The 107,929-nt window shown below is 39.6% G+C and overlaps 1 protein-coding gene and 1 pseudogene across 1 annotated transcript; both read left to right on the top strand.

The window, feature by feature from the left end:
- Window positions 1–11,273: 11,273 nt before the first annotated feature.
- RBL1 (RB transcriptional corepressor like 1) lies at window positions 11,274–84,318 on the top strand. Its single transcript, XM_065892082.1, has 22 exons — window positions 11,274–11,429; window positions 14,475–14,608; window positions 23,412–23,612; window positions 23,860–23,924; window positions 24,024–24,152; window positions 24,264–24,424; window positions 28,889–28,938; window positions 29,560–29,746; window positions 30,577–30,743; window positions 35,675–35,787; window positions 35,978–36,081; window positions 41,009–41,146; window positions 43,195–43,359; window positions 45,976–46,108; window positions 50,102–50,368; window positions 51,918–52,129; window positions 64,751–64,927; window positions 69,348–69,419; window positions 71,268–71,358; window positions 80,156–80,304; window positions 82,496–82,660; window positions 84,148–84,318. The coding sequence occupies exons 1-22, from the start codon at window positions 11,274–11,276 to the stop codon at window positions 84,316–84,318; spliced, it is 3,207 nt and encodes a 1,068-aa protein (XP_065748154.1).
- Window positions 84,319–91,395: 7,077 nt separating this feature from the next.
- On the top strand, window positions 91,396–92,707 carry LOC136135413 (glucosamine-6-phosphate isomerase 1-like; annotated as a pseudogene).
- The last annotated feature ends 15,222 nt before the right edge of the window (window positions 92,708–107,929 follow it).

Below are 107,929 nucleotides of genomic sequence, written 5' to 3'. Positions count from 1 at the left end.
TAGTAATCTAAACTTGGTGCTAAGACAGGTGATACTGAAGACTTGGACAGAGTCTAAGTGCTAGGGGGATTCTGAGAAGGGAAGGGTAGGTGTGGATGGAAGCTGGATGAGACTACAGAATAACTTTCATTTTTTCTACAAACATTTACTGAGAACCAGTTGCTGGGCATACGACAGTGAACAAGACCGACATGGTCTCCGCCCTCATAGAATTTACATTATAGTGCTGAAAAGGACCAAAAAAAATAGACAATAAATAAAGTAATTACAAGTTTACAGTAAATACTATGAAAAAATTGAACAAGGGGTGAGACAAAAAATAAGGGCGATGGGAACCTACTCTAAACCATGGTTGTCAGAGAACACCTGTCTGAGATGGTGCCGTTTAAAGCTAAAGGAGGCCTCAAGGCCATGAAAGACCAACCCAGGTGAGAAGTAGAGGGAAGAGCATTTCAGGTGGGTAGAACAGCATGTACATGAGACAGCAAAGACTACAGTGTGTCTAAGGAACTACATCCATTCACTTGTACATTCATTCAACAAATATTTATTGAAGCCCTACTGTGATCTTAACACTGATCTAGCTGCAGAATAGACACAGTGTACTTACAAACAAATGATTGGAACTCAATATAATGTGCATGATTAAGGGTTGGGGAGGGAGTAGGGAGCAGACAGAGAAAGGCTTATTAGCAGCTAGAAGGATACTTAGCTAATATGGGCAAAGAGGGGATTCAGGAAAGGCATCCTGGAGCTGAGCTCTGATGGATAAGTAGGGGTTAGCTAGGCAAAGAGAGGTAAGGGAAGGTGGGGGACAGGAAGAAGAAACATGCAGGCAGAAGGAAAGCCTGTGCAGAGATCAGAGGTGAACGAGAACATGGCTTCTAGTGGACGAGAGGCATGTGGCAGAGAGTAGGAGGAATTTGCAGAAGAGGCTATTCAGGAAACCAAGAAGAGTACAAAGGTAGAGTGGTAGAAACCCTTAGATGATAGGTGTGTTAGGGAGAAACTAGGAAGACTGTTGGCACAATAGGAATAAGGAATTTGGTATTAGAAAATGGAGGAGGCAAGGATGTAAAGCTACATGAAGAGCCACCATAATCACTGTCACTCAGTGAGCAAAAGAATAATATCTGCCAACACTTCGCTGGAGCCGGCGCTGTATCAGCCAAATGAAGAAAGTTTTGTTATCATCCCCATTTTGGAAATGTAGAAATAGGCCCAGAGAAAGTAAGGTCACACAAGGTCAGAATGCTAGAAAGAGGCAGAACACGGATCCGAGCCGAGGCAGACTCTGGAGCCTGTGCCCAAAGTATATTCCAGGTTGGGAAGGAGGTACCTCAAACACTTACTCTGCAGCCTGCTCCGGTGGGAAGAGATCAGCACCAAGGGCTGCTATAGTTTAAGCTCTAGTCACCACAGGGTCAAAGACTTGAATTTGAAAAATAATATCTACAATTTAAGTGCTTACTATGGACCACAGATTGGGATAAGTCTTTTCCCACTTATCTCACTTAATCCTTCCAATAACCCTGTTTTATTGGTGAGGAATCTAAGGTTTCAAGAGGCAAACTAATTTAATAAATGTCACATAACTAGCAAGTGGTAGAGCCAGGATTCAAACTAGTCTCAAACTGAGAGAAGTTCATGCTCTTAACCAGCCTGCTACTGCTCAGTCTTTTTTTTTTTTTTTTGCGGTATGCAGGCCTCTCACTGTTGTGGCCTCTCCCGTTGCGGGGCACAGTCTCCGGACGCGCAGGCTCAGCAGCCATGGCTCACGGGCCCAGCCGCTCCGCGACATGTGGGATCTTCCCGGACCGGGGCACGAACCCGTGTCCCCTGCATCGGCAGGCGGACTCTCAACCACTGCGCCACCAGGGAAGTCCTACTGCTCAGTCTTAAAGGTTTTTGAAGCTTAGGAGGCCCTCAAAGTACATTGAATTTGTAATTGAGAAAACTGAGACTCAAGAGGGGAAGGGACTTGTCCAAGGTTGCAGAGGAAATAGTAAAGGTGAGAACAGGACCTGTCTATTCTGATGTACAGTGGTTTTCCCCACTAAACCGTACAACTTCATACAGTACAGAGGCGTCATCCAATGTCTTTCTTCCGGTGTTACAGACTCGGATATCCCTGGACTCCCTTGGGAATCCCTCACAGACACCTTCAGACACCTGACCCACCAGGGCCCCCTCGGTGAGGTCATTGTTGAGAGGCTGATTCAATCCATCCTGGAGTTTTTTAATGGTGAACTAAAGGTATGCACAGCAATTCTCTGAGTCATCCAAATTATTCTGCCGTTCCAACACATATTTTAAACATTTATTATATAAATAATTTATAATGTAGAAGTTATTTATAAAAAAATTTGTAAAATTTATTTATATTTATACTGTCAACTGAAAAAGAAATGTACAGCCTACAAGTTAAGAGTTACGTTTTTTCGGAGGCCTTACTGAGGACTAGAGCCTGGGATGACAGTGTCTCTGACAGCTCTGAAGGACTCTTCCAAAGAAGTAAGGGATGAGCCAGGATAAGAAGGAGGTTTTGCTGGAAAAAACAAACAAACATGTAGTGAAACATCAAAAGATGACTGCTAATCTCAAAAACAGACATCTCAAGTTTATGATTTTAGTGCTTTTCTACATAGGGGAAGATGTGGGACAGCTGATGGCTTCAGCATCCTTTGTTTACTGAAATGGCAGGTGACATTCTTTGTCCACAGTACTTTTATATTTATTTTTATATTTATAATAAATATACTTACATATTCTTATAAATTATATTTATGTTTATAAAAATTATAAATTTCCTATAAAAACAAAGAAAATTGTAATAAAAGTTACAGGTTAATCTTCCCTAATCCCCCTCTCCTAAGATAACTCCTGTTAACATTTTGGTATATATATTTTCAGACTTTCTTCTGTGCATACAAATGCATGTCATTATAGAAAAACACACGTCAGAGATGGTGGGAGAAAAAAATTTTTCTAGGTCAGTAACTATAGATCTGTATTATCCTACTTAATACAGTATTCCTTGTTCAGGTAAAACACTCGTTCATTCTATAGGAGCACATAACAGAAGAATTTATCTTGACCTGGGGATAAGGGAATGCATTTCTGAGGAAGTAACCCTTGAGGAGCTCAAATCTAAGGAATGAATAGGAGAAACTAGGGGAAGTTAGAATTGGAGAGAGTGTTCCAGAAATAGGAAATGAAATGTTTAACAATCTTGTGGCAGAAAGGAGCAGAGCATGTCTGATGAGCTCAGAGAAGCCTGGTACATCTTAATCACAGTGTCAACGGTGTCTGTCATTTGTCAACAGATACTTAGGTTGTTTCCATATTTACTGTGAATAATGCTGCAGTGAACATGGGAGTGCAGATACCTCTTTATCCAGATTTCATTTCCCTTGAGTGTATATACACAGATGTTTTTGGTTTGTGAAAATTCAACAAGCTTTACATTCTCTCTATGTGTAATGCCAATAAAATTTTTTTAAAAAGACTTAAAGCCAGAATGTTGGTCTTCATTTTTGACTTGGACTACTCTTTATACTTCATGTCAGCAGGGCTTTATAAAGGATTTCTTTGTAATTAATAAAGGGGATGGATTGCTGCAGTGAATTTAAAAAAAAAGTCCATCCTGTGCCTTGACCTAAATCCACAGCCAGTCAGGGAAATAGATGAATAAGAAGGTAATTTTATCAGAGTATCACAAATACCATGTTAGCAATATGCACATGTGGTTTATGGATACACTTAGAAGGATACCTGACCCAGCTTCAGGAGAAAATGCATGATCCAAGTCTTGAAGCATATATAGATTTCAGTCAGTAAACAAAAAGTGTAGAGAATTCAGAAGGTGAAAAGGCCCAGAAGCAAGAAAGGGCAGCATGAAACTTAACTGGGCTAAAGCTCAGAATGCTACCAGGCAAGGCAAAAGATGAATTTGAAGAGGTTAGCTGCCATCACATTGAGAAGGGCCTTGACCTCCATGAGTGCTGTTGAAAAGAGATTCAGTAGGGAGTAAAATGATCAAATTTTCATTTTATAAAGATGAAACTGGTGATAGCTGGATGAATAGATTGGAAGGGGGCAGAACTAGAGCAGTGTAACCCAATGTTGGCTTGCTATACTAATCCAGGTGAGAGTCAGGCCATTGAAGTCAGCTTCTTGCTATATTTGCTGCTTACTGTCCAGAGAGCTTCTCAGTTTATACCATCTACATGCAGGGGAGAAAAGACTGGAAGAAATTTTCTCAAGATATGTAGAATTATTGGTGTCTTTTATTTTCTTCTTTATACTTTATTTTTTCAAAGTTTCTACAACAGATACTGTGTTTATAATCAGAAAAAGACAATAATACAAAAGATTTTATTGTTCAAATCAGGACTTGCATTTTAATAGGAAACAAAGACTCAAAATAATGATTTTAATGACATCAGGAGAGCTGGAAATAATAGCATCAGAGGTCACCTTTAGGACCTTAATTAGACAGCAGTACACAGGGTGAGTAGGTGGGGAAGCAAAGACTAAAGATGGGGAGCGCCATCATGGAGCGCTTGGTAAAATCTAGCTGAGAGGGAAAATGAGGTCCCACACCCAGGCAGAACCAGTGGACAAGGAATTTTATCCTCTGTAACTTATTCGTTCCTTATAATAAAAAACTAATCTTGGATTGAATGAGATGTCAGTTGTTTAAAACATTCCAAGAAACTTTCCAAAAGCCTTTACAATTATAAAATGAGATTATAATGCATAATTGTGTTTTTATCGTTTTTCTACAGAGTGAACCTGAGAAGCCAACATTCCTAAGATCTTTGTCTTCTCTCAGCCGAACTTTCCCTTATGATGAAACCACAGAGTCATTCATTCTCAGCCACATAGTAGACATTGTGCATATGCTAAATGTAAGTACTGTGACCTTATCACAAATTATCGGGACCATGCAAATTCAGTGACTTGGCTAACAAATTTTAGTGGCTTTACCTATATTATCAATTCTCTCAACCTCTTCTCATATCAGTATCTCTGCATAGAGGAGAAATACTCAGGGTACTCCACAAATATAGTCACCCTTGAAAACCAATTGAAAGAGGAGCAGAAAGGCGGGCAACAGCATTTAAATTTCTCAGTAAGGGGCTTCCCTGGTGGCGCAGTGGTTGAGAGTCCGCCTGCCGATGCAGAGGACGCAGGTTCGTGCCCCGGTCCGGGAAGATCCCACATGCCGCAGAGCGGCTGGGCTGGTGAGCCATGGCCGCTGAGTCTGCAGGTCCAGAGCCTGTACTCCGCAACGGGAGAGGCCACAACAGTGAGAGGTCCGCGTACCGCAAAAAAAAAAAAAAAAAAAAAAAAAAAAAAAGATGGTATGGTACTGGCACAAAAAGAGACATACAGATGAATGGAACAGGGTAGAAAGTCCAGAGATAAACCCATGCACATATGGTCACCTTTGACAAAGGAGGCAAGAATATACAATGGAGAAAAGACAGCCTCTTCAATAAGTGGTGCTGAGAAAACTGGACAGCTACATGTAAACGAATGGTATTAGAACACTTCCTAACACCATACACAAAAATAAACTCAAAATGTATTAAAGACCTAAATGTAAGGCCAGGCACTATAAAACTCTTAGAGGGAAACATAGGCAGAACACTCTATGACATATATCACAGCAAGATCCTTTTTGACCCACCTCCTAGAGAAATAGAAATAAAAACAAAAATAAACAAATGGGACCGAATGAAACTTAAGAGCTTTTGCACAGCAAAGGAAACCATAAACAAGACAAAAAGACAACCCTCAGAATGGGAGAAAATATTTGCAAATGAAGCAACTGACAAAGGATTAATCTCCAAAATATACAAGCAGCTCATGCAGCTCAATATCAAAAAAACAAACAACCCAATCCAAAAATGGGCAGAAGACCTTAACAGACATTTCTCCAAAGAAGTTATACAGATTGCCAACAAACACATGAAAGGATGCTCAACATCACTAATCATTAGAGAAATGCAAATCAAAACCACAATGAGTCAGAATGGCCATCATCCAAAAATCTACAAACAACAAATGCTGGAGAGGGTGTGGAGAAAAGGGAACCCTCTTGCACTGTTGGTGGGAATGTAAATTGATACAGCCACTATGGAGAACAGTATGGAGGCTTCTTAAAAAACTAACAATAGAACTACCGTATGACACAGCAATCCCACTACTGGGCATATACCCTGAGAAAACCATAATTCAAAAAGAGACATGTATCACAATGTTCACTGCAGCACTATTTACAGTAGCCAGGACTTGGAAGCAACCTAAGTGTCCATCGACAGATGAATGCATAAAAAAGATGTGGCACATATATACGATGGAATATTACTCAGCCATAAGAAGAAACGAAATTGCGTTATTTGTAGTGAGGTGGATGGACCTAGAGTCTGTCATACAGAGTGAAGTAAGTCAGAAAGAGAAAAACAAATACCGTATGCTAACACACACACACACACACACACACACACACAGAATCTAAAAAAAGAAAAATGGTTCTGATGAACGTAGGGGCAGCACAGGAATAAAGACGCAGACATAGAGGATGGACTTTAGGACATGGGGAGGTGGAAGGGTAAGCTGGGACGAAGTGAGGGAGTGGCAATGACTTATATATACTACCAAATGTAAAATAGATAGCTAGTGGGAAGCAGCTGCATAGCACAGGGAGATCAGCTCAGTGCTTTGTGTCCACCTAGAGGGGTGGGATAGGGAGGTGGGAGGGAGGCCCCAGAGGGAGGGGATTTGGGGATATATGTATACATATAGCTGATTTATTTTGTTACACAGCAGAAGCTAACAAAACATTGTAAAGCAATTATGCTACAATGAAGATGTAAAAAAACAAAACAAAACAATGATATAGTTTAGCTACAATCCAAAAGAGGAAAAAAAAAAAGAGTACTGCTTAAATTTGCTTTATTTCATAAGGGAAATAAGGGAACTCAAGAGTATTTTCCTTTTATCGTGGCCTCATTTCCAAGGCCTGCACTTCCTAATAATTCAATTCAGGACAGTCTGAGAATTACAACATGGCAAACAGAAAAGTCTTAGACATGAGTGGTTAATTGGATGTAAAGGGTTACAGATCAGATGAATCAAAACATAGGAGGAGAAAATGGAAGGCTTTACATAGATAGGATATGACTTACTGAAAATCCAAAGTTAGAGCCCAGATTCACTCCTGAGGAGAAAACAACAACAGAGAGTGTTTCTCAGTTTTTGTTTGTTTGGTGGATGACCTTTGAGAGGTGTTTCTTTTGTTCTTGGATCATTTTCAAGCCAGCAATGCCCCTCAGTTCAAGTCTGGATGATCTGAAAGTCACAACAAAGGAAGAATCAGTATCTTGCACATGGCAGGCATTCAGTAAACATTTTTGGAATGAAGAAATGAAGGGTTTTCAGGACTTAGTATGCATGAAGTGGGACAAGAATCAGGAGAATCAAATCCAGCTGCAAAGAAGAAATGGGCTATAGTACATATACTGCAACTCACTGAAAGCCCAGCTACTTACTAAAGGGATGAAAAACGGGGCAATGAGTCTCAGGTTCTATTTGATTTATAATTCCTGAGAGCTGTTTCCTTTTATCTTGGTTTCTTTTCAAGGCCAGAATGACCCTCTGAAGTTCAGATCTGGATAAAAAAGAGATTGATTAGTTATGGCAAAGGCAAAAAACTTGAGGGTTCTCAGCTCTTGTGATCTTGTCCAGGACTAGCTACGAAACCCAGGATCTCATGGGGTAGACTTACTTTTACTGCATTTTTCCTCAAAAAATTCCAACCATGATGTCTGCATTTGACAGAGCCAGTGATATTTCTCAAGTTGTTCCAAACCTTTCCCACTCTCAACACCCGACTGTATGTTGCTATTTTGCTCTCACCAGAGCACCTAGCCGTTCTGCTTTATCTAGATGTGAGGTGACCCCCTTCCAGACAAGAGCTGTGAAGAGGAAGGGCAGGCTCTGGATCCCCGGCTTGGCCACTTTCTCCGGAGCCTGACTATATTGACGATCTTTTTTTATTTTCAATCTCTGCCTGCTGCCTGTCTCTGATTACTCGCATGCTTGCGTTTCCCAGTCCTAGAAAATACCCTTCCATTTGGCTCTCCTCCACCAGACTACTTAAAGAGAAGTTTTTACTTCCTACTTCAACTTTCTGACCTTCCTCCCATTAGCCCCTCAATCACAGTAATCTGGCTTCCACTCTCACTGTGCTAAAGGCAGCTGTCTCTAGCAAAGGTCACTGAAAACATATGAAAGATAATACATGAGGTCTTCTTTGAATTCCTCATCCTATCTGAGTTCTCTGTCGTGTTGGTAGTACTCTATGGAGTAATTCTTTCCTGGCCTCTGAAATATTGCTCCTTGTTTTTATACCTCTCTGGACAGTTTTTTTTTTTTTTTTCATTCACTCCTAAAGTTTTGCCCATCCCTGAAATGTTGGTGTTCCTAAAGGTTCTACCCGAGTCTCTTCTCGTGCCAACACATTCGCTGAGTGATATGAACCTGCTCCCTTAGCTTCAGGTACTGCCTGAAAATTCCCAAATCTTCATGTCTAGGCTGTCTCCACTCCTGGAGCTCTCTCTTAAAGAAGCACAGTAGGTTAATTAGAAAACAAATGAGCCAGTACAGGAAGACCTTCATTCATTTCACCTCCACTAATCCTGACATTTCTTTGCTGACAGGAAAGGAAGTTAGGAGGAGGGATGATAAGCCCTGTTATAGAACCCTTGGCACTGGAGATAGACCTCCCCTTAACGGCCCATAACCTCTAAGTAAAATCTCATGGGAGGTGAGTCTCTGTACGGACACTATGTGCCAACATCCCTTTCAGAAAATAATAATGAGATGGCCCTGAACTCAGCTAGAAGAAAGCAGAGTTGGAAGTTTCACATGGGCGGTTCAGTTTGCGTCTGACTTTTTAGGGGGAGTCTGAGTTTTTACTCATTTGAGACCCAGCTTGCCACAGGTTCCCAAGTCCTACCCCTCCCCACATGTGGAGAATGTAGAAGACTGGGAAATTGCCCAGGAGAGAGGGGCTACGTTCCAGGATCCAACAGCCTCCTTTTAAACTGCCTGCAAGCATCCCATACACAACAGTTCCAGAACTGATCTTATCCCTCTGGTTGTACTCCCATTCTAGTTGACAGTATCACCTTTCACCCTCTTGGCCCAGATGGAAACCTGGTATTGGAGACGCCTCCCCTTCAGTAGTGCCCCCTTCAGTTCTAGGACAAAGTTGTCTCTCCAGACTGGCTCCTTTCTACGCTGGACCAACCTCCCACCATCTTCATACCTCTACTCTCTACCCCATGCAATCCACGTGTGACACTGCAGCCAGAGGAACGTGTCCAAAACACATACTGATCGTCCACCTCCTTTCATTAAAATCCCTGATAATGTGCACGTTTTTACCTTTATGAGATCCTTTGCAACCTAACTGGACCTGTCTTCCATTTTCATCTCTGGTGACTCCTTCCCTCATCCAAGCAACAAAGGTTTTCTTTGTAATTTTTCAAACACACCATGCTAAGTACTGAGTGCCAACTACGAGCTGGTCACTCATCTATAAACTTTGGAATATCGTGAACATGAAACGAAGGCCCCTGCTCTCATGCAACTCACATTTTAGTAGGAAGAGCCAGCGAATAAACAAATAGGATAATTTCAGATAGTGATAAGATGCTATGAAGACGATGAAATGGGGTGGATGGGGGGAGATGCGGGTCAGCTATTTTATTTTATTATTTTTTTTTTTTCTTGCGGTACGCGGGCCTCTCACTGCCGCGGCCTCTCCCATTGCGGAGCACAGGCTCCGGACGCGCAGGCTCAGCGGCCATGGCTCACAGGCCCAGCCGCTCCGCGGCATGTGGGATCCTCCCGGACCGGGGCACGAACCCGCGTCCCCTGCATCGGCAGGCGGACTCTCAACCACTGCGCCACCAGGGTCAGCTATTTTAAATACAGTGCTCAGGGGTGGCCTGACAAGATGACTTTTAGCTGAACTTGAAGGATGAGGAGGAGCCAGACAAGCAAAGATCTGGCATAGAGTATGTGGGGCCGTTTGAGCAGCACGGGAAAAAGGCTCTGAGGCAAGAACTAGTTTGGCAGCTTGGCATTTCCAAGGTTCCAAAACAAAGCACTGAGGTTGGATCTTATTATATACCTGAGGAGGGGGACAATGCCCTGGTGAGGCCAGATCACATGGGGCCTTATAGGCCAGGTCAAGAAGTCTGGAAATTATTTTAAGGGCAAAAGGAATCTACTGAAGGGTCTTGTGTGAAGTACTGACGTGCTCTGATTTACCTTTTCAAATGATCACTCTGGCTCTTGGAGAAGGTGTTTTTGGTGAAGCGGAAGGGTAAGCCTCGAGACCAGCTCCACGCCTTCAGGCTTATGCTCAGGCCATTCCTAAGTCTGGAATAACAGTCTTTACTGGGTTCCAGGGTCCCAGTTCCCAGGAAGCTGAGAAAGTGGCTCCTTACTGCATTTCCTTCAGCCCAGGTCAAGCCTCGTTTAGCGATCAATAAGAGATGGACGGGTGTCCCCCAATAAACCTTGCCTCACCAACCCTTCAGTCATTCAAAAGACCACTCACTAGGCGCTGGAGACACTGAGGAGAGGCCGACGAGGCCCTCCCCCAACCTCGCTGTCGAGAGACCACTTTTTTCAGGTCCCTCCTCCATCTTCTAACTCAAGGGGCAATTCTCGATCAGGCTATGGCGTCCCGGGGCAGTGACAAACCCAGGCCCGTGGGTTGGCCGGGCAGAAGAGAAGAGGTTTCCCCCTAAGATGAACGGGGCCGCCTCGCAACCGGCAGCCTAGCGGGGCCCAAACCAAAGAGCCACCAAGAAAGGGAGGCGCAGCCGGCTCCAAGGCAGGATACGGACTACAACTCCCAGCAGATCCTGCGCGCGGACCGCCGATCCCTCCGCTCCAAATTTGCCCTGCCGGCTGTGTCCACCGCTGTCCGCCAAGGGCCAAGTCCAGGTTTTCTAGGCCCCGGAGTCCGTCTTCTTATCACATTTCCGGAGAGGGAGGCTGGGAGCCCTGGAGGAGAAACGGACCTTTTTGAGGAGAAACGCGGATGCAGACCATCGAAGAGACATCGTTCTGCGGCTCCCGATTTTCGCGCGCTTTTGGCGCGGGCGGTTGTGGGTAGCGCGCCCAGGAGGGAGAAAGGAGCTGGGGGGCCTGTGACCGCGCCGCCCGCCGGGCCTGAGGGTATGGACGAGGACGATCCCCACTCTGAGGGGGCGGCGGTGGTCGCCGCGGCCGGGGAGGCGCTGCAGGCCCTGTGCCAGGAGCTGAACCTGGATGAGGGGAGCGCGGCCGAAGCCCTGGACGACTTCACCGCCATCCGGGGCAACTACAGCCTAGAGGTGAGCGGCGGCAGGTGGGGCGGCGAGACCGAGTTCGCCAGGCCCCACCCCCGCCCCGCCCCTACCCCACCCTATGGGGTGGTGGGAGTTTCCCCACCGGGAAGGGTCTCTGCCCAGCCCCGCGCCGAGGAGTGCGAAGCTGGAAGGGCGAGTGTAGATCAATCTCTCCATTTATTTTGAGGCGGGAAACCGAAGTCCGGAAAAGGAGTGGCTTGTCCAAGGTCACATGCCACTCAGGGATCCCCTAGTCTTCAGACCAGTGCCACAAACGTCATGGGACTGCCCTTAAATCTGCTTAAACAGTTACTCTAATGGCAGAAGCTTACGTGAATTGTGTGCCCAGACGACACTGCCCAGCGCTTTAAATATGTCATCTTACTTGGTTCTCGCCGCCACACCTCTTCGAACATGTTGTGATCCCCGTTACACAGATGGGAAAGCTGAGCCCCGAAGAGGTTAAGCGCAAGGTCCCACCGTTAGAGGTGGAGCCGGAGTTAGGAGTCTGAGCCGTAATCTCTCCACCCTTCCGCCTCGAGGTGTGGGTTGCTCTTTCGGCAGTATTGCCACTGTACAGCAGTTTGATCAGAGCCGGCGTGCACACAATGCTTATCTCTCGGCCACAGCTTCCTCCTCTCTCAGATGGGGATCATTAGATTATCCTGATGCTAAGCACCGTGTCTGTCTCTAAACAAAATAAATGTAGGCTATCATTAAATTTTCCCCAACCGTTCTTGCATTAAGTCCTCACAACAGCCCTATGAACATGGCAGGGCAGCAAGTATTAAACCTGCTTTCCAGGCAATATTATCAAGGCCCAGAGGATTGTCTTGCCCAGGGTCGTTCTGCTAATTGTCATAGGAACCCAGACAAGCATAAGCCCAGTACAGAGGTAGAATTGTGATGGAATGTATTTGCAATTACTCTAGTAGCCTTATGGTCAAAGGTTTTCGTGATCCAAGAGGGCTGGACTCACCCAGAGTGCTCTGCTGACTCATCACCTGGTGAAATAATCGGTGGGCTCTAAGGCATAGAGTTGGAAATTTGGAGTTGAATGTGTGTGCGTGTGTGTGAGAGAGAGAAGAAGAGAGACTCCTGTATGTCTCCAGGGTAGGACTGGATAGACTGGATGAAGGACAGTGATGTGCATCTCTGGGTGACACGACTGGAAAGCTGAGGAAAGAATAAGAAGCTAAGGGAGATTATAAATTATGGTCTCTAGATTGGAAACAAACTTTTTAGAAGTCTGAGAAAGCATTTCTGACATCGAGTCCTCATTTGGTCTGTCACTGAAAAGCACTGCTGAGTGCAGACGGAGGTCAAGGTATTAACCTGGGCACATCTTTCAGATTCTTGAATATGCCAAGCTTGTTCCTACTTGTGTGCTTTCTCCATGCCAATCCCTCTGCCTGGAAGCTTTTCCCTCACTCCCGACTGCAGCGAAAGTTGAAGAGCTGAATCTCCAGTTAGGCCGAGTTCATCAGGATATCTTAAATGTTTGACCAAAGTCACAGCTGTGTGAATTAAGATTTTGTGAGTGTTTATTCTATCTAGAGTGTTTTATTTTCCTCTTCTTTTATGCTTTGTTTTTGGTGGAGGGCATTTTCATATATCTGCTGCTTCCTAAGAACCCCTCTGCCCAGCCCCTATCCCCTCTAGTCTACCTGACTAGCTCCTGCTTACCCACCCCACTTCCCCCCCCCCCCCCCCCCCCGCCCCGTACATTCTGGTGATTTTTCACCACTTAGCACTTTTGTTTCCCTCTGTGAACCCTTCCCTGACCTCCAGTCAAAATCAGTAACTACACTATATTCTCCCATAACACTTTCTCTTCAATTCTTTTTAAAACATATATCTCACCAATTATAGATAATAGCATAATATCTGTTCCTCTTAGCTCTACACTTGGAGTACCCTGATGTTAGAAACTGTTTTTGTATTTCTAAGGCCTAGCGTAAAGGAACTAAATTAAATACTATAGGTGCTTTTTTTTTAAGGAAAAAAATCAAAGCAGTAATTTTGGTTCTTAAATTTTCTCTGTCTTAATAGTGTTTTCATCTAGTAGCCTGTATCCAAAAGCTGTAGAGTACTTGGATGCTATACCCAAACAATTCGTTAATCAAGGCTTCTAAAAGTATTCAACCTTAAGCTTACCTGCCTCCTTTAACGCCTTGAGCAAATGAGACTTTTCACTATAGTACTTCAGGGTAGGAACACTAGGTCTTAGCTTTATTAGTGGCTACCCATCTCTACCCACCCCTTTTGGATTATTGCAAGAAATCTTTATCAATCATTTTATTCTTTTAGAGTCTGATCTTAAAGAGGATCTGCACAACAGTATTGTGTTGTGCTATGAGATTTGAGTCTAGTTCTTAATTTTACGTAAAACTCATCAGTGAAGTCATAAAGTGAATCTAGCTTGGATATCTCAAGCCTAAAGCAGAGAATTAAGTGTTGAATTCCCAAATGACACCTTTTTTGTAGCATTGTAAATTGAAGTGTCTGCTAAGATAGAGAGCCATACTTACTATTTTAAAGATTAGGGTAAATAATAACCCAAATTTTTACCTCACAAAACTGACAGTCTCCTTTGTGTTGTGATGGGTATTAATTTTTATATGTGTAATTCTCTTGCCATCTTCTACTCTGTTCTTTCCTTTCTCTGCCAAACTGGTTAAAAAAGAAACCTAAAACTAAAATGGTAGGAACTTCAGCATCATCAAGGCCATGACTGGTGTTATAATATTGAGAAAGCTAATGCTGAGAAATTGAAAACTCTTCAATAATGTTAGATTTGGGGTATAGGTGAGAGATCTATCTTTAGATTAATACGGACTTAGCATGTTACACAGGACTAAGAGTAAGGAGTTTTATACCCATTACTGCAACCAACTAAGTTTTGTGACCTTGGGCAAATATCTTCATTTCTCTGGCCTGTTAATACAGGATGGAAATTAGACCAGGTAATTCTAAGATCTCTTTTGATTCTAGAATTCAAGCGTTTTAACATAGTGTATCCATTTTGCTGTTTTATCTTTTGCCTGCCAGGGAGAAGTTATACACTGGTTGGCATGTTCATTATATGTTGCTTGCCGCAAAAGCATTATTCCCACAGTTGGAAAGGGTATCATGGAAGGAAATTGTGTTTCACTTACCAGAATACTACGTTCAGCTAAATTAAGGTAAAGCACTTTGATTTTTCAAACATTATTTTATAAGTCCTAAATTTAATTTTAGGATTTAATTTCTCTTTATTTTAAATCATTTAGCTTCATCCCATTCGAAGTTTGTTATCCTATAGGTATCTTTTCCCAATTCTCACATTCTTTCTCTGCCTTTCTTCCTTAAATTCTAACTTAAACCAGAGGCCTCTAAATCTTTTTAGATTTAGAGGTTCTAAATCTTTTTTCTCTGTAACAGTTTCATTAATGTTTTAAATTTGAGAATAATTTCAAGCTTTCAGAAAAGTTGCAGAAATAAGAAAACGACAAAGAACATCCATGTACCCTTGACCTAGACTCACCTTTTATTGATATTTTACTCCATTTGCTTTATCATTTGATCTTTTTCTGTTAAATAGTATTTTTTTCCTCAGCTATTTCAATTTAAGTGGTGTCCATTGTAGCCCTTTACCCCTAAATACTTCAGTGTGTATTTCCTTAAATAACTAAAGTACAGTTATCAACTTCAACAAAGTTAACATTGATACAGTAATTTTATATAATCTAGCATCTGTATTCTAGTTTTATTGGTTGATCCAGTAACATTCTTGATAGCATTTTCTTCCTTCAAGATCCAATCTTAAAAAAAAAATAATCCAATCTAGGATCAGGTATTGCATTCACTTGCCATGTCTCTTTAGTCTCCTTTAAACAAGAACATTTCCACAGCCTTTGTCTTTTTTTTTTTTGTGGTATGCGGGCCCCTCACTGTTGTGGCCTCGCCCGTTGCGGAACACAGGCTCCGGACGCGCAGGCCCAACGGCCATGGCTCACGGGCCCAGCCACTCTGAGGCATGTGGGATCTTCCCGGACTGGGGCACGAACCCGTGTCCCCTGCATTGGCAGGCGGACTCTCAGCCACTGCGCCACCAGGGAAGCCCAGCCTTTGTCTTTTATGACATTGACTTTTTTTTTTTTTTGCTGTATGCGGGCCTCTCACTGCTGTGGCCTCTCCCGTTGCGGAGCACAGGCTGTGGACGTGCAGGCTCAGCCGCTCCGCGACATGTGGGATCCTCCTGGACCGGGGCATGAACCCGTGTCCCCTGCATCAGCAGGCAAACTCCCAACCACTGCGCCACCAGGGAAGCCCCGACATTGACATTTTTGAAGAGTATAGTTCACAATCACCCTGCCGCCCTTTTTAATAGATTGTTCCTCGTTTTGTGTTTCCTTATGATTAGGTGCAGGTTTTACATTCCTAGATGGAAAACTACATAAGTGATTTTGTGTCCTCAGTATATCACATCTAGAGGCACATGGTATCCTTCTGCCTCTCATTGGTGATGTTAATTTTGATCATCTGCTAACGATGTTCTCTTGTTTCTCTACTGTATGGTTGATATTTTTTCCCTTGCAAATACTAAGCAATTGATGGGTCTTAGCTATAGCTTTTACTTGCTCTGGTATCAACTGTATGGAACTATTTGCCTGAATACCAAACAACAGAAATGGAGTGATTCAGATTTGGATAGTTGCTAATGTTCGTAATGACTATTTGAGGTCATTGTCTATTTGCTATCCTGGGTTTCCAGGACAGAGGAAAAAGTGTAAAGCCCTATACAGCAAGGGTTAAGTTTCAGTTCATGCTAAATTAAAAAAGAAAAACAATCCTCAGAACAATTTTGGTTCCTATAAATGGAAAAAGAATTAAGTCAAGACAATTTTTAAAACTTTAGTAAATATAATTTTTGTCATTCATGATAAAAACAAAATGAAAATATAACTAAGATAAAAGGAGTTAAGGTAATTTTTTTAAATTGAGCAAAACCTTGTCCATTGTCATATGATCTTTTTCTATTGATGGTTCTCATCACTGACCATATTAAATTTTTAAATCTTTGTAATAATAAGTTGTTGCAGAAACTGAACAGTACAAGCTCATGATAAAAATTTCAAATAATGAAAAGAGTTCTGGAGGTAGATAGTAGTAATGGTTAATGCCACTGACCTGTACACTTAAAAATGGTTAAAATGAAAAAAAAAAAAAAAATGGTTAAAATGGTAAATTTTACATTGTATATACTTTTACCACAATAAAAGAAAAACGGTTTAAAAATTTTCAAATAATACAGAAGGGTTGAAAATAGAAAGATGTCTCTTTCTTTTTCCATCCCCCAGAATTTACCACTATTAGCAATTTACTGTTATTAAATTTTTAAGCAGGAAAAAATCTGTTTTTCAGTTTTTTGCGTTTTATTTTTAAGCATAAATGAAATCATTGCTAAATGTATTTTTCTGTTGCTTTTCTTACTTTATATTCTGGAAATCCTTCTATATAACTATGTATAGCTCTACCTCATTAATTTTTTTTTAGTGACTGTGGGATATTTTAAGTTATAAGGATGTTTTATATACTTAGCCAGCCCCCTTATTGATGAGCATTTAGATTATATCCAGTCCCATGTGATTACAGACAAGTGAACATTATTGTAAGTGTGTATTTCAGATAAATTCCTAAAAGTGTAGTGATGAGTCAAAAGATACTTTTTAAAATGTGGATTGGTTTTAAAAAATTTTTTTAAGTGTCACATTCCTAATTGCTAAAAGAGCTGTTGACCAACATCAATATGTTCATTCAGGCAAATAAAAAAGAATTTCAAGTGATGATTATTATTTACATTGATTTATAATAATTTGGGCTATTTTCAAAATTTCAACTTTAAATATAATTTTAAATGACTATGTAGATCTTTATAGATATGGGAAAATATCCATTAAATATTGTTAATAAATTATACTGCAAAATACTGTTTAAGTATAGATTTATACATAAACATGTAAAACTAGCAAATTTTTATTGAATATTTACCTGTGTGACAGACAATATGTGCTAATAGTTTGCATATCTTTATTAATTTAATCCTCACAGTAATTGTATTAAATAAATCTCATTTTAAAGATGAGGAAACCAAGTCACCAAGAGATTAAATTACTTCCCAGAGGTTATATACCTAAGAAAGTGGCGAGCCTCCCAAGTCATGCTGTATTACATATGTATCTATATACAAATATACATTAGTATGTCTCCTTTTGAACTGTATCTATATTCAGCTTCAGTCTACAAAACAAAAAAATTTAACCAAAGCAACTTCCAACTTAAAAAGAAAGTTTCATGTAAAAATTTGTTCTGCTATTAAGGGTATTAAAAAATTGTATCTATTTTATAATTTGAATTTTTAATTCATTTTAATAAAGCAGTTAGTTGTCTATATCTTATTGTTTTAAGTATTGAGAACTAATTTTTTATAAGTTTTTCAGTAACTTAAATCAAGACAACTTTCATTCATTCATTATTTTCATAGTATAATAGAACCTGAATGAAAAATGATTTTTCATAATTTTAATTGGAACATTGATGATACTAATTTTTACAGAGTAATTTTCTTTTTTATCTTTTGAGTGCCGTTAAAATTAGGTAGTGTGCCACTATTGGAATGTATGTTCCATATTACCATCCCTACTCTATACTTTGCTTTTGGCGGCAGGGTTGGGGGGAATTGTATGTGTATGTGATAAGATATGCATTACATAAAATTTACCATTTTAACCAATTTTAATTGTACAGTTCATTGTCATTAAATACATTAACATTTTTGTTAAACCCTCACCACCATCCATCTCCAGAGCTTTTTCATCTTCCCAAACTTAAACTCCATACCAGTTAAACAATAACTTCCCTCTTCCTCCTCCTAGCACTCGACAACCACCATTCTACTTTCTGTCTCTCCGAATTTGACTGTTCTAGGTACCTCACATAAGTGGAATCGTACAGTATTTGTCTTTTTGTAACTGGCTTATTTCACTTAGCCTAATGTCTTCAAATAACACCATAATATCTCCAAGGAAGGACACAACAAATGAATACTTAGCATAATGTCTTCAAAGAAATGGCTGATTCAGAAGCTGGGGCAGACCTATTTTTCTAACGAACCTGGAACAACTTATGCCAGAAAGTAAGGAAGTGCTCAAAAAATGTTGGGGACATATCCAGGGGGCATAGGAGCTAGTTTGAAAAGGCTCCCATTTGTAATCATACCTGGGATAACTTGAGCATCAGAATGAATAGGGACAGTAATGGATTATAGCTCACTGAATAAAATCTATACTGATGATAAATAGGGGAGAAGGGAAATATCTTCCTTATATTAGAATGCCAACTAAATATTTGCATAATTGTAGAGTATCTCCCTACAAGTCACTTATCAATTACAAAGGGAAAAATAGTAACTTTGAAGTGGAAAACCTGGCAGATACCACCTAAATCAAGTGCAGAGTTATTATCAATGATGGGACAAATGGTTATGACCCACTGAGAAGGATATAACATCACTTATGTAGTACTCTGTCAAAAATACATAGCCTAAATCTAATAATGAGGGAAGCATGTAGGGACATACTACAAAATAACTGACCTATCCTCTTCCAAAATATTGGTGTCACAAGAGACAGTCTAAAGAACTGATGTAGACCAAAGGAAACTAAAAGGAAATAACACATAAATGCAGTTCATGCTACTAGATCACAACCTAGATTGGGAAATTTAAGATTGCTATCAAGAACATTCTTGAGACAATTGGTGAATTATAAATTTGAATATGAACTAATAGTATTTTATCAATATAAAATTTTCTGATTTTGATAATTGCACTTAATCATGTAAGACCTCTTTCTCAGGAAATAGAAACTATATTTTTGAGTAAATACATTTTCTCTTTATGAAAATAGAGTATTTATGAGTAAAGGGGCATGATATCTACACCTTACTCTCAAATGCTTCCGAAAAAAATTATATGTATGTTATATTGGGGTTCACCAGAGGAACAAAACCAATAGAATGTGTTAATATGTGTGTGTGTGTGTGTGTGTGTGTGTATACACACACACACACACACACATATATGGAGAGAGAGAGAGCGAGCGCACATGCAAAATAGCATGTACACACACATGCACAGGCTGGGAAGAGGAGAGGGAGAGGGATTTTAAGGAATTGGCTCACATGGTTGTAGAGACTTGGAGAGTCTAAAATATGGGGTAGCCCAGCAGGCTGGCAACCCAGGAAAGAGTTGCAATTTGAATCCAAAGGCAGTCTGCTGGCAGAATTCCTTCTTACTTGGAAGGAGGTCAGTCTTTTTCTGTTAAGACCTTCAGACTGATTAGATGAGGCCCCCCTACATTATGGAGAGTAATCTGCTTTACTCAGAATCCACCAATCCAAATGTTTATTTCATTCCAAAAAATACCTTAATGGAAACATTGGCATAATGTTTGACTGAATATCTGGGCGCCCATACACACCTCCTTATGCCATACTTAATCTGCAAATAAAAGCCATAACAAGATCATACATTAGCCTAAAATGAGATAAGTATACTTTGTACAACCCAAAATGCCCTAACCCTTTGCCCAAAAGAGGAGGCAAAATACTTGGGTGATGTTTACTCTTCTTGATATCCTATAACTTAAATACTCGGAAGTAAAGTTAACAATACTGTGGTATAAAGTCAGTACGTGCTATGTTATGTAACAAGTGGGTAAGAGAGGAAGGAATACAAAGATTTAATATACACACACAAACATTTGTAGCAAAATAAGAAATACTCATTACAATTAGAGTCCTCGTTTCATAGCTGGTCACGTGGTTGTAGTTGGTATTAATAACCTTCTTCCACTGCCCAGTCCATATTTCCTTTGCCTTCAGCAAGCACCTCAGCTGGTCGTGGTGTTTTTTACCTGGTGAGGTGACCCGAAACCTTCGTTCCTGAAGAGTCTGGGCTATTAGTAGTCCTGCCTGTTGGGTTGTTGTAGTTTTCCATTGACTTTAATCACAGGGCATGGTAATAGTAAGAGCTACCCTAAGGGATTCCTGTATTCTATTCTTCTTTACCTCCATTCTGGAGTAGCAATCCAATTTCTCCTTGGTCATCAGGATCAGTGACTCCAGCCAGCATAGTAACTCCTTTCTTTGCCTGTTGCTTTAGAGGCATGAGGAGCCCAAAGTGATTGGATGGCAATCTTAACTTCTAGTTCAATGGATATTGTTGTATCTCTTGGTGGAAGCATTACTTTCTTTGGAGCTAAGACCTCTAGGCCAACAGAGTATAATGTGACAGAGACAGGAAGCAAAAATTTTGCTGGTGGGTCAGTAGGGGTAATAGTGAGTGGTGCCACTCTCCCCCCACCTCTTGATTCCTGGACCTGTGAATCCTGGCTATGGAAGAAACAACACTATACCGTTTGCTGATTCAGAGCATATACAGCCTCCTAAAGAACCTTGCTCTGCTGCTGGCTGATTGGGCACTCAGCAGTGACTGTAGGCAGATTGGCTTTGGTCCAGATAGGCAGTGGAAATCCATGAGCCCGTATATAACTTTTCTAAAAAATTTTAATCTCATCCAAAAAACATCTTCACAGAAACATCCAGAATAATGTTTGACCAACTATCTGGGCACCGTGGCTCAGTCCAATTGACACCTAAAATTAACCATCACATGTGGATACATATACAGATGATGATTCGACTTAAGATTTGTGACTTGATGGTGTGATACTGTCTCATGATGCTGGGCAGCAGCAGTGAGCCATAGCTCCCAGTCAGCCATGCAGTCAGGATGGTAAACAACCAATACACTTACAACCATTCTGTACCCATACAACCATTCTGTTTTTTACTTTTAATAGAGTATTCATTAAACTACATGAGATAGTCAACATTTTTTTTATCAAATAGGCTTTGTGTTAGATGATTTTACCCAACTGTAGGCTAATGGAAGTGTTCTGAGCATGTTTAAGGTGGGCTAGGCTAAGCTATGATGTTCGGTAGGTTAGGTATATGAAATGCATTTTCAGCTTATAATATTTTCAGCTTACAGTGGGTTTATCGGGATGTAACCCCATGATAAATCAAGGAACACTTGTATACACATATATACACAGAGAGAGAGAGAGATGGATGACAAAGCAAATACACAAAATGTTAATTATCGGTGAATAAAGGAGTTCTTGTATACTATTCTCGCAACTTTTTTGTAAGTTTGATGCTAATTCAAAATAAAAAGATTAAGGGTTAAAAGGGAATGTTTAAATACATTTATGGTACATTCATATAGTGGAATAAAATGCAGCTCTTAAAATTATGGAAGGAGTATTACATGAACTGATATAAAAAGATCTCCAGGGCTTCTCTGGTAGCACAGTGGTTGAGAGTCCGCCTGCCGATGCAGGGGACACGGGTTCATGCCCCGGTCCGGAAAGATCCCACATGCCGCGGAGCGGCTGAGCCCGTGAGCCATGGCCGCTGAGCCTGTGCATCCGGAGCCTGTGCTCCGCAATGGGGGAGGCCACAACAGTGAGAGGCCCGCATACCGCAAAAAAAAAAAAAAAAAAAAGATCTCCAAAATAAGTTACAGGAAAAAAATGAAGTGCAGAATATTGTAGGTAGTATGGTATCGTATGAGTGGGAAAAAAGTTTAAGTAGGTATATGTTTATAAATGCCTTAAAAAGCTCTGCAAGGACAAATAACTAATAACAATGTAATTAGTCACTAAGGCAAAGTTGATTGCTTTAGTGGAAAAAAACTGGGAGGGCGGTGGTAGTGGACATCATATATCCTTTAGTACCTTTTAAATTTTGTAATTATGCATATTACCCATTAAAAAAAGAAAACCAAAAAGGAGAATTCTCACACACAGGGTATCATGATATACATTTTTTTTTTGGCTGTGTTGGGTCTTCATTGCTGTGCGCAGGCTTTCTCTAGTTGCAGCGAGTGTGAGCTACTCTTCGTTGTGGTGCGCGGGCTTCTCATTGCGGTGGCTTCTCTTGATGCTGTGCACGGGCTCTAGGCATGCGGGCTCCACAGCGCAGGCTCAGTAGTTGTGGTGCACAGGCTTAGTTGCTCTGCGGCATGTGCGATCTTCCCGGACCAGGGATCGAACCCGTGTCCACGGAATTGGCAGGCAGATTCTTATCCACTGTGCCACCAGGGAAGCCCTGATAAAGATCTTTTAAAAAAACTCAGATTTTTAGATTTCAATCAGCATGTCTGGAGTTTGAACACCTATGGACAACTAGCTAATGATTTCTTCCACCACCTTTTTTAAGAAAAAAATTACAAGTATCATTCTGTATATAGCGCTAGACACTTAAATGAGCTTTAACACTACAAAATTTCAGTCTAAGACCATACTAACATGAGGACATAAAAAAAATGCACTCATAGTTAAATAAGCCAGAAAGGTAGAGCTATTATCCATTAAGTGATTTTCTGGGTATGTACTACCTTCTTAGTTTATATTTGGAGGTAGAACCACACGTTGGAACACAAACATTTGAATTTTATTCCTGCCCTGTAACAGTCTGGTGCTTTGTGATCAAATTCCAGAATCCAGTATTGGGAGATTCTGTCTTTCCTCAAACTAGTTTTGTGAACTCATCAGTCTGTTGCCTAACATTTACTTTGTAATTTATATGCAGAGTATTGTCTAGGTGCTGCAGGGAATAAAAGTAGTAGATAGGTACTCCCTGCATTGTAGAAGGTATTTTATATATTGACTACTAATTCAAAATCTACATTCCCACAGTGATTCTGGGAACCAAAGTAATTTCATAGCACTTGGAGTGAGATTTTTGTTTTCTCTCTCTCTTTTTTTTTTTTAAATAAAATCAGGCATTTTATAAAGATTTTTAGGCATAAGTAGAGTGTCTTCTTTTCCTTCCATTATATGGACTCATTTTAAAGTTGCTTTTTTTCTGTTTTTTTAGTTTAATACAGTTTTTTAGTAAAATGAAGAAGTGGATGGACATGTCAAACTTGCCACAAGAATTTCGTGAACGTATAGAAAGGCTAGAAAGAAATTTTGAGGTGTCTACTGTAATTTTCAAAAAATTTGAGCCAATTTTTTTAGATATATTTCAAAATCCATATGAAGAGCCACCAAAGTTACCACGAAGCAGGAAGCAGAGGTGAGACACTTAATCCTCATATAATTGACATAAAAATTATGATACAAACTTATTAAGGGAATTTGCATTTTTAAAAGTCTACTTTTTAATTCCATTTAATAAAACATAGTTGTCTGTCCTTTGTGAATGAGATTTTATATGTAATTTGACTTTACTATTTGTTATATTTGCTGTTTCAATTTAAGTGACAAATGTGGAATGATATTTAGTAAGTCAGATAAAAAGTACATTTTTCCCCCCTTTTTAGGAGGATTCCTTGCAGTGTTAAGGAGCTCTTTAATTTCTGTTGGACACTCTTTGTTTATACTAAGGGTAAGGTGACACTTTCAGGTGTTTTACATTTCTACTGTGGGAACTTGGTGCTATTTGACCTGAAAGGTTTCTGGGTTTTATGTCTCTTTTCTTCTAAAGGTAATTTTCGTATGATTGGAGATGATTTAGTAAACTCTTATCATTTACTTCTGTGCTGCTTGGATCTGATTTTTGCCAATGCCATTATGTGCCCAAATAGACGAGACTTGCTAAATCCGTCATTTAAAGGTAAGACCTTATGTATTTTTGAAAACTGATTATCAATTTTTAGAAAAAGAGTTTCAAAAATTGACCATATTCTCTTTTCCCTCCATTGCTCTTTATACCCTGTCAAACTAGGTTTACCGTCTGATTTCCATACTGCTGACTTTAGGGCTTCTGAAGAACCTCCCTGCATCATTCCTGTACTGTGTGAACTACATGACGGACTTCTGGTAGAAGCCAAAGGAATAAAGGAGCACTACTTTAAGCCATATATTTCAAAGCTCTTTGACAGGAAGGTACTATACTTACAATTAAATGACTCAAATTTTGGGGGGTCAGCAGCAGTAGCCTCAAGGGGAAAAGCAATATTTTAAGCAAGTTCTTAACATTATAGGACTCAGGGTCAAGATTCCCAGGTTTGTCTCTGATGTGATGTGGAGTTGTTCTGTGATTTTCTGTGATGTGCAAAACTGAGCTGTTGAAGAATGTGACCATCTGTATGTACTGTCAAGTAAATGCACTGTCAGAGGCAACTATAGGAGGTTCTGATAGAGAATTATAAAGAACAGAACATCAGGGCTTCCCTGGTGGCGCAGTGGTTGAGAGTCCTCCTGCCGATGCCGGGGGCACGGGTTCGTGCCCCTGTCCGGGAAGATCCCACATGCCGCAGAGCGGCTGGGCCTGTGGGCCATGGCCGCTGAGCCTGAGCGTCCGGAGCCTATGCTCCGCAACGGGAGAGGCCACAACAGTGAGAGGCCCTCGTACCACAAAAAAAAAAAAAAAAAAAAAGAACAGAACATCAGAGTAAGCCTGATAAAGAATTATGAAAAGCAGGAGGTCAGAGTAAGTTAGTTTATTGCAACAATTTGAATAACTGGCTGACTGTTTATTAAAAGTAGGATGATGTATCAATATAACAACTGTAGCTTTAACTCAATATGAGTAGAACAGAAAATCCCTTACAGTTGTGGGCTACCTACATGCATTCTGGATTTTTTTCTCAATAATTTACCTCGCTCTTTCTAAAAAGTTGGCTTTTTCCTTTTTTTTTTTTTTTGTGGTACGCGGGCCTCTCATTGATGTGGCCTCTCCTGCTGCGGAGCACAGGCTCCAGACGCGCAGGCTCAGCGGTCATGGCTCACGGGCCCAGGCCCTCCATGGCATGTGGGATCTTCCCGGACCGGGGCACGAACCTGTGTCCCCTGCATCGGCAGGCGGACTCTCAACCACTGCGCCACTAGGGAAGCCCGTCCTCTGCAATTTTTTAGAAGAGTTTGAGAAGGATGGGTGCTAGCTCTTCTCTAAATGTTTGATAGAATTATGATTTTCTTATTTGTTTTGGGTTTGTTTTTGTAGATCCTTTTCTTCTCTTGTGTTTCCCACTTAGAGAAGTTCCTTTAGCATTTGTTGTAGAGCTGGTTTGGTGGTGCTGAATTCTCTTAGCTTTTGCTTGTCTGTAAAGCTTTTGATTTCTCTATCGAATCTGAATGTGATCCTTGCCGGGTAGAGTAATCTTGGTTGTAGGTCCTTCCCTTTCATCACTTTAAGTATGTCATGCCATTCACTTCTGGCTTGTAGAGTTTCTGGTGAGAAATCAGCCGTTAAACTTACGGGAGTTCCCTTGTATGTTATTTGTTGTTTTTCCCTTGCTGCTTTCAATAATTTTTCTTTGTTTTTAATTTTTGCCAATTTGATTCCTATGTGTCTCGGCATGTTTCTCCTTGGGTTTGTCCTGTAAGGCACTCTGCGCTTCCTGGACTTGGGTGGCTATTTCCTTTCCCATGTTAGGGAAGTTTTCGACTATAATCTCTTCAAATATTTTCTCAGGTCCTTTCTCTCTCTCTTCTCCTTCTAGGACCCCTATAATGCGAATGTTGTTGTGTTTAATGTGGTCCCAGAGGTTCTTAGGCTGTCTTCATTTCTTTCCATTCTTTTTTCTTTATTCTGTTCCACAGCAGTGCATTCCACCATTCTGTCTTCCAGCTCACTTATCCATTCTTCTGCCTCAGTTATGCTGCTATTGATTCCTTCTAGTGTATTTTTCACTTCAGTTATTGTATTGTTCATCTCTGTTTGTTTGTTCTTTAATTCTTCTAGATCTTTGTTAAACATTTCTTGCATCTTCTCGATCTTTACCTCCATTCTTTTACCGAGGTCCTGGATCATCTTCACTATCATTATTCTGAATTCTTTTTCTGGAAGGTTGCCTATCTCCACTTCATTTAGTTGTTTTTCTGGGATTTTATCTTGTTCCTTCATCTGGTACATAGCCCTCTGCCTTTTCATCTTGTCTATCTTTCTGTGAATGTGGTTTTTGTTCCACAGGCTGCAGGATGGTAGTTCTTCTTGCTTCTGTTGTCTGCCCTCTGGCTTGTGCAAGTTTCCTGATGGGAGGGACTGGTGGTGGGCAGAGCTCAGTAAAACTTTAATCCGCTTGTCTGCTGATGGGTGGGGCTGGGTTCCCTCCCTGTTGGTTGTTTGGCCTGAGGTGACCCAACACTGGAGACTTCCTGGCCTCTTTGGTGTGGCTAATGGCAGACTCTGGGAGGGCTCATGCCAAGGAGTACTTCCCAGAACTTCTGCCAGTGTCCTTGTCCTCACAGTGAGACACAGCCACCCCCCCCCTCCAGGAGACCCTCTAACACTAGCAGGTAGGTCTGGTTCAGTCTCCTATGGGGTCACTGCTCCTTCCCTCCTGGGTCCCGATGCGCACACTACTTTGTGTGTGCCCTCCAAGAGTGGAGTCTCTGTTTCCCCCAGTCCTGTCAAAGTCCTGCAGTCAAATCCCACTAGCCTTCAAAGTCTTATTCTCTAGGAATTCCTCTTCCCGTTGCTGGACCCCCAGGTTGGGAAGACTGATGTGCTCAAAACCTTCACTCCAGTGGGTGGACTTCTGTGGTATAAGTGTTCTCCAGTTTGTGAGTCACCCACCCAGCAGTTATGGGATTTGATTTTACTGTGATTGCGCCCCTCCTACCATCTCACTGTGGCTTCTCCTTTGTCTTTGCATGTGGGGTATCTTTTTTGGTGAGTTCCAGTGTCTTCCTGTTGATGATTGTTCAGCAGTTAGTTGTGATTCCGCTGCTCTCACAGGAGGGAGTAGGAGCACGTCCTTCTACTCTGCCATCTTGAACCAATCTCCAGCATTGGGTTTCAGTTGCGGCATGAGGGATCCTCCACTGCGGCACGTGGGCTTCTCTCCAGTTGTGGTGCATGGGCTCCAGAGTGCGTGGGCTCTGTAGTTGTGGCCCGTGTGCTCAGTAGTTGTGGCGCACAGGCTTAGTTGCCCCACGGCATGTGGGATCTTAGTTCCCCGACTAGGGATCGAATCCCCTGCATTGGAAGGGGGATTCTTAACCACTGGACTGCCAGGGAAGTCCCTCTTGGACATCATTTTGTATTTAGTCTTATCTTTCAGCAAACAAACAAGTATTTATTTATGTGTATATATACACAGTATATATTTTTGTGTGTATATGTATATCTATGTAAAATATCTCTTTGTAAAGCTTTAATCTCCAGCAAAATAAACTTTTAAAGGAACTCAAGGATTATGTCTATTGTGCAAGGCACTAGTGGCCCCTGGCTATGATGACCATTCATCTTGGTTTGCCTGAATTATCTGGGTTTTGGCTGTTGTCTTGGCATAATTATTATAGTGTCTTCTTTCACTCCAAAAGTATCCTGGTTTGGACAGTGGTTCTCCTGACCATGGACCAGACGCTTTATTTGGCCTGTTTAGGGTGTTTTAATTTTTTATTTCATTTTTCTTTTGTTCAATTTTTAACTTACACATGAAGATCTTTTATATGAAAACTTTTTAAAAATCAGAAGCTATGGCAATACTGGTTTGCAATTTCTACATGGTAACTGTTGTCAAGCTAAATGATGGCCACGTCTTTTGGCCACCTCTTTTAGGATGGGAAGCGTGCTTTCTGCTGTCTTCATTTATGTACGTTGATCCCTGACCCCTGAAATCATTTGAGTTTGCAACCCTTGTTATGTAGTAATCTAAGTATAGTGTGGATACACAGAAAATATTGATAACAGTGTAGTTTTCCTCTGTCACCAGTAACAGTACCTATATTCCTTTCAAGTCTTTTGCTTGCCTGACATATATTATCATTCAGTAACTGTTAGTTTCCATTTTCCATAGACCAATGTTTAAAATTGGACAGCTTTCATGAGAATTACTTGAGGAATTTGTTAAAACTGCTGCCTTGGGCTTCCCTGGTGGCGCAGTGGTTGAGAGTCCGCCTGCCGATGCAGGGGACACGGGTTCGTGCCCCGGTCCGGGAAGATCCCACATGCCGCGGAGCGGCTGGGCCCGTGAGCCATGGACGCTGAGCCTGTGCGTCCGGAGCCTGTGCTCCGCAACGGGAGAGGCCACAACAGTGAGAGGCCCACGAACCGCAAAAACAAAAAACAAACAAACTGCTGCCTTAGTTGAGACCTTGAGGTCTGTCAGTCTGCATTTTTAACAAGTTCCCCTACGTGATTGTTATGTCACTAAAATTTGGAAACCACTGCTATAGACTATGAAGTATTTTCAAAACTTGACTTTAAATGTTTTTTAATATTTTATTTGCATACTAAATAGGATTTACAGGTCTGAAAGAAATATTTAGTAATTCTATTTTGTGTGTGTGTGTGTTATTTATAATAGCTACCGGTGTGAAAATTTAGATAAATGTAGTATTTTTGTGTGTATGTTAATATGCTTACTTACATGAAGTCACAAAGTGGGTTTTTTTCCCCAGATTTTAAAGGGAGAATGCCTTCTGGACCTTTCTAGTTTTACTGATAATAGGTAAGTGTCTAGCACTGATGGTATCTGGCATATCATAAGTTATCAATATGATTTGTTGCAGTTTGTTAAGTGAAATGTTGTATGAAGGTAACTGCTCCAAATTCAAGTTCCTTCTGCTTCCGTGGCATTGAGTGGGTGTTATCACTAAGCCTTGCTGTCTTTAAGTACATTTATTTTAAGATCCCATTTGCTCTTAAAACAGCTGCTCTCCTGAGAAACTCATAAACAGACCCAATGACTTCTGTATTTGAGTTTACATTCTTTGTAAACTAATATTGGCAAATTAATCAAATATTGGCAAGTTCAGAATGTGCTTATATTTCAAGGCCACACACAATTGTTTCCTCAATGATCAGGTCTTAATGAGGTTCAACTAGTTTCCAGATTAAGTGTATATTCTTTTCACTCACCTTTCAAAGTAATTTATTGCCATGTATGTGAATGTGAAGAATGTCTGTGATCGGATAGAAACCTCTGGTATTGTTAGATGGGCAAAGTTAATAAAAACTAGAAAGTCATAAGCTTTTCTAGTCTGTGGAGTCAAAATCTATCTTCAAGTCAAGATAAATCCATTGTGTAACTTAGTTTTGTTCTAGCAGCTTAAAATAATTCTCTTTTCAGCAAAGCAGTGAACAAGGAGTATGAAGAATATGTTTTAACTGTTGGTGACTTTGATGAGAGGATCTTTTTGGGAGCAGATGCAGAAGAGGAAATTGGAACTCCTCGAAAGTTCACTGGTGATGCCCCATTAGGGAAACTGACAGCACAGGCTAATGTGGAGTGTAACCTTCAACAACACTTTGAAAAAGTAATTAACCTAGCCTGGCCTCAGTCTTGAATGATCTTTTTCTCTGTGTGTGTGATTCTACTAACAGCAGAAGCATCTTTCAAGTTAAAGCTTGAGTTTCTTCTACTAACTCATATTTCCCATGAAAGCCTTAAAGGTAGCTTTCAAAACTATGGCATTTAGTATTTTTACCTCATTTCTTGCAATTTTTCATATTTGGATATTTTCCCAGAATGCCTGGGTTCTCAGTAGAGTATGTGTCTTTGGATATGAAGAAGGATTTATGCTTTCCTCCTATTTTTTTTTTGCATCACTTTAGCCACTCTTCTCTTGATTTAAAATTTAGTTTGCTTTCCTACCCATGACGAACTATGTGCTCTTCCCAAACTTCAGCCATATAACTCTGGATTTGATTGTTAATAGCCAAGGCTTAATTCTGTATTTATGTCTTAGGTGGGTTGGAGGATGAGGTCTAATGGAAAATTCACTGGTCCAAGAGATAGAAACCTAAATTTTAGTCCCAGCTCTGCCATTACCTTTGTCAGCTTAAACAAGTTTTATAACTTCTCTGTGCCTATTTCCTCATATGTAAAATGAAAATGTGCCTGTTATATTTCAAATGAATGTTATGAAGATAAAATGAGATTATGGATAGAAAGCACTTTGGGAAAGTGTTATTCAAAGGTAGGATGTTATTAGCATAATATTGCTAAAAATTTGGTGGGTAACCAGAAGAGGGGGAGAAAGTAACCTACTAAACATGAATAGAGAAGATGGCATATGTACTGAATTAAACACATAATGGGGAAGAAGGTAGCTTTTTAATCTCACATAATTTTCTTTTCTGACAGAAAACATCATTTGCACCTTCTACACCACTGACAGGACGACGATATTTAAGAGAAAAAGAAGCAGTCATTACTCCTGTTGCTTCAGCCACCCAAAGTGTGAGCCGGTTACAGAGTATTGTGGCCGGACTGAAAAATGCACCAAGTGAACAACTTATAAACATTTTTGAGTGAGTACAATACTAGTATTTTTCCAAATGTCTCTTTTAAATTAGATTCTGTATTCCATTCTGTTTTCAGTATTTCCGAATTCTGGAGATACTGGATATACATCTGGCAAGTTTTACTGTATCATTTCAATCACAAAGTATGTTGACCTAAAATCAGATAGAAGTACCTATTAAAAATTATATATAAATTTTATTTCGTATTATTATAGACTTTTAAGGTTAAATGCATCTTAAAGGTTATTTAGCTCCAACATTCCATTCTGGTAACACCCCTAATTTATGCATTACTGTTTTTCTTTTTACATTGTTTTTAAATGGGTTCAATATAAATGTCCATCAAATGGGAGACTGGTTACATATTGATGGTACAGCTGTAAAATGGAATTTTATGCAATTGTCTAAGAAAAAGAAGCATATTTCATAGTAAAGATGATAAAGTGAGGCCAGATTAGAGAACCTTATTTCCTAATACCTAGTAACAGAATAGTAAAAATTAGCAGACTGTCTATCAGCAGAAACCAAATGAAGAGAGGGATATGATTTCATGCTATAATTTTCCAAAGTGGTGGTTAGGAAAGGAAATGGTTGCTTCTGGTATGCCTATCCCCAAGAAGCATTACTGGGGGAAAAGGGTGTGTTGATGGGATCTTTTTATTTATTTATTTATTTTACTTATTTATTATTTTTGGCTGCGTTGGATCTTTGTTGCTGCGCGTGGGCTTTCTCTAATTGTGGCAAGCGGGGGCTACTCTTCATTGCGGTGCACGGACTTTTCATTGCGGTGGCTTCTTTTGTTGCAGAGTGTGGGCTCTAGGTGCGCGGGCTTCAGTAGTTGTGGCACGCGGGCTCAGTAGTTGTGATGCACGGGCTTAGTTGCTCCACAGCATGTGGGATCTTCCCGGACCAGGCCTCAAACCCACGTCCCCTGCATTGGCAGGCAGATTCTTAACCACTGCGCCACCAGGGAAGTCCTATTGATAGGATCTTGAAAATACTCATTAATAACCCAGATGTGGAGAGAAACAAATGGCGTGAGTAGGCATATGAGTAAAAAGTAGAAACCTCCCCAAGTGAAAGTCCCTGTATACCACCAAGATAGCAGAAATATGAAAAATTCTCAGGGCCTGCCATTTTCCAAGGTTCCTAGCTTATTTGGGGAGAGATCTTCATAGAACTAGAAGATATCTCTGACCAAGGTATAGTGAACCCTGGAATGGGGACATTTAACTAAATCTCAGAAGAGAAAGCAAAGCCCTGATCCTCTAACAAAAGCTGAACATAGCACATCTGTGCCCTCCCACTAGTCCCCAAACCTCAGTCTATAGAAAAGTGGACAGAAGAAGCCCCAGCCTCAACCACAGCTCAGAAGGTAAGCAGATTGCATGTAAAGTAGGAAGATTCATAAAGATCTACCCTCATAGCATTTGAATAAATAGATCTGAACTGAACTATCCATTTAGCATGAACAAGTTAAAAAGAAATGGCAAAGCATCTTGCAGACATTTTAAAGCACAAGAGAAGGAAGGAAGGAAGAAAACATAGAATGCAAAAGACAAAGAACCTAGAAACAAATAAATGGAAATACATTCCATGTTTATGGATTGGAAGATTTAATATTGTTAAAATGTCCATATTACCCAAAGCAATCTACAGATTCAGTACAGTCCCTATCAAAATCCCAATGGCATTTTTACAGAAATAGAAAAAAAAAAATGTAAAATTCATAAGGAATTTTGAAGGACTTTTTTTGCGGTACACGGGCCTCTCACTGTTGTGGCCTCTCCTGTTGCGGAGCACAGGCTCCAGACACACAGGCTTATCGGCCATGGCTCACAGGCCCAGCCGCTCCGCGGCATGTGGGATTTCCCAGACCGGGGCACGAACCCGTGTTCCCTGCATCGGCAGGTGGACTATCTACCACTGCGCCACCAGGGAAGCCCTTGAAGGACTTTTATTAGCCAAAATAATCTTGAGAAAGAAATAAAAAGCTGGAGGCCTCACATTTCTGATTTCAAAACACATTCCAAAGCTACAGTAAGCAAAATAGTATGGTATTGGCATAAAGACAGACATGTAGACTAGACATGGAATAGACTAGAGTCCCAAAATAAACCTTCACGTGTATCATTAAATGATCTTTGACAAGGGTGCCAAGACTACACTATGGGGAAAGTCAGATTCACTTAGTATCATATCTTCAAGGTTCATCCATGCTGTAGCATATGGCAGGATTTCCTTCTTTTTAAGCCTGAATAATATTCCATTGTATATATATACATACTACACTTCCTTTATCCATTCATTTGTCAGTGGACATAATAGGTTGCTTCCACATCTTGACTGCTGTGAGTAATGCTGCAGTGAACTTGAGTATGCAAATATCTCTTTGAGATATCCACATGCAAAAGAATGAAGATGGACTTTTATCTTACACCATGTACAAAAGTTAACCCAAAATTTGTTAAAAACCTAAACATGAGATCTGAAACTGTACAACTAGAAGAAAACATAGGTGAAAAGCTTTATGACACTGAAATGGGCAGTGATTTCTTGGATGTGACATCAAAAGTATAGGTAACAAAAGCAAAAATAGAAAAATGGGACTATATCCCACTTAAATACTTCTGTACAGCATTGAAAATAATCAGTAGGATGAAAAGGCAACCTACTAGAATTGAAGAAAGTAATTGCAAATCATATATCAGATAAAGGGTTAATAGCCAGAGTATATAAAGAACTCCTACAACTCAAACAAAAAACAAAACAAAAAAACAACAAACACCTGATATGAAAAAGGGGCAAAAGACTTAAATAGACATTTCTCCAAAGAAGACATACAAATAACCAACAAGCATGTGAAAAAATTCTCAACATTACTAATCATCAGGTAAATACAAATTAAAACCACAATGAGATATCACCCGTTAGAATGGCCACTATCAAAAAAACAGAAAATAATAAATGTGTTGGTGAGTATCAGAATTGGCACTCCATTGCTGGGTTTATAAATGGTGTAGCTGATATGGGAAACAGTATGGAGATTTCTCAAAAATAGAATTTTTATGACCTAGCAATCCCACTTCTGGGTATATACCCCAAAGAGTTGAAAACAGGATCTCAAAGAGATAGCTGCACACCCAAGTTTATTGCAGAATTACCCGTAAGAGCCAAGTTATAGAACCAACCTAAATGTCCACTGTTGAATGAATGAATAAAGAAAATGTGGTATGTACAACAGAATATTACTCAGCCTTAAAAAGAAAGAAATCTTGTCATATGCTACAATGTGGATGAATCTTGAAGACATTATACAGAGTGAAATAAGCCAATCACAAAGAGACAAATACTGCATGATTCCACTTATATGAGGTACCTAAAGTAATAAGACTGATAGAAACAGAAAGTAGCATGGTGGTTGCCAGGGGGTGGGGGAGGGGGGAAACAGGGAGTTGTTGTTCGATGGGTATAGAGTTTCATTTATGCAAGATGAGAAAGTTCTAGAGATCACTATACAATAACATGCACATAGCTGACAGTAATGTACACTTAAAAATTAAGGGGGTAAATTTGTTATGTGTTTTTACCACATAATAAAATTTTTAAAAGACAACCTATTTGGAAGAAAATATAACTCAAGAGGCACAGCTTTGCATTAGAAGAACTTGATAAGAACATAAAATGTTTTTGCCATATATGCTACATGGCACATGATGCTGGTCTTTTTGAAGAACCCTGCACTAGTTATTTGGCTTTGGGCAAATCACATTGTTTCTCACAGTCTTGGATTTGTTTGTCATTTCTGAATTAAGACCTGTATTCTGTGTTTTATTGATAGAAAGGTAACAGAGTTAATAATATAAAATAACAGGATTAATTGCTTCTTGCCAAATGTCTTTTTTTTTTTTTTTTAATTTAATTTTTGGCTGCGTTTGGTCTTCATTGCTGCAAGCAGGGGCTACTCTTCGTCATGGTATGCTGGCTTCTCATTGCAGTGGCTTCTCTTGTTGCAGAGTATGGGCTCTAGGCGCGCAGTCTTCAGTAGTTGCAGCACTTGGGCTCAGTAGTTGCGGCATGTGCACCCTAGAGCGCTAGTGCTTCAGTAGTTGCGGTGCGTGGTCTCAGTAGTTGCAGTGCACAGGCTCTAGGGCGCTCGGGCTTCAGTACTTGTGGCTTGCGGGCTCTAGAGCACAGGCTCAGTAGTTGTAGTACACAGGCTTAGTTGCTCTGCAACATGTGGGATCTTCCCAGACCAGGGATCGAACCCGTGTTCCTTGCATTAGCAGGCAGATTTTTAAACACTGTGCCACCAGGGAAGTCCATCTTCCTTTTTAATGCTACATTTTTTTTACTTGTTATTCTTTTGGCTTTGATAAGAACTAAATGCAGTTTATTGTTCCAGCACAATATATACATAAATGCTGCCTATCATTTTCTTAAATCAGATGAAGAAATCTTTCTTAAATCACGTTTATTGAAGTATAATTTATATACAAGAGTCATCCTTTTTACTGTACAGTTGTATGAGATTTGACAAATGTATACAGTTGTATAACCATCACCACCATGATCAAGACATAGAACAGTCCCCCCAAATTTATGCCCCTTTGTAGTCAATCCCTATGCCATTCCCAGCCTCTGGAAACCACTGATACGTTTTCTGTCCTTAGAATTTTGCCTTTTTAGAATTTCATATAAATAGAAGCATAATAGAGAGAACATTGACTCCCCTAATGTTGAAATTCCAAAACAATATGCCAAATGATTGTATTTAAAGGCTGCAGACTGGTTTGAAATATGCTGTGTTTACATATCTAGGTTTACACCTGAGAATAGGACTTTGGTCACTAAAAACTAGACTAATTCTTGAATGAAGAAATGTTGGTACTCTGGAATTTTTTTTCTGTTAATTAGGTTCCTTTTGTATTTTTTAGGTCTTGTATGCGTAATCCTATGGAAAACATTATGAAAACAGTGAAACTAATAGGACAGACTTTCTGCCAACACTATACCCAATCAACAGATGAACAGCCAGGATCTCACATAGGTAAGAAGACAAAACTGAAATTGATAAAGCATTGAAAGTAGATAGATTGTTCCAAGAAAAATAGAAACTCAAGTTTTTTCTTTCCATGCAATTTTTAATATATCTGATTGAAGCTTATATAAGTTTTGTTCTTTAGTTCTTAACAGCTACATTTATTTAGCACGTGTTTTCCCTTTGTTTCCCTCTGTAGATTTTGCTGTAAACAGACTAAAGCTTGCAGAAATTTTGTATTATAAAATATTAGAGACTGTAATGGTTCAGGAGACACGAAGACTTCATGGAATGGACATGTCAGTAAGTAAATTCACTCTCCCAGCGACTGGCGAGGTCTACAGAATGTAAGCCTGGAAGCAATGTGTTGAGAGCCGCTGTAGTTCATTGTGGGGCTCAGCAGTTAATGGCAAACTTACCCATGATGACATCTTAATTGGCCTTAGTTGTCTTTGGCACACCCAGTGCTAGCCACCTCTAGGCAGAAATGTGAAATATGTAAAATTTTTCTTTGATGCACCATCATTATCCTTTCCCTTTGGTCGGTTTTTTGTCCTTCGTTCCTAGCTAGCTAATAATGAAATCCCCCAACTATTAAACCAACTGATAATTAAAATATCTAGCCATACCGCTCAGGGAGTTTTGAGGAATAAAATGTTGATGGCTTTTTTTTTTTTTTTTTTTGCTTCATTTTCTTTGGACATTTGATCAAGTCTGATCACTCTCTCCAATAGCTATGTAAAGGAATTTTTCTAAGAAGTCAAACTTATCATATGATCTTTGTTTCCTCCTCCTCCTCTCTCTTGTCACTCTTGGAGCCTTCTGACCTTCAATTCCAGTAAGAACAAGTTGATGTTTGGAGGTGCTGCTTAACTAGTGTAATAAAATTCCTCTGTGTTTGCACCCTGGAAGTTTTCCTCTATGTTGGTTCCCCATTTTTCCTGGATTCCACGTCTTTCTTTTTCATGATTTACTAATAGTTGATAGAGCATATGCTCCCATAGCTTCTGGAGAAAGAAGTAAATTTTCAACTTTTTATTTTGAAATAATTATAGATTCACAGAAAGTTGCAAAAGTAGTACAGAGGGATCCCATGTATCCATTTGCCCCCAGTAGTTACATTTTACATAGTATATCAAAACCAGGAAATTGACATTAGAACAATGTATGTGTCTTGCTCTTTACCCTTATATCACATGTGTAGATTAGGTAACCACCACCAAAATCAAGATACAGAACTGTTCTTTCGCCACAAAGATCTCCCTCATACTACCCCTTTTTAAGTGACACTCAGTCTCTTTAGCCACTAATTTGTTTTCCATATCTAAACTTTTATAATACACTCTTATGAGGTCTTTTTGTTTATATTTTTTGAGGTTTATTTTATGACCCAGGATGTGGTTTTTCTTGGTAAATGTTCTGCGCGCTTGAAAAGATTGCGTGCTGTTGTTTGGGTGGAGTGTTCTGTAAATGTCAGTTCTATTTTGTTGGTTAATGGTGTTGAATTCTTCTGTATCCTTGCTAATTTTTGGTTTAGTTCTATCAGTTATTGAGAGGAGAGAAAGGTATTGAAGTCTCCAAATAAAATTGTGGATTTGTCTCTTTCTCCTTTCAGTTCTATCAGATTTTTTTTTAATTCATATAGTTTGAAGCTCTGCTGTTTGATGCATAGACATTGAGGATTACTATGTCTTCTTGGTGAATTAATCATTTTATCATGACGGAACATCCCTCTCTGAGTCTGGTAATTTTCTTTGTTCTGAAGCCATCTGGCTGATGTTTATACAGGCATACCTAGTTTTATTGTGCTTCACTTTTTTGTGCTTCACAAATAGTGACTTTTTAATAAATTAAAGGTTTGCAGCAACCCTGCATCAAGTCTATTGGTGCCATATTTCTAACAGCATTTTCTCACTTCATTTCTCTGTGTCACATTTTGCTAATTGTAGCAATACTGCAACCTTTTTCACTACTATTGTATTTGTTATAGTGATCTGTGATTAGTGATCTTTACTATTGCAAAAAGATTATGACCCACTGAAGCCTCAGGTGATGGTCAGCATTTTTTAGTAATAAAGTAATTTTTAATTAAGTTATTTTTTTAGACATAATGCTATTGCACACTTCATAGATTATAATATAGTGTAAGCATAACTTTTACGTGCATTGGGAAACCAAAAAGCTTTGTGTGACTTACTTTATTGCGGTATTTGCTTTATTGTATATTCACTTTATTGCAGTGGTCTGGAACCTGGTGTGCCTGTATATCTTTTTCCATTCTTTTTTTCTAAAACTAATTAATTTATTTATTTTTGGCTGTGTTGGGTCTTAATTTCTGTGCAAGGGCTTTCTCTAGTTGTGGCAAGCGGGGGCCACTCTTCATCGTGGTTCGCGGGCCTCTCACTATCGCGGCTCTCTTGTTGCGGAGCACAGGCTCCGGACGCGCAGGCTCAGTAGTTGTGGCGCACGGGCCTAGTTGCTCCGCGGCATGTGGGATCTTCCCAGACCAGGGCTTGAACCCATGTCCCCTGCATTAGCAGGCAGATTCTCAACCACTGCACCACCAGGGAAGCCCTCTTTTTCCATTCTTTTACTTTCAATCTACCTGTAACATCCTTTGAAATTAGTTTCTTGTAGGCAGCATATAGTTGTCATGTTTTTTGTAATCTACTGTGTCAGCCTTTTTGTTTTAATAGGTAAATTTAATTTACCTATTAAATTTAATTATTGATTTGTTAGGGCATAAGTCTGCCATTTTATATTTTGTTTTCTGTTTTCTTTTTCCTACCTTCCTGTGGGTCAATTTGAACATTTTTAGACTATGTATCTTTGTATAGATTTTTTCTTTACTGGTTGCTGTAGGTATTACATTATACATACATAATTTCACAATCCAGTGGTATAGACATTTTATCAGCTCAAGTAAAGCATGGAAACCTTACCTTGCCTTAAGTGTCTTTTTTAAAACTGCATGAATGTCTTTATTTTATTATATTTTTTTATTTTTTGGCCACACCACGCTACATGTGGGATCTTAGTTCCCTGACCAGGGATCAAACCCACACCTCCTGCATTTGGAAGCGTGGGGTCTTAACCACTGGACCACCAGGGAAGTCCAGAATGTCTTTATTTTAGACTCACACTTGATTAATAGTTGCCTTTGTATAATTTTATGATTTTAAAGGCGTTGCTCCATTATCTTCTAGATTCCAGTATTGCTAGTTAGAAATCCAGTGGCATTCTAATTCTTTGTATTGGTATGTGACCTGTTTTTACTTTCTGGAATCTTAGTTATCATTCTTTTATCACTAATGTTCTGAAATTTATAATAGAGTGCCTTAATCGTGGGTCTTTTCATTCATGTGTTGGGCATTCCTACAGAGTTCCTCTTTTAGTCCAGAAATTTACGTCCTGCAGTTCTGGGTCATTTTATTGCATTATTTCTTAGATAATGTATTGCCCACAATTTTATCTTTCTGGAGCTTTTATGATTCAGATAAAGGACCTTCTGGATTAATCCTCTTATTTTCTATTTCTTTGTCTTTTTGTTCTACTTCTAAGGATATTTACTCAATTTTTCACCATCCAATTCTAAAGAATTTTTTATTTTACCTGTATTTTCATTTCTAAGACTTATTCTTTGAGGTTAATTTAGATTTCTTTGAGGTTTTCTTCTGATGCCTGCATTGTCTCTGTTTCCTCTGAGTTTCTTTTCCATTTGTTTTGATCTTTGTTTTTCAGTTGGAGGCTTTCCTCAAATGATGGATTATTCCTCAAATGTTGGATTACACCTTTGTCTTTCAGTTGGAGGCTTTCCTCAAATGTCTACTTTCTGAATGAGTCACTAAAAATGAGACATTAATAAACCCTGATGTTGACAAAACAGTTTGGCTCAAAGCTCTGTATGCAAGAGTGAGAATAAAAGTCCAGTAGCCTCAAGTGATCATGTAGTATAGGGACCCTCAACTGTTGGTGTCTTTAAGACTTCTCTGGAATATTTCAGTTTCTTTAGAAAAGTATCTGCCTGGCTGTTGGTGTTATAGAGCAGAGCAAGGAAGGGAAACTTGGTCTCACAATTCAGTCTGCAGACTTTCACCTAAAACCACGGTCTCTTCTATACCTGGTGTTCTCAAGCTCTGATTCTCTCTAGCTCAGTTTCTGTAGAGAATAATTCTCTAGATCGAGACCTATCATCTGACTCCTTAAAGTGGATGTTGGGTGGGGACCTGAGGACTTCTGACTACCATAAACTTAAAAATCACCCATCCATGTCAGCCCCTGCCTAACCTGTACTTTTCATTCTGCCTGTGCCTTCAGTTGCTGTGTTTTTCCCAAGTTGAGTGCAGCAGATTCATTTGTTTTAAGTGTCTCTCTTCAGGCCCTTATGTTGATCATCCTACTTTCTGCTGAGTAATTTGTCATCCTTTCATACAGTTTCAGTTTTCACATATGGTTTGCGGTTACAATTAACTCCTTGTTCTATCCAAGATATTTTCTATTGCTTATTCTCTTTGTTGACTTGGAATGGTATTTGAAAGAAGGATGGCAACAAACACCATTTATAGAACTGAAAACTTATGTTAAATTTTAGACTCAGTGGTGAAATAGGACTTTATCTTTTGTTTGTTTGTTTGTTTGTTTCTTGGCCACGCCACATGGCATCGGGAGCTTAGTTCCCTGACCAGGGATCGAATCCATGCCCCCTGCAGTGGAAGCATGGAGTCTTAACCACTGGACTGCCAGGGAAGTCCCAAGACTTTTATCTTAGTAAAATATTTTTCTCTGAACTTTTAAAAATCTTAGCTGTGATACACTACACCTTTGATTTTAGTGTTTTGATTAATAAACACTGCCCTTATGTTGACAAAACAGTTGACATAAAACTGTCATTTAAATAAAGGAGCCCAATTCTTATGCTTTTCTCTTGGCAGGAATATTAATTATTTTATTATTTACTCCAGTTTCAAAGTAGATTGTTGTTTATGCCTCATTTGAATTTAACATCTGTCACTGAGCAAGACTGTATCTCATAAGAAAACTATCAGTTTAAGAACTCAGATTTTTATCTCTGGTAATCTAGTATAATATAATGTACACTTATATAAGTTATGGTTTATAAGTTACGTAAGATATAAGTTATTTTTTCTTGTTTCTATAGTCTTCTTTATATAATGGCAGAGGCTAAAATTGCTGAGAAATTTATTAAACTGTGGTCTTTCTCTTCCCCAAGGTTCTTTTAGAGCAGGATATATTTCATCATTCCTTGATGGCCTGTTGTTTGGAAATTGTGCTCTTTGCCTATAGCTCACCTCGTACTTTTCCCTGGATTATTCAAGTTCTTAATCTGCGACCATTTTATTTTTATAAGGTGAGATGAGAGCAAAGTTCTGTTATGGTGTGCCTCAGGCAAACATTCTGTTTGTCTTAATGCTGAAGAAGTGAGCTGTAGTGATGTCTGGAAAACATTTCCAGAGGTATTGTGAAAGCATTCCTTTTAGGGTGGAATCAAGGACAAAAGGGAGAGGAAGAGAGGGGATCAGTAAATTAAGCCAATCTCATAGCTTCAGTTTTTCCATCACTGACTTGCAAATGTGGCCAGGAACTAAGTCGTTAAGTTTGAATTTCCATATTATGAATGAAAATCATAATCCTGTTAAATAGATGTGTGATGAAGAACAAAAACTCTTTCTCTCAGGAGAAAGAAAAGGTCTAAAATTAATTGTGGTCATGGTCTAGCTACTGAGGCTGTAATAACAGATGGTGCTCCTTCCCCAAATTTGAGCTAATTCACTGTGGATGAATCTTAACTTACTTACCCTTTTTTACCTGCTAGAACCTTTTTCTTACAGAACACAGAGGTCACAGCTGCAGTAACTAATGTTACCTGATGTCTGAATTTAAGACTGATGCTATTATTATACTGGTTGGCATAATTTAGTTAATATTTTGTCATCTGTGTTACTTGCAAATTATTGATTATAGAAAAGTTAGTTTGATGAGTTAAATTTTTATACCTAAAGTTACAGAAATGCAGATCACTGAAAACCCTATTCATTTTAATTGCTGACTGAGTGGAATTTAAATTCTTTTTAGTTTTGTAAGGAAAATTGCTTCTCTATATTTACTTTAATGTTTATGTATGTGTTTAAGATTTTCCATTAGGAAATATATGTAATTTTATCTGAGGAAAAAGTTTAGTTTTTGCCATCACCTAATAACAATTCATTTTTTTTGTAACATCCTTTTTTTTTTTTTTTTTTTTTGCGGTACGCGGGCCTCTCACTGTTGTGGCCTCTCCCGTTGTGGAGCACAGGCTCCAGACGCACAGGCTCAGCGGCCATGGCTCACGAGCCCAGCCGCTCCGCGGCATGTGGGATCCTCCCGGACCGGGGCACGAACCCATGTCCCCTGCATCGGCAGGCAGATTCTCAACCACTGCGCCACCAGGGAAGCCCTGTAACATCCTTTTTTCATTCAAGAAGTTAAATGCTGTTGTTGTTGTTGTTGTTTTTTAATAAATTTATTTATTTATTTGTTTTTGCCTGCGTTGGGTCATGGGCTTTCTCTAGTTGCTGCCAGCAGGGGCTACTCTTTGTTGTGGTGCGCGGGCTTCTCATTGCGGTGGCTTTTCTTGTTGCTGTGCACGGGCTCTAGGCACGCGGGCTTAAGTACTTGTGGCTCGCAGGCTCTAGAGCGCAGGCTCAGTAGTTGTGGCGCACGGGCTTAGTTGCTCCACAGCATGTGGGATCTTCCCGGACCAGGGCTCGAACCTGTGTCCTCTGCATTGGCAGGCGGATTCTCAACCACTGCGCCACCAGGGAAACCCAATGCCATTGTTTTTTAACCACATAAATAATATATACTCCTTGAAGAAAAACAGAAAATACACACAAATGTAGATATTAAAGTCATATATTATAATCCTAATTACAAATAATAATCACTATTAATATTTTTATATATATGCGTACAGACTTTGCTCTAGATATTTACTCTTATTAAAATGGAACTATAGTGTATATAAGCAAAGTTCCTTTTAAATATGTTATTCATTCTTTCTTTTGAGCTGTTGGGAGGAATAGTCTGAGAAGGGGCAGTGAATTCAAACTAGCATTGGACTGGGAACCCAAGACCTGACTTCTACCACTGTTGGGCTGTTGACCATTTTCACCTATCATTGCCTCTGTTTTCCATGTGTAAAATAAAACATGAAGACCAGAAATGTACGTGAAAGTATTTTGAAAATCTTAAAAGCTTCTTTATAAATTAAAAATATATTAATAAGCCATAGAATTATGGTTCAAAGATATTCTTGGTTCTGTGTCATTAATAACAGCAGAGCTAGCCATACATGTCAGTCTAGTCTAGAACTGACTACTTGAGACCACATTACTTTCTCAGTTTTCTCTTCTCCAGGTTATTGAGGTGGTGATCCGCTCAGAGGAAGGACTCTCCAGGGACATGGTGAAACACCTGAACAGCATTGAAGAACAGATTTTGGAGAGTTTAGCATGGAGTCATGATTCTGCGCTGTGGGAGGCTCTCCAGGCTTCTGCAAACAGAGTTCCTACCTGTGAAGAAGTGAGTTAGGGCAAGGCTAATAATCCCATCATTTTATGAAAGCAGCTTTATTGAGACATGATTCCCATACCATACAATTCACCCATAAGTATACAATTCAGTGGTTTTTAGTATATTCATAGGTATGTGCAGTCATCACTGCAGTCACTTTTGGAACACACCACCTCAACAAGAAACTTTACGTATCACTTCCCTAACCTCTATCTTCTTGACCTAGCCCCTAAGCAACCAAGTAGTCTACTTTCCATCTCTGTTGATTTCCCTGTTCTGGACATTTCATGTAAATGGAATCATACAATATGTGGTCCTTTTAAACTGACTTCTTTTTTTTTTTTTTTTTAAACATCTTTATTGGAGTATAATTGCTTTACAATGGTGTGTTAGTTTCTGCTTTAAAACAAAGTGAATCAGCTATACATATATCCCCATATCTCCTCCCTCTTGTGTCTTCCTCCCACCCTCCTTATCCCACCCCTCTAGGTGGTCACAAAGCACTGAGCTGATCTCCCTGTGCTATGCGGCTGCTTCCCACTAGCTATCTGTTTTACATTTGGTAGTGTATATATGTCCATGCCACTTTCTCACTTTGTCCCAGCTTACCCTTCCCCCTCCCCATGTCCTCAAGTCCATTCTCTACATCTGTGTCTTTATTCCTGTCCTGCCCCTAGGTTCTTCAGAACCTTTTTTTTTTAGATTCCATATATATGTGTTAGCATATTGTATTTTGTTTTTCTTTTTCTGACTTAGTTCACTCTGTATGACAGACTCTAGGTCCATCCACATCACTACAAATAACTCAATTTCGTTTCTTTTTATGGCTGAGTATAACTGACTTCTTTTATTAGCATAATGATTTTAGGTTAATCCATGTTGTTGTATGTATCAGCACTTTGTTCCTTTTTACAGCTTACTAATATCCCATTGTATGGATAGACCAGTTTGTTTATTTATAAACTTGTGTTGTTTCCACCTTTTGACTATTATGAATAATGCTGCTATGAACATTCATGAACAAGTTTTTGTGTGGACATATGTTTTCATTTTTCTTTTTCTTTCTTTTTTTTTTTGTGGTACGCGGCCTCTCACTGTTGTGGCCTCTCCCGTTGCGGAGCACAGGCTCCAGACGCCCAGGCTCAGTGGCCATGGCTCACGGGCCTAGCCGCTCCGTGGCATGTGGGATCTTCCCGGACCGGGGCACGAACCAGTGTCCCCTGCATCGGCAGGCGGACTCTCAACCACTGTGCCACCAGGGAAGCCCTTCATTTTTCTTGAGTATATGGCTAGCAGTGGAATTGCTGGGCCATATAGTAACTCTTTTTAAGCTTTTGAGGAACCGTCTGACTGTTTTCCAAAGTGGCTGCGCCATTTAACGTTCCCACCATCAGTGTATAAAGATTCTAATATCTCCACATCCTCTCCAGTGCCTATTATTTGTCTTCTTGATTCTAGCCATCCTAGTAGGCATGAAGTATTATCTCACTGTGGTTTTTTTTTTTTGCATTTCCCTGGTGGCTAATGATGTTCAACATCATTTCATGTGCTTATTGGCCACTTCTTTATCATCTTTGGAGAAATATCTATTCAGATCCTTTGCCCATTTTTTATTTGGGTTGTCTTTTTATTATTGAGTTATAGGGTTCTTTATATATTTTAGATACACTCCTTTATCTGATATATGATTGGTAAAACTTTTCTCCCATTCTGTGGGTTGTCTTTTTACTTTCCTGATGATGACCTTTGAAACACAAAAGTTTTAAATTTTGATGATATCCAGTTTATCTATTCTTCCGTTGCTTGTGCTTTCAGTATCAAATCTAAGAAACCATTAATCCCATCATTTTTAATTTTTTAAATATCCATATAAAGAATTAAACACTTTTAATTAGAAGTATTTACAATAAAAAGATTAAAAGCTTCTACCTAATGCACACAAATTGCACATTTAACAGTTTAGTATCATGAGAAATTGAGTTTTTTCCCTTCACCTCTGTGTTATTCTTTTTTAACTCCTGTCTATACATCCTCCTTTGCTTTTCTGTGTCTCCTTATACTTCATTAATCTTCTTGAGTTTTTCTCTAATCTCAAACAACTGAAAGAACTATTTAGGAAGAACTGAAAAGATGATTTCTTAAAGCCTCTCTTCCATGCTTTGGTCTTTCGCAGCAGACTATGATTAATTGGGCAATCTTCAGTATTCATCAATATTTCCATTATGGAATCCATTGGGAAGTGGAAAAAAAAGCTATGAACTTAAAAGAGAAGGATTTGGGTTGAAGCCCTTGCTCTAATATTTAGTAGTACTGTGTCCTTGGGCAGATTTCACATTTTTGAGCCTCAATTTTCTCATCCATAAGTGAAGAATAGCAGTGTCTACCTCATAGGTCTACTTCTAGTGGTCAGTAAACTTTACTAGATATATTATAAGATTAAGTGGGTTGAACTCTTTACATATCTTTAACAATGTTAACTATTGAGCACTTTATGCAAGTTGGTATATTTTGTGAAGGACAGGGAAATAAAACAGTAAAAAGAAGACTTTCTTTCTCATTTTTTCTGTTATGTTTTGATCAGTGGGTTTATCTGTGTGTAAAGCAGAGGGTTTTTGTTTTCTACAGGTTATATTCCCAAATAATTTTGAAACAGGAAATGGGGGAAATGTACAGGGACATCTTCCCATGATGCCAATGTCTCCTCTAATGCATCCAAGGGTCAAAGAAGTTCGGACTGACAGTGGGAGTCTTCGAAAGGGTAGGTTCAACATTGGTAAAACAATGAAAAAATAACATCTTTTTTTAGAGAAAATTTCAGGTCTTGCCTAACGTATTATTAAGAAATACAATTTTTTAATCAAGATTTGAAAGGGGATTAATGTTTATGCCAATACCCCGTGTGGCTCATTGTATACTTTTTTATATTAAAGTAATAAGATTTCCACTCTGATTTTGAATCTAATCTATTTTTTAAATTGCAGTGTCTATTATTGTGGAAACAGTATTTTGGCTTTTTCATAAATATACACAACTTTTCCTCAATGCTAATGGAAAACTATTTAAGCTAAATACCTACTTTTCCAAATGTGATAAAAGTTATATTCTTTATCTCTAAGTCTTTATAGAAAAATAAACGTTTAAAGCAGAACAAAGAACTCTTTGGGATACTTAAATTCATCTAATAAATTACTTATCTATGCTCTCAAAATAGTTCATTTGAGCCTTACTAATAGGAAGATTTTAGTACATTATTCTTTATTTTCTCTTGTGATGTAGCAAACTGATGTGTGCATCTTCTGGATTATTTAACTCTTGGATTTTTAAAAATCACTTAAAATCTTCTGATGACAATATCCCTGAATAAACCTCAGATGTACAAGTATTCAGGTTATATAGTAAGGTAGCTCAAGACCCACTTTTGGACTATAATTGTGTGTGTCTTGCTTTACATGTAGTATAAGGTCATAAAAATGTGCACACTGTGCATGCAAAACAGTCTTCATTAAGCAAGGGGAATAATTAGGATTGTTTTATGACCTTTAAAAATCTTGTCAAAGCTAAAAACTCTCTTACTGTCAATTATTAATATTTAAACAAATTTAAAAATAGTAAAAATATTTACTTAGTACACTACAATTGGAAACATTGAGAATGAAAGTGTTTTGTTTTTTAAAAAGTCATAAAGAATAGTTTAAATGGTGCTTGCCACTTTCTTCTCATATAACTTACAATACTGAGTGAGCTTCTTTCCTGTGCCTTGGTGAACTGTCGTGTTCCTTTCTAAGTTTGGACCAGCTCTTAACATTTTATCCTTCGTGCTTTCAGTGTTGTGAAATATTTCTGAAAGTTCCTTTAAAGTGAAGTTTTTTGCCATCGTAACTTCCTGTTGGATGTCTTCATCCTATTTATCTTAACAACTTTTCGCATTTATATCAGTAAGTCTCATCTTCACACAGTTCTTCTGGCTGTATATCTAATCTCTTGAATAGCAGCAGTGTCAACATTCCTAGGGTCAGCTATTTCTTCTATAACTTCATTAACAATTTTAATTTCACTTTCAGCATTATCACTTTTCAATTCTTTGTTGAACTTCCACTTTTTTGGGGGGGCCATTCCCTCTTTCATTTGTCTATTTTCATTCGTCTATTTTGTAGAATGCGGGTTTATCACTGGGAAATAAGGAGACAACATAACCATATGCTTTGCTGCCTGCATGAATTGAACCAGCAGATTTGCCCTGAACAATCACCAACAGACTTTGAAAGAAGTAACAGGATTGGTCACTGATCATGATGCACATCTATTTTTCACACAGTGATTTATGTAAATCCTCATGGGAAAAGTTTGTAGTTTATGCAGCTACTCACAGTTAATATACCATGGCAACTGAAATCTGAACCTTTTTGTTAAGGCTGTCGTTAATTTATGCTATGATAACTGAAACTCATGCATACTTTAACTGTACAAAGCATGAACTCTGTGCGTATGCATGTGTGTGTATCTGACTATAATGTGTATGTATATATAATATATATTATATATATAATATATGTTATATGTGTGTGTGTGTGTGTGTGTGTGTGTGTGTGTGTTTGCAGCCTAGCTAGAGATCTCAGAACTAAGATCATGAAGAAATGGTCACTAAAATGTAATTCTGTCCTGGTGGTGGAATTTTGAGTGTTACCTTTTTCATTACAGTTTTTTGGTATTGTTTGAGTTTTTTCTGTGAGCTTTTAAAAATTGAGATATAATTCACATCGCATAAAATTCACCCTTTTAAAATATACAATTCAGTATATTTACAAGACTATACAACTATCACCGTTATCTAATTCCAGAACATTTTTATCACCCCCCCCCAAAAAAAAACCTGTATCCAATAGTAATCACTCTCTATTTCCTCCTCTACCAAGACCCTGGAACTACTAATCTATTCTTTGTCTCTATGGATCTTCCTGTTCTGGACATTTCATATAAATGGAATTATATAATATGTGACCTTTGTGATTGGCTTCTTTTACTTATCATGTTTTCAAGATATGTATGTTGTCGCATGTGTCAACACTTCATTACGCTGAATAATTTTTCATTGTATGGATATACTGTATATTGTTCGTTCATTCGTTTGTTAATGGACATTTGGATTATTTCCACTTGTTGGCTTTTATGAATAACGCTGCTGTGAACATTCAGGTGATATATTATTTTTATGATTAGAAGAAAACGGTATTTTCTTATAGGGGTTCAGGCAAGAGAATCAAATAATGGAAAATCCTTAGAAAACAATAATATTGAGCCTTGACTCTGGGAGAAAAAAGACAATTTATTAACTTATATATGTGTTAAATTTTTATTGTCTACTGCAGCTTTTCCAGTACTGTGCTAGGCAGAGCATCATTTCAAGGGACTTGCAGCTAACTTCATGGCTATAACATGAGTTTTCCCTTGAAATGTCAGCTCTGAACATTCCAAGTCAGATTCAAGGGCTGCATTGGTTTTCTTAGATATAAGGTATCCAGGTAGACTTCTGTTAAGGCGTAATGGGAGCTACAATAGAACTTTCCACTTTTTTACTAAGACTGGAAGTCAGAGCTGCTTTTATAACCTCCAGAATTATGGAGAGATTTTTATTAAACCATGACTATTCCCCACTTACCCCAGTAATACAGAGAGCTGTCAAATTATTGCCAAAGGTAATTTTTATACCTTTTAAACATGTTTTGAAAATAGATGACATGGCTGTCTAATTATCTAGTAATTATAAAAATAATTAGTGAAATGCTTTTACTTTAAAAACATGTTATATACCTGTAAAGAAACAGTGGGTTGAGGGAAGTAGGGGGAAAATGGTGGGAAAAGATGTAGGATTGGCTAGGAGAGGCTTTGCACCTAGTGGAGATGGAAAGGAGAGCAGTTTCTGCAGAAGGATAGCACTGGAAAAGAGGTTTAATCCATACTTTACTTTCTTTTTGATCAACACACTAATGCCTCAGATTAAGGCAAGTTAAGCAGAGTCATAACACTTCTACTCATCTTTATCTTCTAGTGGACTTATAAAAGATGATTCTGCCTCTACTAAATCAGAAAGCCACAGCTACTGCCTTAAACTATTTGAAGTGTGGGCATGTGGTGAAGGCAAAATTGTGAACCAAATCACTGATTTTTCCTTCTAATCAGGAGTTATTTACTAGATAAGATTGGGAGACAGAAGCTAGTTGGACTACTTTTGAAATTTAGCAGTCACCACATTCTACTTCTCACCTTCTACTTTACCCTTAATATTTTGCTTCTTTAATATAGGCAGAGGTTCAAGAAACCAGGAAGGTGAGCTCTCATAATTTTATTTTATTTTATTTTATTTTCCTTTTTTTTTTTTTTTTGCGTTACGTGGGCCTCTCACTGCTGCGGCCTCTCTCGCTGCGGAGCGCAGGCTCCGGACGCACAGGCTCAGCGGCCATGGCTCACGGGCGCAGCCGCTCTGCGGCATGTGGGATCTTCCCGGACCGGGGCACGAACCCACGTCCCCTGCATCGGCAGGCGGACTCCCAACCACTGCGCCACCAGGGAAGCCCCATAATTTTATTTTAAGATTTAATTCATTCTTCTCTCTCCCACTAGACTCGATTATTCCATGAGGACAGAGGCCATGTTATTAGCATAGTAACTCAATCTATTTGTTGAATGAGTGAGTAAACCTGACTTATTATTTTGGAATACATGTCAAACTGTTATAAATTTTTCTCTTTATTAGATACGCAACCATTGTCTCCAATTTCTGTCCATGAACGCTACAGTTCTCCTACCGCTGGGAGTGCTAAGAGAAGACTTTTTGGGGAAGACCCCCCAAAGGAAATGCTTATGGACAGGATCATAACAGAAGGAACAAAATTGAAAATTGCTCCTTCTTCAAGCATTACTGCTGAAAATATATCAATTTCACCTGGGCAAAGTCTTCTAACAATGGCCACAGCCATAGTAACAGGGACAACAGGACATAAAGTTACAATCCCATTGCATGGTAACATTTTGATGCATTTATTTTATATTTTTTCTGAGTTGGGTGAAAATTTAAGAAATGTCTTATTGGACTGATCACATGGTCTTATTATTCCAGTATTTTTTCTTGAACATATATACTTTTTTTTCTCTTTGGCTGCGTTTGGTCTTCGTTGCTGTGCACGGGCTTTCTCTAGTTATGGGGAGCAGGGGCTACTCTTCATTGCAGTGCGCGGGCTTCTCATTGCGGTGGCTTCTCCTGTTGCGGAACACGGGCTCTAGGTGTGCGGGCTTCAGTAGTTGCAGCACACGGGCTTCAGTAGTTGCGGCGCGAGGGCTCAGTAGTTGTGGCTCGAGCGCACATGGGCTTCAGTAGTTGTGGCACATGGGCTTAGTATTTGTGGCTTGTGGGCTCTAGAGTGCAGGCTCAGTAGTTGTGGCGCACAGGCTTAGTTGCTCCATGGCATGTGGGATCTTCCCAGACCGGGGATCGAACCTGTGTCTCCTGCATTGGCAGGCGGATTCTTAACCACTTCGCCACCAGGGAAGTCCCTGAACCCATACTTTTTTTTCTCTAAGAGCAGTTTTAGGTTCATGGCAAAATTGAGCCTTCCTTGTCATCAACATCCTGCACCAGAGAGACACATGTGTTACAATTGATGAACTTTCATGGACACATCATTATCACCCCAAGTCCGTAGTTTGCATTGGGGTTCACTCTTTGGTGTTGTACATTCTATGAATTTTGACAAATGTCTAATGACACATATCTACCGTTATACTGTTATACAGAATAGTTTCACTGCCCTAAAGATCCTTTGTGCTCCACCCTTTTGTTTTGTTTTGACCCTATAGAGGCATTCCTAGTATTATTGCACTTTGCTTTGTTGCACTTTACAGATACTTTTTTTTTTTTACAAATTGAAGGTTTCTGGCAACCCTGTGTTGTCACATGATGATTAGCATTTTTTAGCAACAAAGTATTTTTTGATTGAGTTATGTACATTGTTTTTTAGACATAATGCTATTGCACACTTAATAAACTGCAATATAGCATAAACATAATTTTTATGTGCACTAGGAATCCAAAAAATTCATGTGACTCACTTTATTATGATACTCAATTTATTGTAGTGGTCTGGAACCAAACTCGCAATATGTCTGAGGTATGCCTGCACTGTTTTTTGAGTTTTCACATTTTATAAATTTACAACCCTCTTTGTTACGACTTATTTTATTTTCTTATCTGAGTTTTACAAATAAGTGCATTGAGGAAGAATTTTGTTTATTGATTAAAAACATCTCCTTTAGAGCTCAAAAGCACAATTTTATTGTTTCAGAGCAGAAATAGAAAATAAGAGTATCATAACCTAGAATTACTATTTTTGTGGCTTTCTTCTAACATATTCCTATGCATAAATAGATAGGTAGGTAGGTAGGTAGGTAGGTAGATAGATAGATAGTAAAGGAAGGAAGGGAGGGAGAGAGGGAGGAAGGAAGCAAGGAAGGAAGAATTGACAACTTTTCTGGGACACACTTCTAAAACTAAGAACTCTTGCTTGTACATTCAGGTATTGCAAATGATGCTGGAGAGATCACACTGATACCAATTTCCATGAATACAACTCAGGAGTCCAAAGTCGAGAGTCCTGTATCACTTACGGCTCAGTCATTAATTGGTGCTTCTCCAAAACAGACCCATTTGACTAAAGCACAAGAGGTACATTCAGTTGGAATAAGCAAACCAAAGAGAACTGGGTCCTTAGCACTGTTTTATAGAAAGGTACGTGTTTTTATAGCATCTAAAAAGGTCTCCTTTAATCAATGCAAGAAAGATTGAGTAACAGAGGGCAGCTTTAGCCTTCTTTTTTTGTGTGTGGTAAAATATACATGAAATTTACAATTTTAAGCATTTTAAAGTGTACAGCTAAATGTCATTAGTACATTCCCATTGTTGTGCAGCTTCCACCATCATCCATCTCCAGACTTTTTCATCTTCCTAAACTGAAACTCTGTACCCATTAAATAGTAACTCCTCATTTCTTCCCCCCACCCCCAGCCCCTGGTAGCCATTATTCTACTTTCTGTCTCTATGAATTTGACTACTCTAGGTACCTCATATAAGTGGAATTATATAACGTTTGTCCTTTTTTGACAGGCTTATTTCACTTAGCATAATGTTTTCAAGGTTCTTCCATATTGTAGCATGGTCAGAATTTCCTTCCTTTTTAAAACTAACATTTCATGGTATGTATATACCATATTTTGTTTATCCATTCATCTATAGATGGACATTTGCGTTGTTGCTACCTTTTGGTTATTGTGAGTGAATAGTGTTGCTGTGAACATTAGTGTACAGGTATCCAAGTCTGTTTTCAATTCTATTGGGTACATACAGAAGTGGAATAGTAATTCTAAATTTAATTTTTGAGAAAATGCTATGCAGTTTCCCACAGTGGCTGCACCATTTCTATTCCTGCTAGCAACATACAAGGTTTTCCACAATATTGTGAAATACAAGTGTTTTTCTCTTTCTGACTTACTTCACTCTTTATGACAGTCTCTAGATCCATCCACCTCACTACAAATAACTCAATTTTGTTTCTTTTTATGGCTACGTAACATTCCATTGTGTATATGTGCCACATCTTCTTTATCCGTTCATCTGTCGAAGGACACTTAGGTTGCTTCCATGTCCTGGCTGTTGTAAGTAGAACTGCAATGAACATTGTGGTACATGACTCTTTTTGAATTATGGTTTTCTCAGGGTGTATGTCCAATAGTGGGATCGCTGGGTCATATGGTACTTCTATTTTTACTTTTTTAAGGAACCTCCATACTGTTCTTCATAGTGGTTGTATCAATTTACATTCCCACCAGCAGTGCAAGAGGGTTCCCTTTTCTCCACACCCTCTCCAGCATTTATTGTGTGTAGATTTTTTGATGATGGCCGTTCTGACCGGTGTGAGATGATAACCTCATTGTAGTTTTGATTTGCATGTCTCTAATGATTAGTGATTTTGAGCATCCTTTCATGTGTTTGTTGACAATCTGTATATCTTCTTTGGAGAAATGTCTGTTTAGGTCTTCTGCCCATTTTTGGATTGTTCGGTTTTTTGATATCGAGCTGAATGAGCTGCTTGTATATTTTGGAGATTAATCCTTTGTCAGTTGCTTCATTTGCAAATATTTTCTCCCATTCTGAGGGTTGTCTTTTCATCTTGTTTATGGTTTCCTTTGCTGTGCAAAAGCATTTAAGTTTCATTAGGTCCCATTTGTTTATTTTTGTTTTTATTTCTATTTCTCTATGAGGTGGGTGAAACAGAATTGCTGTGATGTATGTCATGGAGTATTCTGCCTATGTTTTCCTCTAAGAATTTTATTGTGTCTGGCCTTACATTTAGGTCTTTAATCCATTTTGAGTTTAGTTTTGTGTATGGTGTTAAGGACTGTTCTAATTTCATTCTTTTACATGTAGCTGTCCAGTTTTCCCAGCACCACTTACTGAAGAGGCTGTCTTTTCTCCATTGCACGAATACGTGCCTCCTTTATTAAAGATAAGGTGACCATAGGTGCGTGGGTTTATCTCTGGGCTTTCTATCCTGTTCCATTGATCTATACTTCAGTTTTTGTGCCAGTACCATATTGTCTTGATTACTGTAGCTTCATAGTATAGTCCAAAGTCAAGGAGCCTGATTCCTCCAGCTCTGTTTTTCTTTCTCAAGATTGCTTTGGCTATTCGAGGTCTTTTGTGTTTCCATGCAAATTGTGAAATATTTGTTCTAGTTCTGTGAAAAATGCCATTGGTAGTTAGATAGGGATTGCATTGAATCTGTAGACTGCTTTGGGTAGTATAGTCATTTTCACAATGTTCTTCCAGTCCAAGAACATGGTATGTCTCTCCATCTGTTTGTATCCTCTTTGATTTCTTTCATCAGTGTCTTATAGTTTTCTGCATACAGGTCTTTTGTCACCTTAGGTAGGTTTATTCCTAGGTATTTTATTCTTTTTTTTTTTTTTTTTTTGGTATTTTATTCTTTTGTTGCAGTGGTAAATGGGAGTGTTTCCTTAATTTCTCTTTCAGATTTTTCATCATTAGTTTATAGGAATGCAAGAGATTTCTGTGCATTAATTTTATATCCTGCTACTTTACCAAATGCATTGATTAGCTCTAGTAGTTTTTTGGTAGCATCTTTAGGATTCACTATGTATAGTATCATGTCATCTGCGAACAGTGACAGTTTTACTTCTTTTTTTCCAAGTTGGATTCCTTTTATTTCTTTTTCTTCTCTGATTGCTGTGGCTAAAACTTCCAAAACTATGTTGAATAATAGTGGTGAGAGTGGGCAACCTTGTCTTGTTCCCGATCTTAGTGGAAATGGTTTCAGTTTTTCACCATTGAGAACAATGTTGGCTGTGGGTTTGTCATATATGGCTTTATTATGTTGAGTTAAGTTCCCTCTATGCCTACTTTCTGGAGAGTTTTTATCATAAATAGCTGTTGAATTTTGTCAAAAGCTTTTTCTGCATCTATTGAGATGATCATATGGTTTTTATTCTTCAATTTGTTAATATGGTTTATCACATTGATTGATTCTGTATGTTGAAGAATCCTTGCATTCCTGGGATAAACCGCACTTGATCATGGTGTGTGTTCCTTTTAATGTGCTGTTGGATTCTGTTTGCTAGTATTTTGTTGAGGATTTTTGCATCTATGTTCATCAGTGATATTGGCCTGTAGTTTTCTTTTTTTGTGACATCTTTGTCTGGTTTTGGTATCAGGGTGATGGTGGCCTCGTAGAATGAGTCTGGGAGTGTTCCTCCCTCTGCTATATTTTGGAAGAGTTTGAGAAGGATATGTGTTAGCTCTTCTCTAAATGTTTGCTAGAATTCTCCTGTGAGTCCATTTGGTCCTTGGCTTTTGTTTGTTGGAAGATTTTTAATCACAGTTTCAATTTCAGTGCTTGTGATTGGTCTATTCATGTTTTCTTTTTCTTCCTGGTTCAGTCTTGGAAGGTTATACCTTTCTAAGAATTTGTCCATTTCTTCCAGGTTGTCCATTTTTTTGACATATAGTTGATTTTAGTAATCTCTCATGATCCTTTGTATTTCTGCAGTGTCAGTTACTATTTCTCCTTTTTCATTTCTAATTCTATTGATGTGAGTCTTCTCCCTTTTTTTCCTGATGAGTCTGGCTAGTGGTTTATCATTTTTGTTTTTCTTCTCAAAGAACCATCTTTTAGTTTTAATGATCTTAGCTATTTTTCCTTCATTTCTTTTTCATTATTTCTGATCTCATCTTTATTATTTCTTTCCTTCTGCTAACTTTGAGGTTTTTTTGTTCTTCTGTCTCTAATTGCTTTAGGTGTAAGGTTAGGTTGTTTATTTGAGATGTTTCTTGTTTCTTGAGGTAGGATTGTATTGCTATAAATGTCCCTCTTAAGAACTGTTTTTGCTGCATCCCATAGGTTTTGGGTTGTCGTGTTTTCATTGTCATTTGTTTCTAGGTATTTTTTGATTTCTTCAGTGATCTCTTGGTTATTTAGTAGTGTGTTGTTTAGCCTTCATGTGTGTATTTTTCACACCTTTTTTCCTGTTATTGGTATCTAGTCTCATAGCATTGTGGTCAGAAAACATACTTGATATGATTTCAACTTTCTTAAATTTAGCAGGGCTTGAGTTGTGACCCAAGATATGATCTGTCCTGGAAAATGTTCTATGAGCACTTGAGAAGAAAGTGTATTCTGTTGTTTTGGGATGGGATGTCCTATAAATATCAATTAAGTCCATCTTGTTTAATGTATCATTAAAGCTTGTGTTTCCTTATTTATTTTCATTTTGGGTGATCTGTCCATTGGCAAAAGTGGGGTGTTAAAGTCCCCTACTATTATTGTGTTGCTGTCGATTTCCCCTTTTATGGCTGTTAGCATTTGTCTTATGAACTGAGGTGCTCCTGTGTTGGGTGCATAAATATTTACAAATGTTTTATCTTCTTGGATTGATCCCTTGATCATTATGTAGTGTCCTTCCTTTTCTCTTGTAACATTCTTTATTTTAAAGTCTACTTTATCTGGTATGAGAATTACTCCTCCAGCTTTCTTCTGATTTCCATTTGCATGGAATATCTTTTTCCATCCCCTCACTTTCAGTCTGTATGTGTCCCTAGGTCTGAAGTGGGTCTCTTGTAGACAGCATATATACGGGTTATGTTTTTGTATCCATTCAGCCAGTCTATGTCTTTTGGTTGGAGCATTTAATCCATTTACATTTAAGGTATATATCAATATATGTGTTCCTGTTACCATTTTCTTAATTGTTTTGCATTTGTTATTGTAGGTGTTTTCCTTCTCTTGTGTTTCCTGCTTAGGGAAGTTCCTTTAGCATTTGTTGTAAAGCTGGTGTGGTGGTGCTGAATTCTCTTAGCTTTTGCTTGTCTGTAAAGGTTTCAATTGCTCCATCAAATCTGAATGAGAGGGCTTCCCTGGTGGCGCAGTGGTTGAGATTCCGCCTGCCAATGCAGGGGACGCAGGTTCGTGCCCCGGACCGGGAAGATCCCACAGGCCGCGGAGCGGCTGGGCCCGTGAGCCATGGCCGCTGGGCCTGCGCGTCCGGAGCCTGTGCCCCGCAACGGGAGAGGCCACAACAGTGAGAGGCCCGCATACCGCAAAAAAAAAAAAAAAAAAAAAATCTGAATGAGATCCTCTATGGGTAGAGTAATCTTGGTTGTAGGTTTTTCTCTTTCATCACTTTAAATATGTCCTACCACTCCCTTCTGGCTTCCAGAGTTTCTGCTGAGAAATCAGCTGTTAACATTACGGGGATTCCCTTGTATGTTATTTGTTGCTTTTCCCTTGCTGCTTTTAATATTTTTTCTTTGTATTTAATTTTTGATCATTTGATTAATATGTGTTTTGGCGTGCTTCTCCTTGGATTTATCCTGTATGGGACTCTCCGTGCTTCCTGGACTTGACTGACTATTTGCTTACCCATATTAGGGAAGTTTTCAACTATAATCTCTTCAAATATTTTCTCAGTCCCTTTTTTTCTCTTCTTCTGGGACCCCTATAATTTGAATGTTGGTGCGTTTAGTGTTGTCCCAGAGGTTTCTGAGATTGTCCTTGATTTTTTTCATTCTTTTTTCTTTATTCTGCTCTGTGGTAGTTATTTCCACTATTTTATCGTCCAGGTCACTTATCTGTTCTTCTGCCTCAGTTGTTCTGCTATTGATTCCTTCTAGAGAATTTTTTATTTCATTTATTGTGTTGTTCATCATTGTTTGTTTGCTCTTTAGTTCTTTTAGGTCCTTGTTAAACGTTTCTTGTATTTTCTCCATTGTATTTCCAAGATTTGGGATCATCTGTACTATCATTACTCAGAATTCTTTTTGAGGTAGACTGCCTGTTTCCTCTTCATTTGTTTGGTCTGGTGGGTTTTTTACCTTGCTCCTTCATCTGCTGTGTATTTCTCTGTCTTCTCATTTTGCTTAACTTACTGTGTTTGGGGTCTCCTTTTCGCAGGCTGCAGGTTCATAGTTCTCGTTTTTGGTGTCTGCCCCCCAGTGCGTAAAGTTGGTTCAGTGGGTTGTGTAGGCTTTCTAGTGGAGGGGACTGGTGCCTGTGTTCTGGTGGATGAGGCTGGATCTTGTCTTTCTGGTGAGCTGGACTGCATGCAGTGGTGTGTTTTGGGGTGTCTGTGACCTTATTATGATTTTAGGCAGCCTCTCTGCTAATGTGTGGGGTTGTGTTCCTGTCTTGCTAATTGTTTGGCATAGGGTGTCCATCACTGTAGCTTGCTGGTCATTGAGTGGAGCTGGGTCTTCACGTTGAGATGGAGATCTCTAAGAGAGCTTTCGCCATTTGATATTATGTGGGGCTGGGAGGTGTCTGGTGGACCACTGTCCTGAACTCAGCTCTCCCACCTCAGAGGCTCAGACCGGACACCCGGCCGGAGCACCAAGGCCCTGTCAGCCACATGGCTCAGAAGAAAAGGGAGAAAAAAAGAAAGAAAGAGAAATAAAGTTATAAAAATTAAAAATATATTATAAAAAATTAGAAAGTAAAAAAAGAAAGAAGTGAGAAACCAAACCAAAAAACAAATCCACCAATGGTAATAAGTGCTAAAAATTATACTAAAAAAAAAAAAAAAAAAGACAGAACCCTAGGACAAATGGCAAAAGCAAAGCTATACAGACAAAATCACACAAAGAAGTATACACATACACACTGGCAAAAGGAGAAAAAAGAAAAATGTATGTATATTAAAAAAAGGAAGAGAGCAACAACCAAATCAATAAACCTATCTACCAATGATAATAAGCTCTAAATTCTAAACTAAGATAAACATAAAACCAGAAACAAATTTGATGCTGAAAGCAAACCCCAAGTCTATAGTTGCTCCCAAAGTCCACTGCCTCAATTTTGGGATGATTCGTTGTCTATTCAGGTATTCCACAGATGCAGGGTACATCAGTTTGATTGTGGAGATTTAATCCGTTGCTCCTGAGGCTGCTGGGAGATATTTCATTTCCCTTTCTCTTCCTTGTTCACACAGCTCCTGGAGTTCAGCTTTGGATTTGGCCCCACTTCTGCGTTTAGGTCGCCTGAGGGCGTCTGTTTCCCTCCCAGACAGGACGGGGTTAAAGTAGCAGCTGATTAGGGGGCTCTGGCTCCCTCAGGCCAGGGGGAGGGAGGAGTACAGAATGCGGGGCAAGCCTGCGGCAGCAGAGGCCAACATAATGTTGCAACAGCCTGGGCATGACGTGTGTTCTCCCGGGGAAGTTGTCCCTGGATCACGGGAGCCTGGTAATGGCGGGCTGCACAGGCTCCCGGGAGGGGAGGTGTGAGTAGTGACCTGTGCTTGCACACAGGCTTCTTGGTGGCTGCAGCAGCAGCCTTAGCATTTCATGCCCGTCTCTGGGGTCTGCGCTGATAGCCACGGCTCGCGCTCGTCTCTGGAGCTCGTTTAGGTGGTACTCTGAATCCCCTCTCCTCGCGCACCCTGAAACAATGGTCTCTTGCCTCTTAGGCAGTTCCAGACTTTTTCCCGGACTCCCTCCCAGGTAGCTGTGGCTGACTAGCTGCCTTCAGTCTGTGTTCACGCAGCTAGCTCCAGTCCTCTCCCTGGGGTCTGACCTCCGAAGCCCGAGCCTCAGCTCCCAGCCCCCACCCGCCCCGGTGGGTGAGCAGACAAGCCTCTCAGGTTGGTGAGTGCTGGTCGGCACCGATCCTCTATGTGGGAATCTCTCCGCTTTGCTCTCTGCACCCCTGTTGCTGCGCTCTCCTCTGTGGCTCCAAAGCTTCCTACCCGCCATCTCCGCCAGTGAAGGGGCTTCCCATCGTGTGGAAACTTTTCCTCCTTCACAGCTCCCTCCCGGAGGTGCAGGTCCCATCCCTATTCTTTTGTCTCTGTTTTTTCTTTTTTATTTTGCCCTACCCAGGTACGTGGGGAGTTTCTTGCCTTTTGGGAAGTCTGAAGTCTTCTGCCAGCGTTCAGTAGGTGTTCTGTAGGAGCTGTTGCTCATGTAGATGTATTTTTGATGTATTTGTGGGGAGGAAGGTGATCTCCACGTCTTACTCCTCCACCATTTTGAAGCTATCTCCTTACTGTAGTTTTGATTTGCGTTTCCCTGATGATTAGTGATATTGAGCATCTTTTCATGGGCTTATTGGCAATCCTTTTACCTTCCTCAGAGAATTGTCTATTCAAGTCCTTTGCCCATTTTTTGAGTTTTTTATTGGTGAGTTGTAAAAGTCCTTTATATTGTCGGGATGTTAATTCCTTATCAGATACATGATTTGCAAATATCTTCTCCCATTCCATGGGTTGCCTTTTCACTATGTTATATATTAGTGTCTTTTGACGCACAGAAGTTTTTAATTTGATGAAGTCTAATTTATCTATGTTTTGTTTTGTTGTCTTGTTCTTTTTGGTGTCATATCCGAGAAATCATTGCACATGCCAGTGTCATGAAGCTTTTCCCCTATGTTTTCTTGTAGGATTTTTATAGTTTTAGAAATTACATTTAGGTCTTTGATCCATTTTGAGTTAATTTTTATATATGGTATAAGGTAAGGACCCAGTTTCATTCTTTTGCATGTGGATATACAGTTTTCTCAGTAAGTCTTGTTGACAGGACTGCCTTTCTCCATTGAATGGTCTTGACACCCTTGTCAAGTTACTCATCACTGTATATGTGAGGCTTTATTTCTGGCCTCTGTATTCTATTCATTGGTCTCTTCTTGCCAGTACCACAGTTTTAATTAGTGTAACTTTGTAGTAAGGTTTGAAGTCAGAAAATGTGAGACCTCCAACTTTGTTCTTCTTTTTCAAGATTATTTTGACTGTTCAGTCCCTTGACATTCCATATGAGTTTTAGGATGGATTTTTTTCTATTTCTGCAAAAAAAAAAAAAATCTTTAGGATTTTAATATGGATTATATTGAATCTGTAGATTGCTTTGAGTAGTGTTGACATCTTAACAATATTAAGTCTTCCAGTCCATGAACATAGTATGTCTTTCCATTTATTCATGTTTTCTTTAATTTCTTTGAGCAATGCTTTGCAGTTTTCAGTGTACAAATTTTTGCCTCCTTGGTTAAGTTTATTCCCAAGTATTTTATTCTTTTTCATGCTATTGTAAATGGAATCATTTTCTTAATTTCATTTTTGGATTGTGCATTGTTTATGGTATAGGAATAAAAGTGATTTTTGTGTGTCGATTTTGTATCCTGCAACTTTGCTGTATTCATTTATTAGTTCTAACATTTTTTATGGACTCCAGGGTGCTTGGGTTTCCTACACATAAAGTCATGTCATCTGCAGAGATGGTTTTACTTCTTTTCTAATTTGAATGCCTTTTATTTCTTTTTCTTGCCTAATTGCTCTGGCTAGAACTTCTAGTATGGTGTTGAATAGAAGTACTGAAATTGGGCATCTTTGTCTTGTTCCTGATCTTAGAGGAAAAGCTTTCACTGTTTTACTTTGAGTATGATCTTAGCTATGGATTTTTCATATATGGTATTTATTATGTTGAAGTAGTTTCCGTCTATTCCTAGTTTGTAACAAAAGGGTATTGAATTTTGTCAGTTGCTTTTTTTCTGCATCAAATTTTGAGATGATTATATCATTTTTCCCTTCATTCTGCTAATGTAGTGTATTACACTGATAGATTTTCATATGTTAAACTATCCTTTCATTCCATGAATAACTCCTACTTGGTCATGGTGTATAACCCTTTTAGTGTATGATGTTCCATTCAGTTGCTAGGGTTTTGTGGAGGATTTTCACATCAATATCATAGATATTGGTCTGTAGTTTTCTTAGAGTGTCTTGTTTAGCTTTAGTATCGGGTGATGTACCTTTAGCCTTTTTTAAAAACATATTTGACATTCTAAAAGAACATTATGATCTTGATGAGCTAATGTTTGGACTCAGGCTCATAGAGTTTTAATTCCATTTCCTGCCGGCTTGTTTTACATAACTTTGATTAAGCAGTTGGCTATCCTGTGGAATTTACAGGAACTCCATTGTGTTATATTGCTTTAGATTGGAGTTTATTGTGGGACAGGTACATTGGATCTTATGGATAAGTTTACATTGCTGAAGATTCATTTTTAAGATTGGTGAGATACTGCTGGGAGTCTACATAATTTTTATCATAAATCTAGTTTTTTACCTTTTACGAATTGACCAGTTCTCATTATAATGCCTAGATTATTTTAGTATTAATGCAAAGATTTAACATAGAAATAATTTCAGCTTATCCTGCCTAGCTTTTATAAGCACCATAAAGCTTCTGATAACATAGCCATGTTAGTCAGATATTTGTGACCAAACATGCCGCTTCTCTAAAATAAATTCCAGAATTGGAAGATACCTCTCCAGTCTACCCTATAACTAGTGGCTATCTAGCCCACTCTGAAAAATTGTAAATGAAAAAAAAGGCACTGTTTTTTGTTTCTTTTTAGCATTATGATTAGGGTTTAAGGCTTAAAAATTTTAAGAAATTCATGTTTGTTTTTTCACATTATCTCTTCATGCAAATTTGTTTATTTCCTCTATCTAGTCTTTCTTAGAATAATTCTTGAGACACTTGCCCTTTTTTCCACCTCCCACTGCTTTCTCTACTCTGTCCCACCATCTCCACTCCTGCCTACATCTTGTGCCTAAGGCCTCTTTTAAAAACAGAGCTCCAACTGTAGTATTTTCCCCATTCGTTCCCTATTTTTAATTTTCAAAATGACAAATTGCTGCCTTTGATAATGAATCTAAGATTGACAAAAATAAGCCTTTATTTACGAATTTTTAGTTCTGAATTTATTTCAGAATCTAGCTTGTCCTTTTCCTTTTAATTATAGCCTACTTAGAAGCTAGAAAAATTTTACCCTAAAAGGGAATTGAAACGTCCATATCTATAATGAGTTCAAAATAACCATTTCTTGAGTAAATTGCAGATGTTATCCATGCTGAACTCAGTGTGATGCTGTATCCTATGCCTGAGTAGAATTTACTGTGAATTTTTTGTTAGAAGCCTTCCAGAGTATGTGTACCTTTAAGGCATTGGGTTAGCTTTGTAAAAGATACTTAACAAGTATTACTTTTTAAAAAAACTTTATTTATTTTTGGCTGCGTTGGGCCCTCATTGTTGCACACGGGCTTTTCTCCAGTTGCAGCGAGTGGGGGCCTCTCATTGCGGTGGCCTGTCCTGCTGCAGAGCATGAGCTCAACAGTTGTGGCTCGTGGGCTCCAGAGCACAGGCTCAGCAGTTGGACACATGGGCTTTGCTGCTCCGCAGCACGCACGATCCTACCGGACCAGGGCCCAAACCCGTGTCCCCTGCATTGGCAGGCAGACTCCCAACCACTGCGCCACCAGGGAAGCCCCACAAATGTTACTTAATGACATATTTCTTAATCCTTCTACCTAGGACTGTATCTGTTATCTTCTATCACGAATGTAAAGTTCCAGCATCTTTCCCACTGCTCTGACCCCAGTGGTTCCTATTTATCTCTTAGCCAACAAGACCAGAAACAAAGGGTTGGATGCAGAAAATGAGTTTGTTATAAAATGAATCACTGGTGGCTTTGGAGTCAACCCTTATCTCTCTTTCTATCAGATTAGTGTATTGGATGGCTAAAGTTCATTTTTCAGCTTTAATTTGTGGATTTTTTTTTTCCCTCTCAAAAGACACTTTGCTATAAAGAATGCCTTACTCTTTTTCATTTTCTTTACCCTGAACATTTAGATTTAAAGACTTAGTTCAAACAGAATAGTCTAGTTTAGGAATATCACAGTAGGATTACCAGCTCTTAAGATAATAAAACATAATGCTTTTTGGATGATCAGAAATCATTTTAGAATCTTTCAGGACCTTTGGGGCATTTGCATTAGTATCAGTTCATATAAAGACTATATATGAAAGGTTGAAGGTATTGAACTGAATTTACTCTGACATACTTAAAAACAACAACTTGACTGAGAAGGACAATACTATATGATATTTATATGTGGAATCTAAAAATCAAAAACAAGCTCATAAATACAGAGAACAGGTTAGTGGTTGCCGGGGGCGAGGGGGTGGGTGAAATGGATGAAGGGAGTCAAAAGGTACAGACTTCAAGTTATAAAATAAATAAATCATGGGACTATAATGTATAGCATGGTGACTATAGTTAGTAATGTTTATTCCATATTACAGTTGCTAAGAGACTAGATCTTAAAAGTTCTCATCACAAGAAAAAAAAGTTGTGTTAACTGTGTGGATATTAACTAGACTTATTGTGGTGATCTTTTCACAACATATACAAACGTTGAAGCATGTTGTACACCTGAAACTAATGTTGTATGTCCGTTATACCTCAATAAACAACAACAACAACAAAATCTGGTATCTCGTTTGCTTAACATTCCTTTCATGTGCTCATAAAAACAATGTAGACTATTGGGGAAATTTTTAAATGATTTTGCTTTCTGACTTATTTTGGAGTCAAACATTTTAGTGTATTATGTGACATTTTAGGCTTCATTTTACCTGAACCAAAAAAAGAGAGAGACTTCTGAATACTTGAAAAATTATGTATTCATAATGATCATGATGCTGGTAAATCAAACCATTTAATTTTAGTATTTCTCAATTTACATAGTTGACAGCATAGAATAATAGCATATAACATCTTTACCAAAAAAATGTTGAAGGTAGTTTTCCAAAGAAAATTTTGTTTTAATATATTTTCTTTTGCCATAGCAGTGAGCCAGTACTATAAAATAAAAATTTTATGTAATTTAATGCATCAGCAGCCTTAGGTGTTTATTAATCTTGGCCTAAAAGCCCATGTTCATGGTAAGACATAAATTTGAGAAATTATTTACTTGATTTTTTGCATCAGTGTGCTATCTTTCATCTTAGGTCTATCATTTGGCAAGTGTACGCTTACGTGATTTATGTTTAAAACTGGATGTTTCAAATGAGTTAAGAAGGAAGATATGGACATGTTTTGAATTCACTTTAGTTCACTGCCCTGATCTGATGAAAGACAGACATTTGGATCAGCTCCTCCTTTGTGCCTTTTACATCATGGCAAAGGTAACGTATAAGTTGGGGGAAGCTCTTTGCCGTAGTTACCTGTATTTGAGGCCTGAGGTGAAAATCTGTTGCACTTGATTGTTAGTTTGCCTTAAGTGCTACAAGCCAACAGTGGTAAATTCTAGCTACTGTATCTATTTCTATGGACTCTTCATTACTTTCTTTTTTTTTATTTTATAAATTTATTTATTTTATTTATTTATTATTTTTGGCTGTGTTGGGTCTTCGTTGCTGTGTGCGGGCTTTCTGTAGTTGCAGAGAGTGGGGGCTACTCTTCCTTGTGGTGCGTGGGCTTCTCATTGCGGTGGCTTCTCTTGTTGCAGAGCATAGGCTCTAGGCGTGCAGGCTTCAGTAGTTGTGGGCTCAGTAGTTGTGGCTCACGGGCTTAATTGCTCCATGGTATGTGGGATATTCCCGGACCAGGGATCAAACCCGTGTTCCCTGCATTGGGAGAGGCAGATTCTTAACCACTGTGCCACCAGGGAAGTCCTTCATTTACTTTCATAGTAATCAGCCTTCTTGCTTCATAGGAATACACTGGTTGTAAAAAAAAAATTGGAAAAGATCTCAGAGACCATTTTTGGTAAAATGGTTCTCCACACTATTAATGGAGAACCATTTCCACCATCACCCCGTGACACCTCTAATCTTGTACTTTAAAGTAAAATGATCGTTACATTTTAGGCGAGTAACTGAGGCCCAGAGGTGAAAGTAACTTGGCCAAAGTTACACAATAAGTGACAATCTATGTTCTCCTGATTCAGAATCTGGTATAAAATAGCTTCTATACTTTATTGCTTTCCAGTGATTTATTCTGTTGCCTCAGAAGAGCATTTTACTTTCTAGTTGCTATGTTTTAAGTCATAAAATGGCATATCTTACTTGTTTTTAAAAATTCTAATAGGTCTGAAACAATCATCTGTAACTTTGGTCTTGATCATATTGGCCACACTACCAGTCCTAGCAGATGTAGATGTTACAACCTAATTTTTCAGCTTTTTGAGGCAGAGGACATGTTTTCAAACTCCTTTGTGACTTCCTTCTCACATTACCTCTTTAAAATCTCTATACAAAATAGGTATTAATAAATGTTATTAACTAATCTTTTTTTAAGCTGTTACTATTTTTATTATTTCTCTTAAGGATACCAGAACCCTAAAAAGCAGCATTGGGTTTATAACTTACAGAGAGTTACAAATATTTCCTTCTGTGGTTACAGTTTTTATACATTTATTCCACAACAACTAGATAACATACAGCACGAAAAAGACCACGTAGTTACTCCCCTTTTATAGTCACATTCTACATTGGCATCCATACTAATAATCCTTTATATTGGTATCACTCTTTCCTCTTTTAAAACCACACCAATTTGTATACCTCATTTATTTTACCATTCCAAGAATCTCTAGGGTTATTAGGACTCTGTGCTTTCACTGCCGAGGGCGCAGGTTCAATCCCTGCTCAGGGAACCAAGATCCCACAAGACACATGGCATGGCCAAAGAAAAAGAATCCGCAAAGTCAAAACAGTAACAATAACAGCAACAACAAAACCAAAAGTTGTCCCAGAGCTAATAATATCACTGGGGTTCCCAGCAGAAGCAAACTACTTTGAGCCTGAAGCCATTCAGTATTCACACAAATTAAATCCTTATTAAAACAGAACTAAAAAATCCAAAATTATAAAACAATCAAGGAAATAAGCCAATGTGAGTATGTCAACAGATAAAATTTAGAGCAGGTTAGATATTCAAAAATTTCAGGTAATGGAATTATTGATCTCAAATTATGCAATTATATGTTTTAAATGATTCAGTGTATAAAGGAAAATTCTTTTTATGAACAAAGGCCAAGTCACTTTAAAAAGGACCTGAAAGATGTCAAAAAGAACTGAGTGAAATTTGTAATGGAAACCAAATTCCAAGCCAAAAGACTCAATGGATTAGAATGTAGAGCTGAGGAAACGAAAAAACAGCATATCACAGAGATGGAAAATACAAAAAATCAAGAGACGTAGAGTTACGAAACATTTTTTCTTGTTCCCTTCCTCTTTTGTTCTGTTGTGATTTGATGACTAACTTTAGTGTTGTGTTTCAATTCCTTTTTCTTTTTTGTATGTGTATCGTAGATTTTCGATTTGCGGTTACCATGGGGATTTGATATAGCAATCTATATATAAACAAGATTGTTTTAAGTTGCTGGCCTCTTAATTTCAAATGCATTTCCAATATCCTGCATTTGTGTTCTCCCCTTCTTGTAATTGCTGGTTTTGATATCATATTAGCATATGGATGATTTCCTACCTTTACTGTATGTTTGCCTTTACTGGTGAGCTTTTCCATTCGTAAGTTTCTTGTTTCTAGTTGTAGCCTTTTCTTTTCTGCTTAGAGAAGTTCCTTCAGCATTTGTTGCAAAGCTGGTCTGGTGGTGCTGAATTCTCTTAGCTTTTGCTTATCTGTAAACCTTTTGATTTCTCCATCAAATCTGAATGAGAGCCTTGCCTGTTAGAGTATTCTTGGTTGTAGTTTCTTCCCTTTCATCACTTTAAATACATCATGCCACTCCCTTCTGGCCTGCAGAGTTTCTGCTGAGAAGTCAGCTGATAACCTTATGCAAGTTCCCTTGTATGTTATTCGTCGTTTTTCTCTTGTTGCTTTTAGTATTTTTTCTTTAATTTTTGTCAGTTTGATTACTCTGTGTCTCGGTGTGTTCTTCCTTGTGTTTATCCTGCGTAGGACTCTCTGCCCTTCCTGGACTTGGGTGACTGTTTCCTTTCCCATGTTAGGGAGGTTTTCAGCTGTTATCTCTTCAAAGATTTTCTTAGGTCCTTTCTGTCTCTCTCTTCTTCTGGGACCCCTATAATGTGAATGTTGATGCATTTAATGTTTTCCCAGAGGTCTCTTTGACTGTCTTCATTTCTTTTCATTCTTTTTTCTTTATTCTGTTCCACGGCAGTGATTTATACCATTCTGTCTTCCAGGTCACTTATCCAATCTTCCACCTCAGTTATTCTGCTATTGATTCCTTCTAGTGTATTCTTCATTTCAGATATTGTATTGTTCATCTCTGTTTCTTTGTTCTTTAATTCTTCTAGGTCTTTGTTAAACATTTCTTGCATCTTCTCTATCCTTGCCTCTGTTCTTTTTCTGAGATCGTGGATCATCTTCACTATCATTTTTCTGAGTTCTTTTTCCAAAAGGTTGCCTGTCTCCACTTCACTTATAGCTGTTCTTCTGGGGTTTTATCTTGTTCCTTTATCTGGGACATATTCCTCTGCTGTTTCACTTTGTCTGACTTCTTGTGATTGCGGTTTCCATTCTGCAGGCTGCAGGATTTTAGTTCTTCTTGCTTCTGCTGTCTGCCGTCTTAACTAATCATTTGTGTTTTTTTGAAAACTACCATAGCTCAGGCTTTGCCATTTCTGTGGAGAACATCAATATGGAGAACAGGTTTAGTGCTAATGGACAGTGAAGGAGAAGAAAAGAGTAATTTAAGTGAACTCTGTGATAATAAATAGACTAGAAGGGATTCCTTTATGGATCACTAATTTATTTTCTTTCTTTTGGCCACCACTGTGACTTTTCTAAGTGTTAAAACCCTACAGTCTGTTCTGAACTATTAAAAGCCTAATCCTGTAATAACCTCTGTCTTATTGTGAATCACAAGACATTTTCTATCCTTTAGTATGTGGTTAATTTTAAATAAGTACTTAAAAACTAATACAACTGGAGACTGCAAGGGATTCAGCAGATCTGAGTTTTCTTATATCATTCTTTTTTATAAAGAAATGCATTTTTGGTAGTTATACCATAGCAATCTTAGTGCTTTTGATTAATGAAACTATTAGCTGAGTCCCCACAGGCCACAAAGCCTGAACTTTTTTTTTTTAATTTTATTTTACTTTTTATTTATTTGTGGCTGCAGTGGGTCTTCGTTGCTGCATGTGGGCTTTCTCTAGTTGCGGTGAGCGGGGGCTACTCTTCGCTGCGGTGCTCGGGCTTCTCACTGCAGTGGCTTCTCTTGTTGCGGAGCATGGGCTCTAGGCACATGGGCTTCAGTAGTTGTGGCACATGGGCTCAGTAGTTGTGGCTCACAGGCTCTAGAGCGTAGGCTTAGTAGTTGTGGTGCATGGGCTTAGTTGCTCCACGGCATGTGGGATCTTCCCGGTCCAGGGCTCGAACCCGTGTCCCCTGCATTGGCAGGCGGATTCTTAACCACTGTGCCACCAGGGATGTCCCCAAACCTGAACTTTTAAGGTAGTAAAAGTCATAAATGGTAGTGGATTTTAGTTATTGAGTGGCCTGGGGTTAATGGCTTTCTGCAAGACTGCTCTCAATGCTAATCTGTAATTGAAGTTTTTGTTCAGAGCCATTTTTCTTTTAAAAGCAGTTGATAAATGCAGTTCTTATTTTCCTTAGGTAACAAAAGAAGAAAGAACTTTTCAAGAAATAATGAAAAGTTATAGGAATCAGCCTCAAGCTAATAGTCATGTGAGTTACATTATTTTTCCTCCTGTCCCAAAATAGATTTGTACTATTTCTCTGCTGACAAGTCATGTAAAAGGTAAACTTCTTTTCTAGTTTTACTATAGATTTTTTGGTTTAATGGACACCATTAAACTCGAGACAGTTTTAATTAAAAAACAGTTTCAGTGGAAGCCAAAAATCTTGCTGTTTCTGACTAATCTATATTATTTCTTTATTTATTTATTATTTATTTATGGCTGCATTAGGTCATCATTGCTACACATGGGCTTTCTCTAGTTGCGGCAAGTGGGGGCTACTCTTCGTTGCGGTGTGCAGCCTTCTCATTGCAGTGGCTTCTCTTGTTGCGGAGCACAGGCTCTAGGCACACGGGCTTCAGTAGTTGGCTCACAGGCTCTAGCACACAGGCTTAGTAGTTGTGGCGCACGGGCTTAGGTGCTCCACGGCATGTGGGATCTTCCCGGACCAAGGATCGAACCCGTTTCCCCTGCATTGGCAGGCGGATTCTTAACCACTGCAGCACCAAGGAAGTCCCTATATATTATATATGCATATACTTCTCACACGATCTCTTATTCCATTTGTTCATTTATTTGAGTAGGGACATTTTTCACTAATGAAAAATATTTATAATAATAATATTCTTTAATCGTATAAGAGTTGATTCTCTGATGATGTTTAAATCCAGTGAAATTTGAGGATATATTAACTTAAGTCTAGCTTCTTTTTCCATCTGATAAGAATCTTAATATTTGCATCTTTGAATAGATATCAGGCATTTCTGATATAATAGCCTGGTGAGAATTCTGTACAGCCTTTCAGTCATGGAAATGTAAAATGTTAGCGTGACCTGGCACATAGTAAGCATTTAATAACTGTTAGCTCTATATTATTGTTATTATTGTAGCTGAAGAACACAGGATTAGGTTACCTTAAGGCCTTGGTCATTCAAGAACCTGATTGCTCTGCTCTAAAGGAGCATAATGGCCTCTTCTCTGGCCCAGTGATCTGCCACCTTAGACAGAAAGAGAGATGTGGTAGCTCAGATATCCCTGGCCCCAGTACCAGTAGCCATACCCCCTTCTATCAGAGCCCCACAGATAGTTTCACTTCTTAACTTAAGCCCCAAATACACTGTTAGCAATATAGAGATATTAGAAGAGCCAAGTATAGGCATTTCTTACATCCTGTGACAGGGTGGAAGAGGCCTGGTTTCCAGGCCTCTTCAGAAAAATCCCTTAGGAACAGAGCTTAGAGAGGTTCAGAGTATCCCTTAAGATCATTAAGTTAATGTGGGTCAAAAATGGTTTAAGCCACAGCTTCCTAAATATTCTCTCAATACCGATATCCATAGGATGAGGGGGAATGGATCATTCCTTTCAGCTACCTTGGAGGTTAAAAACAGTTTAGGGGCAGGGAGGGGAACAGATTTTCATGTGGCCATGTGAAAGGAGATGGGCGTGGGATGGGAGCAGGAAAACAAGCCCCAGTGAGATCAAATGAGTCTCATATAAGAAATTAAAAAGAAGAAGGAATAGGTTCATATCTTTTAAGCTGCTTTTATTTGGCAAAATCTGCTCATCAGTGTTTAGTTGCTCCTTACTTAATTCTTCTATTTTGTAACCTTCTGCAGTGGTTATATTTCAGGTGGTAAGCTCTGCTTCAGTATCCCCTCTTCTAAGATGTTTGCCGTAATCTGCATTTACCAAGGGCTACTAACATCTTGCCCTTGATTATCACCCATACAGACAAATACTTTTTAATTGACTTGATATCTTGTCCTTATTTTGGTTTTGCTTAACCTGTGCCTCTTTGTGACTCAGCAGTCCTTTTTGTCCCCTCTGATCTATATAGGTTTACAGAAGTGTACTGTTGAAAAGTATTCCAAGAGAAGTTGTGACATACAATAAAAACCTAAATGGTGATTTTGAAATGACAGATTGTGGTAAGTTGCCCAATTTAAGATTCTATACGTAGTACACTATTGGTTACATTGTACATAATACAGTGGATGTCCTGGAGTTAATTGTGTAGGTGGGGTGGATAATGCATGTGTTGGAAAGAAGCAAATGACTTTGAGATAAGTATGGGTCAGGTACCTCCCTCCACAGAAGTTGTGTATTGAAACCATTAATTTATCCCATGTTAACTGTGTTTTAGAAGTTTTCTAGTATACTTATACACGTTAATAAAAACTCATAAAAGACAATAAAATTCAAAACTAAATCTGAATGACAGGGAAAGTAAGATAGCTGTCAGTGATTTGCCTGTGGAGAACATTAAGGAAATGTCCTGTTCCTTAATAAGTGTATAGGTATTCTGCCACCATCAGCAAAAGCAAGGTCGCCACCTTGTTACTACCATCATGCTAAGACTTCAGGCACTAGTAATTTTTTTGAAAGAAAGAAGAATCAAATGTTCAGTATTCATATGTTGATAAGTTGTAAAAATGCTTTTTCAGCCCATCTCTTTTCCTTGTCTCATCTGTCTCCTTTTCCTTGTCTCACTTTCCATCACTTAATGTATATATATGTGTACATGTGTATATAAGTACTGTAATTTATTTAATTTCACAGTGTGGGACTTTTAGGTTGTTTCCAATTATACACAGCTTTGTGAGGAACATCATTGTAGGTTGATCTTTGGTCCATATCCTTAGGGTAAATTCTTAGAGAAAATTGACTGGGTCAAAGACATTTTTTTTTAATTACCCAAATATCCATGATCATTATGGTGTCTACTGGGATCTGAACTTTTAAGATCTTAACAAAAAAATTCTTGAATAATAATGTCCTAGAATCTGATCCCATCTAAGCTTACACAGGCCAAACTCAGTTCTTTTTACATAGATAAATTATCCCTGAGCCTTTTCAAGGCAATGAGAAGAAGTACATTAGGAAGTAAACCTGACAAAATACAAAAAAAAAAACCTACCTATTTTTGTTATACATGTTGCTCACCTGTCCTGGGTGGTTTTTCTGTCCTTGCAAAACCAGGTATCAGGTTAGCTGGGAAACTGTGTTCTATGAGAAACAAAGTAACTGCTAGTGAGTGTTTGGGATACAAGGAGCAGTGAAGTTCAAGACAGAATTTGATAAGTTTGATGATAAAACTTGAGGTAACTGAAGGTTAGCTACCCTCTCTACAACATAAAGGTTTCAGGTCCAGTTCTGTTTTATATACATTTATTAACTAGATATTTATTAGCAGGCAAACAAAAAACCATTCTTAAGATCCTGTCCAGTGGTGATGGCACAGAGCAGGGAGAGTATCCAGTGATAATAGACTGAGGAATTCCGGCACCAAAAAAGGGACAAAGTTATTGAGGAGGATACAGTCTCGCAAGTCTGTGTTCGGATAAGAGAAGTTCCAGTGCCTGGAGCTGTGGCTAGATGCTATGACCTAGACTTGGACACACCAAAGAACACCACCTTGGGAAGAAAAGTTCTGGTTCTATAAACAAATTCATAATTAGGAATAAAATAATTACTATTTTAAAAAACACACAGTTTATGCATCCTATGCCACCTGACCAACCACCTCCTCACATAAAAGGTTCACTCAAAGTAGATACCAAGATTCCAGAGCAGGATTCTGTTAAACTTAAAGCCAAGATCAAGCAAACAACATGCATCAGAGTTCAGGCCTGGGCATCATTCGTAATAGTAAAGCCCCACAGACCTCACTGGATCTCTCATGTCTATCATGCTGTTGTGGGTAGTGTCTCAAATATGTTAATCAATCTTTTTTATTTTTAATACATATGTATATTCTTTTTCATATTTTTTTCCATTATGGTTTATCATAGGATATTGAATATATTTCCCTGTGCTACACAGTAGGACTTTGTTATTTATCCATCCTACATACAGTAGTTTGCATCTGACTTTGTTATTTATCCATCCTACATATAATAGTTTGCATCTGCTAATTCCACTCCCGATCCTTCCCTCTCCCACCCCCGCTTGGCAACCACAAATCTGTTCTATACATCTGTGAGTCTGTTTCTGTTTTGTAGATATGTTCATTTCTGTCATATTTTAGATTCCACATATAAGTGATATCATATGGTATTTGTCTTTCTCTTTCTGACTTACTTTGCTTAGTATGATAATCTGTAGGTCCATCCATGTTGCTGCAAATGGCATTATTTCATTCTTTTTTGTGGCTGAGTAATAATCCATTGTGTCTATATACCACATCTTCTTTATCCATTCATCTGTCGATGGACATTTAGCTTGTTTCCATGTCTTGGCTATTGTAAATGAACATATGAGTGCATGTATCTTTTCAAATTATAGTTTTGTCTGGATATGTGCCCAGGGGTGGGATTGCTGGATCATATGGCAACTCTATTTTTAGTTTTTTGTGGAACTGCCATACTGTTTTCCATAGTGGCTGCAGCAGTTTACAGTCCCACAAGCAGTGTAGGAGGGTTCCCTTTTCTTCATACCCCCTCCAGCATTTTTATTTGTAGACTTTTTTTTTTTTTTGGCTGTGCTGCGTAGCTTGTAGGGTCTTAGTTCCCCAGCCAGGGATCGAACCCGTGCCCCCTGCAGTGGAAGCGCAGAGTCCTAACCACTGGACTGCCAGGGAATTCCCCATACATTGTCTTTTTGTTTATGTTTCCCTTGCTCTGCAAAAGCTTATAAGTTTAATTAAGTCCCCTTTGTTTATTTTTGCTTTTATTTCTATTGCCTTGGGAGACCGACCTAAAAAAACATTGGTATGATTTATGTCAGAGAATGTTTTGCCTATGTTCTCCTCTAGGAGCTTTATGGTGTCATGTCCTAAATTTAAGTGTTTAAGCCATTTTGAGGGGTTTTTCTGTGTATGCTGTGAGGGTGTGTTCTAACTTCATTGGTTTGCATGTGGCTGTCCAGCTTTCCCAATACCACTGGCTGAAGAGACTGTCTTTTCCCCATTGTATATTCTTGCCTCCTTTGTTGAAGATTAATTGATCATAGGTGTGTGGGTTTACTTCTGGGCTCTCTGTTCTGTTCCATTGATCCATATGTCTGTTTTTGTGCCAGTACCATGCTGTTTTGATTACTGTAGCTTTGTAGTATTGTCTGAAGTCTGGGAGGGTTATGCCTCCTGCTTTGTTCTTTTTCCTCAGGATTGCTTTGACAATTCTGGGTCTTTTATGGTTCCATATAAATTTTAGGATTATTCTAGTTCTGTGGAAAATTCATGGGTTATTTGATAGGGATCGTATTACATCTATAGATGTAATATTTGCTTTGGGTACCATGTCATTTTAACCATATTAAATCTTCCAATCCAAGAGCATGGGATATCTTTTCATTTCTTTGAATCATCTTCAGTTTCCTTTATGAATGTTTTGTAGTTCTCAGCATGTAAGTCTTTCGCCTCCTTGGTGAGGTTTATTCCTAAGTTTTTTTTTAATGCAGTTTTATTTTTTTTAATTAATTTTTATTGGAGTATAGTTGCTTTACAGTGTTTTGTTAGTTTCTACTGTACAGCAAAGTGAATCAGCTATGTGTATACATATATCTCCCCTTTTTTGGATTTCCTTCCCATTTAGGTCACAGTAGATCATTGAGTAGAGTTCCCTGAGCTGTACAGTAGATTCTCATTAGTTATCTATTTTATACATAGTATCAGTAGTTTATATATGTCAATCCCAATCTCCCAATTCATCCTACCCACCCCCCTTTCCCCTTTGGTATCCATACACTTGTTATGTACATCTGTGTCTCTATTTCTGCTTTGCAAATAAGATTATCTATACCATTTTTCTAGATCCCACATACATACATTAATATACGATATTTGTTTTTCTCTTTCTGACTTACTTCACTCTGTATGACAGTCTCTAGGTCCATCCACGTCTCTTCATAAGACCCACTTTCATTCCTTTTTATGGCTGAGTAATATACTATTGGATATATGTACCACATCTTCTTTATCCATTCCTCTGTTGATGGACATTTAGGTTATTTCCATGTCCTGGCTATTGTAAATAGTGCTGCAGTGAACATTGGGGTGCGTGTGTCTTTTTGAATTATGGTTTTCTCTGGGTATATGCCCAGTAGTGGGGTTGCTGGGTCATATGGTAGTTCTATTTTTAGTTTTTTAAGGAACCTCCATACTGTTCTCCATAGTGGCTGTACCAATTTACATTCCCACCAACAGTGCAAGAGGGTTCCCTTTTCTCCACACCCTCTCCAGCATTTATTGTTTGTAGATTTTTTTTTAAGTGAATGGTGGGGTTTTTTTTGTTTTTTCTTTATTTTATTTTATTTTTGGCTGCATTGGGTCTTTGTTGCTGTGCATGGGCTTTCCCTAGTTGAGGTGAGCGGAGGCTACTCTTCGTTGTGGTGCGCGGGCTTCTCATTGCGGTGGCTTCTGTTATTGCACAGCATGGCCTCTAGGTGTGTGGACTCAGTAGTTGTGGCTCACAGGCTCCAGAGCGCAGGCTCAGTAGTTGTGGCACACGGGCTTAGTTGCTCCGCGGCATGTGAGATCTTCCTGGACTAGGGCTGGAACCCTTGTTCCCTGCATTGACAGGCAGATTCTTAACCACTGTGCCACCAGGGAAACCCTGTTTGTAGATATTTTGATGATGGCCATTCTGACCCATGTAAGGTGATACCTCATTGTAGTTTTGATTTGCATTTCTCTAATAATTAGTGATGTTGAGCATTGGTCATTGATGGAGATATGCCTAACAGAAGCCCTTATAGTAGCCACCTGTGGAGAATGAGCTTCCTGATTAAAACACCAGCTGGATACTCATGGACTGTGCATTCATTATCATATTAGCAGAGCACCCCAGACTGGCATTTTTTTTTTAATATTTATTTATTTACTTGGCCACGCTGGGTCTTAGTTTCGGCACGCAGTATCTTCATTGCGGCATGTGAGATCTTTTTTAGTTGTGGCATGGGGAATCTAGTTCCCTGACCAGGGATCAAACCCAGGCCCCCTGCATCGGGAGCACAGAGTCTTAACCCCTGGACCACCAGGGAAGTCCCCAGACTGGCATTCTTGATTAGAACATTTGAGAGACCCAGATTATAGCTTAATCTAAGTAACACAAACATAATGCCCAAGTGTATGACAGTAAATTGAAAACTTTACAGTACTTCCTCAGAGGCTTGTTTTCAGAATTAAAAAAAAAAGGATGCATGTGTGTGGTGTTTAATACAAGGCCTGGTCATAGTAAGGCCTCAGTAAGTAGTAGTTATTATTTATTATTTTGTTTATAAGCAATATAAAATTTATTGTATTTTATTCATGAGTATATGGCTCTTTAAATGTCTTTTTTTTTAAGCTAATTTTTCTAAGGCTATATTCCTTACATAAAATCCTTTAAATGTTGAAAACTAGGTCACACACACAAAAACAGTTAAAGCAAATCCTCTCAAGGGACAAAAATTCTGTTTCCATGTGAGATGTATAACATAGATAACTGCAAATTGATAATTAAGTGACTTTATTCACATTAAAACTATTTTATAGTCACCAGATAGACAACCAAGATATGGATGGAGCACATTTTCTTTCTAGACTGTTTAATCTAAACAAGATTTACTTGGTTTTAGATTATAATGATGCCCTTTAGAGCTCATGAGAAACTTCCAAAACAGTCTAAAACCACTGTAGTAGTTTTGAATTCGTCTGTGGTCAGTGGCTCTTGCATAACTGGAGCTAAATGGCACTGCCCTCTCAATCCGAAAGCCAGTCTGAAATATTTACTGCACACTGTTAACGGTGAGGAGCAGAAACGGTAAGAAAGGACGTGGTAGGAGAAATATAAAATAAATACTAAATGCTTACTCCAGAGGAGTGCTGCTGTGCTGATCAAGCCCATCATATCTCAACCTGACCCTTGAATTTATAAATAAATTGTGATCTTCTTTCTTACTTTCATCTTAAAATAATTTTTCTTCTTTACTTTCTCCATTTTTAAGTGGTAAGAATCACTATTTCTGCCTCTTCTCAGACTGAAGCCTAATGACAGTATACAAAGAAACCAGCATCAGTCACTTGAGCAGCTCCTCTGGGGGTGATGGATGGGGGTTTCGTTAATTTGTGCATCCCAAACAATTTGGGCGTGCCCATCCTCTGAAACCAGTTCCCCTGAGAAATGGGTATCTACGGTGCCCTCAATGTCTTTTCCCCTGAATGCATTTATATTGTCCTGGGATATAAGATTAAGCATGTATTATGGTTGCAGTTGTTGGCCACCTGCAGCCCTGGGGTAATTTGCCTTCTCCCTTCCCACTTTCACTTCAGATCCTTGGAAAATTCTGAAGCCAGAGATCCAGGCTAAAAATTTCAGCATGTCTCTCTGGAGCTCTGCAGATAATATCTCCTTTTTTCTAAGTGCTAGTCTCATTCACTGGTAGTTTATATAAAACCACATTTTAATTGTTTGACAGTGTTGTATGATAATCCAAAAAAGACATTCCTCTTATTCATGGGAACAGTAGGGAAAATTATGAAACCATAATAGTTCATTGGTTCGTTTCATGAAGTATATCAAATGTATACCATGTGCCTCAAATTATGTTAGGCAGAGGTCCCTCCTGCCCTCTGAGGGGAAACAGATTGGAAACAATTATAGCACCAGGCAGGGAGATCTCATTCTCTTTCCCAGTCATGTTCCTAAGTTCCATCTCCTAACGTATATGTGGTAAGATGGTCACCGGCCTACTGAGGCTTTGATTTCTGAGTGCTAAAGTCCTTAAAGAGGTGGGAAGGTAGAGATCTTTTTCCTGCTTAAAGGACAACTGACATCTTGTTTTCTGTTTTGAAATGAAAAAATACTAAACAGCTAAATGAAAATAGCTAAATAAAATCACGTTTAGTTAGAATCCAAGGTCCCAGAGAGTTTTAAATGTTTGGTTCCTTCAAATTAAGTATAGCTCCTTACCTTATGTAACTATTAACAAATGGAAATGGAATAACACAGAAACATGAAGAAGTAACTGCCTCCAGAAATTTCTAATCCAAGGAGGACATATAATAATTTTAATTCATCTGTATAACAAGAATAACCTACAACAGCTGTTATTAAGCCATTGTTTACTGCCTCGGGACAGTGTCCCCCAGGATGGTAGTAACTGTTATGGGGAAGAGCGACTGTACGTAGAAAATTTGAGAAGTATGAAATTAAAGTGAACATGTGTTTTTTTCTAATTGCAAAAGTTCTCAGAACCTTTAATATACTAACATGTATTCTGAATTCCTAAGAGGAGGATATACTACTATGCAACATTTTTTCAACTTATTTGATCACATAGCTTTTTTCTGCCCTATTAAGATGCAAAAATAGCAAGAGTAAAAAAGACATCCAAATGGAGATCCCTATGGAGGTTCCCTGTGGCTGCCTGGCCCTTGGACCATGTTTGAGTTTTTCTGGTTTTCCAAAGGTGGAAGCATGTTTCTACCCATGTTTTCAGTATTGAAAATAAAGTTTTTTCACATGTTGAATTCTTTTTAATCGCTGGTAGTTTTCTTAGCTCCTGTGCATAGATGATTCTTGTAGGTACAAGGAGAAGATGGTTTGTAATACTCTTTCCCAAAAAAGAATAGCATAAAGTTCTGCCTGGTGTCACAAACTACTCCAGAATTACAGTAATAAACAGGAAAGCACCTTGGGGCAAGCTATCATTTTACAACTGAGGACGCCAGTTATAGACAGCACTATAAGGTTCCTGTTGTGCGTGGGAAAATAAGACTTTTTGAACACCTGTCACCTGCCATGTATTTGCAGAAAAATAAACATAAGCAATTCACCTTGCTTCTTCCTTAAACTATGAGGATACACTTTACCTTTTAGAGTCTTTCCACCTTTTACAAAGAGTCAATATGAATATCTGCAGGCTTTTGTTATCTGAAACTCAGGGTTTGCCACTGCTACCCATACTCTGAAGCTCAGTTTAGTTAAACTTCAACCCAGGGCTGGTGCCCCTCTAAGAGCTACCGGTGACAGTGAGCTCAAAAGGTAGGGTTGCGAAAACATTCTTGCTGAAGTGATATCTAGAGAATAGAGTACCAGCTTAAGTTTACGTGTTTGCATTTCTATGATTCCAATTTAATTTATCCATAATATAGATGGATTTCTGAACCTTTTCTAAAAACATTAATTGTCTTACATAAAGATGTGGGTTTATTTGGTTTTTTTTCCTTTTATATTGTAGAGAGAGTTGTGATTCAAATCGCCAACTTATAGATTAAGGTACACCTATCACAACACTGAACTCTTTTTTTTACATCTTTGTTGGATTATAATTGCTTTACAATGTTGTGTTAGTTTCTACTGTACAACAAAGTGAATCAGCTGTATGTATACACATATCCCCTCCCTCATGAGCCTCCCTCCACCCTCCCTACCCCACCCTTCTAGGTTATCACAAAGCACCGAGCTGATCTCCCCGTGCTATATGCAGCTATCTAATTTACGCTTAGTAGTGTATATATGTCAATGCTACCCTCACTTCGTCCCAGCCTCCCCTTCCCCCACTGTGTCCTCAAGTCTGTTCTCTACATCTGCATCTTTATTCCTGCCCTCCCACGAGGTTCATCAGTACCATTTTTCTAGATTCCATATATATGCGTTAATATACAGTATTTGTTTTTCTCTTTCTGACTTACTTCATTCTATACGACACACTCTAGGTCCATCTACTTCACTACAAATGACTCGGTTTCATTCCTTTTTATGGCTGAGTAATATTACATTGTACAACACTGAATTCTTTTAACAGATTTGGAAGATGCTACAAAAACACCTGACTGTTCGAGTGGACCAGTGAAAGAGGAAAGAGGTGATCTTATCAAATTTTACAACACAATATATGTAGGAAGAGTGAAGTCATTTGCATTGAAATACGACTTGTCAAATCAGGACCATGTGGTATGTTTTATATTTTACTACTTTATTAACATCTGTACTCATAATTGGGTTACTATGAGTTTATTTTGCTAGTAAGTGTTTCAAAGCTAAAACCTTACTGATACATTTTATAGGAGAAAATATACTAGTAATTAGAGTGATTAAGGCTGTGATACAACAGAGACCAGAGGAAATCATGGAAATTTTATCCACACTGTGATTATGTTGTTAGAAATTATGGATGCATATGGGCAAGGACTAGATGGGAACATGGAAAAATGAAAACAGTTCTGGTGGTTTTTTCCTTTGTTTTTGATTCCTATTGTTATATCTCTGTGATAAGTGTTTTTCTCAAGATAAAAAGAAAAGGAAATAAATAGGCTTGAATCAATAATAGAAGCAACACTAAGAAATTTTTATTCAGACTCTAGATTTGACAGTACCAGCAGGCCTTTGAAAGTATTATCAGTGTATAAGCTGAAGATGGTTCACAGGAGACCAGACTTCAGTTATAAGAAAGAGGAATCTAGTAGAAGCTGCATCCAGGCAGTAGCCATATATGTGTCTATGTATCTCTCTATATTTCTGTCTTTGTCCCTTTCAAGGAATATGGTTTATGATTATCCTCAGAAGCCATGACTACTCATTCTGTTCCCTCAGTTCCACCACCCGCACCATGTGCTATACTGTGAATATCTCTATTATCAGCCAATTAAAAAACAAAACTAGGGCTTCCCTGGTGGCGCAGTGGTTGAGAGTCTGCCTGCTGATGCAGGGGACACGGGTTCGTGCCCCGGTCCGGGAAGATCCCACATGCCGCGGAGCCGGTGGGCCCGTGAGCCATGGCCGCTGATCCTGTGCGTCCGGAGCCTGTGCTCCGCAACGGGAGAGGCCACAGCAGTGAGAGGCCCGAGTACCGCAAAAAAAAAAACAAAAACAAAACTAGTTTTCCTAGCTTCAACTAAAGATGATGAATGAAATATTAATTAAGGAGTCATCTCCATTCTTGGAATAGAAACATTGTATAGATTATTAAAAGTGAGTCCCTTCTCACTTTATCTCTAAATCTTTTGCATTTCAGTATAAAGTCTTAACCATTTCATTAAGAGATTTGTTCCATATTGGGCTTATCCTGCTGGCCCACAGAATGCTCTGCCTCTCTTTTATTTTCTGTGCTACTAATTTGGTTGTGGGTATGTGCGTGTGGAGAGAGATTCTTATTGCAAGTGTTAGGACATAGATTACTCTTTGCTCCACTTTCTGAGCATTGACATAAGGTTCCTATGCTCCTGGCTTACTGCTTCTGGTGTCTTGCTCAGAATTCTTCAGAATTTCCTGAAAGATCCAGGAAAATAAATTTTAGTTTATCTATTAGTAATTGTTGAAAAACAAGGGTTAATGAACCATTTTTTGATTTTCTTCAGCCATAAATAACCTCTTACAGTATAACTGACTCCTAACTAGGAGATAGCAATAAGAATAAAAACATGGGCTTCCCTGGTGGCACAGTGGTTGAGAGTCCGCCTGCCAATGCAGGGGACACGGGTTTGTGCCCTGGTCCAGGAAGATCCCACATGCCGCAGAGCGGCTGGGCCCGTGAGCCATGGCCGCTGAGCCTGCGCATCCGGAGCCTGTGCTCCGCAATGGGAGAGGCCACAACAGTGAGAGGCCCGCGTACCGCAAAAAAAAAAAAAAAAAAAAAAAAAAAAGAATAAAAACAGGGCTTCCCTGGTGGTGCAGTGGTTAAGAATCCGCCTGCCAATGTAGGAAACACAAGTTCGAGCCCTGGTCCAGGAAGATCCCACATGCTGCGGAGCAACTAAGCCCGCGTGCCACAACTGCTGAGCCTGCGCTCTAGAGCCCACAAGCCACAACTACTGAAGCCCATGTGCCTAGAGCCCGTGCTCCGCAACAAGAGAAGCCACCACAGTGAGAAGCCCATGCACCACAATGAAGAGTAGCCCCCTCTCGCCGCAGCTAGAGAAAAGCCCATGTGCAGCAACGAAGACCCAATGCAGCCAAAAATAAATAAATAAATATATATTTTTTAAAAATAAAAACATGGCAAAGAAAAAAATGTTCCATGTTGACCCTTCACCTGGCTTGGGGCTGGGGTGGGACAGGGTGGATAGTGCAGAATAAAAATGGTGGGATTCAAAAAAAGAAAGAAAACCTTTTATCTTATAAAAACTTTACTTTTGTATTATTTCAGATGGAAGCTCCACCACTCTCTCCTTTTCCACATATTAAGCAACAGCCAGGCTCTCCGCGCCGCATTTCCCAGCAGCACTCCATTTATGTGTCCCCACACAAGAATGGGTCAGGCCTTACACCAAGGAGTGCTCTGCTCTATAAGTTCAATGGCAGCCCTTCTAAGGTAAGTTGCACACAGACTTTACTCCAAAACAATGGTGTACATGTGTTAAATACTGGATTTCAGATTTCCAATTAGTAATCTTTAATCTTACCCCTTTTTTTGCAAAGTTACTTCTAATAAATATGAACCATTACTATGGCAAGTTTCCTGTGATCAAGAGCAGTGTATTCAGTTGCGGTAGTTTAATCCTTTACGATTGATGTGGTATCGGGGGAGTTCACTCCAAGAGCCCAGTGCGTCCCTGCGCGAGCACGATCTTGAGAAGGACCAGTAAGGCAACACCTGCAAGTGGTCAGACATGGGGAACACTATGTGTAAAGGAAGGCCTTAGAAGTGAAAGTTCATTTGGTGGATGGCAACCAGGAGAGTGAAAGGTCTGAAAACAGAGGCCTCTTCTTACACAGACAGCTCTATGGTTATCTCCATCTTTATTCCCATACAATGATGAAGATGTGATAGGGACATGATTGCTGTTTTCAGATAATTCAAAGGCTATCAAGTAGATACACTCAGTATGTCTCCAGAAGCCAGAATCACTACTAACTGGAAGAAACTGTAGTGGGACAGATTGTAACTCAGTCCAAATACATGGCAGCTCCTTAACTCATTAGTTTCTCATTTAGTTCCACAGACATCTATTAAGTTCCTGCTATGCTTAGCAAACAAAGTTGACTGAGATATACTGCACAGGCTTGCATTTCTTCTTTATAGAAGTTGATTTCATATGAGGACTTTTAGAGGAAATTCTTGCATAAAATCAGAAATGGGACCAATTGAATTGTAAGGCAGTGATTTCACAGTTATAGGTCAGAATCTGGGGAGCTTGTTGAACACAGATACCTGTCCCATAGACTTCCTGTATCACAGAGCTCTGGCAGGCAGGTCTCCTAGACTGTTGTGATGCACAGCTTTCAGGAGCAACTTCTCTAAGGCTGCCTTACAGACCAGCAACATCAGCATCACCCGGGAGCCTGTTAGAAACGCAGACTCTCAGGCTTACACCAGCCCAACTGAATTTGAATCTGCGTAGTAACAAGATTCCCCAGACAATTAGTAAGCACATTAAAGTTTGAAAAGCATTGCTTCAGGAGGAGGATCTCAAACTTTAGGGAGTATCAGAATCACCTGGAAGGCTTGATAAAATATAGATTGCTGGGCCCAACCCCCAGAATGTCTGATTCAGTAGGTGTAGGGCGAGGCTTGAGAATTTGCATTCCTGATAAGTTTCCAAATGCTTCTGCTGCTTCTGGTCTCATGTCCACATTTTGAAAACTACTGCTATCAGGTAAATCCAATTTTTAAAATCACCTGAAAAGGTTAGTTCTAATCACCCTTATTAGGTTGGCCTAGATTCAAAAAATAATCTCTACCCCAGTGTTCAGCTTTGGATAGAGGATAAAGGGCAGGAAAAAGCAGTTAGCTTAGTTCTTAGCTGCTGTTTCTCCCTTTTCCCCTTTTACTCACACATGTCCTCTATTTTTGCACAGAGTTTGAAAGATATCAACAACATGATAAGGCAAGGTGAGCAGAGAACCAAGAAGCGAGCAATAGCCATCGATGGTGATGCAGAATCACCTGCCAAACGCCTCTGTCAAGAAAATGATGACGTTTTACTTAAACGACTACAGGATGTTGTCAGTGAAAGAGCAAATCATTAGTGCCCTTCCCATTTCTATGATAAAAGCACTTTCAGGTTGTTTTGCAGAAAGTTGGGGCTCTATCTTTCAAAACATTCAGCCCTGTAGTAGTAAATATCACTGAGTTACAAAAAAAGTTACACCAAAGTTGGGTTTTTTTTACATTTATCCAAAATGTAGTTGACAGATGTATTTTGAGTTGGATTGCAAAGGAATGTTTCAAGTGCCTTTTAAACATATTAATAGTCATAGAATTGTTAAAATATTTGTTCCCTCGGTTTTTCAGGTGAAGTAAGGAGAAACCTCATAATTTTTTGGCTCACTTTTTAAAATAATTAAATGTCTTATTCTTCTGGGCTTTGTAATATGAGGGTGAATAATCTGTTTTTGGTAAGTGTCGTTTGAGAGGTTTGTGTTCCTAATTTAGTATTGAGTAGGGGTTGGGTTCCATGGCATGGGCCAGAGGAGGATGCCCAGCCTGTCTCTGACCCAGTGTGGTAGCTCCACATCCAGGTGCCAAGACCATTCTGGGTTGTCCAGACACTTCTCGTGCCCTTCCTCTCCTTGAGCAGAAGCAGATTTGTACCTGAACCCCTGTACTACCCCCACTCCTTGCTTTCCAGCCCTAAGCCCTCTTAGCCTGGTGTCACAACCTGATAAAAGAGATACTTGCTCCTTTTTAAAACTACTATCATTTTGTTTTCCAAACCATTAACTTAGTTATGTAAGATTATATTATGTCATATAATTCTCAAAATAGGAAGCTGCTTCTCAAGCCAGTAGAGTAAAATACAGAAAAGAGTTGTTAGAAACCATATTCCTACTAGTGAGGTAGCACCATGATAATATGTGAGATACTGTTTTTGAGGTTATCATGAGATTGGTCATTCTCAATGTCTAATTGATTCCCTAAGAATAGTTGAAACCTTTTTCAAAACCACATTAATGTCACCTCATGCCATATTACTTCCCCCTCTTTGTTCTCAGTATCATCGGTGCATTATGAGTTTCCCATTAGGGTTTGATCACTGGGCCCCTTAAGGGTGTTTTCCGGGCCTTGGGGTGCAACTTTCCAAAGAGTCAGCTGTTCGGTATTCACTTTTTCTAGTGAGTTTCCAGAATCTGGAAGGACATGGATAAGCCATTCTTAATTAATTTTGAGAAAATCTTATCAAATGTATGTTTTTTAAACCACAGACCTTATTTTTTAAAATGCAAAATATTTAACAAATATTTAACTTAACCGGGGCTTCCCTGGTGGCGCAGTGGTTGAGAGTCCACCTGCCAATGCAGGGGACACGGGTTCATGCCCCGGTCCAGGAAGATCCCACATGCTGCGGAGCGGCTGGGCCCATGAGCCATGGCTGCTGAGCCTGCGCGTCTGGAGCCTGTGCTCCGCAACGGGAGAGGCCACAACAGTGAGAGGCCCGCGTACCGCAAAAAAATATATATATATATATATTTAACTTAACCTATGTCTAACCGTGGCTAATTTGAATTAGTCTGAGATTTGAGTATGAACTAGTAATTACGATTGTTAGGAATTTTATTTTTAAATTTTAAGACGAAAAGTGATTTTGGTCACATTTTACTTTTCTGAAAATTACATCCTCATTTTTTTGTGTAGTATCTACACATGTTATAAGCCAAATAACATCGTCTGTTTGAATCCTTGTATATATTTTTATGTAGCTATGAATACTGTGTCATTTTCGTCATCGTAATTAATGTGCAGAATGTAAATGAGCATTTGTACGTTGTCTTTATAAGAAACTCTGGACATGTTTTTATCAGTTTTCAAGACTGAATATCAATGTACATAAAATGGTTAATAAAATACTGGAGTTTTTTGAGATTATTGAAAAAACTACACTTGAGCTCTTCTGTGTGACGAGATGCAATTGTGCAACCATCTAGAATCTGTATCTCTTTAACTATCTGCTTTATATCTTTTAAATATCTTAGTGTAACTTAAAAGTTAATGTTCCTGGTGCTTTCTAGGAGCTAGGAAGAGAATGGGGAGTGAATGACTGCTTGATGAGTATAGGGTTTTCTTTTGAGGTGATGAAAATAATTTTGGAACTTGATGTAGGTGGTGATTGTATAACATTGTAAATTTATTAAATGACGCTAAATTTTACACTATAAAACAGTTAATTTTATGTTAGGTGAATTTCACCTAAATTGAAAAAGTGCCATAGACACATATAAAAAAACAGAATTAGGGCTTCCCTGGTGGCGCAGTGGTTGAGAGTCCACCTGCTGATGCAGGGGACACGGGTTCGTGCCCCGGTCTGGGAAGATCCCACATGCCGCGGAGCGGCTGGGCCCGTGAGCCATGGCCGCTGAGCCTGCGCATCCGGAGCCTGTGCTCTGCAACGGGAGAGGCCACAACAGTGAGAGGTCTGCATATCAAAAAAAAAAACCCAGAATTATTTCAAAGCCTTGGAATGGACCAAATTATGATTCTGAATCAAGGAAAAGGCTTCTCTCTTAGGAGTGCTTTCAGGTGTATTTCTTCATTTGAGGATCACAGCTTAAAAGTTTTTTGGGTTTTTTTAACATCTTTATTGGAGTATAATTGCTTTACAATGGTGTGTTAGTTTCTGCTGTATAACAAAGTGAATCAGCTATACGTATACATATATCCCCATATCTCCTCCCTCTTGCGTCTCCCTCCCAACAAAAGTTCTTTTCTAATTAAGATTTTTATGTAGTTTAGTGAGGCGGGAGTAAAGTGTACATATATAAAAGTGCACTGCAAAGCAGAGCTAGAAAGGGACCTTTCTAGTTGGGCTTTAAGCCAGGCTAAGGAGCTCAGGCTTGGTCATTTCCAGTGGTTCTCAACATTGGCTGCATCTGAGGAGTTTTAAAACACACATCAGTGAATAGGTTTCTCCCCCAGAGATTTCTGATTTAATTGGTTTGAGGAACAACCTAATATTAGGATTTTCAGGTACTCCCTAGGTGAGTACCTAAGGTTGAGAAGCACTGCACCAGGTCATGGGGAGCCACAGAGGAAGTTTTGTTTTCTGTTTGTTTGTTTTTTGCGGTACGCGGGCCTCTCACCGCCGTGGCCTCTCACGCTGTGGAGCACAGGCTCCGGACACGCAGGCCCAGTGGCCATGGCTCACGGGCCCAGCCGCTCCGCGGCATGTGGGATCTTCCCGGACCGGGGCACGAACCCGCATCCGCTGCATCGGCAGGCGGACTCTCAACCACTGCACCACCAGGGAAGCCCAGAGGTTTTAATTTTATGTGGATAATGACAAAATCTGAATTTATTTATTTTTTTGTGTGTGTGTGGCCAAGCTGCACCTCGTGCCGAATCTTAGTTCCCCAACCAGGGATTGAACCCGGGCCCAGCAGAGAAAGCACCGAGTCCTAACCACTGGACCACCGGGGAATTCCCTAATGTTTATTTTGGCAGTTCCTTAACTTGCCGAAAGATAAGGATTACCTGAGACACATATTAACAATGCAGGCTCCTAGGCCCCACCCTTGACCAATGGAATGAAATCTCCAGGAGAAGGATTTAGGAATTTTGTTAACCTCTGTTCCAAGTGATATTAACCCTCAGGCAAGTTAGAGACTTTCTGGCAGTTCTCAAACTTTAAGAGCATAGGAATCACCAGGGATTGTTAATCTTGTTAAAAATGCAGAGCCTGGGGTTGGGCCTGAGATGTTGCTTTTCTAACAAGCTCTTATACCTAACACCGGTGCTGCTGGGCTAAGGACTATGTTTTGAACTGCAAGTTTTAGAAATCTGGAATCTATGCAGAGGATTGATTAGAAGATGTTTATTTAGACTGACACGGGAGACAAGTTAATGGTTCTTAACTTGGTTAATTTTGCCACCTTCAGGGACATTTGACAATGACTGGAGACATTTTTGGTTGTCACAACTGGGCATGGGAGGTTGGTGCTACTGGTATCTAAGGGTAGAAGCCAGAGATGCTGCTAAACATCCTACAGTGCACTGGACAGCCCCCACAGCAAAGAATTCATTTTTTTCCAGCCCCAGTGTCAGTCGTGCCAATTAAGTAAAGACCTGGGCAAGAAGAGCTATATGCTTTACTGTACTGGTAACGGGGATAGAAAAGGAACCACCAAGGGTCACCCAACTCTGGGCAGGTATGGGGTCCCAGTTAGGGATAGCTTCATAAGGAAGATGACTTTCCAGGAAAGATTAATGCTAATAGATTCCAGGTGGGGTAACTAATACACATGTGGGATTATTTGGCATCAATGACAGACCCTTAATATAAAAGAAAATGTTCCTGAGGTTTCAGATTCTGCATGTAGGCAATGGTTCCATCAAATTTCCCCGTGGTAAGAATCACCTTTGAGGACTTATTAACTATGCAGATTTAAAAGTGTAGTATACAAACAGTTTTGTTAAGCATCCCAGGCTATTATTCTTATCCAGGAAGCTTGGAATGTACCTGTATAATGGCCAAGAGTATAGAGATCCAGGTTCAAACATCCACCCTGACGCTGTCTCACCAAACCAAGTTGGGCTTATTTACTTACTTCAGTTAGGTCATCATCACTTCAAGAAATGATTAATTATGGAAAATAACATTCATTGTATAACATTCAATATATGTAAGCAAAAAATAAAAACTATATTCCCACCAACCAGAGGTCACCTGTTCAAATTTTTTAAAATTTTTATTATTTTTTCACATGAAGAAAATTGTGTAAATCTTAGGTTTTATATTATGATGAATTTTTTCCAGCTTCACTGAGGTATAATTTACATAGAATAAAATGTACCCAGTCTAAGTGTATAGTTTGTATAATCATAATTATATATGATTGTATAACTACCACTACAATCCTCGTTTTATTGTGCTTTGCCTTATTGTGATTCACAGATACTGCGTTTTTTTTACCAAATTGAAGGTTTGTGGCAACTCTGCATCAAGCAAGTCTATTGGCGCCATTTTTCCAACAGTATTTGCTCACTTCATGTCTCTGTCACATTTTGGTAATTCTCACAATATTGCAAATTTTTCATTATTATATTTATGGTAATCTGTGTTCAGTGATTTTGACGTATGATATTATCATTGTTTTGGGGTGCCATGAGCCACACCCATATAAGATGGCAATGTTGTGTGTGTTCTCACTGCTCCACTGACCTGCCATTCCCCAGTCTCTCTCCCTCTCGTTAGTCCTCCCTATTCCCTGAGACACAACAATATTGAAATAGGCCAAGTAATGAGTCTAGATGGCCTCTAAGTGTTCAAGTGAAAGGAGGAATCAATCGATGTGGGAAACTTTATTGTTGTCTTAAAGACTTCGCCACAGCCACCCCAACCTTCAGCAACCACCACCCTGCTCAGTCCACAGCCATGAACATCGAGGTAGGACCCTCCACCAGCAAAAGATTACAGCTCACTGAAGGCTTAGATGATGGCTAGCATTTTTTGGCAAGAAAGTATTTTTTAATCAAAGTACGTACACTGTTGTTTTAGACAATGCTATCGCACACTTAATAGACTACTGCATAGTATAAAAACAACTGACTTTTGTATGTACTGGGAAGCCAAAAAAATTTGTGTGGCTCACTTTATTACAGTGGTCTACAACTGAACCTGCAATATCTCTGAGGTATGCATATATAGAACATTTCTATCACTTTAAAAAGTTTTCTTTTTCCCTCTAATATTCCCCACCCTCTGCATATCCTCCCCACCACTTAGCCAGGCAATTGTTGGTCTGCTTTTTGTCACCATAGGTTTGCCTTTTCTAGAATTTCATATAAATATATGTATGCACAGCATGTAATCTTTTGTATTTGAGTTCTGTCACTTAGTATAATGTTTCCGAAATTCATTCATGTGGTATGTATAAATATTTCTTTTTATCGCTGAGCAATTTTCCATACCTTGGTTATACTCAATTTGTTTTATCTCATTACCAGTTGATGGACATTTGGGTTGTTTCCAGTTTGAGGCTATTAATAGTTATGAACATATGTATGCAAGTTTTTGAACATATAATTTTATTTCTCTTTTATTCCTTTATGAGTTGCACTGCTGGGCCAAATGGTAAGTACGTGTTTAACTTCGTAAGATATCCACGTCTTTTTTCAAAGTGGATCATTTTGCATTCCCACCAGCAGTGTGTAAGAGGTCCATTTGCTCCACATTACAGCCCCCCCCCCCTTTTTTAAATTAAAGTATAGTTAACTTAGAATACTGTGTTAGTTCCAGGTGTACAGTAAAGTGATTCAGTCATGTATTTTTTTCAGATTCTTATCAATTATAGTTTATTACAAGATATTGAATATAGTTCCCTGTGCTGTACAGTAAATCCTTGTTTATTTTATATATAGTAGTGTGTATATGTCAATCCCAATCTCCCAATTTATCCCTCTGCCCCACCCTTATCCCCTTTGGTAACAATAAATTTGTTTTCTACATCTGTGACTCTGTTCCTGTTTTGTAAATATGTTCATTTGTACCATTATTTTAGATTCCACATATCAATGATATGATATTTGTCTTTCTCTGTCTGACTTACTTCATTTAGTACGGTAATCTCTAGGTCCATCCATGTTGCTGCAAAAGGCAATATTTCATTCTTTTTTGTGGCTGAGGAATATTTCATTGTATATATATACCACATCTTCTTTATCTTTTCCTCTGTTGATGGACCCTTAGGTTGCTTCCATGTCTTGGCTATTGTAAATAGTGCTGCTATGAACATTGGGGTGCATGTATCTTTTCGAATTAGAGTTTTCATCTTCTCTGGATATATGCGCAGGAGTGGGATTGCTGGATCATATGGTAACTCTATTTTTAGTTTTTTAAGGAACCTCCATACTGGTTTTCATAATGGCTGCACTGTAGCCACCTCTTGATGTGAATCTTCCTAGACTTTTTTCAATGCATATTGAAAAAATCATTGTATTTTTAAGGTAAAAATGGATCATATATGTCACTTAATATATCATCTTTGCAATGTCTAAATGTTACCTTTCTGACAATTTTAATGCTTGTGTTCCAATAAATTATTTATGTTATCATTAAACAAGGAAAGATTAGCACAGTCTCTACAGCCACCACAGCAGGTGTCCTCAACAAGATGAAGCTCACCATCCTGGACCCCTCTTCTCAGGCCAGTGAGTGGGTGGCCAAATACATCAGGAACTGCATCATCCAGTTTAGCCAAGGGCCAGACAAGTACTTCACCCTGGGGCTCCCCACTGGGAGCACCCCACTTGTCTGCTACAAGAAGCTGATTGAGTACTATAAGAATGGAGACCTGTCCTTCAAATATGTGAAGACTTTCAACATGGATGAGTATGTGAGCCTTCTTTGAGACCACCCAGAGAGCTACCACGCCTTCATGTGGAGCAACTTCTTCAAACACATTGATATCCACCCAGAAAACACCCACATTCTGGATGGGAATGCAGCTGGCCTACAGGCTGAGTGTGATGCCTTTGAAGAGAAGATCAAGGCTGCGGGAGGGATTGAGCTGTTTGTTGGGAGGCATTGGCCTTGGTGGAGACATTGCCTTTTATGAGTCGAGCTCCAGTCAATTGTCTAGGACCCGTGTGAAGACACTGGCCATGGACACCATCCTGGCCAATGCTACGTTCTTTATATATATATATATATATATTTTTTAAATAAATTTATTTGTTTATTTTTGGCTGCGTTGGGTCTTTGTTGCTGTGGATGGACTTTCTCCAGTTGCAGCGAGCAGGGGGTACTCTTCATGGCGGTGCACGGGCTTCTCATTGCGGTGGCTTCTTTTGTTGCAGAGCACAGGCTCTAGGCACACGGGCTTCAGTAGTTGTGGCACGTGGGCTCAGTAGCTGTGGCTTGTGGGCTGTACAGCACAGGCTCAGTAGTTGTGGCGCATGGGCTTAGTTGCTCTGCGGCATGTGGGATCTTCCCAGACCAGGGCTCGAACCTGTGTCCCCTGCATTGGCAGGCGGACTCTTAACCACTGAGCCACCAAGGAAGCCCTTGCTAGGTTCTTTGATGGAAATCTCACCAAGGTGCCCACCATGGCCCTGATGGTGGGTGTGGGCACTGTGATGGATGCTAGAGAGATGATAATCTTCATCTCAGGTGCTCACAAGGCGTTTGCTCTGTATAAGGCCATGGAGGAGGGAGTGAACCATATGTCTGCCTTCCAGTAGCATCCCCACACGGTGCTTATGTGCGACAAGGATGCCACCCTAGAGTTGAGAGTGAAGACTGTCAAGTATTTCAGAGGTTTAATGCTTGTTCATAACAAGTTGGTGGACCCCTTGTGCACTATGAAAGAGAAAGAAAAAGAGAAAAGCCAGTCTTCTAAGAAACCGTACAGTGATTCACCTGTGCTAATCCTAGTGTCAACTACCTCACTGGGACAGGCGGGTCTTTCTGGAAATTGTCTTTAGGAGGACGGAATTGTACTGCTTTAATCTAGTGTGGTTACCAGTTGAATGGGTGAACTTGTCATTCTTGGCTCTTCAGCGTGGAGTCTAGTCACGGAATTTAGCTACTTATTTGTAACTCAATGAGAAAAAAATCACTATATAATTTTGACGTCTGCCCCACAGATTAGGGGTTTTTAGCTTTTTGTTGTGCCTCTAACACTGTTCAGATGTACAATATACTCCCTTCAGGAAGTTCTGTCATCACTGATCTCAGCTGAGAGGGAGTGTGGAGCTTATGTATATTGGACAAAACCTCTTCGGAGAGTCTTAAGAGCCCCTCTTGGGAAGGCCTGCCCCTTATTTGAGAATCAGTGTTCCAGATTAAGGAAGAAACTCTCTCAAGGTCTAAAGTCACTATAAGGAAGTAGTCACTCTGGTCAGTAACAAGTGCCACAGGAAGAAAAGTATCCCTTACGTTCTTTCCCCAGCTGTTTTTTTCTGCTCTCTCAGTTGGCCTTTCCATGAACTCAGAGGCCTCCTTGGGGAAGGATTTGGGTGGGTGGGGCTAAAGAGAAAGTTTTGCTGATGAACTCGGAGCCTCAAGGGGCCCAGCCACATCAAACTCCTATCCCTCAGGGACCCTCCAGCACCAGGAGGAAGGCAGAAACCCTTTTCCCAAGAGAGCCCTGTGTTTTGTTCCAAGGTCTCACCGTGGCGCATCTCTTATACATACTCATTCATAAGTAGGACATCCATGGGAGCAACAGACACAGCCAAGATTCAATGTTATGTTCAGCCAAGGTGATGGGGTCAGGGCAAGCAGCTCAATTATGAGATTAGAAACAACAATAGAGTGACGTGTTTCCTGTGTCCCTGCGAGTTGAGTGCCAAGAAGCAGACCCAAGTGCTTCTAAAGTTGACTAATATCCTTTCCCCACTTAGAAACCTGCCCTTCTAACCCTCCTGGGTTCATGGGGCGTGGTCTGATGTTCCCAGAACATCAGGAAGTACGCTTTTGCCCTTTTATCCTTCACCTCTTGTTCACAAGATGAGTCTATTGCTCTTTTTTTTTTTGTACTCTTATGCCTTGATGGTTTGAATGCTGCCTCCTCCTTCTTCCAATTTTTGTGCCTCTTTGAAGCTGCTGCTGCCTCTATTTCTGGGAAAGATCTTTCAGAGCCTGGCTCAGGCCTCTCTAACTGCTGTGTTTGGTACCAGCGTTTCATTTTTAGGTTTTATAATGTGATTGTGCTGTCATTCTGTTTTAAGCTAATGGATCACTGGACTTGTTTACAATGTGACATTTTCTTTTAAATCTAGTATTTTCGAGAAAAAAATATAGGAAAGATTAAAAGGTTTTGGAATTTTGTTATTTCTTTGCTGAATTTGTTTCAGATACTGGCATTTGGAATAAATTTTGTTTAGTGAGTCTAATGTTCACAAAGTTAAGAATTAGGCATTATTTAATCTATAACATTATGATACAAGGTTGTTAAAATACTAGATATTCATTACACAGTGGAGTACCCCACAGTCTCCTTACTTCATTTGGGTTCTGCTCAAGTGTCAGGTCACAGCACTTCCCAGCCTTTCCTATACTCTTAACATGTTTTATTTTTCTTCCCGGAATTTATAATCTACTCATGTATTATCTGAATCCACCACTAGTAATTAAGCTCCGTGTAGGTGGAACGTTTTTTCTGTAGTTTTCCCAAAGTGCAGAATGATGCATTGAAGGAAGTATGGGCTTGACATTTGTCAAATTCGTGAATTGAAGAAAGAGGCTTAGGGACACTTTTTGTTTTTATTTTGGGGGGTGGTTTGTCTTGGTTTTGGAGGGGTTTTTTTTTGCCGCACTGCGCGGCATGGGGGATCTTAATTCCACCACCAAGGGTCAAACCCACACCCCCTGCAGTGGAAGCGCAGAGTCCTAACCACTGGACCACCAGGGAAGTCCCAGGGTTGCTTTTTTTTTTTTTTTTTTTTTTTTTGCGGTACACGGGCCTCACTGCTGTGGCCGCTCCCGTTGCGGAGCACAGGCTGCGGACGCGCAGGCTCAACGGCCATGGCTCACGGGCCCAGCTGCTCCGCGGCATGTGGGATCCTCCCGTACCGGGGCACGAACCCGTGTCCCCTGCATCGGCAGGCGGACTCTCAGCCACCAGGGAAGCCCCCAGGGTTGCTTTTTATAATAATTATATCTCACACATGTATTAAGCATTTTCTATGTGCCAGACTCAATTCTCATAAAGCCCTGTAACAAAACTTTACAGAGGAGGAAATTAGAGCTCATAGATTTTAAGTAACTTGCCCAAGGTCTCAAGAGTCAAACCCAAGCACTCTGGCTCCCCATTTTTTTTTTAATTCAATGAAATTAGGGGGGTTTTGTGTGGCAAAATATGTATAACATAAAACTTACCATTTAATCATTTTAAGTATATAGTTTAGTGGCATTAACATTCACGTTGTTGTGCAACCAATCTCCAGAACTTTTTCAAAAATCTTGCAAAACTGAAACTCTATACCCATTTAACAACTTCCTTTTTCCCCTCCCTCCCTGCCCCTGGCAACCACCATTCTACATTCTGTTTCTATTCTTTTGACTACTTTAGATACTTCATCTAAGTGAAATCATACAGTATTTTTGCTTTTGTGCCTGGCTTATTTCAGTTAGCATAATATCCTCAAGGTTCATGCATGTTGTAGCGTGTGTCAGAATTTCCTTCTTTTTAAGGGTAATATTCTATTGTGTGTATAGGACCACATTTTGTTTATCCATTCACCCTTGAATGGACTACAGCTCAATTTTAATCTGTAAGCTATACTGTGTCTTTTGATATTAATCTTGAGCTGACAGATTTATATCTTCCGTATTCTGAGAAGTCCTGGGCTATCTTCCTTAAGCTTCTCTCTTCCTTTGCCATGTGAAACATTCTCATTTCTTGTTTCTGTTTTGGAGCAGATCTTCTCACATGCATCACACACAGAGGAAACTCAGCTTGTTGAAAGATTTCCTTTCAAAAAGTTGCTTACAACAAATATTTGGGGGGGGGCGGAGGGGTTATTAATGTGGTCCAATAACAATCTTCTCCCTTCACTCAATCCTTCTCTTCCAAACCCTCTCTCCCAGTTGCCTCCTGGGAGCCCTAGATTACTTGCCTTTAATACATCTTCCCTAAACTTTCCACCTTAGAAGCCTTAGCACCAGCTTTCACCAATGTCCTGAAGATTGAGTCAAGGTGGCACTGAAAAGGGTCTTTTTCTCCAAGGAACACTGCTCTCCTTTTCAGAACCTACTGCCAGCTTATTCCCAGATACTCAGAGCACAGTAGATAGGGGAAAGTTCAATTCCCTTGAAGCCACCTCACATGTAAATTATACTTCTCATTAGTAGGAATAATTGAGGTTTTCTCAGTCTCATAAACAATGTAAATAAGAGCATGTTAAATACTCTATGTGTATTGGTGTACTCTAACTCACAATATAGGGAAATACAATATACTTGTATGCAAATGCAACTCCAAAGACAACCCTCCAGTTCCACCCAGGCTACTGGCTTTAAACCCCACCTTTATAAAAATTCTGAAACTATTTTCCTTGTTAATCACAGTGATTAACAAGTCCCAAACACTAGAATGCCTTCAGACCTTCTCCTTGAGATAAGGGTCACGTTTTTAGATGAGAAGGATTACTATGTAACGATATTTAACTTTGAGGAAAGAATATTTTTTAAACGATCAGGGGACTTACCTGGCAGTCCAGTGGTTAAGACTCCACACTTCCACTGCAGGGGGCGCAGGTTAGATCCCTGGTCAGGAAAATAAGATCACACATGCTGTGTGGTATGGCCAAAATATTAAAAAAAAAAAAAAAAAGATCAAAGCCTTCCTTAACATTTGAATTAATATGTACTTTGTTAATGATAGCACACTTAGAGTGGAAGAATAGACAAGTATATATGAGACTTTATTTTGCATGATATCCAATAGCACAGGGGTTCCTGGTTGTAACCAGCTCCATAGTCATCAGAAGCAGAAGCCTGGGGCCCAAAGACTGGGAACCACTAAGTCAAAATGCCCAACCTTAGGCCATCAACTCAGGAGTAGATGTCACATAGTACAAACATGTTGGCTGTGTGTATCAGTCTGCTAGGGCTTCCATAACAATACACCACGGGCTGGGTGGCTTAAACAACAGAAATTTATTTTCTCATAGTTCTGGAGGCTAGGAGCCCAAGATCAAGGTGCTAGCATAGTTAGCATTACTGAACCAGGTCCATTTGCCCAATGTGCAGCAAGCCAAACACTGAGACGCCAAGGTTTACAGCCAAGAAGGAGTTTATTCACAAGGCAGCCAAGCAAGGAGATGGGAGAACAAGTCTCAGATCCACCTCCCTGAAGGCAAGAGGATTGAAGTATTTATTGGATAAGCAAGGCGGTCCTGAAACCACCTTGAGCAGGACACTGCAGGGCCCTCCTGGGTACAGAAGCCCTTCCATGTCCCCCACTTTTCATATGTAGGAAAAAGGCTTCAGCCTCCTAGACCTTCTCTGAGTTCCAACGGGCAGATTCAAGCAGATACTAATTAGAGAAATGAGGGAATGCAAAAACAAAGGAAAAGCAGTTAAGTAAGAAAAGTAATGACAACAGGCAGCAATAAAACAGAGCCCTAGTTCCTCCTCAAGAGATATTCATAACAATCTGATACATATCTTGAATTGTTTTATAGGAACTAAGGCCCCCACCCAGGTGGAGGATGGTGACTTCATGCAGAGCACAAGATTCCTGGAACACCACCCATTACCTCACCATCCACCCATCAGAAGAAAGCTATGCACCCTGCAGCCCTCGGCCCAAAAGTTGCCTTTAAAAACTCTTCTCTGAAACCCCTCAGTGGAGAGTTTGGGCCTTTTGAGCATGAGCCTCCCATGCTCCTTGTTTGGCACCTGCAATAAAAGCTGTACTTTCCTTCACGACAACCGGGTGTCAGTAAGTTGGTTTTGCTGTGCGGCAAGTGAGTGGTCCGAAATTCATTTTGGTAACAGTCTTAGGTATGGGGAAAGGTGACTTGAGGTAGGGAAAAAGGTGAGGTAATCAGTGTTCTGCACAGGTGCTTCTGGGTTACATGCTTCTGCATATTCAAAATGGAGGTGCTTAGCGTGACCTGAGGGTGGAGGTTTCCAGTCCTCTAACATCAAAAGGCCCTTCACTGGACAGCTGTGCAGGCCCAGTTTTAGGGCTGGTGGTCCCAACCAACCCCCAGCTGGCTCATACTGGGCAGGAGCTGACTCCAACTTCCTGTAAAACAACTGGGCTTTGTGAAGCTTGGAAGGTGTGCAATTAAAGAGAGGAAAAAAGAAAGAAAGAAAATGAAAGTGAAGTTAATCAATGAAGGCAGTTTTAACAAGCTGTTCCCTTATGTGTTGTTCTATAAAAAGTTCAACAATTTCTATTAGTTATCAGCTTCTGTTAACTCCACAGGGCATGGTTTTATTAGTTTCTGATAAGATCTCTCTTCCTTGCTTCCAGACAGCTGTCTTTTTGCTGTGTCCTCACATGGCCTTTCCTCTATGTGCACAAAGGGAAAGAGATCTCTGCTATCTCATCCTTTCTTATAAGGACACCGGTCCTGAGGCTTCCCTGGTGGCGTAGTGGTTGAGGGTCCACCTGCCGATGCAGGGGACACGGGTTCATGCCCCAGTCTGGGAAGATCCCACATGCTGCGGAGCGGCTGGGCCCGTGAGCCATGGCCGCCGAGCCTGCGCGTCCAGAGCCTGTGCTCCACAACGGGAGAGGCCACAACAGTGAGAGGCCCGTGTACCACAAAAAAACCCAAAAAAAACAAAGGACACCAGTCCTATCTATTGGATTAGGGCCCCACTTGTATGACTTTACTTAATCTTAATTACCTCCTTAAAGGCCCTGTCTCCAAATACAGTCACACTGGGGGCTAGGACTTCAACATGTGATTTGGGGGGGACACAATTCAGTCCGTAATACCATGGATCCACTCACTGCGTGGCACAGTGACGTTCTCAGAGAAAATGATCTTTGTGAACTTGGCTGACAGGCAGTGGTATTCACTAGGGACTGTAGGGGATGAGTGTTGAGGACTTGACTAGACTGGACTGGATACAAGTGTCACTACAAGCTAAAAATCAGCCAGATAACACTGAATATCTGAAACAGAGTCCTGTTGGATGCTGAAGTTGTGTATCAGGGATGCTTTTGGCTATAAATGAGAGGAAAATCCAAAAATTCAAAACACACACACATGGGACTTCCCTGGTGGTGTAGTGGTTAAGAATCTGCCTGCCGATGCAGGGGACACGGGTTCGAACCCTGGTCTGGGAAGATCCCACATGCCACGGAGCGACTAAGCCCGTGCGCCACAACTACTGAGCCTGCACTCTAGAGCCCATGAGCCACAACCATTGAGCTCGTGTGCTGCATCTACTGAAGCCCATGCTCCACAATAAGAGAAGCCACTGCAATGAGAAGCTCGCACACGGCAAGGAAGAGTAGCCCCCACTCGCCACAACTAGAGAAAGCTCACGTGCAGCAACGAAGACCCAACACAGCCAAAGATAAATAAATAAATTTATGAAAAAAAATAAATAGAAAAAAAAACAAAACACACACACAAAAGAGAAAATCCAACTCAACCTGGCTTAAGAACTAAGAAAGTTTCTTGGCTTACGTAGTTGGAAGTTGTCAAACCACAATCAGTATCATGGCTGCAAAGAATAAAGATCTTTATTTGGGGTGTTAAGAACTGCAATTCAGGGATTTCTCTGGTGGCACAGTGGTTAAGAATCTGCCTCCCGATGCAGGAGACATGGGTTTGAGTCCCGGTCTGGGAAGATCCCACGTGCCATGGAGCAACTAAGCCCATGCGCCACAACTGAGCCTGCGCTCTAGAGCACATGAGCCACAACTACTGAACCCTGCGTGCCTAGAGCCTGTGCTCCGCAACAAGAGAAGCCACTGCAGTGAGAAACCCGCGCACCACAACGAACAGTAGCCCCCGCTCACTGCAACTAGAAAAAGCCCACGCGCAGCGACGAAGACCCAACGCAGCCAAAAATAAATAAATAAAAAATTTTAAAAAAGAATTGCAATTCAGGAGACACAGATTTGGGTAAAGACCAAAAGCGTGCTCAGGAGAAGGAATGAGTCAGAGGCTTATATAGACAAAAGCCACAAGGTTGTTAGAGTTGTCTGGTGAGAATTGTGATTGACTGACACAAATAAGGAAACATTTGTTCTTAAGGAATAGGCTGTCACTAGTTTGTTTAGGGTGATGTCAATAAGTATCTTGAGTTTCTGGCAAATGTTCTGGATGCCTGTGTTAAGACAATAAGTGGTCAAAAGTTCAGATTCCATCCAGGCTGAGACATGCATAAGTCCTATTTCCTCAGTGGCTTCCCAGGTCCATTTTAGAGACCTCTCTTAGCAATACCTACTCCATATTTATTTTTCTTTCATGTTTCCCCCTTTTGATCAAGATCTTTCTTTGGGAGGCATCAATGATCAACCATTTGGTTATATGTCATTGGTTTCGACTTCCTCTGTGCTGGGGAGGCTCATTCCCAGAGAGTCATGTCCCACAGAGGAGGGAAAGAGGTGGCTGTGTGAAAGGTATGCTTTTAGAAAGTTTGTGGCCATATTTGAGCAAAAATGAGTCATCTAGGAAGCAAGTCCTCAGTGGCATTCAAAATAAGAGAAGTTCATAAATCTTTATTAGTTAGAATCTTACAGGAGTGGTCAATCATCTCCAGATGTCTAGCTATCATTTTTCCTTTTAGTATTTCTCCAAGACTTGGTATTAGGTCATTCATAGCAGTTATTTGCTTTTTCATATGGCTCATTAAGTGGATGACATTAGATGATTCATGTGGTCCTGAATCTTGGGAAAGCTGTCTACAACAGATGTCCTCTGCTTCATTATCCTGGCCTTTGTCTAGTTAATTTCAGTTTCAGGTCTCTAGACTGTTGTGAAGTCCAAGCAGGACATGGTGCCTCCTTTAAATGAGAAACATGAATCCATGAGTCAATGCCCTTAAGTTTAGCAGCACAAGTTTAGTTAACAACATCTGGAAAGGTCCCCTCCAACAAGATTGGAGGACAGCTTTGTAAAGGTGTAGTTTCCAATAGACATAGTCACCAGTCTATTTTTTCCTGAGGGAGTGGACCTGAGATTAAGCAAAACCAAAGGCAGTACTTTGGGCCACAGCAGCTTAAATGATTAGTCATCGTAAATGCGCTGTGGTAGGTGAAGGAGTGCAAAGACTAAAAAAATGAGTTTGCCAGGGAGCCGCAGTTGTCTTGGGTTTCCCATAGCCCCCACTGTCAATTTAATTTACAGCCGTTGTTTACCCATCTTAATTTATCTGATTCAGAAGCAGGCTGTTGCCATGTTACAAGTTATCAGGATGGCAAAAGTCTGGCAATAAGGGGTCAATTCTTCTGTAGAAGCAGAATGGACTTCATCTACATGTGTCACAATATTTACAGATTCTGTTGCTGCTGGCTTTGCATGAAAGTCAGCTAGGGCATTTCCCTTGTACTCTATCCTTTTAGTGTTAGCCTCAGTTTGCTGACAGACAACATTTTACATCAGGACATATCAGACTTACAGGAATTTCACACAATTTCTGGAACACTTATAACAAATACCTATACAGACACAACATAAAGAAGTCTTAACATTACTTCTTATTTGACAATGCTTCCCCTATAATTTAAAAATATCAAATATACCTAATTAGTTTAATATCTCTTTCTTTCCAAGGAGAAAGAACAAACCTTTGAGATATTTCAGAGACCCTGTGAAATATATCTCTAAGTTAGTTCTAAGTCAAAAAGAATTCATTTAGAATTTAATTTGGGGAAGTTTGTCAAAAATATCCAAAAGGTGTTAAAACACTTAGTCAAATAGGATCATAGGTCACTGGGAAACAATGCTTAGTTATCCATTTAACCAAAGTAACACTTAAAGACTTCATAGGGGGCTTCCCTGGTGGCGCAGTGGTTGAGAGTCCGCCTGCCGATGCAGGGGACATGGGTTCATGCCCCGATCCAGGAAGATCCCACATGCCACGGAGCAGCTGGGCCTGTGAGCCATGGCCACTGAGCCTGTGAGTCAGGAGCCTGTGCTCTGCAATGGGAGAGGCCACAACAGTGAGAGGCCCGCGTACCGCAAATAAATAAATAATGTAAAAAAAAAAAAGTGTTATACTTAATGTCGCTAATGCTAAAGATATGTCTGTATTATTTTAACCAACAAACTTAAACTAGCTTTTATTTACTAAAGATTCATCCCAGATCATGTGAACTTGAGAAACATTTCAGTTAGTTTCTATTATATTTTTGCAAGTATACTTAATTTATATACTGCTTGTTTATTTTAAGCCAATTACATATAACTCTTTTACAAATTAATTTTAGCAATACCATCCAAAGAAAACATACCACATAGCCACAACATATTTATATATAGACACACATGAACATACAGACAGATGCAAACAGAGGCCTTACAGTTTTTGTTTTAAAATTTTCCTTGAACTAGATTTCTGGGCAAAGGTGCTTCTATAGCACCTTGTGTTTTTAAAAGTCCTTTTCACGCTCGCTCTCTCTCTTTTTTTTTTCCTTCCGATTTTAGGAATTGGAGATGGTCTAGATAAGAGTTCCCAGAGAGGTTACAAGCCTTTTGAGATAAATAAGGGAGGTGTGGGGAATGATGAAAAGAAATGGGTGAACTGTGAACTGTCTCTAGAACTGCATTTCCAGTTTCACAAAGATTCATAAGGTATAATTTAAATGACATCACAGGCTGATCCACCCATCCAACTACTTTATCCTCAATTTGCTTCTTTATATTAGGGAGATTTCTAACTGAAATGTAAGTCAAAAAATGTTTATGTTTTGCCCAGGCAATGTTGTTGGTTCCCTTTAGCACGTCCAATTAATAGTGCTTGAAGGGCGGGTTTACATGCCTTAGTCCAGGGGGTATATGTGATGGTGTTGGTGCCATCCTCACTGGACCTGGCTTTAAAAGGGGCTGCCATTACAGGATGGGCAGTATGGATGGTCTTCTGCAGGGAATCAACCTCAGTGTTATAAAAAAGGAAGTTCAGAGACAGATGGATAGAAAGGAGAGCCTTATGGCGGACATTCTGAGGGACAGAAAAAAGCAGATTTGGAGAGAGAGAGTTCTCAGAAGCCTCAGAGGATTTTTCTAGTTTGGAAATTTTTTGAGAGTTAGTTTCTCTGGGGGAAGCAATAGTAGTGGATTCATTATTACAATTGGAGGCCTCAAAATACCGATTGAAATATGCTTCCCATTCTCTTTGTCTTGTTCTATAGCTTTTCTCCAATTGAGCACACAAACTAATTTAGAAATTTTGAATGAGCCACAAGTGGACCAACAGAATTTCAAGTTGTTGTGGGTGATTTTAGTCCAATGCGAAAGAAATTTAGAAGAGGAAGGCCCATAAGTTTTAGACATAAATTGATCTGGAGTTCTGGATGGTGGCAGTGCCTGTAGAAACCCAACTCCCCATAACTGAGTACTCACCAAGATGAACAATTCCCTTCCCAGATAAAGCCAGCAACAGAGGACACCCAAATAAAGGCTCAGAACCTTAACCATATTGGGAGGTTCGGAACCAAGAAGACTTACCCCTAAGACCCAAGACCACTGAGGAGATGACTGAGTACAAAGGGCTCCTGTAGGTGCCTTACTTGTGCCTGCAGCAGCTCCACGGGTAGAAGCGAGTCACTTTGGCTCCCACTTCTGACACCATGTAATGTCCAACAATAATCAGTTTCAAGGCTGCACAGCACAAAGAGTGTTATTTGGGGTCTTAGGCATTGCAATTTGGTAAAAATTGCAATGCCTAAGATTCAGGTAAAACCAAAAGAGTGTTCCAAGGAACAGACAGAATCAGGGCAAAAGCTACAAGGTTTTTAAAGTTGTAAGAATTATGTTTGGCTCTCAAGCAAAAAGGAAATATTCATCCTTAAGGGACAGCTTTCATGAATTACTTAGGGTAATAGTCTGGTAAGTATCATAGACTGTGACGGGTTATTTAGGGTAAGGGTCTCATAAGTATCTTGAGTTTCTAGAACATTGTGCAGATGTTCTGGATCACTGTTTTAAGACAATAAGTGGCCAAAGTTCAGATTTCATCCAGGCTGAGACATGCAAAAATCCCACTTCCTCAGTGGCCTCTCAGCTCCTTTTTAGAGAGCTCTCCTAGTGATACTGACTGCACTTTGATTTTCCTTTCACAAAGTGCAGAGATAGGGTGCACTTTTGGGTTGGTTGATCAAATGGCTGAATGGTCTCATCAAAACCCAAAGTCTGTTCCACAGTTTTGGCTTCTATCAGAAGCTTTCCTCCCAATGATTTCAGGAGTGCTAACCATAGCAATGGCAAATTCACCGTTCGTCATATCTTAGGGGCTCCCAAGCAAATCTATGTTGGAATCAGCCTGGCTGATGCAACTACTATTTGAATTTAGGAGCCAATGCTCCTAAAATATGAGTTGAAATATGTGTTGAGATTGGCTCTTAGCAATGAGTTTAAAAGGATTCATCAACTATGTTTACTCAGAAGTACCCCACTGAAGTCTGGCCACTCCCTCGTGTCTGAGCATCCCAACCCCCAAATACATGGTCACCCCACCCCAAACATTGAGGCACGCCCAGGAAGTCACCACAAGCAAAATTCTATAGGATGGGATGGCCTCTCTGTGTGACTGCCTAAAAGCAATAGAACTTGTACCCAGCTCTAGTTACAGAAAAGAACAATGGTTTTCAAGGCTGACCTAGGTTAAAATCCCAAAGCACTTCACACATGTGTGTGACCTTTGGCAAATCATTTCACCTCCCTGGGCTTCATTTCCAAATCTTTTAAATAACACCTGGGGTGTTTATCCAAAACCAATTCTCTTCTTCCTGATACTAGACCTTACCCTCTAACCCAATGGGTAACATGTGACCTGTCTGGGTCAATCATTTTATAACACAGCAATTGGTCCAGGAATTAATGCAATCAGACTTGTTGAAGTCATTCACTTATGTTGGAACTGGAGGAGCAGAGGCTTTCTTTCATCTCTAGATGTGAAGCCGTAAAGATGGGACCTCAAAGCTGCTTGCAGTGGGTAGCCCTCATGTTCCCACACGGTTTGCACCCTCCTTGACTTTATCTCTTAACTCTTCCCCTTTACTCATTTTGCCCATCCAAACTGGCCTCTCTGCTATTTCTCAACACCAGGCATGCTCCTGCTTCAAAAGCCTTTGCACTTGCTATTCCTCCAGGCACCTGCATGGCTGGAATGGTTTTTCTCTGGAATGCTTTTCCTCCAGACGCCTGCATGGCTGACTCCTTCATCTCCTTCCAGTCAGCTTAAATGTCACTTTCTCAAAAGGCCTATGACCACCTTTTATGGCCATATTATGACCACCCTATTCAAAACTGTGACTCTATCCTCCTCTACTCCTCTTTAAAATAAATTTTTTTCCAAAGTACTATCTTCTAAGTTTATTACTGTTAATTATATTGTTATTCACTGCCAGTCTCCTCCCACTACAGTATGTTTCACTAGGGCAGGGAGTTTTGTTTCTTTTGCCCATCCATATGTCTCAGGTGCCAGGCAAATTAGTAAGTACCCAGTAAACATTAATATTTGTTGAATGAATGAATGAATTTATAACTAAATAAGCCCAGCTAGTATAATACCACCTAATGACATTGTTATGAGGATTAGAAATTATAGATATAAAGTAAAGCACAAATCTGACTCATAGTGAAGCAGGAGATAGATGGGCCCCAGGTTGAACAGCTGGAGCTCGTCCCCTGTGGACAGAAACTCCCAAATAGAAGCGAGAGAAGAGCTGAGCCCTGCCCAGATAAAAGATAGAGATCACGTATTTCTTATTCTCGAGGTCAAGGAGACCTTCCCAACTATACATTCGCAGAAAGGTTCCTCGGAGGTCAAAAGGGAGGGGGGGCGTCACCTCATAATAAGTGAGGTCAACCTACCCATAGCCCTCTTTGCTAGAATCCATCTTGGCTAAGAGATGCGTGTGCACACATGGGAAAACCCTGAGATATATCAGATACAGGCACAGAACCAGGAAAAGCAAGATGATTGGCCAAAGGAAACCCGGAAGAAATGCCCCATAAAAGTGATTCAAACTACCACGGGGGTGCGACTCTCTCTCTGAGCCCGCCCGTGTGTCCATCCACACGTACTCTTTTTCCTCCTACTAAATACTTTGTTTCACTACTTTCCATGTATGGTGGGAATTTATTTCTGCAAAGCCGAAGGGCCAGGTCCTTGTCCCTGGCCACTGGTCTAGTGGCTAGGATTCAGCGTTCTCACTGCCACTGCCCAACCTCAATCTCTGGCCAGGAATCGAAACCCTGCATCAAGCCACTGCAGGCTGTGGCCACCCAAGACCAATAGTAGGTACTCAAATATGGGAGCTATTATCATTTTGCCAGGTCTTTTTTTTTTTTTTTTCAAAGAATTCCTTGACAGATCTGGAGATAAGTTTCTACATCTAGGAACAGAAAAAGACTTATGAAGAAAAAAAAAAAAAGAAAAAGACTTATGGGGCACACACCAGGAGGTGATCTTTGGATCTGTATGTGTGTGTATACACATTTTGTTTTACAAGTTTTCTTTCTTGAGCATTATTTTTATCAGACAAGAAAACCAACACTTTTTAAAAAAAGAATTTTGGCTTGCTTTGGGATTTTGACAGATGGAAAAAAGAATGTCTTGAGGAGGTCAGATTCAAAGAAAGAACCAGGGATTGGTGGTAGGTGGCACTGAGAACTAGCGGCACTGGTTCAAGAGGAAGTTGTGCACACATGTAAAACCACAAGGTTAATACTGCCAGAAGTAAAATTGCCCAACTCAGCTGGGTGGGTGGAAGCAAGGAAGGGCAAGGAAGAACTCCTGGGGTATTCAAGGTCATTAAGCAATGGGCCTTAAATTAATTGAACTTAGAGTTTTTTCTAGTCCTAACTACGGTGAGACTGACATCAGAGGAGAGCTTGAATAGTCACTTCTCTCAATACAACCAGAGCAGAGGGCCTGTGTCTAGTAGGCATTTGTTTCCACGTTGTGGAATGACTAGATGGAATAGGATCACCAGGACCAAGTGGAAGTGAAGTGGCAAACTAGGAACCACCCAAGTTTTGGAGTCAGCTTTGAATGTTGATTCTGTCACTTAGCCATGTGACCTTGCTCAAGAAACCACCTTGTTGTGCAAGATCTAGGGCCCCTACAAAGTAGGAGATTAGGGGAAACATAATAAATATGGCATTAAATTATACTCTTTAACAAGCAAAAACAAAAAAAATTAAATTCTCAAAAGCAATTGCTTTGAACAAACCCAACTGATTAAACTTAAAACCCTGCTTATATCACCTTCTACTGCCCAAGAAACCTTGCTGTCAGGGCAGATTTTCCCACAAGTCTTATAAACACAAATTTTCAAATAGCCATTTCCAAGTTTAAATATGTCTTTCACATTTAATGCTCTTTGTTGTCTCTTTGACCCCTCTCCCCTTGTTTTGGTTTCACAAGTCTTGAAAACTGTCTGTTTTTTCTCAAAATATTCTGTGGTTTAAAGGTTTGTTTTTCTGGGCCTGGCCCTTCTGTGCAGAGGAGGCCAAGGTCACCTCTCCATACTTTCCCCCCCAGGTCTATGGGATAAGGGAGCAACTGGAAAATTTGGATTAACTAATATAAAATAATTTTATATCAAAACTCCCATTAGTCAGCAATTGTTGGCAAGTGAGTAGGAGCATGGGCTTTAGAGCCAGGCTGCATTGCTTGGGTTTGAATTCAGGCTTCATCACTCCCTAGCTGGGTGACCCTGGGCAAAACACTCAGTTCTCTGTACCTCAGTTCCTTACATCTTAAGGTTACTGGGATACTTAAATTAATTAATATTTGTAAGTCCTTAGAAGAGCGCCTGGCACACAGTAAAGCTCTAAGTGTTTGCTGAAAATATTTTGCTCAACCCTAGACCACTAACTAGTTCACGCTGCTTGATGATAATCTGCCTCACTCACCCTGTATCTCCCGGATGGGTCTATGGCTGTGTTGATGGGAAGGTGTACTGGCTTTAGTAGTGGTAGTAGTAGTAGTCCTTTTACCAACACGGCCAAGGGTAAGCCTGGGGTACTCATGTGAAGTTCTGTTCACCAGAAGAG

This window comes from Phocoena phocoena, chromosome 15 (genome assembly GCF_963924675.1).
Source record: "Phocoena phocoena chromosome 15, mPhoPho1.1, whole genome shotgun sequence".
NCBI lineage: Eukaryota > Metazoa > Chordata > Mammalia > Artiodactyla > Phocoenidae > Phocoena > Phocoena phocoena.
This window is presented reverse-complemented; position numbering and strand designations above follow the sequence as displayed.

Excerpts from the sequence above, each read along its gene's own strand:
- RBL1 (XM_065892082.1), top strand. The coding sequence starts at position 11,274 with ATGGACGAGGACGATCCCCACTCTGAGGGGGCGGCGGTGGTCGCCGCG. Across the intron at positions 46,109-50,101 it reads CAGTGGGAGTCTTCGAAAGG|ATACGCAACCATTGTCTCCA; the intron begins GTAGGTTCAACA and ends TCTCTTTATTAG. Across the intron at positions 69,420-71,267 it reads AGCCTCAAGCTAATAGTCAT|GTTTACAGAAGTGTACTGTT; the intron begins GTGAGTTACATT and ends TGATCTATATAG.